We start from the raw sequence: 104837 nt of genomic DNA, 5'->3' as shown, positions 1-104837 counted from the left end.
GGCAGCAAACGCTGCAGCTGTGGTGGGTGAAAGGAAGGTCCCTTTAGAGCAATTCTGTGTTAGGCCGTAAAGAAGGGCAATAGCAGTGTGTATCTTCAAGATTAGCCAAACTTTCCTTTGTAAAATCTCAATTTTTGCTGTTTATTGCTCTGACAGACTAACATTCGCACTGACATTTTTGTGCTGGAAAGAGTCATGTTTTTTAATCCATTTTTAATTTAAGGTAAAATACACTGAACATTTATCAGACTAAAAGGAAGGATGTGTACTTTGTTATTCTAATGTTAAAGAAAGTTGTATCTGTCCTTCCCATAAACAGATGTCAGGCTTACATGCCCTAGAGAAACAGGTTGGACTTTGGGGACTAGGGAAGAATGGCCTTTGTTAAGTGAATAAGTGCATCCATCCCTACCTAATTCCAGCCAAATTTGGTCAAGTTATAAATCTTTTAGGGATCTTTGTGTATGTTCAGCACCCTGTGCAACTTGTTCACACTTAATGGTGGAGCTCTCTGAAGATCATCTTTGAGTGTCTTTGAGCCCCTTACAGACCATGGGTCACTCTGTGGGTTTATTTAAAGGGAAAAGAGTTTTAAAAGGTGCTTACAGTCACAATGGGATCCAGGGTTAGGGCCATGTCTGTTTGTGCATCACACACACCCTGCAATAGCACAGCTGGACGCAGAACTCGCATCTCTCCTGTTAAAAGCATGTGGTTTGTGCATGCTGGGGAAGTGGATTCCTTCTCCTTAAATTAATCTAGGCCCCCAGACAAAATCAAACTCACTGAAATCTCCCCACAGACTCCCCATCCATCCTTCCTGCTCCCTACAGCCCCTTCCCTCACCATCAGTCCTTCAAGAGAAGGAACCTTTAAAAAAAGCAGGATAAAATCAAAGCTTTGAGGATCTGCTGAAGGGGTAGCGGGTCCTGCTTTGTAGATGAAATAGGGCTGCTGCTGGAAGGACAGCACAGAGTACCTGATAATGCACAGAGACCATGGAAGCAGGCAGATTTCAACTGTTTGATTTAGAAATCTTAGAATACAATGTCAGTATTTTTGCAGGTCTCATCAAATAATTTTAGATGCAAATTCAGTGAGAGATACAGAAGTACTAAATGCAAGCAATTTAAGAAATACGTATTTTGCAGTATCTAGAAGCAAAATATCTGAGCTTCTTAACACAAGGGAGGAAAAAAGCACCAAAAAAGAAACAAATTAGCAAATTCACAGGTCTCCCACCTCATAACAGGCTGTTCTCAACATTGTGCTCCCTGATGCTTGTTTGAATTCCATTTAAAAGATGCTTCTCACTTCCTTTAGCAGCTAATGTGCAGCCTGCCAGGCCGTTAGCAATTTGTTATCCTTTGATCCCCATCTAACTTTAATATAATTCTCTTTTTCTTAATTTCATTTTATAACTTATAATTATTTGTTGCCCTAGAAATACATTCTTCTACAGCAGAAGGGTTGAAACTCATTGCTACAAGTGCTCTGCTGAATAAGGGCATGTTTACAGAGCATTATATGCTACCTGTGTTCGGAGACAAGCACAAGCTTCCCCACTTAGCCCCGTTGCAGCATGGTTCACAGGAAGTACCATGATTTAGTATTTCCCAATATAGTCTAAAAATATTTTGGCAGCTCTTTACCCCCATTTAACACCACAGCATTCTTGCTCATATGGCTGTCGACTCCTTTGAGTCATGCTCAGTTAAAATAAATCTTAGTCATCTCTCATTCTGTATAAACAAACTCAGGCTATTTAGCAAAACAGACGCTGCTGTCTCTAGATGTCATGGGGAGCAGTGTGTATTGCTTTAGATAATGCTTTGTCAGAATTAAGGCATGCCAGCAAACACAGTTCAAGCAGGGGCAGCAGCCCCAGGCAGGGCACGGTCAAAGAAGCACACAATGCTGCAAGTGGAAGCCAGTGACCATCCTTAAGGCCCCAAAGGCACAGGAAAGGCTTTAGGAGCGGATTTTAACCCATAAACACATCCTTCTTGTATGTATCCTGGGCTGCATCAAAAGGAGTGTGACCAGCAGGTCAAAGGGGGCGATTCTCCACCTCTACTCTGCTCTCATGAGACCCCACTTGCAGCACTGTGTGCAGTTCCGGTACCCTCAACATAAGAAGAACGTGGAGCTGTTGGAACAAATCCAGAGGAGGGCCACGAGGATGATCAGGGGACTGCAGCACCTCCCGTATGAAGAGAGGCTGAGAAAGTTGGGGCTGTTCAGCCTGAAGAAGGGAAGGCTGCGTGGAGACCTCATAGCAGCCTTCCAGTATCTGAAGGGAGCCTATAGGGATGCTGGGGAGGGACTCTTCATTAGGGACTGCAGTGACAGGACAAGGGGTAATGGGTTCAAACTTAAACAGAGGAAGTTCAAGCTGGGTATAAGGAAGAAGTTCTTTATTGTGAGGGTGGTGAGGCGTCCAGGGCAGAGCTGGACATGTACAGGAATATAGCTGCTGCATTTAGGAAATCTCCAGGTGTAGCAGGTAGCTACCTCCCACTTGAAGGGACAGCTCAGCTGGACAGACCATGGATTGCAAGTCCTGGACGAGGAACTAAAAATCCACTAAAGTCCTATTTTGATCACGCAGAGCATCCAGTCGAATGGAAACCAAACCTACAAGTTTCCAGATACACTAGGTTCAGAAATTAGTATTCAGGAACCTGATTTCACAACAAATGCATTAAGGAAAATACTTACAGAGGGGCATGGTTCCATGCTTTCATCCGTAGCCCAGCCCAGCCCAGGCTGTACTGGAGGATTAATGAAAACAATAAAAAATATTCTTTGTTTTTCAATATTCAGAATGTAAGGAGATGATAGTGGGTGAGACTGACCCTATACAGGAGAAAAGATTAGATAGGCTGAGCTTTAAAACAACTGTTTTCCTCATCAGACTCAGAAATCTGAACATCTCTTGATCTTGTGCAATCAGAGGGGGTAGCTATAGACTTAAATCAGGCCACACACTGAGCACCTACATACTTATTTCCAGAGCTAACATTAAGATCTTGTTTTTAAAAGCTGTGTTTACAGCGGCCCCAGCCTTCTAAAATAAAGACTTTTTGAACATTATTCCTTTTAATCCCTGCATTTTCTGCATTCAGCTTTGAACAGTATTGTTGTAAATAAACTCATCAGAAAATCATCCTGGCATTTAAATATGCCTTGGTTAGAATAGCACCAAAATCAGCCATAAGAAAGAGTGCTTCAAAAAAAATCACTCTGTAGATAGTCATGAATAAAAGAAGATTGTGATTTACAAGAAATCTACAACCCCTCCTCCTGTTAATCTGTTCCATATTTGAGGATTGAGCATGAATTACAGTTGAAAAATATCCCGAGGGATTACTTAATATGCCGCCTAATCCAGCCATCCACCCCCTGCAAAGTACAACCTCATGCGGTTTTGCTTCATTAAGAGTTTCTCTGCAGCTCCAATGTCCCGGCTCAGTTTCACCTCCTGCAAACAGGTCTGAGCATGAAGAAATGGCTTCTGTGGCCAGAACTGTGCAGAAATATGTAATTCTCTACAAGCGTAATTGCACAAGCTGAGCTAATGGAAAAAGCATACTTTGTCCGGCTACCTTCTAGGCATGGCTGCAGTTACCCCTTCTGCAATCTGAATGGGTGATTTGGTCTTGTATCTCTGGCTTTGCTTTGGCATGTTTTATTTTTCTTAACCCTTAGTTTACAGAATTACATCTGGGTAACAGCTTTGCTCCAACTCCAAAGGTTTGCCACTTCTCCTGTTCAACAACTTTAGTCCTGCTATGAAATGTCATCTCGTTTCCACTAGACGTTGCCTACCAATGGGGATGTTACAGTGTCCTTTATCTTCAGTTTATGCCAAAATGTATCTTCACTTTGAAAAGTTGTCAGGCCCAGGGCTTCCAGAGATCCTGTCAAAAGGTTAATCCTCCCTCCTCGTCACTGATTCTCACAGTACATGAGGCTGCAGGCATCGATGAAATAGCACAGCTCTACAAACCTACACCATCAGGATACAACTCCTTGAGGGTATCTGCTATGGGGAGCTTGGGGTGGAAGAGAAGTAGCTGCGAGTAAACTTGTGCAGGAAGAAAAAACATGGATATATGAAGAATTGTAAAGATCATAAACTAAAGCTCTGTTCCCCTTGACCAGCATGAAAAGGCTCTGCATGGGCTGAATGTTTCCTCTGAGAGAGTGCGAACTTGCTGAGATAGACTCATAGAACCATAGAATAGTTAGGGTTGGAAAGGACCTTAAGATCATCCAGTTCCAACCCCTCTGCCACGGGCAGGGACACCTCACACTAAACCATGTCACCCAAGGCTCTGTCCAACCTGGCCTTGAACACTGCCAGGGATGGAGCATTCACAACCTCCCTGGGCAACCCATTCCAGTGCCTCACCACCCTCACAGGAAAGAATTTCCTCCTTATTTCCAATCTAAACTTCCCCTGTTTAAGTTTTAACCCGTTACCCCTTGTCCTATCACTACAGTCCCTAATGAAGAGTCCATCCCCAGCATCCCTATAGGCCCCCTTCAGATACTGGAAGGCTGCTATGAGGTCTCCACGCAGCCTTCTCTTCTCCAGGCTGAACAGCCCCAACTTTCTCAGCTTGTCTTCATACAGGAGGTGCTCCAGTCCCCTGATCATCCTCATGGCCCTCCTCTGGACTTGTTCCAACAGTTCCATGTCCTTTTTATGTTGAGAACACCAGAACTGCACACAATACTCCAAGTGAGGTCTCACAACACAAGAGCAGAGTAGAGGGGCAGGATGACCTCCTTTGACCTGCTGGTCACACTCCTTTTGATGCAGCCCAGGATACGGTTGGCTTTCTGGGCTGTGAGCACACACTGAAGCTGGCTCATGTTCATTTTCTCATCAACCAACACCCCCAAGTCCTTCTCTGCAGGGCTGCTCTGAATCTCTTCTCTGCCCAACCTGTAGCTGTGCCTGGGATTGCTCTGATCCAGGTGTAGGACCTTGCACTTGGCTTGGAGATAGCTTAAAGCTTTATCACTTGGGCCATCATGCAGGGCATCCCAGATGCTGGACAAAACCAGAAAGGGGCCACAGTGGGGAGCAGAGAATTACCAGCATCGGGCAAGATCCTGCTCCTTAGCTTGAGGGCTGACACCACAGCTTCTTTATCTACTTTTCATTTCACTAAAACATTGCTTTCTACACCTCCTATCCTTCTCTTTCCAGCACTGTTTTTCTTATCCAAGGCCAATTCTCTGTGCCCTATCCCAAACAACATCTCTAATCTAACACAGATACAGCTCCACCTCATTCTGAAGTTCCTAGTCTTGGTCAGTATGTAGAAGTTATGTCAAATTCTGCATTCTGAACAAGATGTACAGATTTCTTAAATGAAACAATGAAACAGTAACTTGCAAATTGTAACTAGGGAACACTAGGAATTTCAGTGCTAATCTTATCTGCTGCAGGAAATCTAGCGTTGAAACCTGGTTTGCTAAGACTTGAAAAGAGATATTCCACTAGGAATAAGGGATATGTAGATTTTATTATTATTTTTCTTTTAACGATGAAGCAATATAAAAGTTACACAATCCCCACAAATTGTCCCCTTTCCACCAAGGAGCGATGCATCAGATGATAACACTAATCCGTAAGTGAGAGTAGCCAACAATCACAGCCACGAGCACAGCCGACATACCCTAGAGAGCTGAAAAGTCAAGAAACTCCAGAGAAGGCTTACAGAAGAAGGAGTGATGACTTCCAAGGTGTTGGGCACACAGATGGACTTGCAGGTCATGCAATAAGAGCAGCCTTTGAAGCACAGTGAGGAATTATGACCACCCACCAATTGCTGTGCCAGCATGAATCTGCTGGTCCAACAGCCATGGCTTGGCTTGGTTATTCATGCACCGTTTGTAATCCAAGACCAGCAGGTTGGTCTCCATCACTATAGTGCCTGGATTTCCATCTTCCTGGAAAGAACTTAAACATTTCAATCTTTTGAGGGCCAGGGAAATTGGTTGATTTTTTTGGAAGAAAAAAAAAACCTAAATTCTTATTTCTTATTGCCTACAATTAGGGTATAGAAGCTATTTCAAGTGAGTGAACAACTCATCCCTGAATTTCAAGTGAAACCCACAGAAAATCCATTCTGAAAGGAAGCTATGAGCCCAACTACGGTGTGGATTAGGGTCTTCTAAGTACTAGACTGAGCAGGTAGTGACAATCACAGCTGCCCCTGCATCGAAATGCACTCAAGTCTGGAGAAAAAACTGAGAGCAAACTGGCCTGTTTGGGTTTGGACACTGCAGAGAGAAGCCACTGTGCAGTGAAGGGTTTTGGGCTACACAGATGATGTTTGACTTGAATTTTACATATAACTGTTTGAGACTTCTGAAAGAACTTCAGTTTGTTTCCAAAGCTTGGCTTATATTCCTGCTTACAATTTATCATCTTCTGCTTTTGATTCCTTACAACATCTGTGTCCTTTTTCCAGACCCCCCTGCATGGTTTTATTCACTAAAGCTTTCGGAGTTTTGTTTTTGTTCTAATGTTTTTGCCTTCTAAGTTGTTTTTATTATGATGTACACCACAGAGTGCTCTAGCAGCCTGCGAGGGATGTTTTCTAAGAAGAATAAATTATGGACATTAATAAAACAAAGCACAGAGCTTTTGAACATTTGGTTTCAACGTGGAAGGATTCTCTTTCATATGAGAATCATGTTGAGGATTTATTTCTAGGGGGACTTTTTCTGTTATTAAGATCTAACAAAGCAGTATTTTACTAAAGGCTTTTTGTTTTTCCTTGCCCACTCTTGTCATGGTTATTGCAAAGCTCTTCTGCTGTTTCTCATTTCACTGCAAGGTACCAATGTGCATATGAAAGGTACACTGTGCAGGGTTCACTTTCAAGTTTTCAGCTAAGGGGGGGAAGGGAAGTTTTGGAGGTTTTGTTTGAGCTTCTTTTGTGGAGAGGGAAGAAGTTAGGATATGGAAATCGGGGACAAAATAGTCCTTTAAAATAAATCCAGATCTCCCCTCTGTACAAACAAATATACAAATGATGGCGAATTGGTCGGCTGTGTTCACAACTGGGTTAGTGCTAAAAAAACAAGAACACTATAAGTGGGAGTTACAACATTTCTTTGGACCTCCTTGAAAAGTCTTCCTTTCAGTAGGCAGGCTCAGTCCTGCAACATAAGCAATTTAGCTCTCATGAGTAGTCCTATTGACTAAAAGCAGGACCTGGATTTACAAGGTCACCTAAACCAACAGAAGAGTTTTGAATGCAACATTTTCCCATAAGTCACTTCCCATTATACCCTTTTGCCACCTGGACTCCATCTCCTTAAGTCTGCTTTATTGGTCCCATATGTCTTTATTCAGTGAAGTGCTCAAGCTTTGATGGAATAGAAGGGATGTAAGCAAGCACTGAACAGCTTTCCTGAACCGGTGCTGCAGCCGCGCTCCTGATTAATGCCTCCTTTCATATAGCTGTGTCCCTGCACTGCATGCATGGAACAGCCTCCCATGTGTAGTTCCCAAACACGCTGGCTTTCTATTCCAAACCCACTTGCAAAATCCACTGCATCCCAGCTGCCTCTAGCTTGTAGCTTTGTCCTTTAAGCGATGGAGGCACCAATTGCCAAGTACCTTTGAGTTCTCAACACCACCAAGTGCTTAAACTCCCATAGGGTTCCATCCCTTCTGGTTTCCCAGAGCACAGTCTCACCTGCAGCCCAGCAGGTCTGGGGGCTGGCAGCACCCTTGCCCCCTCCTTGTACTAACTCTGGCCACCACGGGGTATAATTTATGTCCCCAGAAGATACAAACACATTTACACTTACACACACACACACTTTTGGTTGGATTTGGTTTCTGGCTATCAGCAAGCTGACTCGCCCCATCAAGGTGAGCCTCTGGGCTAGTGCACAGGAATCCCCGGAAGTGGGAGGAGGATGGGAGGACAGACCACTGCATCCTGCAGTACTGGATGAGCCGAATCTAGAATCATACCCTAATTAGGAAGGAGACAGCATCAGCTCCATATATCCTTCCTGCAGCCTATCTCCGTGTACGTTTTTGTTTGCATTTCACAATGCAGAAATAGGAGAAAATATTTTGGTGCAGATTTCATAAAAGCAATGGCAATTTTTGTACCTGGACAGATTTTCAGCAGCACCTAAACATATTTTAAAGCTAATGTATATTAGCTATACACATAGTTTTACGTTAAAGATACAGTTTGATTACATCATGCTCCAGATCAAAAAGTGGGGGTTGGGAACCATAAACTCTGCAATGTTTGATTTGAGCTCCAAAGAAAACATCTGACGGCTTTTATGGGTATTTGCATTTCTCAGTGACAGGAATCAAGGTAAAAGCGCCTTGATTGTTTCTTTTTATCACTTTCCAGCCTTGGTCCAAAACTGGGAATCTGTTAATTGCTTCGGACGCTGGTGGGATAGGATTGGCAGCAACAAGCAGCTCTGAGCCTTTTCCTTGTAACTGCTGTCATGAAAAACTCCCATGTGTTTCCTTCCTCGCTATGTCTCACACAGAGATTTACAGCTGTGCTTTAATCATGCGTCAATGAGCCAGTCAAGATTTACAGCAGCAAATTTGGAGGCTTATCTGCCACAGAATTTTCCCACTGATATATAATCCAGGTCGTAATTTATAATAAGTGCTTTTATATTTAATGAGTTGTATGATGAGATGAAATACTACAGAACAGTGGCCTAAACGAAGGAGGCAAATCAATGGCTCTGTATCTCTTCCTAGGAGGGTGAGGAGTAAGCAGGACCTGAGGAATGAGATCAGATTTCTTAGCTGTACCATGCTGCTCACAAGCAGCACCAAATAAATGCATGGGAACACCAAGAAGTGGATGTTTATTTGCATGTCCTGAGGTTTTGCTTCAGTTCTTGCAGGATCTCTTACCATCAATGCTACTTCTGTCAATTTGTTTTCAACTGGGCTCCCAGACTCACTAGCAGAGACAAGGACCTATACAGTGAACTTAAGCTGGTGATTATGTTGACTTGTTTAGCCGCTAAACAAACGGTTTAAAAGCCATATCTCCAGCACAGGACTATGAGGCTGGAACAACAAGAGGCAATGGGTTTGTGAGGGGATGCCAAAGAAGAGGCCTGGGGCAGGTGAGACCATAACACCCGTATTTTCTTTACATGTCATCTCTTGTCTCTTGGTGCTGTGTTCCTGGACAGCTGTCAGTGATTTAATGAAATACATGTTGGGAATGGGGACAGCAAAGCAAAGGGTCCCTGAAGATGGCCTAAGCCATATAGTTTCCTGTTACCAAAGCTTAGGTCTTCTCCCAGTTTATAACTTCTCAGCCAACAAAAGCTCAGTGCCAGCTCCTCCCTCTCATCTTTTGGCATGTGCCCAGAGCATAATCTTCCTCCACGTTTCAAATGTCAAACCTTTCATTAGGGCTTTGAGCATTTTCAGTTTCAGTTGTTGTAACTCTTCTGCAACATATCCACGTAGCCAAAAGAGCTTATACAACTCATCCACGAAAGCAACTTGCCAGGCTATGTTGAGCTCAGTTTCCAGTTCCATTTGGAGTTTGCTGTTATGGATCACAATATCGAAATAAGCATGTGTCAGACTCCATTAATGAAGAGCTGTTGAGCTGACTCAGAAAACAAAAAAGGCTCTCTCTCCGTCCCAGTCTGATCCCAGGTTAGATTCGTTTGGTCCATCTCTTAAGGCTGATGAACTATATTCAGGTCCATTATTGATAGCACCAGTGCTGATATCACCCCTTTTGGCTCAAAAGGTAAAAACACCTCCAGGCTCAGCCTGAAATGACTCTTATGATCCCACCTATAAATTCATTACTTCAAAGAGAAAGAAACATTTAATAGAACAAACCCAGGGAAGCCTGACTCAAATGAACAGGTGACACCATCCATCCTTCTTCCACTTTCTCTTGGCTCACCGACAGTCACTGCCATATAATGTTCAGCATATGAAGATCTTGGTGCAAAACCTGTATTTTACGTTTTACAAAGTGTTCATAGCACCTTCAGAAAACATGTAATTATTACCAAAGTGGAATTTGTGTTTGAACTCTCAGTCCTCACACATATTTCAGGGGACCAAAATGAACTGCAGAAGTAAAGTACAAAATATACTTTAAAAGTCAACTTTTCAAGGTGCTTTTCTGCCTTTTAAAGGATTTACAGAGCACAATGTCATTTTTTTTCCTTCTCAAGTTACCTGCAAGACAATCAGAAATTTTCAAAGCACAACGAAAAGCCAAGTTAGGTATAAAAACCCCCACATGAACAGGAGAAATAAGACAAGCGCTCCATTTTTAGAACTCATTAGTGAAGCCTGTACTCTCCAGCAGATTTTCATCCCTCTATTAATTCAGCTCATTCTTTATCAATAGGTAAAACCAGCAGGATCAATGTGGAACTGTGCGAATAAGAGCAGCGATAATATAGCTTGCAAAGGGTTCTAAGAAGGTGTCTCCTCTCTCTTGCAAAGCAACAGTCTTCTCTCTCTGATCCCTTATGCTTTCGCCATTCGCCTAAGGTTGGAAGTAAGACGAAATTGTTAAATCAGAGGCTGGGGAGCATGCCAGGCTCCCAAGCCCAGGCTGTGAAAGGCCCCCTCTGTCCATTGCAGAGCTTTACAGGGACTGCAGACAGCAGACCTGAGACAGCCTTTCAGGCCTGTCTTTATCAGTCAAATCTCCTCTTGCACTCCACAGGAACCCCCTGGAGAGGCTTCATCCTCCTGGTTATGCTGGCAAGATGGGGCTCAGCAGTGCATCCCCAGCCAGCCAGACCCCCAGGCTGCCAAATGTTCCCTTCACGCAGCCAGTTGGCTCTCGAGCAGCACCAGCCTCCCTCTGCTTGCAGGACTGCTCTTTTTTACACCAGTTTCGATGTATGGAAAAATGAGATACCTGTCAGGAGAAGAAATTAAGCCCCTTTCAGTTTTATTACATTCTTTCCATTTTATAGGTAGGCTGTTTCTTTCTCATTTGCTTTGCAAAAGACATTATAATGATAACTAACCAGTCAAAAGAGTTTGCTTTTGATTCCATTGGATGAATTGCCTTAGAGCGGTTATGTCTGAAGTAGAAGAGATTAGTACTGTATTTACTAACACACCACAGGCTCAGTGAGAGGAGGGGGGAGTAATCCCTCAAAAAAGGGCTGTTTGTTATAAAACCCACCACAAGTAATCAATATACCCCAAAAGAGCAAAGGCAGGGATGGAGCAAACCCTTAATGTGAACCAGACTGAATAGCATGAAACAATCAGCTTGATGGGTGAAGTAGTGATTTGGCAAATGTCCTGACGCTCCTTGCCATGGGATTTCCGGACAGTCATGGTGAAAGTAAGTAAACACGCCTCATCATTAGCAACAGGCACAGCAGTAACACACAGCTGGACCGTTCATTTGAAACAGGGATTCCTTCCTTTACCTGATACTAAAGCTTCCCCTCTGCATGGTGCCACAAAGCAGCTTGGAATCAAACTTCATACCAGGAACGCACTTCCATCAAAACACTTTTGAGCTGGAGGTGCAATGATGTGATGGCTGAGTTCACACTTCATGACAAAACCAAGAGGTTCTCTGAATGAATCCATACCCATAAGGAATGTTTGAGGAAGCAATCCAGATGCTGGCACTTTCTGGCTCCCAATCTCATGCTCTCTCTCATTCTGTGACAGGATTAGCCAGGCCTTTCTGGGGAGTTTTAAGCCAAATTGATTTTCTCACCCAGAAAATGAATAAGAGGGTTAAAACACGTAATGGGCTTTCAGCACTCACAATGAAAATGCTAATTGCTGTTCTCCAATAGCGACTGAATCTTGACTTTTTTTGTTTATATTTCATTGAAGGAACTCCTCCCATCCCTGGGGACTGTGAACTGTGTGTGCAGAACGGAGAGAGGCAGAAAAGGGATGTCTTATTTTTTTCGAGAGAGGGATTCGGTCCCTCCCGGAAAAGGAATAAAATACACAAAATCACTTTGTACTCATCCAGAGTTCCTTTAATGTCTTCAAGGTCAGAGGATATCCTAAAACCGAGCCCTTCTCTCTGATTAGCTGTGAAGAGATGTGAGCATTTTTGGTAACACCAAACTTGGGGGGGGATTTGAGACAATCCCCTAGACTGGAAATCAACAGCAACAATTGTATACAAAGGTTTAGATTGCTGGATAAAACACCAGGGCCCATGGGGAACATTCCCGCATTAAACACAGCATTTGATTCCAAAATTTGACATCTCCAAGATGCTACAGAGCTTTCCAGAAAACAAGACCATCACTCAAAGTGCGACAGGGGCTTCCAACTGTTTCAACATCTTCTCCAACAAGCACTAATGCTAAGCTTTAAACACTGAACACTGGGGTTTGATGCAGCTCCAGGAAAGTGCTTTGCTAAGCTTCGGAGAGGATGTGCTAAATTTGGAACGTTGTCCAAAGAGAAAACCAATTATTTTCACCAGAAGACAAATCTAATGTTTTGCAATGACTTTAAAGCAGGCAGATATAACAAGGGATGGCAAGGTGCCACTGACATGAATTATACTTCATCCCAGCTCCAAGGTCATTGTCAAATACAAATAGTCATCAAATACTGAGGAGACACATGGTATTCAACATGCAGCACAAGGCTGAAGGGAGCTTGCAGTATGGCTGAACAACAACCAGCTTTAGCATGCTCTTAGGGGTATCAGCATGGTCACCTAAATGCAAAATGTATCACCCAAAATGTACTGAAGTCATACAAACCAGGTTAGATTCCCACTCCTACTGGAGTATGTCCTCTGGTAAGACATGATTCATGGCTCTGCTGCTCTGACTCCAGTGTGTCCTGTTTATTCAGGTGCCTTCTGCACAGGGACTGGAGCTGTACACCCTTGTTTCAAACTGCATCACCCACAGTGACAAACAGAAGTTCTTACAACACCCTTGCTCCATCTGCTTCTCCACACCAAGAACACCCTGTGAACCAAGGCTGGGAGCTGCTCCAGATCACAAATGTTGAGGCAGCTTGCTCTCGTCAGAGTGATTTTGCAATGCTAAACGCTGCCAACAAGAAGGGGGCACAGCACCACACCCTTACTGCTTGTATGCTGCATAGATGCACATTGGGGCTGCAGGAGCAGCTAAATCTTCCAGGTGCTACCAAGGATATCAACAGCAACACAGAGCAGCCCAACATGGTCACTATATACACATTCCTGACTTGTTTATCTATGGAGCACCATTCAAAACTGTTCTCTGCACAAGATAATCACAGAATCATAGAATGGTTAGGGTTGGAAAGGACCTTAAGTTCATGCAGTTCCAACCCCCCTGCCATGGGCAGGGACACCTCACACTAAACTATGCCATCCAAGGCTCTGTCCAACCTGGCCTTGAACACTGCCAGGGATGGAGCATTCACAACTTCCCTGGGCAGCCCATTCCAGTGCCTCACCACGCTTACAGTAAAGAACTTCTTCCTTATATCCAATCTAAACTTCCCCTCTTTAAGTTTAAACCTATTGCCCCTTGTCTTACTGCTAGTCCCTGATGAAGAGTTCCTCTCCAGCATCCAAAATCAAGAGATGTCTTTGCAATAGAGTCCAAGCAATTTCCAAAATACTGTGGCAACACTCTTTTGGGATAAAGCAGCGTTACCACCATTTTCAAACGAAAAACAGAGACGTCAGCTAACAACATACACTAATCTTAAGAGTCTGCTTTAAGACTTCAGGAATCCCAGTTTCTAGATTTCATAGCATTATATAGAACTACTACTACAGTCTGTAACAGGCACTTCCAGAGGCCTGCCGTACTGGATGTGTACAGTACAGACCCATTATCTCCAGATGGAGCCATCAAGAGTCAGCAGTTCCCCTCATTAGAGCTGTGTGCTTCAAGCTGAGTGCTGAACAGAGAAGTTAAAAATGACCTTTTCTGAAAATGATAGCTGAAATGACCTGCCAGCTTCCCATAGCAACCCTGTCTGTGGAGACACAGAAACAGGACTCAGCTCTCCAGAACAAGACTGAGCTGATTTGAGCATGATCTGATTTCTCCTGCAGTTCATTCTCCACTCAAGACACTGCTTTGGGATCATCCCATCATACTTTGATGCCACGGGGCTGAGTACAGTTGCCCAGATGGTCTTATGTGCCCGAATCATATTCTCCAGAGTACTTCGTGATTTCTATCAATGCCCAGCTTCTCCTCCTTGCTGCTGCTCCCTCTCAGATCTTCCTTTGTCTTTATTCTGTGTCACCGGTTCGTCGTTCCAGTTCTTGAACACAAACTCACAAGGCTTCAATTTCACCACGCTGGAGTCTCTTCTGGAAATTGGGCAAAGACTTGTAAATCACGTGGATGGTTTGGCCAGTTCTCACATCCACTGAAAACTGCGAGTCTTTTCATGATTTCGGGCAGATGTTAGTGGATGATTCAGGGAGCAGATACACACAGTTGCCAGCCACTGAGCTGAAGAAGTCCAAGAGATTATGAAGTTGAGTAGAACGGAGTTATCCCAAAACTTGTAGCTTGTGCTCAGCTCCCTTGGGAACACAGCACACACTGAGCAACGGATTCCAAAATATTAAGAAATAAGCTAGCGTGTAAGAAAAATAAGGATCTCCTGTTGAATTAAGGAGTTAGGTCATTAATGCTTGTTCATGTTACATTACTCACACTTGAGACACAAATAACTATCTGTTGCCTCACTAACCCACATATTTATTTGAACAAGTATTTCCCAAGAAGTAGGGAGAGAGAACCATTTCAACAGAAAAGTTCTATATTATGGTCTTATCATAACAAGCCACTTCACAGTACACTGATGTGTATCGTATACAAGCATCCATTGTAAAAAGCAATTAAGTGTATCTCATGTTTCGGTGCTGACATGTTCGTTCATTCACAGCGGTCATTAGCTCACAACAGGGCCTCTCATTTCCATATGCCTTACTGAGGTTTTGCTATATTTCAGAATCAAACCTTAGTATGGGCATTATTAGCTCAGAAGGGCACGAGCAGTGCCATATAATGTCAATTTATATTGAAATCCTGCAGTCATTCAGAGCTAGTTTTATGCAAAACAGTCTACAGTCTGAATGGAAAGGACATAGGACATGATCAGCTCAACTTCACACGCTCTCTATGTTTAACACAAAGCTGTTCTGCTAAAAAGGAAAAGAAAAAATACCTAATCCTAAACAAAACTGCCTATTTTCCCCAAGGCTGAAAGTGCTGCTCTGGTGCCTGTTTACAGACTGGCCTGTGAACACAGTGTTGGACACCAGCAGTGTGTGGAGGTGAATCTCTGCTTATACTTTGATCAAATACAGCAGTCACTGCTGATGAAGTGCCAACGTGACCCTCAGCCCAGCAAACTGAGCAGGGCCAGGTGGCACCGCTGCCCCTCTGACGCATCACACCAGAGCTGTGCCGGGCAGGACACTCCATCCAGGCACGAGAAAACACACCAGAGAGAGTCAAAACCTCTGAAAAAGTGAATCTACAAGCAATGGGAGTATACCGTGGCTAGTTAGCAGCCTCCCCTCACCAACAGTGTGCTCTTGCTAGGTTCTCAATTAACACCAAGGGATACATCTCTTACATGAAGAGATGTAGGAAAAAGCTTTGTTTTCTCTCCTCCTCTGTGTCTTGTCCTAGCTTGTAAGTGCTGAATGTCTTATTAAGCACTTTATTAAAGAAGATTTTCAGTGCTGTGGAAACAAACATCTATTTTTAAAAATCTGGGTCTTAAAGCAACTGGAAGTGTTCAGTATTTTGAAATCAGTTGAAGTGCTCACTTAACTAATAAACATATGAATTCCAACATTTAAAGGCAACTGAATCCCTTGATAAAATCATTTGAGATAGAGAAACATTTTTTTCATATATTCTGCTTCAAACACAAGGAAGATGCTTGCACAGACTCTGCCACTTAAGATGCCCATAAGGGACAAGGAACATTCATGCCTGGTCCTTAGGAGAATTAAGCTGCAGTAGCCTGCTGGCCACCGAGCTAGGAACAGACCATGGAAAACCAAGAGACTCAAACCCCCAGGTCCAGGGTATCATACGCCAAAAAAGCTTAAACCATCTACTTTGGTGGATGTCTTCAAGTGGTGTCCAAGCTCCAACTCTCAGATGACTATTACATCAATAAACTGGAAGAAGACTTGAACATAAAGAAACAGCAGAGGAAAATAAGTGAAGACAGCCACAGCTCCATGGGTGAGCCCTTAATACCTAAAAGCAGTAGAGACTGCTGTAGTAAGGTGAGTGATAGAACTGATGTGAGACCTTCAATATCTCTCCAAGTTTCCCTTCACTGTGGTGACAGATAGTCTCAGTCCCTCCTCTTCCTTTCTTCCTAACTCCAGTTTTTCACTGTACAGAAAAACTAGGAATTGACTAGAACGAGCAGCACAACAATGTTCTGTCAATAAACTTTCATGACCACTAGATCAACTTGAAAAGCTGTACTACTTCCAAACTGCTAAAAAGCCTCCTTCCCCCATATACTTCAATTCAACTCCTGGGTGGGAGATGAGCTATGAAAAGACCAAAGTCTTTTCTACAGTGCTAAAGCAAAACTTAAAAACTTAAAATATTTAGCACAATAAGTGACTGGGAGCTCAGCAGAACCAGCAGTGTAAGTAAAACAGACCCCGGACTGCTCATCCATACCCTGTTGTTGGGTGCTGAAGGAAAACTGTGGCCACCTTTCCATTGCTCTCACGGCGCCTCTTGGGTCCCACACTGAAGCTCACACCCAGGCAGATACAGCAAGGCTTGGCATAAGCATTTCAACCCCCATGACAAACAGAGGGTTCCTCACATGAACTCAAACAGCTTTTAAATCCTGAGTAAATCTGAGTCACCCCACTTATTCCTGCAAAGGTGGGGAGCAGGTAACTCCTGGAAGAGGCTTTTGTCCCTGAAATAAGTTACTGAAAACAGGAGCAGTCAATCAATCATGTCTCGAAGTGTGCTTTCATTCCTAACGTGCCCTTAAACCTTTTACTTCAGTTCAGGGCATATGTTCATTTAGAAGTTTTATCAGTTACTGTAGCATATTTTACAGTATGATTTCTTTATAAATAAAGGAACATTCAGAAAATGGGAAGTGCATTATGAGAATGAAATGCTTCACATTAACACCATTCTGAAATTCAATTCTGTGGATAAAAGTAAAATAGATTAGAATAAAATATAACCATAATAAATTAAAAATAATTAAAATAATGTAACCCCCCCATTTGACCTGACATGACCTTCAGGGTAATTTCTGAAGCATTTCTTTTGCCTTTTCTTGATACCATTCGTCTTTTAACACAGCAAAGAAAAAATAATGGCCAGTCGCGTCAGCTCATCTCAGTCCAGCTGCCCAACATTGCCAAAATGAGTCTGATTCAAAACACTCACTCAACCAATTCACAACAGAATTAAAGCTCCCAAAGAGGCACAGATGTAAAATCTGGAATTCTCCCTATCGCATTGTTTTCTCCCCGTGCAGTCGCAAGGAGCAGCGGAGCCAAACAAACCGGCTGCTGCTGCCAAAGAGGGTTTTGTTCTGCTCGTGCCTCCCTCCCTCTCCCCACTCCATCCTCGGCTCCACAAGCCGTGCATCATCCACGCTGCCTACTCAGCCTCTGCCCAGAAGCTTCAGCTTGGTAACGTAGTGAGAACTACCACGAGTTTATTCACAGGTGAGAGGGTTGTAGGAGGGCATGGAAGAGCTTGGTTGGCACCCAGAAAATCCAGTGAGGTCAGGAGCTGGGGGAGAAACAGGTCAGCCCAAAGCACGCCCACACAGCTTCACTTTCACTCAGAAATGAAAAAAGTCTAGCCAAATATGCCTTAAATTTTTGCTGTCACTTCATGGTGTTACCACATCCTAAGCACCATACCTATGTGAAGCGTTTTTCAATAAAATACAAAGCCTTTTGAATCAAATCCTGACTCATCTACATTAACAGAGGTAACTAATGGTAAAGGTTTAATTGGCAAAAGTAATAATAACAGAAAACCTTGGGAATGTGGTTAGAAAAACTGCATTTATGATATCAGGTGACTATGGAATAATGCAGATTTAAATAGTAGCTGCCATGGCTTAATGCACCATGCAAACACTCATTATTTTAATTTAGCAATTATAAAACCAGGAAATATATATATCATTAATAAAATATTTTTATGCAGACATATATAAAAAGATAAACATGAAAAAGCGATTATGTCCATCCAAAATATTTCTATTTACCTTGTGTATTCTAAGGGCCCCCATGCAATACTGATGCTCCAGTAAAAAGCAAGTTCTTAAGCTGCTGTGAATAAACAGTCCTAAGGAACTGAAAATATTGACATGACTAAAAATTCCTTATATCAAAATTTACAAAAATTATCATACTTCTATAAACATGAGATCCACCAAAACTAAACGGCTTTTATAGCCCCAAAAGCTAAACGGTGTCAGTTGCCCTGTTAGTATTGACACAAACCCTGAAGCCAGCTGGAACACTCCATGGGATGGCACAATCTGCGATGGAACGGTGGAAACAGCTCATCCAATAACTCCGGAGAAGTTGCATCCTGCTGTCCTTCCTCTGCTGCAGCAGGACAGACTGACAGGGCTGGCAGTGAACCCATCTAGGCTAAAATAAATGCTGACTTGGACACCTAAGGAAAGCAGCTATATCCTAATCAGATAGAATCATAGAATGGTCAGATATTTGAGCATGTCTATGAATCTAAGGGAAGCAGCAGTTACTTCATAGATGATTTATTCCATAATTGTGCTGAGAAATACAGAAAAAACACACAAAACTAAAACCAAAAAGAAAATTCTGCATTAAAAATGCATATAGGTCTTCTAATATTACGTTTGTCCTACGCTTATGTATATTACAATGTTTCTAATGAAGACAATAAAGGAATTCATGTTAAAAACTAAATAGCGAAATAAATTCGCCAGACTTTGACTGCCTTGTGCATCTTAACAACATATGCATTTCTGCTTTATATGTGCAATGTGTGTTCTTCCAGTATTTGGATGCTAACACAAACACTTCTCCTTTTGTTTCAAGCACAGTGTACTGCAAATGAGAAGTTTTAACTGAAAATCAGAACCCAGACTGGAATCAACCACACAGATTACAGCCAACCTGAGTTTTGAAGGTGTTGAGGATAAAGAGCTTAATCCACTGTCCAAATATGAAAGTGTTAACTCAAATTGATGCCAGGTTATAACCTTGAAAGAGTCATTGATTTTCAGTAGATGAAAATCCCAAGCTAAACTGCCATCAGTCAGATCTCTGGCAGGCAAAGACCTGTGTTACCTGAGCCTTCCAGATGTGCCCATCACATACAGGGAGCCATCGCAGTGATTTCACTGACAGAAATGGAGGATCAAAGAAACCACAGAAACAGACTGCAGCAGCAAGTTACTTTGCTGTGCAGGGCAAAGCATCCCATTTACATCCCCTGCAGCCGTTTGCCAATCTGCTGCTTGAAAACCTGCAAGAAGAGAGCCTTCAGGACATCGCCCAGTGCCTGTCAAAGCATTTCTCATCTTAACATCAACAAAATTATTTTTTTCTTGACAATAAAGCCAATCTTTCCCACAGGAAATATCAAGAAGAACTGATAAACATTTTCTGTTGTAGCAATCATTTCAGTATCAGAAGGGAGAGTTCCTTGCTCAGACTTCTTCCATTCTAGACCAGGAATACTGTGCTCCCTTTATTTTCTTTTAAATTATATATAATGTTACCCATTGTTCTGATTTAGGGGAATTTCCCCACCTATTTCTTAAAATGTGTTGCCCAAAATCACTGGCACTTGATAAAATAATTACTTTCATGGTTTATAAAAAAAAAAATCCTGATAATCCTTCAGTGAGTTTCACTTTTGTAACAATATCAAGTTGCTCATCTCTACATGACCAAATGCTTTTCCCCTACCTACACCTTGCAAAACAGTGGGAATCCCTTGCTTTCACACACTTCCATTTTCTCCCAGTTCAGCATTTCACATTCATTCCAACTGAGTTTGAGCTTTCTGTTGTCGGATCACCTGTGCAACCACCTGAAGCATTCTGACTTCGGAGCACATCTGCCAGTTGGAGCTGCTGCCTGTCCACGTCACGATCCTTGCAGACCTCAAAACTCAAGTTTGTATTCTGTCAAACACATTAGTGGATGTTCTGAACCAGGATCATGACATAACCTCAGAAACTGCACTGGAAAGTCTTTTTAGAACTTCTTTGCCCCTCCAGTTTTCTATTAGCAGTGTCTTGGCCCTATTGCCTTACTATATATTCAGTAGTTCATTTGAAGCCATACAGCCAAATACCTGATGGTAGAATTGCCACGTTACATCTCCGCCTCAGTCCTGCGCCTGCATCGCTGAACAACGCGGTTCCCCTCAGCACAAGAGTGTAAATCCATGTCTCCAAAAGTAGAAACTCCACCAGCCTAAATTATCCATGACCTCATTTTTAAAACATAAACGCATCTGCCTTCGCTCTCCCAAACAATGCCAGCTTTCACTGCTTATTAGCCTAGGTCTCCCACAAACACCTTTGGCACTGTTACCTCACTCCTTAGCCAAGGGAAAAATACCTACAACCATTTCCACCGAGCTGTTACTACAGCCTCCTCACACTCCTCTCCCTGCGATTCACAGCTGACAATGCTCACCCAGCAGCTCGCTGGCACAAAGAGGGTGGTAAACCAAGCTGCACACATGGTTAGTCTACCCCAAACATGCTCAGTACCTCATTCTGCCTGGGCTTCTTGGGCGTTTGCCTGTTCCTGTGGCCTTTAGCTCATCTAAGTGCTAAGAGCTTGCAGTCATTGCTAGAGAGGAAACCCAACACATCAAGGAGGGCTTCTCCTCATGTGAAGGAAGAGTTGCCGGTGTGGCAGCAGATGAGGAGAAGCCATGATGCTGCCCACATCCATCACAACCAAATCCAGCCCAAAATTCTCTTCATGGGTACTCCAAATACAACGATTAGCACAACTAGCCACAAAGTATTAAAGGGATACAGTGTCTGAATAACAAAGTGTATGTGTATCACAAAATACCTGAGTCTATCATCTTTCCATTCTAAAGATAATCTGGTATTACAAAAACTACAGGATTCAACAGCAGGTATGTAATTTAAAAGTATTTATTAACTTTAATGAAACAGAATATGGCTTAAAAAGTCTTCTTGGATCCCCGTTGAACTTTCTGCCTTTGTCCTAAGAAGGAAAATCAGCTCTCAAAGGAAGCTGGGAAATTTCTTTTAAAAATAGCCCAAATACAACCATTTTATAGAAAGCTAAAGGTGAAGTGACCTCTGGGCAACAGAAGTCAACCAGTGCATGGAAGTCAAACCCCTGCCTCCACATACAAATAGAGAAAACACATAAAAAGTGGCAGAGGTTATTTATCTCTATTATCAAAATTTCAAAAAATATAAATTTCTAAATAAAACATTTGCTGGGTGTAAATAGTACACCGCAAAAACCACAGCTGAAGCAATTTAAATGCATCCATCATTCAAAGTCCCAGACCTAGCTTAACCTACTAATGTATTTCTCCTGCGGCTTCATGAGCTGATCATATACAATGCTTCCAAAAAAACCACCCCTTGGCAGGAGGAAAGATGTGTTTTTCAATCTTTGAAGTTTATGTTTTTTAAAAATATTTTTTAATTTTAGTAAAGCCATCTTTCAAAAGTGTATCCCAGTGTCAAGCCTGAAGAAAAAAAAATCTACCTCTGTCAAAATAATTCGCAAACTTTATTGGAGTTTTAAAAGCCTGATTACAGGTCAAAACATGCATTAAGCATTTTGCTAAAATTCCAAAAACATAATTGCAGAGGGTCATTATATTCAAAGGGTCATGTCCATAATAAAAGCAGCTTAAGAGCAGCTTGGGATTTTTAAGAGTTTTAGTATGTGAAAAAGGCAAATGTTCTGTGTACTGTTCTTAAAATTCTGACATTACAGCGCAATGGTTAAAGCAAGAAACAGCTCAACTGAAGACTACAGAAAAATCCCCGTCTTCTCAGGAGGTCTACACTTGGTAATACAACACTACTCTGGAAACAGCACTTCACCAAAGGCCTGGCAATTGGCTTCTGCTTAAAACATACTTTGCCTCATAATGTTCTTCAAAGGATTAAAACATAATTGGTTCTGGCAGCACACATGGTCAGCATGACGTGCAGGGGGTTGCCAGTGGACACAGGCCCTTACATAAAGGGCTGTTTTCTTTGTTTAAAATGGAAAAAAGAGTGGGAGGTGTGGAGAACAGTGAAATGCAAAATGACTCAGAGTCATAAAACATACTTTTTGAATCAGATTATTTCAACAACCGCATATGCAAACAGAATGCTTCACATAAGGACAGTGGCAGAGCTTCTGAATTGCTAAGGCAATTCACATATTGTTATTTCCATAAAAAAAGACAGAAGCTATAGTTATATACATCCTTCTAAATATTCAGAGAATATTGCAAGTTGAACTCCAGAGAAGCCATCGATATCAGTCTGAAAGTGACGGGGAACGGATGGATCGCGCACTGGCTGGACTGTTAGAGAAAGCAAAGGGATCCTTTTCCTTTTCTTTACTGTCATGTTTATGTTTATGCTTATGCTTATGCTTGTGTTTCTTCTTCTTCTTCTTGTGCTCATGGTGGTGGTGGTGATGGTGGTCACTATGTTTTGAGGAGTTGGATTCTTTACTAAACACAGACAGCGGAGCTGCTGAGACAGGGTGCATGTTCACCTCTCCTGAAGATTGCTCTTTACCTGAAAGAACAGATATAGGGGGTTAGTAAATGCTTAACTTGCATTGTTTTCAAGCAGAAGAAATTCTGAAATATTGGATAAAAACTATATTATCATTTAAACATACAGATAATGTTATGATACTTGTACCACTCACATACTTGGCTTATGTTTTTTCAGAAAAGGCTCTGAACATGCCATGAAAATTCCTGTACTACTGAGAAATTTACAGTTATTCCTTCCTCCCTCAGAAGTATAAATGGATCCCAGACAATAAGCAACTATAAAGACCTAAGAAACTACAAGTAATACTAGCTTCCAGAAATGCATTTTTAAACAGAGTCAGAAGGCCACTATATCATGAATAATAAAAAGATGGCTACTTGTGAAAACTGGTATAAAGTGCTGGACTGGAATCACTGAAGTGCAGGTTTGGGATTTGAATGCCTTTTAGTTACGAGCTAAAGCTCCCTGCAACAATATACAAAACTTTTGATACTGAACAGAACTTCTCACAACCAGTTTAGCCTATTTGAAAGATTATATGCTTTTATTCCTAAATAAAAAGCAGATTCCAATAAAGACAATCACTGTTATTAGTGTATATTTCACAAATACACTAGAACTATTTATATATGGGGTAAGTCTTGTATGTGAATCTGAGAGGAAAATGTGATCCATGACTTCTCAATTCCTGAATGACTTTCTCATTCTCTCTTTGGCTCATTTAGTGTTTCATTATTTCACACAGACTGCAAAAGCTTCAATAGTATGGATGAAGGGGCAATAATCTAAGAATAACATTGTTAATGATGGGAAACGCTTGGAAGGTAGGAAGGCTGAAATTCCTTTAGGCAGAAATTGAATCAAATGACTCACATTGTAAGAACGTGCTTTAACTACTAGATAAATGTAGAAAAGCACTAACAGATTTTTGAAGGCAACTATTCCTTTTAAAATTGATTTTCTTCACAGAAGCTTTAAATGTGTGTTTGTGTTTTGGGTTTTTCTTCCCTACAGTTTTTGGTGAAAATATCCCTGTTAAATAACATGGAATTACTTGATATAATTTGTAATTATCTTTTTCTGTATATTTGAAAATGGATGCTTTTTTCCCCAGTACATCTTTTTGGTTGGCTGGTTTCAATTCTTGAAAGGCAAGAAAGATTCATTTATGGTAATCATTCCTGGAAGTCTGAAGAGCCAGCTCCCTGCAGTATGACGAACAAGCATTGAGAAAGATTTACATGCAATCTTTCTAGCCTTACCCCAAAGATTAGGAACTGATTCACTTAAGCACATACATAGGAAAGTTTTCCAACTGTAGAGCTGTGCTGATTTTTGCTTTTAAACATGGCTGGAAAAAACAAAATCTACATCTGCATGCAGTGCTTAGAAGTCAGTAAAAATACAAACATTTTTACAGTGAGACTAATTGATGACTTACTGTGGGACATGGTGGAATCCCTATTGCTTGAAGTCTTAAATATCAAAAATTATGTCTTTCTAGAAATATGCTTGGACTCGACCACAAGATGTGAATATGGTGCAATATAAAATTCTGATAATGTTATGAAGGAGGCTGGATTAGAGAACAATAGTTTCCTATAAAGTCCTATAAGGTCCCTACTATACAAGTATTTTAAACTTCCAGTTGCCAACTTCAGTGGACAGTTACTATAACTTTTTTTACATTGTTACCTGGAGCCGTTCTCAACACTGCAGACAGCATACAAATGTTATATTTGATGCAAAAAGGTACAAGATTGCTTCACAATGTAACTATAAATTATATTTCTTTTAAGGAACTCCTAGATGTACCTAAATCTATCCAGCAGCCTAAGCTCTAGTCCTCTAAAGCATGCAGCTTTTAGACAAGAACATTTTCTTCAGCAGATAAAAGGATGCAAAACCAGCCATTAACCCTAAGACAGATCAGTGGAAAAGAGCGTATCTGACTTGGGTCATTCGAAAAAGAATGATTGGAGGCTGCACCCCAGAAAACCAAAGCATATGGTATTTGACACCATTAAAATAGGTTACAGGTGTTAAAGGTAACCTGTGGTAGGGACACAAACACAGCTTCTGTAACACAGAAATAAAGGTCATGGCAAAAAGCCTGAAGACCAATCAGCGTTCATCCATAAAAGATGTAGAAAAGATTATCTAAGGTATGAAACACATTCTCACATATTCCTAAGCTACAGGCACATGATACATTAAAACATTCAAGGAAAACTAAAGTCAACTTAAAAGAAAACAGAAAACCCACACACATGCCACAAACCCTTAATACTTCACAGCTCCATTAGTTCCAAATAATGGAGCTATTTTTCATGGAAACTGAACCTGTAAGTCTAGACACTACATCTGTAACAACCTCAAACCAAGGTTAAACCTCTGAGTTTTACAAACTTTAACTCGGTATAACTGGTCTAAGGACATGGGCTTAAGTCTGCAGGGATGATGGAGCAGGAATGCCAAGTGCCAGCAAAGACCAAGGATGCAATCCAACACACCCTTCTTGCTTCTGTTGTCCTACCTGGCATTTGTGCACATTTCCTGCTGTTCACTGAACTACCAGCTCTGCTAAGGCATCAGTCTGCATTATCACTTCTTTACTTATTTCAGGTGGGTTATTTATATATATATATATATATATATAAATCTATTCTTTAAAACTGAATTTGCTCTGACTGGAGCAAATTAGGGAGCAAAGAGAACAGTAACTTAAGCCAACACAACTGAAGGGGTGCGGATGAGCACGTAGGAACTGCAAGTCAGGAAGATCTTCAGGAAGGGGAGAAGTGGGATCCAGCTGCACCTCAAAGGCTGCTAAGGCTTAAGGAGACAGTCAACATTAGCAATACGCTACAAATGAGAAATAAAAGAGCCAGTACCTGAGAGTACACATACACTTTCTTCACAGAGGTAAATGACAGCTATAATCTGTTGGTGTTTTAAATCCAAAAATAACTATCCAGAAAATTTCCTCCTACTCCTAAAGACTGCTTTGAAATCAGGAATCAAACGTATTGATCCTGGATAATGGCTCAGACAGGATGCATGCAGACTACCACACTCAGGTCTTTTAAAATGGACAGAACTGTAAAAGCTCTATAAAAAACTTGCCAATTTTTACCTGTGAAATTCACCGTTAAACTTCTTGTTCTTCATTTTAATTCCTTTTTAACTAATACATACTTAGAGCCCATGCGAGGAAGCTGCCAAAGTAGGAAAGCAAGGCTAAGTAGGAATTGCTTTACGGGGCATTAATGCTATCCTCATATCACCAGGGGTAGAGCAGGACTGCTGCATGGAGGCATGGAGCACTCCCTCTTCCTGCAGGGAACCCATTTCCTTCTGGCAGGGAGAGCACAACTGGAACCTGGGTTTCTCAAATCACAGAAACCCACAATAAGTGGAGGGTGAGCCCAGGAGCTTGCTTCTGAAGTGGTTGGGAGAATTCCTTGGAAGAAAATGCACTTGGATCTCCTTCTGTTTGGGATGTGGAGATTCCAATGTAATTATTGGCTTTGCAGTGTTCCAGCTAACTCGGTAGGTGTTTAAAATTAGACAGGGTAACTATCCCATGGGAAAAAGATCTGAAACTGTGCTGGAGACCAATGTGAGAGAGAAAAAATATGAAAACACGTATCTTGTAATTTAGTTTTAGAATGAAAGGAGGTTAGATCTTGATAAGTTTTAAAGTAACACTTTCTATTGTAATAAAAGCTGCTGTCAGATAATTCCAGCATCTTGCTTATCAGTTATCTAGGGTCAGTTTTTTTCCTTTTAAAGAACCACTGGTACATGAACACTGAACAACAGTGTCTGGTAGTGTACCCAATTTACTCTTGCTACCGAACTTGTACAATTTGGAAATACATAACTCGAGACTTTAACATGCCAACAGGCTTTCATAAGATCTTCCATATGGTTTCTCTGGTATTTATAGAATCACAGAGTAGTTAGGGCTGGAAAGGACCTTAAGATCATCAAGTTCAAGCGCCCCTGCCATGGGCAGGGACACCTCACACTAAACCATATCACCCAAGGCTCTGTCCAGCCTGGCCTTGAACACCGCCAGGGACAGAGCATTCACAACCTCCCTGGGCAACCCATTCCAGTGCCTCAGCACCCTTACAGTAAAGAATTTCTTCCTTACACCCAATCTAAACTTCCCCTGTTTAAGTTTTAACCCGTTACCCCTTGTCCTTTCACTACAGTCCCTAGTGAAGAGATCCTCCCCAGCATCCCTATAGCCTCCTTCAGATACTGGAAGGCTGCTATGAGGTCTCCACGCAGCCTTCTCCAGGCTGAACAGCCCCAACTTTCTCAGCCTATCTCTGATTTTGTGTGAAGAGGGCAGGACACCACAGACTTACAGTCTCTATTTCTTTGCATGTACAATCTATTTAAAACAGCTGACTTTTCCAAAGTGACACTTGTTAACAGTGACCCCATGCGCACCCTGATTTATTCACGTGTCAAGAGAGGGAGAAATCAACTTCACAAATCAAAGCACAGGCTAAGGCCCATGGATCCAGTGTTTCAGATGAGGACAGGCTAGTGCACCAGAACCTGACACCAGCCACCTCTGGGAAGAAGGGGACATCAATACAAGCACATGAGCAATTTGTGTCTCCCCCAGAAGCTAAAGAAAGGTTGCTAATGAGAAAAATAATGCAATTTGCTCAGCGCTGGCCAGCATTTGCTCTAAAGAGAGAACACTGGGAGATTTTAAGCTGAAAGGAGCTTAAAAATTGTTTTGACAATTACCCTGTTTTTCCTTATTTCTACTTTTCTTTTTTAGTATTACCCTGGAAACATCCAAGACACACTATTTTTTAATTTAATGCTGTGTTTATGCGTCTGTTGAACCACCAACGAAGCACATACAAAAAGTTACCAAGCATAAATAATTCCAGGCTTCCAGAGTGCAAGAGTGTCTCATCATTTGTCTGAAGAAGTAGACTTTTCAAATTATATATATATATCTGAAAAAGATTTATCAATTTTCTGTCTATCAGAGTGTTCTTTGAAGGACCATATGACAAAACTTAAAGTTTGAGAGCGAGAAGTAAAGGTCTATTTAAAATAAAACCACCCAGAAGTTTTCTGAGAATGTGCTGAACAAATCAGTTAATTTGGCTTCAACATTAAAAAAAAAAAAAAAAAAAAAAAAAAAAAAATCGAACTAATTCAAATTTACAGATTCATTTGACTTCACATTTTTTAGTGTGATTTATATCCAGACAGATAATTCCCCATACCTACACCAAAGGATAGCATCTGTGAACGTACTGCATATATGGGCTGGTGATTTAATCAAAATATAACTTTCAACATGTAACTGTTTTATTAATTTCCTCAGTTGAATTTTGCTTCAAAACTATATTGCTTTGTCCTTATATTAAAATACTAGCTTAACTGTGGTGTTATTTTTATGACATATACTTTAATATTCTAGAAAATTCTAGTGTATTTCCTATTCTAGAGAAAAAAAAACATTTAAATTAGTAAGTCAATCCAGAATACTCTGTGTGTTTAACGGCTTCAGGTAGTTCACATGAAAATTTAGTTGTTAGCCTTATCCATCTCCTAAGTTTAGAATCATAGAATCAACTAGGTTGGAAAAGACCTTTAAGATCATCAAGTCCAACCATTAAACCACACCTGCCATGATCACCACTAAACTGTATGATCACTAAACATGATCACCACTGAGAGCCTCGTTTACACAGTTTTTGAACACTTCCAGGGACAGTGATTCCATTTGAGAGTGATCAGCTCTTTTTTCAGAGACAGGCACAGCTACACAACTAAGTTGCTTTTATTAAACCATGTAGTTAACACAATGCAGCCACACACTGATGCAATCTCATTTATGCTGTCACTATCTGCAGGGCTTATGTTTCTATTAAAGCTGCTTTCACACATTTCAAGATAAAGCACTTGAAAACAACCTTGCTTGTGAAGTGTGCAATTAACCACATACTATTTCAGTGAGGCAAAATTATCTACACAACCTCAAAACTTACGAGTCAGCAGTTTGGAAACAGTTATACTTTAGGTAATAAAGTCAACATGTGTGTATCGGATACTATCAAACAGATACTATAGTAATATTACATGTTATTAAAGGATAGTCTAACAGAACAGTTGTGACAACTTTTCCCTCATTAAAAATAGTAGCAAAATCCAAGAAGTGTTTCTTTATGTATTTATGTACTTGTGCTGATGCTTCCTTAACCCTTCTTGGCAAGAGGCCTCTTTGGCTGAGCTCTGATGTACTGGTGCTCTTATAGATAACTCAGGTAGCTTCACTGAGCTCCAGAGGAGTGGGCTTTTCATACAACTCATACTGAACTCCTAGTATCTACTATACACTTGAAATGCAGTGATTAGCACCACAAGCTCAGATATATTGTTGTAAATGTACTGGTTAAACATGACTGCAACAGTTTCCCTCTATACCTTACTGCAGTATGTGCTGTATCCAGTTTCAAATCATTCCAGAAACAATTCAATCCAGCTAATTCACTATTTCCTGAAACTGCAGACAGTAACTGTGATAAACAAGACCACAGTCCTATCAAGAGGTAAGAGTGTGGCCTAGACCATCAAAACCTCATGTACATCTACATGGTAAAAAGAGTGACCTACAAGGTCAGCAGTGGAAATTTCCAGTTTGATTATCCTGGAAAACGGCAAGGGATTAATGGAATGGCCAAAGGATCTTTCTGGCCTGCGTCTGAATGCTCAGCATGTGTCTTCAAAGCTCCTGAATGTGATCAGAGAAAGGACTGGCAGTGTACAAAAAGAACACTGCTGTATGTCTTTTTTTTTTTTTCTTTTGTAGAAATAAAGAAAGAATTGGACACTGCTTTGTATTAGCTATCAAACTACCAAAAATAGTTGGAAAAATTCTAACTAAATGTTTATCGGTGATGATCTGTTGAGCCCTAAAGACATATAACTTCACTGGCAGACCACAAAGGCTACAACTAGGCATTTATTTTGGAAGCAGAAAAGAACATGCCAATCAATAAACACTGACACGCAGCATAACTTTTTAGAGGTTAGCTCTGAACTGCTGTACTTTCAGATAAGTGAAATATTAAAGTAAATATAGAAGTGTTATCTTAATCAGATCTCACTGAAGTCAACAGGTCTTATAGTCTGAAATGAGAGTTTAAATCTACTGCTTATACAAAATATGATCTTGAAGTTCTTTTGATCTGAAGAGCAGGGAGCGTTACTACTATTCTTGGCAACTTAGTAGCAAAAAAATCTGTTCTCACATTAGAAATGTGAACTTGCACAGCACTAGAGGCTCTAAAACAGCTGCCATGTTCCTAGCCCTTAGGGCAGATGAATAATCAACCCAACAGCATCCTTCCAACGGTTCACAACTCTTTCTTTTAATAATGTCATGAAAAATGCTCGGTATCTCCAGAATCTCTTAACTACCAGAGTTCACAGTTCTATTATTGTAGACAGGATGCTTCAGTAGGATTTAAAAGATTTTCTATATGAACTACAAAAGGCGCTATAATTCTAGTACTGAAACCTGTAATCCTGCAAGAGTTGTAGTACAAGACTTCTTTTATTGCCCATGTAGCATGTCTCAGCCCTAACCTTTCATATCCATGAGCAGAAGCGCATAGGGAAGAAAAAAAAACAAAAAGGTTTTAATGGAAAATAACCTTTTCCTGGCTTTAGGGGGGGGTACATTAATTTGAACAAATCCAAATTATCAATCAGGGTTATGGGGAGTGTAAAAAAAAAAAAGAAATGTATAAAGGAATACACAGCTACAGCAGGATTTAGACCCAAATGAACTTCCTCCTGGCAGCTGTTGTTCACAGGCTGTGTTTGGCTCATGACCTAATGCTTCATGTGACATGTAGGGACATAACCCACAGCTGTGAGAGGAAAACAGAGTATGGACTAAGAGCTTGCTGCCTTCCAAGTAAGAGCCACAGTATGGAGACAGATACAAGACCTTACAGATTTACTAAGAAGGCACTGAGACCATTTCAGAACCTGTTGTCAATCTATTTCACAATAAGCACTCACTGAAGTGGGCCCATCCTCCGTCATCGCTGCAAAAAACTCCAAGGCCCTCAGGAAACATTATCTGTGATTCCTTTGTAGAACAGAACACTCCTATGCATGAACAATTTTATTTACGTATGCTTTTATTTTTCCCCATCTGTTTCTTCTCAGAAGTATACAATTTCCTAAAGATTGAACTGTCTTTATTTACCCAGCCTGAAATTCATACATCTCTGCTTCTAAGAAAAATGCCATGAATAAGAAACAGGTGAAATTTTAGAAGCAAAGAATATCTGAAGTGGAACTATTTCTTACTGCACAAACCAAAGAAAACGAAATTAAATCTGAAGTGTTTCAAACTAATGCTTTTCAAAGGCTTATTACTGAAAATGAATTATGTGGCAAAGCCCCAGCATTTGTCTCATTTATTACCTAAGAAAGAAAATGCCTTCCCATGTGCTGAATGCCTGAATGGCAGAGGTGAGAAGGTCATTCAGCACACAAGTGAAACTCGAAGTAGCTTTTGTCTGCTGTAGGTCTACAAAAGCAGCAGTCAATTGGCCATTACTCCACTCCTGATCAGGCCTTACCCTTTCTGAACTCTAGCGCAAACTTAATATGCAAGAGCTGGAGCACAGAGCTGGCGTACAGAGGGTCCCATAAGTCCTATTTGTGAAGTATTTGGCAGAGTTTTGTTTATGACTTTATATTCCACCGAGTGTGTAAGTCCGGTAAAAAAAAATTGTTGCAAAATACCATGTTATAAATACTAATCCTCAGTGGATCAGCTTTGCACTCGCGTGCCCTGGATGTGTCATTCTTTGCTACAACAGAAAATCTGATGGTTGCCCATAACACCGAGGACAAACCAAGCAGCTCTGAGACATTTAAATTAAAAGTTGAGCAGAATTAGGCTCCTAAGCTTGTAACAGCAACCTATATGCAGCCTTCCCCTTTACTTTGCTGAAATGCCTGTTCTTAGGCAAAATGGTGTGAGTTTTGCTACTCTACATATTTAACAGCAAATCCATCCTGGTGGACCTGGCTGTACAGGCATATGTCATTAACCAAAAGCCATCTGGAATCCAGAAACTAGACTTCCCTGTGTTTTATGTCCCCATATGAACTTGATTTGTTAGCTGAGCAATGACAGCAGTTACCTTTTATGAAAAAAACAACAAAACCAAAACAAAACCTCTTGGTGGCTACAGCATCTGCCAAGGAAGTAAAACTGTTAAGTCCTAGCCCCTAAGGGAGTATGAGTCTTCAGCTTCCATAACCCCAGCCAGCACCATGGCACCAGCCTCAGCAGGACACCAAGAACAGGAACATCCACCGGTGCTTCTCTTAAATAGGGCCACTAACTTGCCAGGTCCCAGGGGAAGCAGATGAGGTCACCTGTCAGATCAGCTCAGGATCTACAGCACTCAAAACTTAACCAATGTTCCAGATCCTGTTGCTAAGATCTACTTGTATTTTAGATTAGGCAACCACTGGATAAAAACAGAAAAACAAGCAAGAGGGTAATTACTATGAATCCTACTTCTAAGGCCAAACACTTCTACACACTGCAGTACTGCAACCTTAAAATCTTGTTTTGGATGCTGTTGTGGTTTAACCCCAGCCATCAACTGTGTCCCACACAGCTGCTCACTCATTCACCCCACAATGGGATGAGGGAGAGAATCAGAAGGGTAACAGTGAGAAAACTCACAGGCTGAGATTAAGATAGTTTAATTAGGAAAACAAAAGCTGTGCACTCAAGCAAAGCAAAAGAAGAAATTCATTCACTTCCAATGGGCAGGCAGGTGTAAAGCCACCTACAGGAAAACAGGACACCATCATGTGTTAACGGTTACTTGGGAAGACAAATGCCATCAATCCAAATGTCCCCCCTCCACTCTTCCCCTAGCTGTATATGCTGAACATTACATATGGTATGGAATATCCCTTGTGTCAGTTGGGGTCAGCTGTCCCGGCTGTGTCCCCTCCCAACAACTTGTGCACCCTCAATCTACTGATGGTGGGGCAGAATAAGAAGCAGAAAAGGTCTTGACTCTAAGCACTGTTCAGCAGTAACTAAAAGATCCCTGGTGTTATCACACTGTGTTCAGCCCAAGTTGAAAACACAGCCTAGTACTAGCTACTATGAAGAAAATTAACTCTATCCCAGCCAAAAGCAGCACAGCTGATTACCGAAGGTCTCAAAAATGCTAGTTACATGGTCACAATACCTCAGCTTAGTGCCACTGGCACATTCGGGACCTAAACTTAAGAAATGTGGTTAAAATGTTTTGAGAAAATGGGACTATCTGCTGAATTTCTTTGCTACTGGCAGGTAAGAACGTGCATGTTCATCAATGAAGTTCAGCATGCATTAAGGTTTCTAAAAAACACTGTTATTCGAGAAATGATTTTGTAAAGTATTTTATTAAAAAAGATACTTACAGAAGTAGTAAAAGTGCTTGAAATTAAACCATTTTACTCATAGATGCAATCTTTTCAACTTTGAAAAGCCCTTCTAAGCATCTTTGAGGCCTGCATGGTTTTCAAATACTGAAGTTGTTATAAATCACTTTGTGATTCTGAGTAGAGATTTTTTTTTACCTTAACAATCTTGCTATTTTTTTTAAAGTTAATTTTCAAAATTATTTTTTTTCTAAGTAACAACTACAGCAAAGTAAGTTTGACCCAATTGCTTATGGGGTTCTATTTCAGCTTTACGTAGTTTTATTCTTTCCTGAGCTCTTCACTTTTATAAGCAAGATACATACTTGTCTTACTTAGACAATGAAAATACATATGTATACAGTTATCTATAAATGTACTGGAAGCTACAAAAATGTGCTTATGCACCCTTTACCCCTGGAAATCAGTTAAAGTCTAACACTTACCAACACTTTATGTTTGGGAATAAACAGTAGTAAAAAAAACCCCATACGTGACTGAAATAGTTGGAAAAGTCATACTATCATTTTGGCAATAAATTTACTCGTACCTGGTGTGGATGGTCTCTCCAACATATTCAAATGATGGTAAATAAAGGCTTGACTGTCATGAACTGTGTCCATATCAATTTCCTCCTCATCTTGAGAGTTTGAGAACTAAGATATCAGGAAACAAAAAATACGCAGATGCTAATAACTTGTAAGAATATCACTAAATAGAACTTAAAATACTCTATTTTTGTGGTAAACTGGGGGTGAGAGGGAAAGGAAGTGATATCTACCACTGCGAAGGAATAAAAATTCAGTGAAATTAAAAAGGGTCAGTGTGTTTTCTTCATTCTAATTTACCATGAAGCTGTGCGAACAGGAGCATTAACTGTCAATTTTAGTTCTTTTCAGCCAATAAAGAATCTGATGGAAAATGATTTTTGCAAAGTAAGTGTAACAACTACTGCACACATACACACAACGTGTCTTTTGTTTGAACACAGCTTTAAGGGAAGTCAGCAGCACCCACTGCTGTTATTCTGAATATCCTACATATTGTGCAAGTTGAATTTCCATTTCTTACTCTGATTTTGAGTTTGACTTTACTGTCTTCATTCTTCTCTAGTATTTGCCCTGGCTCCAATGGAGACCCGAGTGGCATATCAGCCTTCCTCTTCACCCCCTGCTGATGACCAGAAATGCTGGATGCTGTTTCCTTAATAAGATGATCATCCTCCTGAAGCAGCATTAAAAGACCAAAATTAGAAGATAGCAAGAGCCATGTTTCAGCCTAAAAGAGATCTGATAGCTGAAAACACTTCTGCGTGAAGTGGGTGATCTGAACAAAGTTTTCCCTGTAGTTCTGGCAAAAAGTATTTTCTAAAACCCTGCATGGATTTGTGCCAACCTCTCCTACAAACATAGTTTCTCTTTACTTCTATCCCTGCTCCTTCTGCATATCTACCATTGGCATCTTTTCTGTTCCTTCTCACAATCATGGTACTGTTGGTGCGCAACATTTGCTGCCTGTGAATAGCCTTTCTATAAACCTGTGCCTTGCAGACTCTCCTCAGTCCAATCATAGTTGAAAAACTGCGATAGCCTCTGATTTACACATGGGATTTAGCTAAATCTTCTTTTAGTTAGCTTTAAAAGCTAATGCTTACTTTCTTGAATACAAATCATAACAAGCACTTATAACTTGGGTTTGGTTTTTTTTTGATTTCACAACAATATTATTAAAAAGTTAAACTGTTTTGTAAATTACTGCCTAGACTGTCCACAGAAACAGGGTCAAAGGAATATAAAAATAGCAGGAGAGCCTACTAAGTTCCACATACAGTCAGTAAAACAGGAGATAGGTGCTACAACATGCCCAATACACAAAATATAGAAGGAAAAATACCACAGAAACAAACATAATTAAGAGCCCACTAAAAACCAGATAAAAGCTGTATCATAGACTCTCAAGAGCATAAGCTGCTCCACTGAACTGCTCTTTCCTCTATCCTACAAAGGACATACAAAAGTCCCACAAATTTGCCCTGAACAATTATAAGTCAATTTTATAAAATTAGTGACTTTTACCATCTTCAGCAAATTCAGTGCCACTAGTCTACCAGTACTTATTTTAACGTGTTTATGCTCTCGGCATATAGAGTCTACTTTAAAGAATCTAAATGTTAATCTGATGTATTCTATCACATTAATTAATTTTCCTTCAATTATGTATTTCCCTTTTTTTAACCCTGTTGTTTAATCCAACACACAACTGTTGTGAATCACTTCTGGATAAACTTTGGCTATGTGAGAAGCAATCTTTGGTTTATGCTTCTAGTTCGATTTTTTTAACAAGGAAAATCGGTTCCCTGAATTCTGAGGGAGTTATATGGAAAATGGTAACCTTAAAGTAAGGGGTAGGAGAATGGAGATAAGGCATAAGAAAAGATACAAGGAATGAAGTATGAATTGAGGCTTATACTCATGCGGTATTTTCACACTAGCGTACTGCTACTAAAAGCAGCCTCCTCCTCTTCCTCACAGATTTCTGTCCGGGGCTGCCACAAGTTATTTGTCTAACTACATGATGAACTGGACCAAGAAACTGAACCAGCAGGAACTGTCTGTTCATAAAAAAAGATATTTTTCAACTAGATCCTGCCCTGATCCAGCTCACTATGCAGCAACACTCTGCTATCACAAAGGAGGGTAGTATAGGAAGAAGAAGACTTACAAGTAAATTTTTTTTATTAAGATTGGCTGCAAAAAAAATTTGGATGCTCGCTGAACCGAAGCATAAAAATTTGCCAACAAAATGTCTACTGCTAGTTAATTCTGATGTTTATTAGCAGGAAATTGGGACTTATTATAAATTGTGTAAATATGTAGGATAGCTCTAATGATGTTTGACTCCATTATCATTTTCTCCCCCTTCTGGAATTGGCCTGCAAGCTACTGTGATAACTTCTGAATATAAACGATACAGAAATCAACCATGTGACTGAATGCAATAGTAAACCATCCCATTCAGAAGGGTGGAAAGAGTTTCAAACATGCTGACCACATGTTCACATTCTCTTTCAGGATTTACTCAGAAGCAGTTTCAATCAAATGTAGCTCTTGAATCTCATTATTTCCACGTCTGTTGAGTTTTTCCCCGCATGATTAAATCTGTCCAACAAAAAGACTTGGTCTTGCAGCAGTGGCAGTTATTCATAAGAAAGGTAAGAATTGAATAAGCTCATAACATCTATTTTTTAACTATGCAATGGATTCTGTGTTAGGACTGAAGTCTCCACAATCAGAAAGGTATGAACCTTAATGTATATGATTTTTCAGAAGTTGTTACAAATCCTTCAGAGCATGGCACTAAATAGTCCGATTTATGTGTTCACTGAAGATGTGGTAAAGTTCCAACTTTCACATTTCTTAATGTTGTTTAAAAAGAGATAGATCTATTTTAAGATGTAACAAATTTTTTGATAAAAGGGTTTGTTTTGGAAAATTGCATAACTTGCCCTTAAGCAATATTCTTAGTCTAATAAAAAAGTTTTCATCACAGCATCAAACATTTCTGTGGATCGCTTCATGTCTCACAAGCAATATAGAAAAAGTTAAGTTTTATAAAGAACAGAAATAATGAGACTAGAAAAAAAACAAGTAAAAGCTTGCATACGCTATGCAAAACAGTTAAAATGCTATGGTATATGCCAGCTTTTCAAGTGGAAGGAATAAACAGTAACAAGGTATAAAGATAGCTTAGCTAAAGCATGAGAAGCTTGAACACAATACAAAATTAAACCAGCAAGCAAGACAAGGACTCGGTGTCAGCTGAATGGGATGTATGCAGATAGTTTGTGCTTACAGTGTTCTGAAATCCTACTGACTGTCCGTGATTGTTAGTACTATTCACAGGTTCCTGATTATTTACAACTGATTCAGGGATAATCGTTGGATTAAGTACAGCTTTCTTTTCTTTCAGATTAAGAACAAGACCAAGCTCTGGTAATGGTAAACAAGAAGGTCTACTGAGGCCAAAGAGTGTGAAATAGAGATCCACAGCACCACATCGTAATCTCCAGTCATGTGAAGTTCCTAAAATCCAAAAGAGATTATTGTTAATACAGAGACAGTATCTTCTCCTCTCCCCTAAATAAAGCAGTTTAAGTGACCTGGATCCACCAGAGTATGACATTTTCTGTACTTAAGATACACTTCCCTCAATATTCCTGCCTCTTATTGACTCAAATTCAGCTGCCACAACCTGTTTAAAAGAAAGGCTCTAAATTGTTTGGGTTGCAAGCTAAACATGTTTGCAGAACAAGAGTGGAAAACTAAGCGCTACGCTAACATAATGAAAACTACAATGAAAATACCCACATGAATTTTTAAGTTTCACTTGAAGTTTTACTATTGGGCAATTAAATAGAATATTTTGTTACCAAAATGGCTTCCAGCATCAATGGATTTGGGCACACTTGCTTGTGTATTCCATGAAATATAGTAGTAGCCTTAAGTGTGACCTTCTGGAAACCACTGATAATACAAACCAGCAATGCATAAACATGCTTTCTGACGTCACTACTATGTCATGCACTTCACTGGGTACTCAACAGTTTAATGTGGATTCATACTGGAGACACAGATTCTTACTGCACAAAGCAATGCTTCACTGATTTTATTTTTCACTGTAAACTGTGTACTGCTTTTGTTATCTTCATACACAAATGGTCAAAGCACGTTTGGCACCAATCACAACACAAAGACATCTTACATCTGGTGCAACGCTGCAAATACAGTGATTCTGGTGTGAACTCAGCCCAGCTCTTGACTGATTGAAAGTTTATTGAACATATTGTTCCACAGCAGGAACAGAACTCTATCTAGTAAACAAGACACAGATGTGCCAATGCCATGTTAATGCGGCTGTGCAAGACTTAGCATAAAATAAAATTACAAGGTCTACCTCTGCAAATACTAAGTTTCATGGGGCTAAGTAGTGTTTTGAGTGAGCTTAGCTGTATGTACACTTAACTCAGTTAAAAGTGAAAGCAACATGAATATTGATCTGGACATTTCTAACATTAAAATACTCTCTAGAGAATGACATATTCACAAATATTAATTTAAAAACTATTCTAATATTTCAACAACAAATAATTGACTCAACTTCTTAAACCAGTACATCTTTCAATGATAAGATAAATTCCCACTCAGTATCTCTCTCCTAAGCTTAAATAAAATTGGTTGCAGACTTGCTCTGCAATCTTGGGAACTTGTGAGCCTTATCCACATAATGCAGATTAACACAGAAGGAAAAAGAAGAAAAGATTATATATATCAAACAGTCTGCTTTCCATTCCAGATGCTTATGTTAAATGAAAGCAACTCGTGATTGTAGGATTGTGCAGCTTTAAACCTGGCTACTAACTTGTCTCACATTAGCAAACATTTTTTCAAGGTACCCTGGAATGCTACAGTTAGCCCTTACAGAAAATAAATTGAAACATTATGTCATCTTAATGCACAGAAATTTAAGTACTTAAAGCCCTATGAATCATAATAAGAATGTATACCCTATTTGTTACTTGCAAAAAGAGGTAATGGTTGTAAGAAACACTACACACACTCTTCTCTCAAGAAGAAGGAAAAATAAACTCTGATGGGAACACCAAAATTGTTTATTTTCTGTGCCTGACACTTGGCAAATCCTATGAAACTGAACTACTGGTGGTAGTTTCCCCATTTCAACCCCTGGAGTGTATCTGTAAACTTTTGAACACTAAAAATAATGGTACACGGAGAACAGACAGCCTCCAATGACCTAAAAAAGCTATATAAACATTTATATGTAATCTATGTAGTAATGTGCCAGATGTTAAAGGGCAGTTTGTAAGTACTGGATAAAACTGCTTTAGTAATGAAAAACAGGTCAATGGTAAAGATGCAAGCCCTTCTCTCATTAGGATCTTTCCTAATCACACATAGCAAATTGAGCCTTGAATTTATAACATACTTCTAAAAATCTCGTTTAAATTATCTATACAAATGTTATCCTCTCATATTCTCAGTTTAGTAAAAGAGGACAAAGACAGACTATCTAATCTAAAGCAAATTATAAAGCAAAAGGTAATACAGATGCCACCATTTGAGGAAACATTTGCTTTGAACACCTGGGTCAAAGAATCATTCTATGCCAAAGTACATCAAAGCATGCTACAGTAGTAGACAAAAGAATGAAAATCAAGGTTTGGTGCCCCATGTCACTGAGACAGCTCTGGAGGTACCTATATGACACTGAACCTCTGAGACTGAATTTTCAATTTTAACTATTGAAACTAAGAGAGCTCTTAGCATATTCTGAAGCAAGTCTTTAATGCTTATTTTGAAAAACCTTACAACAAAAAGGCAACAAAACAACCAACCAAGAAATAAAAACCAACCTGAATTCATCAGTTTCCAAAGCTGATCTACCAAAGCTTCATTACATAAAGGGGACTCCATGTTCTTGGTAAAAGGTGGATTCTTAGTCAGCATATCCAGAATCTTATGCCTGAAAGAAAAACATCTTTATCCAAATGAGTACACTAAGAATACAAAGTCTGTTCAGTCTGCCATGTTCTTACAAGCTTATCCAACACAGTACCCTTATTCAGTACAGGATTTCTTCAAAAATTTTAACCAATGTTTTATGCTTGTAGCTCTTCCTTCTGTCCACAATATGTATAGACTCAGATTTACTCATAAGCAAATAATAAAATTTAAAGATAAAAACCAAGGTGCAAAGCAGCAGGACTTATTAGACATTATTTTTAACAGTTAGGTACCAAACTGTAGCCTACATTATGCTCTTCTCTTTAGTAACAATTTTTTTGCACACTGACTTTATAATTACAAAGAAGGAGCAAGTCTGGCAAATAAACCCCTTACATACTGACACCAAAAAATTTTTAAACAACTTTATGCAAAACATCAGGACCAAAACCAGTGACTTGCACATTTTTCTGGAAAGGAACACTCTCATCTCTGAAGTTACGCTGGTGTATAGAGATTCTACACTTACATGCTTGCTTACAGTATTTACACACTGAAATCAAAGTAGATACATTTTTCCCTTTCCCCACTTTTTCTTTAAATTTTGCCTTGAAAACATTTTATGAATGAGAATAATTATTTGTTCCATTACTTCTTATTTTCAGTATGTTCCCTTTATAGGCAAGCTTTCACTTTGCTGTTTTATGATTTGGAACAAGAAAAATATTACAGATATATTTCTTCTTTCTTTCTTTTGAAGAAGGCTTACACAGTGCACTCAATCCAAATTTAAACTCCTCTTCAAAAAGATACAAATAAAATTAAATCTCCTTCCTAAAGCTAAACCTCCTCTAATGAGTGCAAATGTACTTACTTTCACTAAAAATGACAGAAATAAAATATAGAACAATCTTGCAGCTATGATCTTTGCAAAAAATCACCTATACAGAGAGAGTAAAAGTAATACTATTTATCTTTGAAACTCAGTATTTTAATGGTGGCAATAAGAAGAAAGTGTCAAGGGAAAAACAATTATCATGAACGCCTATGTTCAAAGGTTTATAATCAATGCGCTAAAATATCTGCTGATTGGTGAAAACAAAGCTGGAACAAGCAATCCTAGAAACTACATCATATTTTCACACGTTATCCTTTCACCCCATCTACAGTCTAACAATTGCTTTACACTTTTTGCTGGCAAAACACTGTGTGCACGATACCTCAACCTTTGTCTTTTCTAAGTATTACAAAGTCTTTTTGCTACATGCAGCATCAGACCTATTTATGATCAGGAAGCAACCTCTAACTTCAGACTTACACCACAGGGGCTGAACATAAAGAAGAGTAATATAATGGAGAATAAGAAAACAGTATATTAGTTTCTGAGGTGTGAACTGTTGAAACATCAAAACATGTTTCAATTTATATAACAAGAAGAAAAAACTGGTTTGTGAAGAAGTATGAATCAGCTCAGCATCTGATCTGTTCTAGTGATTCCAGGCCAAGAATTTACTTAGCAGTTCCCAGCGTTGTTAAATACTGGCTCTTTATGAACTCACTAACCTTATGTAGGGTACAGGATCATTCTGAACCATAGTAAGTAACCACTGTAGTTCTTCATAGCTCCTATCAACTGCAAAGAAAAAGAAAATAAAATGCCTATAAATATGCATAAACTGGAAGGATTTTGATCAAGACAATCACAAGTTCCTGAATTTGAACACAAACAACTTGAATCACTGCAACTGAAGCGGAATTTCATTAATTATATTGCGAATTCAATTAAAAAGTAGTTTATATGGAAACAGAAACATGCACAAAACCCCTTCATGCCTCAGTTGTTTGACAACCACCAACGTGACTATCAGCAGGTAACTCTGCCTCTCGTGTTGACTGAGATCACAGAGTAAATTATCATCTTGATACTGTGTGCTTCCTAAAATGAACACATCCACATATCATTTCAACTAGCAAAACCATCCTATTTTCCATAGGTAATAGAGAACCTAAAATTCTCATGCGTAGGAATCTGTGAAAGATTATTATCTATAAATAGAACAGAAAGAGGACAACTAGAGGGCTTACACAAAACTGAAGCAAACTCCACTCAGTAGCCTTCCTTAGTTTTTTAAATCAGTATACTTTGCAATTCAAATGGCTTTTGAAACCTACCAGCACATGCTTCTAGAAAATTGCTGCCTGTCACTGTTAGAAACAAAATCATCTTGTTTAAAATTTAAATTAGATTAAAAAATTCCTTTGATTGTCCAAGTACCACTGCCAAACAGGAACCAACACAGGCTGTCAGCGACACCAATTACACAAACCCTATTCAGATGCAGAAATGTATTAGCTCACGTTCTGCACCACTTAGACCACAGCTACACCATTCTGGATGATGCCACAATCTCAGATTTGACTTAAAAATCAAAGAAATTTTTGAGAAGTTATGCCTAGGATATAAATTTAAGGGATTAGTGACTCCTGTGCTCAAGTCCATACACTGCTGGTTTTACTGGCAGCTCCCTTCTTTTGGATAAAAGGCAGCTAGAATACGGCATATAAAAGTTGTTTTGCGTGCAAGAAAAATATTATTGTATATTGTATATAGTATTATGATTCACAATCATAAGCAAGCTGTGATTATTTTGACTGCTAACAAAAAGGATTTTGAAATGTTTTTTGATTAGAAAATGAAATTTTTAAGCTGACAGTATTGGATGACAGAACCAAGAAACACCATACTTGTGGTTAAGGGAAAGGGGGAAGTCTTTGGTTTTTAAAGTTATTTGTGCTTGAAATAAAGTAAGTCTCTCCTGCTATTTGCCTTATAGTGTAAATGAGGCCTGAGAGACTTCCAAAGCTTTGCTATTAATACAATTAACCTGCTCTTCAAGTTTATGAAGCAACTACAAAACATTTTGGGGAGCAATGACAAATTAAACATGACCTTGGGCAAAACCAATCTTATTAGCCAGAAGAATCACAGAATCATACAACAGCCCAGGCTTGAAGGGACCTCAACAGATCATCTAGTCCAACCTTTCACAGGAAAGGAATAAGGTTATCAAGCACTTTGTCCAACCGCATCTTGAAAACCTCCAGGGAGGGAGACTGCACCACGTCCCTGGGGAGGTTGCGCCACTGTGTGATTGTTCTCACAAAAAATTTCTTTCTTGTATCAACATGAAACCTTTCCTGGTGCAACTTTTACCTGTTGCACCTTATCCTCTCCATGTGGCTCCTTGTGAAGATTAAGCCTCCATCCTCTGTAGCTGCCCTTTAAGAACTGGAGTATTGTGGGGAGTTCCCCATAAGCCTTCTCTTCTCTAGGGATAAAACACCTTCAAAGCCTTCCCACACAGGGCAGGTCCTCCAGCCCTCTCATCACCTTTGTGGCCCTCCTTTGGACTGTTCCAGTATGCCCACATCTTCCTTGAATTGTGGTGGCCAGAACAGGACACAGTACTCCAGGTGCAATCTGACAAACAGGTGAGGAGAGCGGGATGATCACATCTCTATCTCTGCCGGTAATGCCTCTGTGGCTGCAGCCCAAGATCCAGTTTGCCTTCGTTGTTACAGTGTGCACTGGTGGCTCATGGTCAGCTGGTTGTCCACCAGGACTCACAGGTCTCCTTCAAAGTTGCTGCTCCCCAGCCACACAAATCCCAGCCTGTGCTGGGCTCTTTGGTTCTGCTGTCCCAGGTGCAGCACCTTGTGCTTGTCTTTGCTCTTCATACAGTTCTTGCTTGCCCACTCTTCCAGCTTGTCTGGGTCCCTCTATAAGATGGCTCTCCCTCCTGACGTGTCCACCTCATCAACCAGTTCAGTGCCCTCAGCAAGCTTGGTGAGGCTGCTTTCAATGCCATTGTCCAGATCATTTATGAAGATGTTCCCTTGGGGACCCCACTTGTGACAGGCTGCCAGCCTGAGCAAAGACTATTTATCGCCATCCTCTGAGCGCAGCCCATGACCCAATTTCCTACCCAGCTCACAGACCACCCACCCTGTCTTTGTCTTGCCAGTTTGTCTAGGAGAAGACTATGGGAAAAGAAAGATGTGTGGATTTTCATACTTCTGGTAGACATAAAAAGAAGTGATTGCTTTCTGAAGTAAAAAACCTCTTGGCGTTTTTCAGATTACAAGAGATGGTACATCAATTCTCACTTACCGCAAAACATCTGAGACCCTAAACATTCATGACACTTTGGAACAGTTTGTTGTTACCTCTTCTAAACATGCAACTACTTTGTTGTATACATATAGCTACTAATAGTCGTACAACTTTCAGAAGTGAACTTTAAAAAGTTAATAAGCCCTGTTCACTTCGAGCCAGTTTAGATCAACTGTCCAAGTCCTTATATGCTGCCTCAAGCATTTTACAGTTACCATGTCTCAAAAAAAAGACTTACTATTAAAGGCAAAGAAAACAACTTACTCAGTTCCATGGAGAAATTATTTAATTTGAAGTAACTTAAAAAAAGGGCAGTGCTATTCCTACCCTTAGAGCTGATAGAAAAACATGGGAGTTCCACAGTGCCCCAGAAAATACAGACTTTCCTTTTTATGGAAATTACAAAATCTGTCAGCTTCCTTTACAAGAACTGCTAAAACGCCAGCTTTGGCACAAGCAAGAGGCATTTGATAGCTGCTGGTTTACAGCCAGTACGAACTGGAAACCAGGTAGCCAGGAACAATGAGAATCAGACCTCTTGGCAATAGACAGCAAATCATTTCTCCTTCCAAAGGCAGGTTTAGGCTCAGTGAGACAAGCGCTTCTATACGGGTAGCTGAAGAAGTCAGTCAGCACACTAAGCTTCCAGATTTATCCCTCCATTAAAGACTTGCAGTCTAACAGCAGAAGCTCATGTGGTTAGTACTGGAAGGTTGTACCTGAGAAATGATATAATGACCAGCTAGCCAGTAGGCTGTGCTGTGAACTATTGTGACTTTACAGCAGATAGATATTTGCATCTGCTACCTCTGCATCAGAGAAAAAAAGCCTTTGGCAAGGGGGCAGGTCAGGTACAGTAATACACTAATCCATCATTTCCAGATCTCACAGTGAGCTCAGTCAGAAATTATGTTCAACTTAATCACCGATTTCTTCAAATAATCTTTCTACTACTTTTTACCATTCAAATTTTACTTTCCTTTAGACTATTTTAAGCAATTTATCCAATCTTGCTTATACAGCAACTCATTTGATCAGCTGTTTTAAAGCTGCACTGTATTACTTTGCAGTACAAACACTTTCTTATCCAAGTTAATTATTAAATATAAACACCATCCATGAAAGGTCAAGAATTTAATGAGAAAACATTATTTCTATCAGTTTTTCTTTCAAAAAGGTGGGATGAATTAGTGAGGAGATTATTCTAAGTGAAGCAAGCTGATGAGTAAACTTTCCATTCTCCAGCAATCTTTTTACTAACACTCTGTGAAGGGAGGAACAATGCAAGTACCCTAACAGAGACAGAGATGCACAGCACCAGCAGAGTTCTGAATGCTAGCTGGGTATCATTCACAGAGTCACCAAATAGTGTATGTGCAGTGGGTTATGGGTACAGAATGTGTGGTGAATTACAAGACTGACGATTGAGCCTGAGACTGACACTCAGTGCACAGCCTCCCTTGAGGTTAGTAGTTTTTTGGTATGACAGTCTGGATTCAATCTGTAAGCATATGCCTCAATGCCAGATGCATTCACTCAAAGACTACAACTGCCTTAACACCTCCCACTGCCTATCTAGTTTGAGAAACCTTTGGAGAGAATGACAGCATTAAGACCAAAGTAATAAACCCCTCATAAAAAAAAAAAAGAGAAAACAATTACTAATGCAAAAAGCAAAAGAAACGTTCCATTGCCCTGAAAATAAAATCATTATATAGTTTTTAACTGCCACCAGCAAATCTGGCAGAATTGAATCTGAACTTCAAATGGCATTTAAGAAAACTACCCAGTCCTTTTTCAAGGACCTGCAACAGTGAGCTACAATACAGACAACACTAGAAGAATGGAAACATCTCACAAACATAAGCTGTGTGTAATAAATGGCAAAACAGAACCAGCCAATAATCTAAGTTTTCAAAACACAACCATAAGATGCATGCAAAAAAGCAAAACAGATTATCAAGAACATAAAGCAAAACCAAGAACTCTGACCAGCTATTATGGCTGAACTCCACTGAATCAAAACCACAGAAAATGAAGTGTTAAAAAGAAATTACCAAAACCCCTTACCACCGCTCACTGTGCTGTCTATTCATTATCTCAAAACTTAGGTAGCTGATTCAAACACTGAGAAACAATGCTCATCGCATCTTCATAAAACTTGCATTTGCTAGGACAAAGCACTAATAGAAATCTTAGCTTTTTACCAATACATCTGCCATCACACAAGCTTTTCTGGTGCACACTATTTCAACCTATTATTAAAGAGGTATTACATTTTTCTACTATATCACGTGTTACAAAGTGTCAAAATACTTGACAAAAAGTACCTTTTGTGTAATCAACAACAGCATCCAGTGCTGCTATTCTGACATCTATGAAGTGCCCATATTCTGCATATGACTTGAAGAGAGCAGGATCACTTGGGACATGACCATTCTTCTGGAGCACCCGAATAGCTTTTAAACAGCTAGGTGAGGTAGAAAGAGGAAATTTACATTAGATTGATAAAATGCCAGACAAGAAGAATAAAATTACTTTCTTCAAAATCAAATACTGCACTTTGCTAGAATTATATTATCAAATTAACATGCTATAATTACTTTCACAGCACTAACACATAGCTTTCATGAACTCTGAATGAGCTAGAAACAAACAGAATTCCCCATCATGTCAAATCTGTTCCTTGGTTTCAGTAGAACTAAACTAGCATACAGAGAAACACAGCTCAGATTACACAGTGTTATTGTTACAAGGCAAAACTTTCATAAAGAGACTTCTCTTTCATAAAGAAACTTCTTAAAGAGGCACAAGTATGATCACCTTATGCCTGCTATTAAAAGTCTATGCTGGTAGAAATTAATGTTAAAAAAAGAAAGCAATCAAAACAAACTTGCACTATCCGCTTTTGGAAATTGGAAGGTATCTGACACATGATTAAGACCCACAAGCTAAAATCTCAAATATTAAGTATAGAAGCGTACATAAACCCCCCAAAAGTAGCATTAATGTGTCTGCTTCTCCTTATGTGTACAACTATTAAACCACACCTGACTGTAATGGTATGCCTGTAACTGGGAAGAAGCTTCTCCATATTTAGGAAACGAGTAATTTCCTCAAGAATAAGTCGAATGTCAGGATTTAAGTTATCCAGTGTTCGAACTTCATTGTTCACGCTGACTGCAGGAGTTACAGAGTTGGCTAAGGCATCGATCAGCTCGGCACGATAGTAGTTGTCTGAAAACTAGATAAAACCAGCATTTAAACACAAGCAAATATAACAGTATATATTCTCTAAAAGAAAAGAAATGTTGAAGCACTACTACAGAATAAGATCTTAAAACAAAAATCATGTGAGAACTGCATGAGAAAGCAAAATGGGTATAAATTCATTCTGAAAATGGATTGTGATTGAGCAATTAGGCAGTATCAATCAGTAATCATTCTGTAATAAAAGCATATTAATAATAACACATTGCTTTATACAAATGGAAAAATCAGGCATTGAAGATTTTCCAGGTATGGAAAATAAAAGCCGTTATTCCTAAATGAGAGCATCTAAAACTACCTGTTTCTATATTCCATGTCAAAGTTACTAAAGTTACTGAGTGCTTAGCACCTCAGAAAATCAGGCAGTTTATCTGGATAACAACTTCACAAGCTTTTGAGGTGAACTAACAGACTCACTGGCGCTTAGTGTGGAAATTCTTGCTTTTTCATTCACCCCTTTTACCTGGGCTCACCCTCAGGAAGTTTCACCCCTCCCATTAAGCTGGCTGGTGTTATTTGTTGGTCTTGTTAGGGAGCAACAAGAAGTACAAAGCTAAAATTTAAACACCAGGAAAAAGCACCGGACTTGATTTAACCTAAACTAAACAAACTCAATAGCTGTCAGATTCGGTAGAAGATGTCAAATGGATGTGTGGCAAAGTGAGGTGGGGTCTCTCCTTTGGTGGTAGGCAGATGTTAGAACAACCCATCATGTTTTGTGACTACTGGCGCTCGCATTCACGTGTCTAACTCTCTACTTCTCCACCCTCTATCATCTCCTTATTTCAGTAATATTGCAAAAAGCATCTCGTTACAGTATGTGTTTCTACAGACAAGAAAGTGAGGGTTAAGATGCTTCAGATTTGTTCCACTTAAAATTTTGCCAGCAGTTGTAAACTCTCTCTGTAGCTAGGGAGATGGAATTTTGTATCATCTCAGGATCTTAAAGGTCATTTAATCATCCTTCGGAGATGGTCTGTGTGGGAAGAAACTTTAGATGACAACACTTCCAACCCAAACACTTCAATTTATTAATGTGGCTTTCAGCTGTTATTTAACTAAATGAAGACAATCCAGTTCTGAAAGCTAGAGCTGACATTCAGAGCCCAGAACCCCAGAGTCCTATCTATTGTTAAAAAGTGATTATTTACTTTCCTTGCTCTTTCAAATACTCTTCTTGAGATAAAAAAAAACAAAACAAACCCAACGAAATGAGTGCTTAACTTCGCAGGCTACATGTCAGCCTCACGCACATTTTCTCAAAACACATGGGTCTTTCAAATGAAAAAGAGTAAAGTAAGAAAAGTATGTGCGCACATGAAGACAGGCAGTTCCTTTGTAAGTCAACAAGCACAAAGAGCTTTGAAACATCCAAGAAACGCTGCCATAGAAATGTCAGCTGCAGAACATTCTGTAACATTTACTGTTTAGCTTAGCGTATCACCTTTTCATCAACTCTCCCAGCCAGATTTACATTAACAGCATAAACCATCACGCAGTATGTTAACTAAGACCTTTTTCAACAAGAAAGTGAGGGATTCAAATTAACACATTCTTTACCTTATTCTTCCTGTTATCGTTGTACTTGATCAAATCCAAAATAAACATTAAAACCTCCTTAGGACAAAGGTTGTGAACATCTCTCAGAAGGGCCATGGCAACAGGCATAGTCTGTGTAATAAAATTAATACTAACATCATTCTTATATTAGTAAAATGATAGCTATAGCCTGAAATGAGCAATGAACAATTTAACAATAACGAATCTCTGAAAAGTTGTACAGAAGTGCTTTTTGAAAGTCATACACATGCTATAAAATATTCAGACCAAACCAACTGTGTAATTGTTTAATAATTAGTCATAGTGCAGAAAAAAAACACGCTGTACATGCAAGAAAAGATTCTCAAGTCAAGGTAACAAATGAAAAATAATGAAATACAGAAAATGATGCTGGAACTGTCTGAGACAGGCACTGAATTTGGGTGTTTTCACGTGAACACAATTTCTAGGTTTCTCTTACCATCGAGAGGTATAGATCCAATACAGTCAGTGAAGCCAGAAGAGTTATTAGCCAGACAGGTATTAGCCTGATTAGGTATTTATTTTAGAATGAGCTAAGCAGCTCTCTAGGCTCCACTCACACAGACTCAGGAATTTTACTCAATAAACTTCAGACATGGGATTCAAAGGGAGAAAGGTGCAAGATTTAGTGTGAAAGAATGAACAATGACAAAAAGAGCAGAAAAATACAAAAGAAGGTCAAAAAAAGAGACATGGGGAGAACGATGAAGCGTTTTTTTGGCACTATTAGAAAACAAAATCTGAGTTTTCTCCATACTGAGGAAAATGAAATCTGTTGAATAATAGCTCAATCATCCAATAATTATAACATGAATCTTGAGAGAAAACCATTGTGACTAATTTTTGTGATTCACTGTACAATCAACAACTGTAGGTTCTAGTATATAAATCTGCATTAACATCAAAATAAGCTGCAGCAACATGATGTTGACAACTGATAAGAGAGAGCAAGAAGGATTATGTAATGCCTTGAACTGAAAAGCCCACTAATTTAAGGTAATATTTATGAGATTTTATTTGCAACACGATATCATTGCCAGTAATGAATAAGAACAACTTCTTAATTCACCTAAAAGACAAAAGGATTAGCTTTGTTACTGTGCACTAAATTCTATTTAAGAATGAGCTCATAAATATTCACAAATAATTACTGTATGTATGCAATTTATTAACTGATTTTTGACTAAGATGGAACAAACAGATGCCATATAAGAAAAAAAACAGTTATTTTGTACTTTTATGAAGGGTAAAGCAGGACTGTGCTGTCCATGTTCCTGTAGTTGTCAACTACAGTTGAGTTTTGTATTTTGACATTTCTTTTAAAACATTCAGTGGAAAAACCCAAATCTTACCTTTTGCAGAAAGTAGCTTTGAAAATTCATGAAGTTGTTGGTCTTCACAATGTTTGGACAAGTCTTACAACAAAACATTCGGGTAAAGAGTGACTTCATGGCTGGTGGTCCTGTCCATGTACTTACCATGGAATTTGCAATCTGTGTAATTAGGGGAAGGGAAATTGTATTAACATCACCACTGCAAATTTAGTTTGGCTGTAGAAGAATACACATTTCCCATAATCAAAAAGAATAATTGCCAAGAACATACTGTGCTTTAAAGAGATACATATTTTCATCAATGTATTATTTTACTTTAGCTAAGCTTTCACTGCCATCTGCAATACACCTTCTCTACAATAAAGGTAAATTTTATGAAAATTGTTCCATTTGGAAGATGTCTGCAAATAATTATCTTTCCATGATAAACTTCTGTTCCGAATTATTCTTTTATATTTTAGATGAAAATTCTGTGTTTATTAAGCCAAGTTTTTGACTCTATGGAAGCCAGTGATGGAAGAAGCTTTTGCAATACCAGCCTCCCAGATTTACCCTGCCAGTAACCTCAGCCTAGACTTTAAGTAGATCTCAGCCACCATTAGACTAAGACCACCCCCAAAGTGAAAGGCAAATCAGACATCTCTAACTTCAATCATAATTCACAATGAGACTATGACTGAGACCAATTTATTGTTATAGTCTGTTTTGGTGTAATGTGGGAAGGTTCAACCAAGAGAGAAAACTGCTCTTGTGCCTTGTCAGCATCCTTGGTTTCATACATTTGCAAGATCTAGAAATGAACAACAGTATTTTCAAATTAAATCAACAGTAGTTAAATCATCATCTCTTCAGTATTTTTTACCCTTATAATGTGTTTTGACTCATTGAATTTCTCTTTAAATACTGACAATCCAAATTTTCTACTTATTCTACTGATATACACTCTGAATTAAATGTATTTGCACATTCTCCATACCACAATGCAAGTAGCCTGTCTTGCACTATTTCTACTTAAAAAGACTGCAGGTACATTTTGTTTCTGCATCCTTCAATTCAGTATAGCACAAAAAACTGGACATAACTGTCACGCACAGCTATGCAACTTCTCAGTGTTGGGGGAGAGGGGGCGCTAAGTGGTGTTCTTTTTTAACGCTTGTAGCACATCACCAACACTGCAGTGGATCTGAAAAGGGGAATCAGCCTCCCAGGAATTAACATTGTGACATTGTTTTCTCTTACCTTGTAGGGTTATTTGTCATGAACTACTCAGCAAAGTGTGTGTGTGTGCACCCCTTCCCCCGCCTTCTTTATCAATGAGGACTGAATATGTAACCTAGATACTTTATGCCCAAGAGAACAGACTGGTTTACAAACAAAGTACATGGTATATTTGGAAAGTGCAGTAAATTCAGTTTTATAATTGCTTGTCACCTATCCTTCCTCTATACCAACATGTGCTCACCAAGAATGTTTTACAATAGTAGCCACGATCCAACTAGAAGTTGCAAATCAAGGAAAAAGAACTCTCCCCCAAAATAAACATGAGGGACTTTGTTTTTTTTTTTTCAATGAAGAACACAAATCCTTAATATTTACAGGCTGCAAAAATTAAACTGAGTTAATGACAACAGGAAGTGATTCTTACTAAGTGGAACTACTAACAGAATGTATTACACTTTCCTCCTAGGTAACTTACATAAGCGCATCTACAACTCCATCCTACCATGCTCCTTCACCTTGAGTCAGTGTCACAGCCATATTTTTTACTTAGCTGCCCTGGGTTCAGCAGTGGCAGTCATCTTTCTCCTTCTTAATAGCTGGTGCAGTGCTGTGTTTTTGACTCTCAGCCTGGGAACAGCACTGATAACACTGATGTTTTTAGTTGTTGCTCAGTAATGTTTACTCTGACCAAGGACTTTGTGAGTCTCATGCTCTGCCAGGGAGGAGGGGAAGCCGGGAGGAAGCAGAGACAGGACACCTGACCCAAACTAACCAAAGAGGTATTTCATACCACAGCATGTCATGCCCAGTACATAAACTGGGGGCAGTTAGCCGGAAAGGCAGGATCACTGCTGAGGTCAGGCTTGGCATTGGTAGGTGGGTGGTGAGCGGTTGCATACTCTTCCCTTGTTATTTCCCTTATCATTATTATTATTGGTGGTAGCAGTAGCGGTTTTGTATTATACCTTAGTTACTGGACTGTTCTTACCTCAACCTGTGGGAGTTACATTCTTTCAGTTCTCCTCCCCACCCCTCTGGGAGCAGGGGGAGGATGGGGGGAGTGAGAGAGAAACTGTGTGGCTGAGTTTAAGCCACGACATTAGCTTTATAATCTTTTTTCTGTAAGTCAACAACCTTATTTGTAGACCCAAGATTATTCATAAAACTGAGCAAAACCAGTTATGATTATCTGCAGCCCAACTGCCTGATAATTCAAAGACCAAAAAAACCAAACCCCACTGCATTTTCTAAACATTGCAACAACTGCTTTTTTAATATTTACCTGTGAATATCCACTTCCAAATACTCCAAGTGAATTCATATTTGAAGTCAGATATCAACAATACCAATACAAGTACATACGCTGGCAGTATAACATCAGTATTTCATAATATTAAAATACTTTGTCACAAACATTTCTTGGATTTTGACTTTAAAAATATGGCCAAAGGATTTATTTCTGAATTTCAGAACAGGTACTGAATTATTCTCAACAGGTAAACAGCAGAAAACAAGCTATATGCCAATAATCTGAACTCCACAAGTGGTGATGAATAAGTATGCCTTTATGGGCACAAAATATGTCAACAACATACCTTTTCAGAAATTCTTCTGTGTTTCCACCCAGTTGTTTCATAAGGTTCTCTAATTTTCATTCTTAATGCTAATTTTGTGTCTAAAGAAAAAAGATCTTTTGCTCTAAAGGCAACTATTTGGCTGTTAAATATTTAATTGCAGACCAACATGATGTTTATTTTGTGCCCCTATTCAATACGAAATGATATAGGGCAGCAATGTGAATTCATATTAGACAGATGAATTTCAGCAATTCAGAGTTCTCAACAGAAAGGCCAAGGAACTTCCCAGTAAAATAGAAAAAATATATTTTGGATCTGAAAAAAATTAAACAGAAGTCTTTTATTTTTGCCACTTAATGAAATCTGGAAAATTCCCTTGTGGTTTTCATGTCTGACATCTCAATTTTGACAATTATGAAAGCCTTCTGCAGTCTCCACTTACAGACTAAAATAATACAGCTTTTCTTTCAAATCACTCATGTTAAAAATACTTGGCAAACACTTTTAAGAGGTTAAATATCAAGCCAGTTTAAGAACTGTGATGAGTTTTGAACCATTTTCAAACATTTACAACGTCTAGCAGATTTCTTCCTTTGCTCTCACTCACACAACCTCACCTTTGCAAGGCAGAAGCAGGCCATCATTCTCACTCGGTAGAAACATTGCTCCTGCTCTAGTATATCCGTCAGTGCAAGTCGTGATGCTGGAGTGGGGAACTTTTCCAATGCCAAAATGGCTTCCTCTTGTGCAACCACATCTCTCTCATATCGAAGCTGATACTGCCACATGAAATCAGATTGTTCAAATTCTACCTTCCTCAGTACTGACATATCAGGGTCTATTCTTATCCAGAGCAAAGGGGAATCAGCACTAAGAAAAACACGAAAAAACATTAATAGCTTAGAACATTTCAAAGCTGTAGAAATTCAATAGCTGTTTTAGCTTGTTACAAGTTATTATTTAAATATTTAGGTTCAAAGAACCAAAAAAATAATCTAACTTAGAGGGGACTTTTGAAAGTCACCTTTACTGATCTCCTGCTTTCAGGACAGCAATTCTGCAGCCTCCCAGGGCAACCTGTCCAAGCCTCTAATACTTCAAAGTGGATACAGCAGTTTAGTATTTTTAACCTACAGATCTGAGTTCATGGTAAACTACTGTACGATCTCAATATATTTAATGCTATGACCTCAAACACTATAACTTTCTTAAGTGAACAGCACCCCTACAGTTTAAGAATACAAAAAAAAAAACAACAAAGAAAATCTGGTGGCAAACACCAGCATTTTTAATATATTTTTTTAATCAACAGACATGAAAGTGTTTTACAAACACACACATGCTGGGATATTGAAAGCTGACAACGGATAACCATGCGAATGCACAAAACTGCCAAGCCAAATAACAAAAGTTAAAGTATCAACAGAGAAGATTAAGGTTTTAGTCCTACAGATGAAATTACTTAGTTGTATTCCACCCAAACAAACATTTTATACTTTAGTATTTACACAGCATCATGACAGCGTAAGTAATTTATGGGAGCAACAAGCACAAACTATAGAATAAAGTCTCTTACTCAGTTTTTCACATTAAATTGGTAACAACAAAATACAGACATAGAATTAGGATAGAGTTTGGAACAGAGAAAAAAGCATCATTATAAATACAATGTGCATTTCTGTACACATCTGTAGAATATTTAGAATTAATGTAAAGATAGTAGCTAGAGAGGAAAGGAGAGTAAAAAGAAGAGTTCATACACAGGATTTAGAAGAATAAAAAAGAATAAACACTACCATATATGCTTGGAAGAGTCCAAACTGGACAAAAGAATGACAGTATTGGAGATTAGGTTATCAGATAAATAATGTATAAGTGACTTGCATAAAATCCTATACCACTTGAAAGGCAGTTCCAAGATTATTACTGAAGGCTCAACTTAGTGTAATGCAATGGCTACTTGAACATAACAAATATTTATGGTAACTGCTCTTAAATATAATTAAAAGTCTATTTTACATATGCCAGCTATCATATAGAAATGATAACAATAACTTGCTCAATGTAAATATTGTTTATTATTTCTCATCATATTTCAGATGAGGTTAAATTTACAACAATCTCCAGCACTTTTAAGGTGACAAGCAATCAATCCATTTTCAAAGACACACTATTAGTTTTCAAGAGCAGATAATTTACTCCCCTCAGCCAGCAAACAAGGTACAAACACCTTCAGCACTTATGAGAACACCACTGGTTCAAACTCTAGGAGGGTAAAGCAGGTTGAGCAAGAATCTGCTTCCCAAGAGCTAAACAATTCCAACTGAAATTAATGCCAGTATGAATTATAGTTACAAAGCATTTCATCACCTATTTTCAATCTAAAAGTATTCTTTTGTAATTAACCACAGATTTCAGGAACTTGTGTGCCTTAGTGCCAGTTTAATGGTCTTCACTGAAGTCCAACAAAAACTGCTTGCTCTTTGTTTCAAGCAAATTCTTATTTAGATTTTACCTATAAAGCCAGCAGAAAGATATATGTCTATGAAAGAATCAAGTAATTATATCACCTTATTATGCCTAAGATAATTTTTTAAATCTGATTAGAGCAGTTAACCCATACATTTACACTTCGCCAACATTTTCCCAGCTACAGAAGAAATGTCTCAAAGAAGGCAAAGAAATGTGGTGTAGTCTTGAAATTTGCCAGTCATATAATGAAGTACAAGATTACTATAAAGCCCTTAAAAATAGCATGCTTTACACAAGGCGAACATGACTCAGTCAGACATTGAGGAACTCTAACAAGCTCCAACTTACTCCATAGCAGAAAGGTCCATGTCCACCTCTTCTCCATTCATCAGTGGAATCTTTTTCTTCTTATTTCTATTTAAAAAGAAAAAATAGAAGAAAGTAAGTATTAATTACTATACTAGCAAACATATCTTTAGAAATGGAACTTAACCCTGCAAAAGTTCTCTCTCTATTTCACCACACTGAAAAATAATGCTCTCTCCAGCAAAACAAATATTCACAAAATTGAGCTGTGCATCAGTTTTATTCAAATAATAATCACCAATATTTTAAATTGGCTTAAACTTGACTTCCATTAATTTTTCTAAGTACATGTAAGCATACAACTTTGAGCAGACATCAAAATAGTTATTTAAATGAATAAGGAAGCTGAAAGAATCTATTTGGGAAGTATGTTACTTTTCTCACTCACAGCCCTGGCACTCTTAACAGAAAAGGAAAATTATGCAAGTCCTCCTTGCATATATCTTCACTTGAAGTACTCCTCTGGCTCACATTAATCTTCTAATTTGTCTTTCCTATTCAGAAGCATTTTTATTTTGACTAATGAGAGAATATTTATTCAATTTGTTCTAAATAAACTTTTATTCTTTAGGAAACTTTAATAAAAATACTTATAATTCAGAACTGCATATAAAATAGAAGGTTTTCTGCTATCTATAAACAGCAGTAAATTCCATTTTCTTACTTTACATCACAGGTAAATCTTATTGAGTAAGATTAAGAAAACATAAACACAAAATATAAAAAAGCATATACTGACCTTCAAATGCACTACATGTTTTCATACATTCATATTAAAAATATATGCAGTTTGTATTTTTGTTCTTACCTTCTGCTTTTAGAATGGCAAGGTATATCATGTTTAAGACTGTTTTCTTCAATCTGCAATGTATGGTTGAATGATCCATCAAGTTCCTGCACTGTCACTTTAAGAGGACCCTTCAAGTTCATGAGATTTTGTTATTAACATTAAAATTATTCTTATTAATGTATGCATCATACTTGTATATGTAGGTAAAATATGGAAAATGGACCTTACCACATATTTCTGAGTCCCAGGAGATGTGTAGTCTTGCTTTATTTCCAACTCCAATACATTCCGTTTTCTATTAAATGCAAAGCTACCATAAAATTTTACCACTCCACTCTGATCCCTAATTAGCAGTATAGGAATTCCAGTTGCACAATGCAATAGTTATAAACAAACATAATGTTTTCATTCTTTACATTTCCTTTATGCTTCTTTATTCCTACTATTTCCCATCCCAAGAAAAACAGGAAATTAAAATACTGATGTTAATTCATGACTTTTAAAGATTTTTTTTCCTTAAACAGTTCTCTATCATACAATCATGTATGTTCATTATTAACTTTTCTCCAAGCTATTATCTTTTAGCTAGACACCTCAGACTAGTTCTGTTCACAGTGGTTGCCTTCATAAAGGTCTGTGACTTTGTTATGAAGTACAGCTTAAGGCATTTTTTAGTGGTTTCATTAGCACAGCGTTTAAACTCAGCACCAACACAAGCACTTAATAGCACAAGATGGCACTATTTAAGAGTAATATGATATTCTCCCTAATGATATAATGACCTGCTGTGGTCTTATAAGAAGAGAAAATCTACTATCACAGGTTGCAACAGTGTTTGAAGCATGGTAGGGAGACTGAAACCATAGAATTAATTAAACACCAGTTACAGTTAACAGGATCAGGCTTGGGGCCAAAGTCCAGAGAAGCTGAAAAGTCCCAATATCTGAGCTGCAAGTCTTCCTTGGTTACAGAACAGATGTATTTAAGATTCACCCAGCTCAGACAGTAATGCTAACATCTAGGTATAGCTGCAGTATGAATACATGCACATAGAGAACTCCTATCCTCAAGTACTTGACACAGCTACACATGGAAATTAAGAAAATGCAGATAAAACACTAACGTCTCATACTAGTTCATAAATATTAATTATGCAGTGGGTTTTAGTTAGATACTGTGCTGCATGAACATTAAGTCTGTCTAAATAAATAATGTCTACATATTAATACCTACTTCTACTTTCTGTAAGAACATCAAGGTATGGTTCTAGCCTGCAATCACATTAATTAAAACTACCAATTAAACCTGTTAAACGGAACAAATTCAAATTAACCCTTATATCAATCCAAAATAAGAAACCCTATTTCTTGACTAATACCACTTAAATTTAAAAAATTAACACAGAGAGCTTTATTTTACTTTAAACTGTAATCTTAACATAAGATACCAAGCTATTAAATATCAGTGTATTTTAAGCTATCAATCTGAGCTTTAGGTTTACTTATTTCACGGTGATTTACTGGAAATCACATCTTAAAATGCACCAGACTATAGCATTTTCCATGTCAGACTTCAGCATATTTCTATGGGCAGTGTCCTCTGGAATCTCTTTAGTATAATTTGGCCTTAAATTCCAGCAGAGTTCTTGTGCTTCTTTCAAAGTAGAACCTAAAATAGTGAAATACCTTCTAGTAAAGAACATGTGAAAAAAACCCAGCATTCTCTAACTGACTATGAAAGGAGTGTGAACCATATATATCTAATTCAAAGAATAATGTACCTAACAGCTTTAAGCAAATATATTTCATACCTTTCCTCACATTCCTTTAATAGTGCCAATTAAAAACCAAATTCATTCTCCATATTAACAATCCAGACCAAGAATAAAAAGGATACACCCACTGCTTTATTAAAGGTTGGATGTCTTTGCCAGAGACATTTGAGATAGATTTCAAAAACCCAGATGTGGAAACCAACATCTGACTCCACATGTGTGACTGGAACTTCTGAGATGAAGCAGTGCTGGCCAGACTCAACAACTTGTTGAAAACCTAAAATGATAAAAAGTTATTACTTTCACAAATACTTTAATATATAAAATATGCTTTTCTGTTTAGTTGCAGCTGAATTGCAACTAAAGGCCAAAAAATTCATTCTTTGATAACTGACCTGAAAAGAAGTCTTTCAAAATAAAGATGTTTCAGAAAATTATTTGCTTGACCATATCAGAAATTCTGATTTGCAGACACAAATGTATTTTTCTTTACGGCAAAGCACCCATGATCCTGAGAAAGCTCTGAAACCCCAGCTTTTGAACATACCAGATCACCGGCTAGATCTGCTTTTTAGAAATAAGAGAGTCATCGGGTTCTCTACTTTGCTATTCCTTTTTAAATATTGAAAAAAAAAATCAGATTTATGTAAGGAAAGCTTTAAGAAAGGTTTATCGGCTGAGAACTAATTAAAATAGCTCTTAACCACAGGTGCATACAAGTTTTCCTTAAAAAAGCCCAAAACATGGCATTTCACAAAACATATTTAGTAAAGAAAAACCTAAAACTCTACAGAAATTTTGCATTTCAGAATAAAACTACAATTTTCTATTCAACCACTTCTTCTAATATAAAGATCAATGCTCCTTCTAGCACCGAAAATTTATACAATGGAGAGAGCAAAAGCTGTATGCACTAACAACTTCATTATTTGTAATTTGGTTAGACTAGATCACATCAACACCAGTTAGGGGTAAAACAGGTCCTCAGTGTTAACAACCAATTACAATCACTGAAAGCAACATTAATATTAAAGAGGATATACAACATATAAGAAGTATTGCAAGTTATGAGTAATAATAATAGCTAACCCATCCTAATACAAATGACCTACATGTTTGTTCTCTCCTGCTAAAACTGAAAATACAAATTGAATCCTATGATAACCTGTGCTGCTCTGCCTTAAACTCCATTTAATGAATACAAATGCAACTAAAGGCAAAAGCAATATATTCCACATAATCATTTAAATACCTACCTGTAACATGAACTCCATGCTAATCCTGTTCTCAATCAGTCTCATAACAAGATGTGCTTTACACTGAAACATCGTGTAATATTCCCAGGACAACGTATGAGGGTGTTTGATAGAAAAATGTAAATGTGATGCAGGGCTGAAAAATAATAATAAAAAAAGCAGCTTTATTTTGCATTTTATGGAATGGAACTTTAAATATATCTTAGCAACCAAGATTACAGCTGCAACAACAATTATTTAGCATCTCTTCTTCTGCTTTAAAGTTATAAATTATGACATGCTTAAAACAACCACACACTTTACATTCCGTGTGACATGGGTGTATGCACCTGTCATACGGCCAGTGCTGAACAGAGAGTAATGGCTGGTAATACATGCTATGCATTACTGTAAAGACAGTGATAGCAGTAACAACGCAAGCAAGGAAGTCTAGCAAGAAACTTGAGTCCAGAAATTACCCATATATTGACATTATGAAAAGAGGGTAGATTTAAATTAGATACTAGGAATGAATTCTTTACTGTGAGGGTGGTGAGGCCCTGGCACAGGTTTCCACAGAGAAGCTGTGGCTGCCCCATCCCTGGCAATGCTCAAGGCCAGGCTGGACAGCGCTTGGAGAAAACTGGTCTAGTGGAAGGTGTCCCTGCCCATGGCAGGTGGGTTGGAACTGGATGATCTTGAAGGTCCTTTCCAGCACAAACCATTCTGTGATTCCCCCTGCTCCACTTCTGTTAAAAGTGACTGTACATGGGGAATATCTTATATTTAAATAAATAACTGTTGCAATTAAAGTAAACAGACTTTCATGTGAAGAGAAAAGGAATTGGTTTCTACTTTAGCAGTGAATTTTTTCTTTCAATACTTTGGCAAACTGCTGTCTTTAAATCAGATAACATGCCAAGGAAGACTAGGCAGAGCATCACGTTACAAGTGCCACACTGTAACTTGAACTATCTGTGGTGCTTCTTAAGACATATCGTTCATGTCCGTAAGCAAAATATTTTAAATGGTTTAAGCTCAATCCATGTCAAAAGACAAAAAATGCTGAAACCCTAAAACTTTTTAAAACAGAACTGATTTCTGGATTCTGCACAGTAATAAAACACAAAAAGCCTTAATTTTGATAAGCTTTCATTTTCTTTACCAAGTTTGACATTTCAGAACACAAGCACTCGGATCTATAGGTCATTTCCAAGCACAAAAGCTGCTGTGATACGGAAATTATTTAGAAAAATAAGACCTCCCCCCTTCAATTATCTGAGAAATGGAGATAACGACAAGTCTGACTTTATTTTACTGATAAACCAGCTCTTTTTCTTTTTGATGTGCTATGGTATTTTCATTTAGTTCTTTTCACAGGGAATTTGAGTTTTCCATTAATGAATAACAAACATCTGAAGAAACTGGACATGCACCATGTCAGGCAAACTTCTTAGTGTGAATCCAGACGTATTTTATGCTGGTTGGTGAAGAATCACAAATTGACCACTGTGACACAGAAAATGCTACCTTCTTAAAATTTCTGGGCTCAGGACTGGATTTTTCCCTGTGATTTTCTCACTTACAGATAACATAACAGATGGCCCAGACACCTGATTTGTCCAAAGGCTTTAGAAGAACACACTACAAGACAGAATTAAATAATTCACAGATTGTAATGATCAAAGATAAGCACTATAAGCCTGATCTATCATGCCAACTATCTCACAAAGCCTCTGGTCTTCCAGAACCTTCAAAGACCTATTAAACCATTTGAACTCTGACCAGTTTTTCAATGCAGTTGAAGCATGAATGGCAGCAAGAACTGCTCTACCAGGACAGGACCAGAACTTAGCTGCTTATCTGCAGGTCTTAAGATCTCAGAAGATGGCAAGAACCTAGGTAGCTGTAACACCTTGATGTTTTTTTCCATCTTTCTATTTACTGGGAGTATCCCTTTACTCCTGAATGTCTGTTTAAACACCTTAAGAAGATAAAAAAAAGTATTTCTAAATTTAATCAAGTATTACCCTGCTTAGGTATAATAGGTATATGAATAAGAAGGTACTTAGGTTTACTTCTTGCTGTTTCTAGTCAATAGGCAATTGCTGAAGTTCTCCTTATCCCAATTGTCCTGTTATTTTGGATACTTCTCCGTTCCAAGGTAGAGATGGTTTAGCAACCATAAAAGAATTAAAATGCAATGAGGAAACTGAGGTTGTGGCTCAGACGTTATATAATAATTTGGTCTCAGTATAAAAACTATTTATCCAGCTTCAAATTATACAGTTGATTGACTTCGGCAAAATTCTTTTCTTGAAAATCACAACCAAGCCAGGACCCACATTCTTAGCCTTCTTAAATTGACTAAGTGTTGACTGATCTTGGTACTGGTTACATTATTTAAGCGCAAACCAAAACTTAAGACAATTTGCATTTGACGGTTACATTTTGCAGTTTATTCAATATTAATACATTTCTTCTGATTCTATTTTTATTCAATCATTATACTTCTGAAAGTTTTATTGAAATGAGAATTAAAATTAACAATGTGGACCTAGAAGCTTTGTCAAAGTGAAAAGTGAACTAGCTCTTCCATGGAAATTCCTAATGCTCATGCTCTCAAACATAATCTTGTCATTCAACGTGAACCTCTCAATATGCTACTTCCATTTAAAATATATCTATATAAATTTCTTGAGCTTTTGCAATTTCACAACAGGGTGGTACCAGCACAAAGACTGGAGAGAAGCAAAATCTGAAATGGGAGAACACAAGATGGAAACATAACATATAAAACTTTTTTCTGAAGCTTTCATCCTTACAGCAAACAGTTAACATGCAGTTTCCTCTCTTTCATTCTCCCAAGGTCTGGGATTTTTTCTTTTAAAGTAAGTGCTCCGGAGAGCAGTGGTTTTGTTTCACCAGACTGGAACAGGAAGGATTTGTAAGACTCTGTTTTACACAGAAGCTAATTCATGTGTCTAAAAGTTTCTTTAATCCCAATGATTTATTTCCATATCCCAATTCTAATTTAGTTGAAAACTTAGATTAGTAATAACCCTATTTCTTTCTTCATATGATTATTAATTGGGACTGCTGTAATTCAAGTACGCTTGGCAGGAAACCTTAACACAAAAAACAGAGCAAGGAAATGCAAAAATATATGTAGACATCATCATGAAAATGCTTCCCCTAAATATATATTATTTCCCAGAGCCAGGAACACGTGCTTAATTTACATATAAGGGAACATTGCAATCTACAAGAAACAGCAAATTGTAATTCATATTTAAGTGATGCTATGCTTATTATTAACAAGATGCAATACAATGAAGTACTGAAATAGCTGTAGGAACACAGAGCATCTAACAGCGATACGTCACATAGAAGATACAAATTTAAGAACATTAGAACAGGATTTTGTGACATGTGTCCAATTATAGAATAAATAGAATAATAAAACCAATAAATTTAGCAGTTGCAAAACCACTTTTATTTTAGTGAATTTCCTTTTTTAAACATGCCCTTTTTCTCTAGTTTCATCTGATCCTATCAATGTGAATGTAGTTTCTCTGTATAAGGGAGTATATTGCTAAGCTGTAATGCTGCAAATTAAAAAGTCTGCCAGGAAATAATTCAAAATCAGTTGTACCCCAGAATTTTCCTTAAAAAACCCCAAACAACAGAAGACGAAATCACCAACAGGGTGTCCTAAGAAATTAAGATAAGATTGCAAGGTGGTAAATGAGAGCAAAAAGGAAAAAGAGCAAAGAAAAAGGAAATTGATGATACTGTAAAAAGCCTAAAGATTACTAACTACTCCAGAAACAGGTCAAAATTCTGGCTCCATATTCCCTCTTTCTCTTAACCAAAAGTAGCTGCATAAAAGCTTTAAAAATATTCATTATATTTCATTCCCTTCAAGATTTAAAGTGAAAGAAAAATAAAACAAAAGTGATACAATATATTCAAGATATACTTTATAAGACTGGTAATACATGCCCTGGGCAAGTGAAGATCTTCAGCCTCTGGCCTTTTGTAACACAACACACTGAAGACATATATTAACAGCCCTATAAAAACAGACTCTGTAATGACTTGTGGCTTAAATAAACATACTTGTCTTTCTCTTTTCCTCCTCCGAATATTGGATGCAATAAAACTCCACCAGTCTTCAGTTCATATGCCACTATTTGATCTAGCTCCTAAAAAATACAACATACATAAGCAAACATGATTTTGAAAAGTAGATAAATCATTTAAAGAAGACAGGAAAGTTCTTCATGTCATTGTTTAAGCCATAGCACCTAACTAAACTTGTTTACAAATACAAAGAGCATTTTAAAATCAGGCATGTTCCTCAGGATGGCAAACAGTAATAAACCAGTAGAAATTAGCAGTTAATACTTGTTCTGGGTCTGGACTGCGGATCAACCCCCAACAATATTTAACTACATTATACCTGAAGTGTATTATTGTTCAATAAGTAAATTATCTTTGACCAAAGGAAATAAAGGTAACCCCCATTTCCTTGCAGTGGAAAGTAATACTGGTTATACCTACACAGTAGACTGCAGCATACAGTAGTTCACCTCGACCCACGCCCAAGCCAGACAGAAGCCATCTTTGAACTGGAACGAGTTTGAATTTGTGTGGTGCTGTGCCCATGTTAACATGCACACTTCAAGGCAGGATGTTCACATAACTCACTATCACTCAACAGCCAATATGGCTTTTGAATCAAACTGGGTCAGCTTGAGCACAGGGGGAGGGAACTGATGGCTATCTGCAACCCAGTGTTAGTTAATGAATTCCCAAATCTTGATACATGTCAGTATTTATTGATTCATATCAAATTATACATTTTGATATATTGGTAAAACATTCAAAGCAGTAACAGCAGAACTGGAGGCTGCAACAGTAACACCTCTTAGTTCTATGTGGAAGCACTTAGCTAACTCATAGGGAAGAACATGAGCAATTAATATCCAGAAGTAACTTCTGCTGCAAGCAGCAGTGAACTCTCAAAATAGATGTTCATTCAGTTCTGCTGTTCTCTAAAACACCTTTAGTACAGACAGCACATGACTGGTGAGCTGACTATGCATTAGGCAGATAAGGATATGGTATTGAGACCCAGTGTGTGTAAGGTATGTAAATGGACCCCATGGGGTTAGGAATCTAGTTTTTGGAACAGGAAGAGAATGTGATGAAAGGAAAAAGATATACATCTTTCTGTGAATTAATGTTACTTGCAAAAAACCTAGGAGTCACTGCTGCTTTCACTAGAAATTACCTGTCTCAGAGCATTAAATTAGGAAATGTAAGATAAAGACAGAAATTTCATTTCCAAAACCAGAAATCCCTTCATCAGGGGTCTTTGACCGTTTCATTATTTAATTTAGCACTTCAATACATATTAAAAGATACCTGATCCACTATTGATCCAAGCTTACAATGGAGCCCTTCAGAACTTTATGGGTGTACACCACAGTATAACAAATCCATCAAATATATCTCCTTATGAATCCCATATTCTAGGTGTTAACAAAATACTTTATTACTTTTTCTTTCTGTTTTTTGTACAAAAGCCCAAATAACAAGAGCAAAACTAACTGCACAGAGAGACAATGAACATTATTATTCATAAGGTAGAGAGAGACATATTTTAGCTAGTATGGTGGTTTTCCTTGCATCAAGTAGTAAAAGTATCTCAGCTCTTAAGTTTTGTCATGACTAAACATGTCTTCAGATTGCAATGTAAAACTGTATTTATTACACTCTTGTTTAATACTGCATCTTTTTTGATGTAAAATGTCTGAAAGATATAGAAAATAGTACTATTGTTACCTGTTTAATCCAATGGCGATACTCATTAACACCAAAGGTTTTTTTCATCCAAAGGCCATAAATATAACCAGAGATTCCCTTTAGCACCCATTCATCTGACCTATAATAAGAAAGAAGCATGAATTACAGCACTTCAAAAGGTATTTTGTAAGGGATGGTATTTTTGACCAGCTCAAAATAGCCACAAATTTCAGCAAGTTATATAACTTCTCTAAGTCAATAGGAGTCTGATGAGCTGTGAACCAATTTATGGAACTTGGCACCTGGATGGGACCGATAAAACTGAAAAGCCAGTGAAACCTAAACTTCTACCACAGAAGCCCATGTTAAAATACAAACCCAAACTATTTAAGCTTAAATAGTAACAATAAAACCATAAAAATGGACAACAAAGTTAAAACAACTGCTAATCTGTATGATCCAAATTTGTTAATAAACATCTCAATGCAATGCAGATTTGGCCAGCAAGTAGACAAAATACCTTTCCCACAATTTGGTGGGCATCCATTTAAACACCTCTTCTGAAAGAGTTATGTTCAGAAAGGGAAAAGTAAGGACAAAGCCTACAAAATGATCATGAACTAGTGACACACGATAATGTCACATGTGATCAAGTGCATAGACATAAAAAAAGTCATTATGATGGAGAAAAAAACTGGCTTCACCATGGAAGTAGGCTAGAAATAAAGGAAGAGACCAAAAGAAATAGTATAAACATAAATTTAAAAACATGTTCGTTGATTTTTTATTTAAGCCAAAGATACTCTGGAACATACACTTTTGCCATGAAAAAGAAGTTCCTGATATAAAGCAAAAGGCTTCAAAATAAATACTGGCCAGAACTGCAAGAGGCAGCAGAAGGGGATCTTCTGGGAAATGTAGCTATAAGCAGCTTACCACCCCAGTGAATTTGCCTATTTTACACTAATTTCTGCATTCCCCTCCCCAAAATTCTTTACAATTAGTTCTGTGCTCCACAAGTACTTCCTATGCAGGCTACACATCACCCAAAATAAGACAGAAATTTACTGATGATACAAAAGATTCTCCCTTCTAAAACTTCCAGGTGCCAAAGCACACTACAGCGCTCAGTAGCAATAATTTCTGAAACAAGTTCAATCTCTGTCTTTAGAACCTTTATATCTCACATTCTCCCTTCAAACAGAAAAAAAAAACCCAAAAAAAGAGACCACCCAACCTCATGGATTTTCATTTATTGAGTTCGGTTCATTATTTTTCACTTTTTTTTACTTTCTTCTACAGTTACTGTTTCATTTATTCTTCTGACAAAATGCAACATGCAAATTAAAATCAGAGTTTCCCAGATCTTCCCAATTTTCTAGTGAGTTCAATAGTAAAATACTTACCAGGACATTCTGGATATAAAACACCCAAAGAACTGCTGGGCCAGGGCCTGTGCTAAGCATCTCCTTGTCAGTGGAGTTTCATCTATAATCATTGCGCTGTGCAAGAGATTTGTGCTGGAGCCCCATAAAAAGAAAATAACACAATATGATCACAAGCTCTGAAGAAACAAAATAGAGACTTTGCTTTAACAGCCAAAACAAATTAAGTAATTCCTTCACTGGTTTCCCAATGAGATAGTAACATCTTTTTGTAACACCCTTAATCCAGGCAGATCTCCTGCTATTATCATCTACATACAACTGTCTATGTAGTAGTTTGTTTTAACAGGTGAAACTCTTTTGCATTCCTGGTACTCTATTCCAGCTGAAGAAAAAAATAAAAATCAAACTTCTTCAGTTTTCTTAAATATTTCATACATAGTGTTTCCAATTCAGCAAGAAAACCACTGCCAATTTTTTCTTGAAGAAGATACAAATCCAACATCTTTGTAAGAGATAAAATCAGAAATGGTGTTAAAAGTCTTTAATGTCAAAAAACCCTCAGCCTCTTCAAACTAAAGAGCCCAAAACTCAGGCCACCAAAATAAGAGCTTCACATATTTCTCAATACTCTTAGATCGAGAGCTTCTGGACTTTTGGATTTAAGAAGGTGTAATTTTCTCAAATACTAACCTGAAAATACTCATGGATGCATAAGCAGCTACTTCAACATAAGCTTCATCTATAAAAACAGTCTTGAAACAGGAGTATGGATAGCGGCAGGTAAGAATCTCCTCATAAAACTCAAACACCTCATGAAGGTAGGACGTGGTATGTTTGAGCAATGGGAGAAGTTGTGGTAAGCAAAAGTGAGTCACCTACAAGCAAAGGAGAATTTGGTACAAGACTGACAAATATATTTAAATCCATAAATATCAAGTATATTACCTAACAGCAAAAAATACCTGAACAAACAGAAATCAAAACCTACCCCAAACAGGGAGAAAAAAAAACCAAAACCAAACAAAAACCCACAAACCCTCCCCCCAAAGACAACAAAAATCTAGCTGCTATCAATTTCACAGAAAAAAAGCACTTTCAAGCTGTGATAATGACTATCAATGACAGAAAAGTGCACCAGGACATTGTGAGAGCAACAACAGGAAAATAATCTTCACAGACAACACATGCTAAACAATGTCTACCCAGAGGTGTGTATCATTTAAGAAATACATGTCATTTTTCTTACATTTTGCAATTCAACATATTTTGGAAATAATATTTTTCTTTTATGCAGTAAAGAATCAGCTATTTTCAAATGAGTCAAGCAGTGCTACTGTTTAAAAGACTTGTCGTGGCTAAAATTGCAAGTAACCTTTGATATTACTGTGTTTTCCACAAAATTATGATGTAGCCAATCATATTGTTTCAACAGTGACACAGGAACAAAGCTGAGACTGTACAGTTCAAGAAGTATAATTCAAGAGAGCTCTACAGAAGTCAAACTGCAGGAATTTATCAGCTTGGGTTTTTCAAATAACAACTGATATTTTTTTAAGTTATTACCTTTCACAGGTGAGTATGCCCCACCAATAAAAGTCAACAGAACACCATTCTGAGGACTAATATCTGACGTTTGCCTTTGGATCAAGGAAAACATAGCTATTTACCAGTATATTCCTACCATGCTTTCAGAGGAAGAATATACAGGCCAGTCTTTATGCTAAATTGGTACCTTTATGTGCCTGCCAAGTCCATCCTTACCCAATCTGAAACTACAGATGTAAATATAAATGGGTGGACTTCAACATTATGGCAACAATCTGTTAAGAATGAAAACTCAATGTCAAATTCAGCTTAGAAAACTACGCAAATGTGTAGCAACCATTTTAATCTACTACCAGCAACAGGATTGGTTTAAAGCTATTTTGAGAAAAATGCTTTTACCAACTCCAGCTAAACTAGCTCTGTAAATCTGGGCATAAGTGGAATTATTGCTGATTCAAAGGCTTTACTTTGAAGATAACTTTAAATATAGACATTACAAGACAAGTTTACCATATAACTGTATTCATGGAGGTTGTATCTAGACATACTCACATTTGACCAATATATACTGGTTGCAATAAAAACAGTCACTAATTCATTACAAAGAAAAAAAAAGGCCTCTATGAAAATTATTACCTCATGCATATATGGATCAACAAGGATTTCAAAAGGTCCTATAGCCAAAGAGATGTTAGAAGCTGCAGTTGGAATAGTCAGCATGTAATGAAAAGTCTTCTTTCTCATATCATGGGTATATACAGTTTCCACCAAGTCTCCATTTGAAACAGCCACCATTGCAGCATCTACAGTATACTCAAGTTTCCAGGTACACAATTCAGAATATGAATCAACACAAGGAAACCAAAATCTGGGTAAGTCAAGATTGGGGAAAAATGGTTAGCAATTATACTTAATAATAATGCTCTCTTTTTCACAGCTGATTTTTCTCTCAAATTCCAAACTATATTCTTAAATACTCTGAATCACAGAATAGTTAGGGTTGGAAAGGACCTTAAGATCATCTAGTTCCAACCCCCCTGCAGGGACACCTCCCACTAAACCATGTCACCCTGTCCAACCTGGCCTTGAACACCTGACTCCCACTGCATATTCATTTTATAAATCATTACCAGTTTCCTTGCCATTACCTCCTGTAGAGCTAGAAAGACTAGAAATCCTAATTACTAATCATTAGATGCTACTTTGAATCCTTTCAAGCTTCTTTTGAAAACAAATTAAGTTTTACAATGTTTCAAACTTACAAGAATTCAAAGAAATTATTTGCATTTCCTACACTTTGAGATTAAATAGGAAATACAGTCTAACATTCAAAGACAGTTTTCTTACCTTGTAGAATTTTGATAACCACATGAAAAGACATGAGCCCCTCTTTCTGCCATGCTGCCCTCCATGTTGGGTACCACAAAATGAAGGCCTCCTTTTGGCTGGTCCAAAGAAAAGTTTATATGCACCTTCAGGACTTTTAACTCTGCAACACCAAGAACAAAACGGGAGTAAACATATACATATTACATGTAATTTATTTCAGAATAATCATTCAGGTTTGGACTCTTGCTCTTTCAAGATTACACGTTTTCTTCATTCTCACAGACCTTCAGGTCCACTTACAAAATACAGCTCAAAAGCTTACAAAACTGAAACCTCTTAAGCTTTAACTTACAGGATATGAATTGAAAAGAATTTTTATTAAATAATAAAATCTGCAACTGCAGTTACAGCTCATCTTCCAACTCCCCAATAATAAAGAATCTTTATACATTGATTATACCCTACCCATGACCTCTTTTGTACCTTGCTGAAATAGTTTTTCTACACAAAAACTGCATGTAATAGGCACATTCTTAAAATACATGTTATTGCAGTTTCTTAAAACCTCTTATTATAGTTTAAAATTTTCCTGTAACTTAAGTGTCTTTGCTTTGGTTTAGTTTCACAGAAATCTCACCTATGAATAGACTGGCAAGAAAAATCAAGCCTATGGTAAAATTTATCCAACAAGTCTTGCCATATTTTGGCATTAAACTTTAAGAAGAAAAATTATACCTGTTTGAATATTTTCCCTTCTATGCTTGGAAGTAAGGCAACAGGAACTTAAACTGAAGTTAAAAAACTCAAGTGTCTTTCCCATTAAGGTGTATCTGACAACACTGTGTGAGTCAGCTTCACGATACAGTTGTTATTATTCTCTCACAGGTCACATAAAAGCATGCGAAAACCTGATACAATGATGTAAGAAAACAAAAAACTAAGAAAATCCATGTAAGAAAATAATCAACACTGGAGACTGATTTATTAAAGCAGCTACTTGTTCCAGGATCCAGTGTACCAGTTTATAAAAGAGTCTACTTTTCTCTACCAAATCAATTTAAAAATGACTATTCTTCAAAGGGAGATGGGGAAAAAATAATACAGTTTGGTTGTGGTTTTTTTTTTAAATATGTATACAGACATATCCTTGTAAATTATTTTCTTGTTGGATCATATAAATTGTAAGCAACTTCAATATCACAAGTTACCAAGTCAGTATACTCCATTACAGCAACTTCCTCATGTATACTTCTGGGCTCGTGATCACCCAGAAGTGAGACTGTAAAGAGTGTTAAGAAACCTTGCAACCACTTCTCTGAATTACTCAGAAGCATGAAGGTATTTTTCAAGCTTCAACTGGAAAGATATCGGTGTGGAAAAAGGAAATATCATGTCACAAAACAATGTAATGTTACTTCTGTTTATCTGAATCTTTCTATGCAAACCAGTAGCTAACAACCTTGTACATCTTAAATTAAGCTTTCAATATAGTCTCTTTACTTTACCATCAACATGTTTCCACAGCTCTGAGGGAACCTTAATGCAGAGCTCTCCATTTCCAGCATCTGGGTCCACAGCACTGACTGCGGCAGCATAGGCATTGGAAAAATAGTTGAGATTCCTCCTGTCAGAAATACCCAGTTAATTCTTAAAGAACATGCTGCACTACAAAAAACAACTTTGGAAATGGTACGATTTCTATACTGAATTTCATGGTGCATGTTCAACCAAGTATTCTGTTTTGATTTTAAAGGAGTAGAGGGAAAAAGGAGGAGTACAGATAGATTCCAAACCCCAGAACTTAAACCCAGGCTCTTACAGAAAAGATCTGTGATCAAAAACCTTAAGCAGTAATAATCCACAATAAATTAAATGAGAAATGCTCAGTGTTATTTTCTTCCCAATAGGAGTAATAGTTACATTTATTGGACTAGAAAATAAAATGTTTTTTATAAATTTTGGATTAAGCTTGTATGCTTATTCTAAACATCTGTCTTGAAGATGTGCCTCCTCATATATTGCAGTTTTGCTTTTAAGTTGCTTTTCTAAATGTAGTGAGATTTTAGCTTGGTAATGGTATTCCCTTAGCTTGATGGATAGTAATAGTTTTATGCACTTGTAAGTATCACATAAAATATTAGATGCTAGAGTTTTGGCCTTAACATACACAGAAATACGCATTATACTTTTAGTGTAATCAGGTTTGACTTAAGCTACTATATATTAGTTGCTACTTCACTGCGCATTTCATTCAAAAGTCACACCATTACGTCAGTTATGATTTAGATTAATTGTTATCTACTGCATATGTCCACTGTTAAAGTGGTCATGAGCAGGATGGTATCTTATTATTTAATATGATTATGTTCAAATGCTGGAGGATGACCAGTCAAGTCCAAAACTAACTCTGCTTTTGCATGTTTACACGATAGCTTTCATACTTTCTAAAAATGGATTCTTAAACCACAGAATATGGGAGTAAAACCTTTCTTAATTATAATCCTCCAGTACAGAGAGCTCTTCAAAAGCTTCCACAACTAGGTATCTGAAGAGAAAGTGTTTGAACTACTCATCACAGTTTTTTCCAGAATTTAGGTATCAGTGATTAATCCAAGCAATATGGGGACAAAGCCACAATCCAACATGAAGCTACCATAGAATCATAGAATAGTTTGGGTTGGAAGAGACCTTTAAAGGTCACCTTCTCCAACCCTCCTGCCATGAGCAAGGACCTCTTCAACTAGATCAGGTTGTTCAATGCCCTGTCCAGCCTGACCTTGAACATTGCCAGGGATGAGGCATCTACCACATCTCTGAGCAACTTGTGCCAGTGTTTCAACATCCTCTGCGTAAAAAAAAAATTCTTTCATATTTCCAGTCTGAATTTCCCCCCTTTTAGTTTAAAGCCATTTAAATACCCCCTGTCCTATTGATACAGGCCCTGCTAAAAAGTTTGTCCACATCTTTCTTACAGGTCCCCCCTGAAGTATTGAAAGGCCACAATAAGGTTTCCCTAGAGCCTTCTCTTCTCCAGGCTGAACAAGCCCAGCTCTTTCAGCCTGTCTTCACCAGGGAGGTGCTTCAGCACTCTGATAATCTTCATGGCCTCCTCTGAACTAACTCCAACACATCCACGTCCTTCTTACATTGGGGGTCCCAGAGCTGGGTGCAGTACTCCAGGTGGGGTCTCATGAGAGCAGAGTAGAAGGGCAGGATCACCTCCTTTGACCTCCTGGCCCCTCTCATTTGATACAGCCCAGGATACAGTTGGCTTTCTGGGCTATAAGCACACACTGCCATCTCATGTCCAGCTTTTCATCCACCACTAGCCCCAAGTCTTTCTTCACAGGGCTGCTCTGAATCCATTCATCCCCCAGACTGCATTGATACCAGGGCTTGTCCCAGCTCAGGTGCAGGATTACTGCACCACAACAGAGTTAAGTTTTGGCTGCAGACTCCACTCTTCCATGGAATCTGAAGTCCACACAAAGCAGACATGATCTCATGTCGGGATTTTGCTTTCATCTAACCATTCTCTGTTCACCACCCACAGAGAAAACAGCATTCAACCCAAATTATAGTACCTTACTTGGAAGACTGAAGGGTAATTAACCATGCCAGCATCATCCTGTAAGTCTAGGTATGTCAACCACCATGGTTATATTCCTAGCCTTTTACATCTAAAAAAACTTTGCTAAAACACTGAAATATATTGAGAACATATTTTCATGCAGTTCTTCATCTTTGGCAATAATAGTGCACAAATTCCCTGGCACCACTACCAAGACTGAGAATGTTAGGAGCAGTAAACTTGTCTACTTTGCTTGGAAGCTTCTGAAAATCGGACGTGAATAGTAAGTAGGAGCATATGAGCATAGAAACACCCAAATCACAAGTTTTAATACATAATAATTTTTTCCCTTCAGCTACAGTTCAAGAACAATTCAAACCAAATTAAACTTCAGCTGATGTGTTGTCTCCTAGTCTCAGCCACACATTCCTACTCCATCAATCATTAAGAGGACCACTGTTCACCCGACCCTGTGGTGATGCAGCTGAAAGTGCCAAATGTCAAGTGGAATGAAAAAAAAGGGGCTTTTTTTTCTTTGCAGACAGATTTCAGTTGGTTTATTGGTTTAGCTCCCTGATCTGACATACTGAGGGGTCAAAGAAGTGCTGCTACTGAGGCACAGAAGACTGAGTGGGATCATAACCACTCCGATCGATGCTGCTTTTAGCTGCCTTCAAATGGCATCCTAGGAAGTCAAACAAATACTATCAGGAAAATGCTCTTTAAGAAAAGACTGCATGACTAAGAACTAGCTTAGCAATTAAAGACGCAACAGAAAACAACAGTAACATTCTGTTAGACTGTAAAGCCTCAAAGTTTTTAATTTTAATCTAAACTGGTTCTGAAAATTCACTATTATTGACAGGGGATCCCTTTCTAATACATCAGTGAGAATTTGTTCCAAATTTGGGGATCATGATGAGCTTGTGGTTACATTTTAAAAATCAATGGGTCCATAGACAGGAAAAAGTTATGATTTTACAGCAAAAAGAAAAAAAAGAAGGTAGATTCCACAGGGCTTAGCATTTTATGGAAAACAGTCTATTCTGATATTTCTGTTTTTGTGAAGTGTTCCAATTCAAATGGGTGATTCATTGTAAAAGGAATCCACTGAAGGCTTAGTACCACAGATTAATTTGTTTCATAGGTTGTACTATTCTCAATAAACTCAATACAGCCATTTTAACAAAAACAGAGCACATGCCAAAAGTTACAGCCCAAGGAAAAAGATCTGTTTTCCTAATGCTAAGTGTAGGTTGACAATAGATAATCTCCAGAGATCCCTTTCAAACCCAACCATTCTGTATGTGATGTGATTCACATTTCATCCTGATAGAAATACATTTTATTACCACAATTTACCCAAAACACAGTTAAGGATCACCTGCTACAAGCTCAGGAGTGTTACATCCCAACCAGAAGGAAGTGCAGCAGGAGGGCCAGGAGACCTCCTTGGATGGATAAGGAGCTCCTGAGGAAAACTCAAATGAAAAAAGAGGCTTATAAAAAGTGGAAGCAAGGACAGGCGGCCTGGGAAGAGTACAGGGATGTTGTCTGGGAAGCTAGGGACCAGGTTAGGAAAGCTAAGGCCCAGTTAAAATTAAACTTGGCTAGGGGTATTAAGGATAAAAGGAAGGGATTCTACAGGTACTTAGCAAATAAAAACAGACTAGGGAGAACGCAGGCCCCCTCAGGAAGCTCTCGGGAGAACTGGCTACACAGGACTTGGAGAAGGCTGAGGTTCTGAATGACTTTGCCTCGGTCTTCACTGGCAAAGGCTCTGACCAAACTACTCTAGTCTTGGAAGGCAGACGCAGGGGCTGTGAGAATGAAGACCTTACGTCCACTGTAGAAGAGGATCTGGTTTGAGAACATCTTAAAAATCTGAACGTGCACAAGTCCATGGGTCCTGACGAGATTCATCTGCAGGTCCTGAAGGAGCTGGCAAATGAAGTTGCGAAGCCGCTGGCCATCATATTTGAGAAATCATGGCAGTCAGGTGAAGTTCCCAACAACTGGAAAAAGGGAAATATAACCCCCATTTTCAAGAACGGGAAAATGGATGACCCAGGGTATTACAGACCGGTCAGTCTCACCTCTGTGCCTGGCAAAATCTTGGAGCAGATTCTCCTGGAAGGCATGCTAAGGCACATGAAAATCAACAAGGTGCTTGGTGACAGCCAGCATGGCTTCACTAAGGGAAATCCTGCCTGACCAATTTGGTGGCCTTCTATGATGGGGCTACGGAACTGATGGACAGGGGTAGAGCAGTTGATGTCATCTACCTGGACTTGTGCAAAGCGTTTCACACTGTCCCACACGACATCCTTGTCTCTAAATTGGAGAGACATCAATTTGGTAGGTGGACCACTCGGTGGATAAAGAACTGGCTGGATGGCCACACACACAGAGTTGTGGTCAATGGCTCAATGTCCGGCTGAAGACCAGTAACGAGTGGTGTCCCTCAGGGATCGGTGTTGGGACCGATCTTAACATCTTTGCCGCTGACATGGACAGAGGGATTGAGTGCGCCCTCAGCAAGTTTGCCGATGACACCAAGCTGTGTGGTTCGGCTGATACCCTGGAGGGAAGGAATGCCATCCAGAGGGACCTCAACACGCTTGTGAGGTGGGCTGATGCCAACCTCATGAAGTTTAACCATGCCAAGTGCAAGGTCCTACACCTGGGTCAGAGCAATCCCAGGCACAGCTACAGGTTGGGCAGAGAAGAGATTCAGAGCAGCCCTGCAGAGAAGGACTTGGGGGTGCTGGCTGATGAGAAAACGAACATGAACCACCAGTGTGTGCTCGCAGCCCAGAAAGCCAACTGTATCCTGGGCTGCATCAAAAGGAGTGCGACCAGGAGGTTGAAGGAGGTGATCCTGCCCCTTCACTCTGCTCTTGTGAGACCTCACCTGGAGTATTGTGTGCAGTTCTGGTGTCCTCAACATAAAAAGGATATGGAACTGTTGGAACAAGTCCAGAGAAAGGCCTCGAGGATGATCAGGGGACTGAAGCACCTCCCGTATGAAGATAGGCTGAGAAAGTTGGGGCTGTTCAGCCTGGAGAAGAGAAGGCTGCGTGGAGACCTCATAGCAGCCTTCCAGTATCTGAAGGGGGCCTATAGGAATGCTGGGGAGGGACTCTTCATTAGGGACTGTAGTGATAGGACAAGGGGTAGCGGGTTAAAACTTAAACAGGGGAAGTTTAGATTGGATATAAGGAGGAAATTCTTTCCTGTTAGGGTGGTGAGGCACTGGAATAGGTTGCCCAGGGAGGTTGTGAATGCTCCATCCCTGGCAGTGTTCAAGACCAGGCTGGACAAGGCCTTGGGTGATATGGTTTAGTGTGAGGTGTCCCTGCCCATGGCAGGGGGGTTGGAACTAGATGATCTTAAGGTCCTTTCCAACCCTAACTATTCTATGATTCTGTGATCCTAATAACAAGCATCCATTTGAGTTGTAGATTGCCTGGAGACTAGCTGCAGCATTGCTACTGAACTGTCATACAGCCCAAACTTACAGCTGATAAACCACTTTTTTTTCTACAGTACTTAACACCAGCTTGGCAAAAGAAGTTATTTAATCCACATGTAATTCATTATTCTTCATTACTTGTATTCATTTTCTATTTTACTGTGCTTCCCAGATACAGTTAACACTTAGTTTTCGAGTCCAACCCCCAAAATATATGATATAGCACATATCTAGCATATTTTAAATATATATTTATATGAAATATGTACACATGTAGGTAATTTATTAATAAGGCAATAATTTAAAACTTTGGCACACTGAAAAAAATTAATTTTCATTCTTGCTAAAGGTTAAGGGCTTTGCCATCTCTTTCTTCAAAATTTCTCTATACTTCTCTTTATTTCTAACAAAGTCTACCATGAATTTACAACCAGATAGGCATCATACCAGTAGAAATGAAAGCTATTTATTGCAGCACAACATATGCTCAGCCCACCAGTTATTTTTCTATTTTGTGTATATGCTAAAGGTTTGATCACTGATTTCTCAGAATGTTGCAAGACATGCCCTAAAGGCTACCACATCATGCTCTCTCTCACCTTACTGATGCTTGCAACTGAAGCAACAAGTATGTTAGAGCTATACCAAAACATCTTGATATTTTAATGTTTAAAAACTACAGGCTTAAAGTTCAAAAAGAAAAAATAAAGCTGAACTAGTGAATGAATAAGTATACACTGCCAAAGGCTAAAACTACACTGAATAGAGGACCTACACACAGGAAAGCATTATTTGTACATTTGCTACCTATAAACCTATTACATCTGAGTAATGTCATGCAATAGCTTCTCAACCCTACACAGCAGTTATCACACAAACATATGAAGCACATAACCAGCCAACAGCAGGATCATCACTTACCAGAGATTAAACCACTGCACTGAAACTCCAAACTTTTGCTGCAGCTATTTAACAGTTTACAATCCTACCCGTAGGATTTGCCTGTTTTAATGCAAATGGGGCTGAGATACAAGCAATTTTTTCAGTAGTCAGAATAGACAGTGGGATTTCTAGATACCAGAGCCCAGAAAAATAAATCCCACTTACATTACGTTGACAGAATTGAGAATGCAACAATTCACAAGAAAAGAGGGAAGATGAGGAGGATGGAGGCAGCTGGAACATTCAACAACAGCAGTCCTACACCAAGACCCAAACAGGCACTCTCCAACACTATTTGCAATTCACAAGATTGCAAACTCTTCCTTAAAAGTGTGAACCAGACGGGATTCTCTGCCACCTGGTGTACACATGGCAAAATGATGTGAATTATTTTCTACCTTACAGCACTGTTCAGAGGTTTGCTCAGTCAGAGAGGAAGTGACTGCATTCTGTAAGTTCATCCATCTATGCCAATATGAAAAATCTATGATGGCCTGAAGCATCAGAAGGAAATGACAAGATGGAAGACTGATGTTATTTCTAGATAAAACTTTAAAGATCCTTTCAGTTGTTACCTGAAATTATGGTTTGGGACTGACAGGTAAACTGGCAACGGTATCAAAGCTGAAAATATATTTTATGCACAAATTAAAGATTTCTAACATTTCTGACAAAATCTGCCCATTTTTAATTCCCTTCTTACTGAGGGGTTTTGTCATTCAGCATAAGTGACAAGAGAAAAATGTTGTATCATCTTATGCAATGCTGAAAATGTGAAATGACAGAGACCAAGTGTCCATGATTTTTGCACTAATAGATTATAAACCACAAAAGTTTTACTTGAACTGAAAACAAGTTGAATGCTCAAATTCAGAGCACAAAGAGCTGATCTGACACCAGGGTGAGACAGAAACAATTCAGCTGGTGCTGTCTGGATTTCACAGAGAAAGCTCTCTTTAATCTTGACTTTCTCAAACCTCTTTTAACTGTTTTCTTGCATGCCAAAATTTGCACAACATAAACAATTACTTCACTTGGCCTTCACCTCCTATGGGCAAACAATCTCTCAAGTCACAGATGCTGCAGCAAGTCTTCACAAAGAAATAATTACAGTGGCTTTAAATACAGAATTTTCTATTTTAATTGAATTCTCTTACTAAGGGAGTAAGAATTCTTTAAAATATTTTAACCTTTATAAAAAAAGGTAAGAAAGATTCCATTAAATTAATAACTTTTTCTACATACTTTATGTATTCTTTTAGAAATCAACATTTAAGTAAACCAAAAGCTTTATAAAAGCAAGAAAATGTTTATATACAAAACCTTAAAACTTCAGGGTTTTTTCTTTACTACACACCACAGGAAAGAGTAAGGATGCAAACCAAATACTTTTAAATAAATAGGTTGCCAAGAACCATCTTCATTTCATATTTACTAGTTCAATAGACTACTGAAAAAAAAACATGTAAAAGGTAACTATAACATCAGAAACAAAACCTGATGACTAATCTGTGTCTTGTTCAAAACAATTGATATATCTAATTCAGCTGCAAGGGTACAAAGGACATCATCACTAAACTTGCCATAAAAAATTGAGAACTTGGAAGAGATGACAAGGTGATTTTATATAAAGACTACTACAAACCACTATGGCTTCCAGAAGCAGTTCTTTATAAAGAAGGGCAGAGGACACCCACTGATGTTTCTTTCTTTTTTAGGGTCTAATTCTAGAGTTTTTAAGATTTACAGCATTTCTGTTTGTAATCCTGCCTTAAGAGCAGAGATGCTGTATTTAATCCAAACTTAGCTACTACCATCATGCTCAATACCTAATTGTGACCAGGTATGTTCATGGAAAAAATTCACATCTGATACTCTCTAAACCATGGAATACTTTCTAAATCATGTAATACAAGATACAGAAAAGAGGCATACCAGTTTCTCATTAAGAATATGACCTCTGTCTTTCATAACTATAAATAACACAGGAATTATGAAATACAGATACCTTCTATTAAGTTCAAACAGTGATGTGAAAACCTGCAGTAGTAAAAACCACAGGCCACTATAGCCCTCTGAGAGACAGTATTTCACTTTGCATGCATTGTCCCCGAATTTCATTCACTGCTCTTAAACAGGGTAATATGGAAAAAGGATGATGTTCCACTATACCACTAGAATGCTAAACAAAACCTTACTTTCTCCACAAAATGACAGAATTCTCTCTCCTGATCCCTTTCTTAACATAATGGAGTGCTCACTCTGGTAATTTCAAATGCTGCACCTTTCTCACATCTTCCAGCAGTTATTCAGGATGAAGTTATTACAGAAGCACAGAACAGCTGAGCCTGGAAGGGACCTGTGGACATCATGTGGTCCAATCCCTTCTCAAGCAGGGCCACCTAAAGCCAGCGGCCCAGGAACATGTCCAGATGGTTTATGATATCTCCAAGGATGGAGACTCCATAACTTCTCTGGGCAAACTGTCCCAGGGCTCAGTCACTCTCACAGTAAAAAAAAAGGTTTCCTGATGTTCAGAGGAAATTTCCTGGGTTTCAGTTTGTGCCCATTGCCTCTGTGACAGTGGACACAAAATACATGAAATTCCACCTGCATACAAGAAAATGCTTTACTACTATGATGGTTATCAAACACTGAGCAGGTTGCCTAGAGAGATTATAGTTTCTACCCTTGGAGATACTCAAAACCAAACTGGAGTCAGCCCTGTGCAGTCTGCTCTAGCTGACCCTGCTTGAGCTGAGGGGTTGGACTAAGTGATTTCAATAAGCCCTTTCCAACCTAAAGGACTCTGCGATTTCTTATTAGCCACTGTTAAACACATATAGTGCTTTCACTAGAAGTTCTTCAACAATTCAGCAAACTGTAAACTTAACCAAGCCAGCCAAAAGAAGGTGTGAGAACACAAACTAAGTTTCAGTAAAATCAAAAGAGTCTATTTAGTGAAAAACATTTGCCCATGTCACTTCTCTTACCAAAAACCAAACAGATGACAGATTTTTACCAAAGTCTCTTCCCATCATTTCCCAAAATTATGTGGGAAGCTACATGATTTTAAACTTGCTCTTCAATATCAGATGGTAAATAAATTTGAAACTCTTCTTTTCAAATATTAAAGTGAGTTTCTATAATATTCTAAGGCTTATACTCTCATCTATGATGCTAATAAATAATGAAAGTTTGATTCCTTAGGAAAGACCAAAAACTTTATTTTCCAGCTCTTCACAATGATCAGAATTCTCCAGTGAGGATTCTGAATTTTTTGACTTACTGAGTCAAAACCAGATAGGAATTACAGAATTAACAGACTCAAATGTTTCAGTATCAGAACTCAAACAAAATGTCAGAACTCTCATATCCAAGTCAGTCTCCTATATAAATGAACATTGTAAGCTGAATTATTAGAACTCTTGCATAAGTGATGAATAAAGGAATATAGTGCCATATGCAAACGGTTCAAATCCAAGGATACATAACTTAGGATAAAAAGTAGCACTTGAATTTCAGTAACTGAACAACAATTCAGTTACTTTAATACTCTAGTTTACAGTCAGAGAGACTAAGGCAGACTTAACCTGAAAGCTAAAATGGGCTAAGAAACACCTCAAAGGCTCTCTTTAATTAATGACTGTTAAGGCAATGGGTAGACAATCTCTTATAGATCCACATCATTTGAGAATGCCACTGTTCTTACAAATCTAACCAGCAGGACTGTAAGAACTCTCTAGAGTTTGCTTCAGAATAAGACTAGCTAGCTCCTATCTGCCTTCATCAGCTATGTGAGCTAACCAAGGTGGCATCAACTGTTTACTGAGCCCTCTCCATCTTTTCAGCTAGCAAATCTCTCAGAGCAATCACTGTCCAACAGGACACAACAAACAGCTGAAGGACAGCATCTTAATTTAATAATCTAATAATTAACCTGATACAGTCACATGATTTGCCTTATTCCTATTATTTGTTTTGAAGTAGTAAGTTAATTATACATAAGGCTACCTAGACGTACTGAATAAAATCAGAAGCAACTCCTACAAAAAACTTGTTAGGAAAACAGGAAATATTCCCCAAAACTTTGATACCATATGACTATTCTCATGCTTAAAAATAGGAAGCAAGAAAAATGATCATCCAATCTGACATTACACATCATGAAAATCACTGAGACTACCACCGATAACCACCACCTTTTCGCCATAAAACAATTCCACATACTTCTACAAAACTGTAATACAAAGAAATGTTAGCAATTCTAAAAAAATAATAGCACAGAGTCAAAATTATTGCCAAAATTCCCTCCCAGAATTTAGTCCTGATACTAAAAGTTACCATTAGTGAATCACCAGCTAAAACTTGCCAGTACAGTACAACAGGTCATGCTTGACAGCAACATAATACACGGCATCTGCAGACTTTTAAAAACAACACTTACTGTTTTGACTCATGGTGACAAACCTCCAGTGTTGGATCATTGTAGATGAAAGCTGCTTCTAAATCATTAACTCTCACTCTGTAAATCCGGCACTGTTTACTATTCAGCTTGATCCTATTCAGGTTTGCAACTGTGGGAAATATTGTCAGTTCCACATAACCCTATGAAAACACAAACCAAAACCTGCTATAAAATCTTTAACAACTCACAAAGTGCATAATCTTATTAATGCATTTCAAAGGAAAATTGTAGGTAAAAAAATATTTTTTCATTTTAAAAGGAAATTGGTTTGCCCTTTTAGAAGAGTCTAGAATACACTCTGTGTCATACCATTTAACAGGTGGATTTTCCTGGCTATGAAACAAAATAAAATAAAAAAAGACACGATGGACAATCATGAAACATGGTTTAGTTCAAGGTGTCCCTGCCCACAGCAGGGGGGTTGGAACCAGATTATCTTAAGGTCCTTTCCAACCCTAACTATTCTATGATTCTATGATTCTGTGAGTGTTTTACTGGGAATGACCTGGCTGTAATGATTAGACTTCAAGTTACTGGCATCACTATGTTCTTCATCATTATGTTTTCCATCACTATGTTTTAGGTTTTGGTATCTGAGCTCAAGATGATTTTTTTAAACCTAGGCAGAACCCATTCAGTCAAGTATTGAAATTCACAAAAAGCCACAATGACTTCAGGCTTGAAATCGTAGCAGTCTCTTCAAAGCCCCAGTAAACCCACATTCAAGCAACAGAACTCTATAAACACAACCCCTGACATCAGCTAACCCAGTGCTGAACATCAGTTTTCAATGCAGATTGCTCTGTAACACTATTTACAATGCAATGCCTTCTTTCAGAAAGCTTTTCCTTACAGAGATTAAAGTGTTCACAAAGTATTTTATTTAATGCATATCGAGGAGTGCCAGACTTCTGAGATTAGAAGGTATAAAACACAAATAAACTGAAGAACATAATTAGCTTGTGTGTGAAGTTATTTCCTCTAAAAGCATGAAGAAAACCCAGACATTTAATTTCTACTTTCACATTTTATTAAAAAATACTTACTACAACAGACTTTCTCTGAAAATTTATGTTGTTGATACAAACTACCTGGTGAGTTGTGCTGGAAAAAAAAAGAAAAAAAATTAAAATAAGTTAAGTTTTACACAAATGAAAGCATTTAAAATAACATTTTACCCCCCCCCCCTTTTTTTTAATAGGGAGCTCATACAGGATGTATGTACATATAGATATATACCGTGTATAGCATATACTTCACAGAATCACAGAACGGTTTGGATTGGCTCTGTAAGTATTCACGACTGTCTAAATCTCTTACAGGGTCCAAAATAAATAATGAATGGAAGCTGCATACAAGGTCAGAAAAGTTTCATTAAAATCAAATATAGCGTCACACCAGGATTCTAGTGATACCAGAAGATAATAACATCACTTTTGAACATCATCTACCAGTATGTAAAAATCTTGTATTACTAAAGGCACAGAATCAAGTTCTAACACTTTACTGACATGCAGTATTACAATTTGCAAGCAACTATAATGCCTGCAATGAGACACCTATGGAAAATTTACCTGGTGAATTGATTCTCACGTCATTTATGTAAGCAGGTACTACACATGAAATAATGCAGTATGGGCTTTTACAATTTCGTATCATAAGAATTTCTTATTTTAAATAATGGTTATATATAACTAAGATAGGTATTTTAAACAAGTCAAATGTATTTGCTTAGATTTTGAATGACATATTAGAACTCCTGATAAATAAAACTCAATTTAAAAAAATGAAGATAAAATAGTAATTCTAACCGTTATAAACCTCTGGAAGTTATTTTTGTATCTTTTCTGTAGTAGGTGGCATTTTCACCACATTTTGCAGTTGTGTTATTCATGACTAAAGATACAACCTTATCATAAGCCAATTTTCATGCCACCATCTCACATTATATGCACATAATCATGTACCCTGTGCATTAAAAATCAATTTTGCTTCAGCTAGGCAAGTTTAATAAAAATTCCTACAAGAGAATGATAACATCTAGCATCCAAGATGGATTCAGACGTTACCTACATGCTAATATGTATCTGAGAACAAGAGTGATTCTATTTATAAATTGTGTTACAGATTTCTAAAGAAATCAAGGAGTCATAAACGGAAATACATAAATATCCATTGAAAACCCCAACCAACTGCTTTAGAGTTTGGTTACAACCAAAACAATCCATGTGCAAAAATGACAATTTGCTTAACCAAGCTGTTTGTTGCAAATGCAAGCATTTTTTACAAATATATATACAAACCCTCAAGTCAAAAGGGTGTGACAGAGCAGCAGGGATGAGACATAGCAGCATGGTCTGTAGCGCTGATAGTGTGTGGAAATCTCTAAGGTTTGAAGAGCACAATGTACATATCTCTATGAAACTGCATGGTTGACAGACTCACCATCCATGAGCAAGCCCGTTTACATAAAACACCTACAACACACATTTTCTGAATGCAACCTATATCATAAGCAGCAGTTCCAACCTTCTCAGGTAAACAGTTATGGCTCAGCCTGTGGCCCGTTTCAATGTGCCCTGGTCTCAAGTATAGCAACTTAAAAATAAAATAATAAATTAATACTTATAATTTATAAGGTCTTGGGCTCTCAAATCCTTTGTCTCCTTTCTTCCTATTCATCCTGAACAGCAGCACTAGACACACACTGCTGACCGTCAGAATGGCATCAGCATCATCCTCGATCGATGTGTCCTTTGATTTTTCCCAGTGTCAAGTCGTACTTCATCACCCATCTAGCCAGCGGATCTGTGCCTCCCACAAGTCAGGCATCTTCAGCTCGGATTAGCACCATAGTTACAGCACAAACAACATGCAGTTTTCTATTTAATCTTTTACGAGAGCAGAACGCTACCCCTCCCACTGGGGGTACGGTACCAGTCCAGCGCCGCTGAGTGCTCCCTTTCCGGAGAGGCTATGATAAATAACCGGCTCAACGGGCAACGGAGGTGGGAGCTGCTCGGTCAGGAAGGCCGCGGCTGGGCAGGCACGGCCAAGGGGTCCCTATCCGGGACAGCCGGCTGAGGCCGCACCGTCCGCTGGCAGGAGGGACCGGGGGGCGACTGTGGGATGACTGGGGAGGGCAGGCCGCGCAGCAAAGCCCCCTGCGTCCCGGCCTTATCGTCACTGCGGGCGGCGGCTGTGCCGGCGGCTCCCACGGCTCGGCTCGGTGCAGTACGATACACTCGGTATGGTACGGTACGATGCGGTGCGGGCGGGGCCCGGCCAGCATGGAGGGCGGGAGCAGCGCACCGGCAGGGAGCGAGGCTGCCCTCAGCAACGCTCCCGCCTGGCCTCGCCGGCGGGTTCTCCCTCAGAGGCGGTCGCCATCTTGTGAGCAACCTTTGACCCCTAGCAGTTGAAAGGTCACAGCCCGTTTAAAGGAGCTTTACTTCTTTAAGAACGGGAAACGTTTTGGATCCCTGTTTTCCAGACGGGTGGAATAACGGTGGCAGAGGCAGCCGCGGGGGAAAACAGAAATAAAGAAGAAAATGCCCCCGCAAAAAAAGCCAAGTCTCCCGAGGACGGGTCATGTCGCTATGCGCATGCGCGCTGAGCGCCTCCAGCGCAGGGGCGGTAGGCACGGGGCACGGTGCGCATGCGGAGGCGTTGCCTGGGGTGGGGCAGGGGCTCGCCGGAGGATGGCGGGAGGGTGCGTGGAGGGACCCGGCAGGCGGTGTGAGGGGTTGGGGGCCGGTAAAGGGCAGTTCGCGTCTCGGCCGCCCTCCGCGGTTCCTTTCAGGTGCAGCAGTACCCCAGCCCTCCCTGACGGTTGTGGCCGTAAAGCTGTGCTGTGGACCGGGAGCTTCCGCCAGGCCTGCGTTTGGGCCCTCTGCTGACGGTTTAAACAAACGTGGGGTCCCGCCGCCTGCGGTTGCCAGGGTAGAGCTGTGGTCACCGACACTCGGATCTACCTTAGCGCACACATAATTAGGAGCAGGGCTCGCACCCAACACGGGAGGATACTAAGACACATCGTACGATACATCATGCACGCATCTTGTGATACGGTCCCACCGCCTCCTTCAAGAGAAACTGTCATGGTACGGTCCTGAGGAGCCACCTGTGAGGTGGGTGGGGAACAAGCTGACCAGCCACGCCAAGAGGTGGGGTGAACTGCACCTTGTCTAGCCGATTATTTAGTAGTGGGCCCAACACTGTTTAATATTCTCATCAATTATCTGGAAGATGGGATCAACTGTACCCATGGTTGCCTAAAGTTCAGCAACCATGAATGAAGTAGGGAAGTAGACACTTCCAAAGGATGTGCAGGACAGACTGAAGGGTAGGCTAATAGGAACCTCATTAAGTTCAGCAAGGACGAGCATGAGGTCCTGCCCCTCAGTATCTCCCCTCACCCTGCATTAGGTATGCCAGCAGCTCCAAAGCTTTTGATGCACCTTACATGTGACTTTGATACAGCAAATGCTTTTTGTATACAAGCCCTCTACAATTACTAAGTTTTTAAAAAATATATGAAAAATGTTTAATATTAAACTCTGGTTCACTGACATGTAAACAGTCCCTTTAATGATTACAAGGCACTCCACATAATGACCGTATCATAAAAAAAAATCCTATTTCATTACTTTACACAGTAATATTCCACCCTAAGTTTTCAAGGCACATTTTCTATATGCAGTTATTTGTCACAGCAAGGTGAAAAATTCTATTACAAAGTTTCTTAAGTTCTCTTTAAAAAGCAAAGGTACGCTTCTGTAAAACTAATTTTACCTCTGGTATATTCTAATGGCAGTTCAGAGGAAGCTCCTAACAAGATGTCCAACTGTTCACTCATACCTTCACTCTTGATTGCAATTTGGTTTTTCTCAATACGTAAAAGGCAACTTGGCAAGTGTTAAAGTACCAACAGTTTCTGCCACTGTTATTAACAGACATGACCATAAAAAGAACCACCTTCCAAAATTAAGGTAAGTGCAGTCACAGGAATAATTTGTTCACGAGCTTGTCAAGGTCTGCAGTATTCAACATGTCAACACCGATATGCAATCTTAATCTTTAGGAATGCTGACTAATGGGCAAAAGGCTAAACATTCTGTTTTGCTGTTGATAATTGAATCGATTATCATCAAGGATGTTTTAATTTTTAGTGTCAGACTTCAGTTTATGGATATTTCTATGATTCTATGATAGACAACTGAAGTATATATAAGTAGTTCAACTCCTGGCATAACTACAGACAGAAAGGAAACAGAAGGGGAAACAAGGGAAGGAGAGGGCAAAGGCTGCTGACACTGTAGTTTCTCAGAAGAGGCAAATGCCCTCACATTCTACTTAGCTGAACAGAAAGCAGAATTCATTCAAGAAGCTTAGCTGCTTAAACTCAAGAACATTGTATGATATTGGTTGACAACTCCTTTCCCCAGGAGGTAACAACAAGTAACATAAGCTGTTACTTCATTCAGAATTCTCAGTTCTTAAAACAGTACTTGTTAGGAGATGGGTCTTCTAGAATTATAAACTTTAACACCATTCTGCATTGAGCAACGAGCATATTTTGTCAGAAGAACCCCAGCGGTCTGCTTCTCCGCACACAAGTCTCTATAGAGGAAATAAAGCAGATGGCATTGGCATTAGAGATACTTTCATACAAAATGAATCCATGAAATACTTGTAAATATAACAAACCGGATCAGGATATTGGGAGAAAAAAAACAAACCACGAAACTGTAACTGTTACATAATGCTTCAAATTACCTTGAGAACTTGGCTTTGATATTTAAGTGACTGGCAAAACGACATTATTTACTCCAGAAAGAAGGATTTTGGTTTTTACAGGGAGTTGGTTGTTTTTTATTATTACTGTTCTCTAAAGGTTTTCAATCTAGCAAAACAGTTAGCTTTGAACTACTTAATTAGAGTAAATTTAGAGACACTCATAGGGGTCTGAGGGTTACCATCTAGATCTGCTCATGTGTATCCTGGCTGAGTATTCCAGGCAGCACTGGAATGTGAGTGTTAAATAAGGAAAGACACAGCATGGGAAGCATATATAGTTCTTGTGTCATAAATCTGGAGACTGTTTACAGATGTCAGAAGGTTCATCCTTTGAGTTAAGTATGCCTCAATCAATAGGATCTGCCTTCAACAGTAAAATCACCTTTTTACACAAGTTTAAATCCAACAAATATAGCTACAGTTCCCACAGGTAGGGATTCCACTCATACAGAATCCAGTCATTTACAATGGGAAGTATAGTATTTGAGGCAATCATAGCTGATAAGTCAGCTATGCAAAAAGGGAAGAAGATAACACTACTTTTAATAAAGATAAATATATCCTATGATTCTATGATCCTTACTGTATATAAGGGGTAATATCCGGTTCTGTCCACTTTTCCCGTATGCTGAACAAGCTGTTGAATCTTTCCTGATTTCCTTCAGGTAAGTCTTCTACTTTTAGCAGGAAGATGGTCTCTGGTCTTGAGCTTCTATCCACAAGAGCCAAGCCCTGTAGATCAGCATCAGAGAGGAAATGTTAAGGGAAAACAAAATTCCTTCTTCCTGGCAATAATCTGTACAAGTTGCCCTTAAACATCCAAAGCATTCTAAAACTGCACTATGAAAGGCAAAGTGTAAAAGTATCATAAAGGTGCTGTTCTACAGGCAGTGTTTATCACTTCCTATATGACAAGAAGGGAAGGTGAAGTCCACCGAGTTCCAACACCTCTTTGCCTCCTCAAGCAAAAGGATTTTCACAGTGCTTGCTACTCTGCTGGCTGCCACCCCGGTCTGCCCCACAACAGCTTCAGTTTCTGTTCTAGTTACATTTACAGATAACAGCTGAAACTTTTCTCCAAACAGTGAAACATGCCAGACTTGCAGAAAGCTCAGCTGTCCTGATTCGAGACCACTGGTGCTCACGGAGGATGTAAGGAGTACTTGAATTCAAAAGCTGACACAAGTAACACATCAACAACCATTAATTGATAAAATGTATGTATGACACAAGGAAGGTAACAGCCTACTTGTGAAAGAATCCGTACTTCTTCATGTTTTTACCTGAAGCTGATCAAGCCTTGTTGTCATCCCTTCAGGGACACTTTGTTGCCAGACTTCTTGAAACTCTGATAAATTGAATTTAACTGCATTTTGCAAAAGCATTTGTGCTATAGCTCTGCATATTTTATCTTCATGCATCTCAAAGTAAACCTCCCCTGCTGAGAAACAAAAAACAGGTTATCTTGGTTCTTGCTTTTTGATAAAAGAACAGAGTACAGCCTCATGTTTCCATTCTGCTCTACAGTCTTCTACAAAGCAAGTACTCCATTTTTGATTTTCCTCAGGGAGAATCTGACTTGGTATTACATTGGACAAATGATGGTATCTTCTCAAGTGCAAAATATTCTGTGTGCGTGCAGCACTGCCCCAGCTACAAGTATTAATTCATGTCAATAAACTTATCTGCCCTTCATCTTTTCACTTTGCACAGTAACACTTTTTCTTACATCTTTCATTCCTGTTTCAAGAACAGCTTGTATTAAAGTGCTTGCTGCCTGTGGTTGAACAATTCAACAAAACTTTCATGTCCTTTATCACCTTTAAATTATCATTATTCCCTTCATCAACTCATATTTTGTTTCACACTGACTTGACTAAAATTCTCTGACCGATGTCAGGCATAAACACTTCCTTTGACTTTTTCAGCCATCTTAACTTCCTGCAAACTTGTTTCTTGTACAACCTGTCTGAATATACTAAGATTATAATTTGTGTCACTCCAACTACTTTCCTTTCTCTTGAAAAGTTGAGTGCAACTCCTACTATACTCAAAGGTGAGCTGAAAGCAACTGTGGGGAAGAATTCAGATTAAGGCACAGAAATATTCTGTCTATATGTGAGATGGGCAATGGAGATTTAATCAATACAATCAGTAGGTCTTGTGGTGCAGTTCAAGGGACCAAAGGCAGATGTCTACTTCAGGCAGGCTGAATTCAGGGAGATCTATGTGCCATTCACTATTTACAACAGCACAATTGCCATTTGTTTAATTGCTTAAACATCTGAGACCTCCTACAGGAGATTCCACCTAAATTTTACTGGTCATCTGTGTTTAGTCACAAAATTATGGTTTGTAGACACCTAATAAATGACTCCCAGTACTTCTGTTAGTTCCTGATTTTTCCCCAGTGTCTCATACAGTTTAATAGTCCTTTTTCCTATGAAACTTTCTCTAACCATTTTACTCAGTTTTAGCTCACTGTTTACTCCCTCCTTTTATTAACATTGTAGCAAATTGATTTGTTTGGGCCATCCTCAGGATCTACATTTACTCAACAATACCTATTTTCTTTATGTAAAATTAAAATATGCATGCTTTCCCAAACTTACCATCGTCAAAATATCTCCTTCCATAGCTTAGAAGAAGGTGTTCTATCATCGATCTGGGAAGGGGGGGGGGGGGGATAAAAAAAAAAAAAAAAAATAATCAGAAATCAAGTTTTAAAACTGCTCGTTAGACACTACAGAAACAGTTACCAAGAAAATGAAGGAACAGGTATTAGGGGGTGTGTGTCAAGGAGAACTGAGGTTGTGACATCTTCATGCCTGAAATGAACAAATTCCCAAAAACTTAGAAGGAAAAGAGAACAAAAGGGGACAAAAAGGACAGACAGAAGTTAATTCTGTGTGCTGTCATCAAAGGTCTCTTCCACTGTCTAGTTTTAAGTGACAGAAACTAAAGGGTATAAGGAGAATAAGGAAGACTGACTCTTGCAAAGTCACTTTTTTGCAAATAGAATTGTTTCAGTAGTGTGGCCAGCAGGGTGATGCCACACCTTAAATCCTGTGTTCAGTTTTGGGTCCCTCACTACAAGAGAGACATTGAGGTGCTGGAGCAGGTCCAGAGAAGGGCAGTGGAGCTGGTGAAGGGTCTGGAGCACAAGTGTGATGAGGAACGGCTGAGGGACCTCGGATTGTTTAGCCTGGAAAAGAGAAGGCTCAGGGGAGACTGTCACTTCTACAACTACCTGAAAGGAGGTTGTCGTGAGGTGGGGATTGGTCTTTTTTTCCCAAGTAAAAAGCAGTAGGACAGGAGGAAATGACCTTAAGTTGTGCCAGGAGAGGTTTAGATTGGATATTAGGAAATTTTTTGTTTCCACCAGAGGTGTTATCAAGCACTGGAACAGGCTGCCCAGGGCAGTGATGGAGTCACCATCCCTGGAGGTATTTAAAAAAAACATGTGGATGTGTCCCTTAGGAACATGGCTTAGTGGTAGACTTGGCAGTGCTCAGTTAACCATTGGACTTGACGATCTTAAAGGTCTTTTCCAACCTAAACTATTGTGTGATTCTATGGCAAGTCACAAATTTGGCAGTTAATTATCACTTACTGATTAGTAGGCATTTTTCTAGAACTCTGGCATAACATTACAGCATAACTGCAGACACTAATACTAAAGCAAGATTTCTTTTTGAGCCAAAAGCCAAATAAATAGCAAATGCTACATACTGTAAACTTTAAACTTTGTTTGAATGGTAATCTTCAATTATTTCATGACTCCAAACAGCAGTACAATAAATTCAACTCTTACAGTCTGGATTTACTAAAACAGAAAACATGCCACATTTCATATGTTATACAAGAGGTAAACTAAACCTTTTTGGCTACCTATAGCTTCAGAACAAGTATTTCAAGATTGCCAGCAATTTACAGCTTAAGTACATGCTACTTCCATAATTTATAATTCAGCAGTGATGTTTCTACTACTAATCAGTGGAAATATTACCAATAGACACTATGGTCAGTTTACTAACCTGTCTAAGCTACTAACGGCCTTGTATATTTTAGAGGCAAAGAAAAACGTATCATTAACACCATGGTAACTGGAATCTACAGTTGTAAGACCATAATTCTAAGAAACAGTAATTAATGTAATTAATTAATAATGATTGTAAACAATTTTAAGTACTAAATGTAAAGGCTTACGTGGGCTCTAGAGATCCAAGTTCCTCAAGGCAGGTACGTAAAGGAACCTTCTTTAAAGACCAGGACTCTGAGTCTATTAGCTGAATCACATGATTCAAGAGTTTCATCTCATAGTCAAATTCCAGAATTCTCCAATATCCTGCCAAACAGAAAATCACAAATCAAGACTTAGGAGAACATTAATACCTTAATTCTGTTCCCCTGTACATGTATTACAGGAGTCTGGACATTTAGATCACACCTTTACAAAGTACAGCAGCAACATTCTGGCCTTTTCAGGATTAAAACTTGGAAACAGAACAGAATAGTAAAAGCAGTTGTAGAGGAGAAAGAAGTTAAATAATCTCTATTATTCATAACTGTTTATGTAGATTAACTGCCACAAATACAAAGACACTACAAATTCCATACAAAGATGAATCAGACCTGGAAAAACTAGTAATTCATTCAGGCATAGAACTATATGAACGGAAGTGGCTGCACTGGCCCTGAAAAGTGACAGCTCAGGTCCAGGCTAGTACACAGAAATCCAGATGCGACAAAGCATATATGAGGTACAACGGTGTTGTGCAGCTGTACATGACAAGGAAAGGCATCCACGAGATCCTCACCTACCTAATGGGACAGTACAAAGACAACTGACCAGAGGTCTTTCCAGTGGTGCTCAGTGATGGGACAGGAGGCAAAAAGCACCAGTTGCAACAAGGGAAATCCCAGCTAGTTATTTCCTTGCAGACGGTCTAACACAGGAACACCTTAGACAAAGCTGTCCATACTTGGAAATACTTAGAACAGAACCAGCCAAGGTTACATGCAGCCATGCCATAAAGCAGGGGTTTGGACCTGGTAACCTCCAGAGCTCAGTTCTGCCCTATATTATTCTGTGACTCCAGGACTAATGTCACGTTATGTCCAAGTGAGGGTTAGGATTTGGCCAAGTAAAGGATGAGTAGGACCTGTCCCAAGGTGAGACACTTGCTTTAGTCTTGCCTCACATGGTAGGAAGACCTCTGAGATAAAACCCAGTCTGGGATGAAGAGCAAGCTATGAAAGGGCTAGGGTTACCTAAGGATTAGCTATTTTTATCTCTATAACTGCAACACTAGAACTCTTCATCCATGAAGAGGACCGGCAGCCAAAAAAATATTCATGCTATGGGTGGGATATTCTGATGGCAGTGTTTTAGCAGTATAGAAGGAATTACCCTGGGAATAGCCAGACTGGTCAGTGCCTGCTTGGTTTTATCCTTTAGATCAGCTTCATAGCAGCAGAGAGCATAGGAACTATGGAAGCAGACCTTGGTGCTTTGAAGTGACTTGCACCTTGAAAGACGAGGATGTAAAATGGGCCTTAGAAAAAGGAGACACATATTTTGGGAAAAAAAGCAGGGTTGGTTCCTCATAAGCAATAATATCCTTTAAAATAATACCTTCAATTTTGCAGGCATCTATCACCTGCAAATGGTGCAGTATTTCTTCTTCGCTTGCTTGAATCAGACTTAACAAATCTTCTGTTGTATACTGCAGTAAGAGGAAATAAAAGAAATAAACACGTTATCCTTACTCCTCCTTTGCTTCAGCAAAGCATGCTAAATGTATTGTAAGATGTAATGAAGAGTAATGTTCCCCTCCCTGCATACTCCAAGTTTTGTAAGGTTTACCACATTCTGAAACCTTTCCTGTAACTTACATTTTCTCAAAGAGTTATGCAATAGAAAAGCCAGTCTAACTACAGGGAAGTCTTTGTGCCATGCACAGGCAATACACTTGTATTCCCAGGATGTCAAACTAGCACAAGTAGGCATCTTAAGTAAGGTATACCAGGAAGAATGAAAAGTAAATGTGTTCTGGTTTTCCTAAATCACTTATTTTAACTTGTGAGATTCAAAGAATAGGCAAACCAAAAAGCACTCATCCCTTTTGGACAGATGTCAGAACTCCACCTTAGTACCTCCACTGAGGGAAAGATTCCTCCAGCATGACCTCAACAGATATGTGTTTTGCTGTCTGGTAACCAATTAGCAGACACGTAGTACAGCCCTAGCCATAATATAAACAGCTTCTTGCAGAACAGTTACTTGGAGAGATGAGTACTTGTAGAGATGATAGGGTGCTGTAGATACTGTCTGTGGTAAAGTTTTAGGAGATATAGGAGGAACAGAAGGTATCATGAGGAATGAAGTATAAGGAAAGAACAGACTTAAATCCGTAGGAGACAGGGCTTCATAAATTCTTTTATTCACCTTACAGCCTTTTTAATCAACTTTAATATTAAAGTTTTGTTGATTATACTGTAAGAATAGTTCTATCAGAACAGAAAAAATAAGAGTTAAGTACCTCAGATCCATTAGACTATGGGAACACAAATGGAAGAAATCAATACTAAGTTTGGAACAGCCACATGTTAAAAAAAATTTAATAAATACAGAAAGGTCTTTGCTTTTTGCAGTACCATTCCTATTAAACATCATCAGGCTAAGCAGCACTGAACTCGCAAGAGTATTTCAGCAAGGGATGACCATATTGTACAGTACTTAAACACTGCTAGTAATTGAGACTAAACATATCCCAAGAGTCATTTGTTTTCAAATAACCAGTGGCAAGATAAGAATTGTCTATCAGCTATATCTAGTTTTCTCCAGTAAGCTGATATAGGAAATATTCTCCTTCAAAACAGAGAAGAATGGTCCTCAAACTAGGCATTAATGTCTGGGGAGACACTGACATGTTTTTATAATAGTTGTTCAATATTAGCAATAAATATTATTCCACATGACTTCCCTTCTCCTCCCCCCCCCCCCCCATTGCTAGTCACTTTAAGCCCTTTTTTCTCTGCTAGCCCCTGTTCTGTTGTATGTCCCTCTACACCTAGACCAGAATAGATGGGAGAAGGCAGTGCTGGGGGAAAAAGATTCCGAAACTGTTCAAAAATTAGTCTGTTAATAGTCCAGAAAAAGAGAGGCAGCATTTTTCTCCAAGGGAGAAAAGTACCATCTATGTTTGTACATCCAAGCACAGATGGTTTGGTAGTATCAGCTTCACCCAAGCGTCAACATAAAATACTTTTAGCAACCATTTCTGGTTTTAAAGTCAAAACTAACAAAACACCAGGATTTTTATCAGCCTTTTATCTGAGATCATATGCTGCACAGTCCAGGGCTCTCAATTACTCTTTAGATCCTAAACTGAATTTCCTGGAAACAGAAAAGGGCAGCAGGACAGGATTTTGTGTTTTCCCTTCTTGTAGCATCAGTCTTATTCTCTGCCACATGCCATCCTTATCATGCATCTCCTTGCATGTCATATGCAACTCCTTGCTTCTTCACATCATGAATTACTGACGGGCAAATGATTTGCACATGGGTGTTTTCCTTTCTTGTAGTGTCAGTCTTCCTCTCTGCCACATATCACCCTTATCATGCATCTCCTTGCATCTAGTATGCAACTCCTTGCTTCTTCTTCACATCATGAATTACTGATTGGCAAATGGGTGTCCTCCACCCTCATACACGGCACGTCATACATTCACACCCGAAGAAGGAAAGGCTGAATTACACCTTAGTGGCTATATAACTTTCAAGGAATTTAGAAAAGGTTCTGGAGACTGTCTTCAAGAAACTTCCCAATTGAAGAGGGAAATCCCCAGTCTCTTTCAGTGTCCTTCCTTTTCCTCTCTTTGCTAAAACCCCAAAAACGTTCCCTACCTGCCACTCAGCAAAAGTGCTAATAATCACCAATTTGTATAGGCTTAAAAAATTAACTCAAAGCAGCACTGTGAAACATGGGAGGAAAGGCATTTTTCTAGTTAAGAATATATCTTCACTTTAATTTGGCCATTAACAATTACAAGAAGGTAATTCACATAGCTGACTGACCTTTGAAAATGTCGAAGCCTGATCCTTCTGACTATCTGGCCCTCCATAGGGATCTTCCATTAAAAGCTTTCTCAGTTTCTTCAGTTTTGGTCGGCATCTCCTTAATTCCCAATAGTTATTGGAGAAACCAGCAATCTACAAGAAAAAGCAAAGACTCTTAAAACATTTTAATATAGCATTTGGATTCAAAGCAACTTATCAAAAATGATCAGCAAAATGTGGTAATCTCGTCACTGAGAACAAGTGCTTCAGAAGGGTAAAATACAAGAAGTTATAGAGAATAAGAAAGAGAATTAAAACAAACAAACAAAAGCCCAGAAAGACACACCTGTGAATGAATAATATTACAAGATGCTTGATCTGCATTCAGCTGTTCTGGAGTTTTGCAACCAGGAACAAACAGCAGCATATTTGAGGTATCTGCTATTTTCATGTCATAGGTTTTATCTTTGCTGCACAACACTGCTTTTTCATCCTTTTCACCACGGATTACTAGGCTGGAACAGAAACAGCACAAAAATAAAGATGTATTTTTACTGCTATTTCAGAATGAATACCTATTAAACTTGTCTGATATTTTTTTGTATTTATACATTGGTAAGGAAGTTATAAAATGCAGTTCTATTTGGTAACAGCAGTAACAGCACACCAAAATAGAAAGATGTAATTATCAATTAATCTAAAATATCTTAAGTATGTTTTCTCCTTTCCTTTTTGAGTTTTCTCTCTCTGAAAGACAATTCAAGGTATTTACGCAGATCAATTTTGAATCACCTCATCTGCCTATTGACACAACCCCCCCAAGCCTAATTAAGTGTTGTTTAAAGCCTGAACTAGTTCACTGATATTTGAAATTAGATTTCAACTTCAGTTGTTCTTTAACGTGGACTGAAACTGGCTAAATATGAAACAATAAAGTAAACACAAATTCTGTCTATTGTGCAGCACCCGTCAGATAATCCCTTCTCAATAACACGTATGTTTTCTTGCAAGTAATTCCAAGCAGGAAAGAAAACCATCTTCTAGAGCATTTCAGGAGAAATAATACAAACCCCCCTCTCCAGCTCACATACCTGATTAAAAAGAGATTCTTAATGAGGACGTGGTAATACCACAGCAGGGGAACATTCAGGTGTTCCCAACTATTTGAGGCTATTCTCATTATAAAGAGTTCTGATATTGTCTCATTTAAATGCTTTTATTATGTCACCGGCATTGCAGCAAAGGCAAGATTTTTTAAACCGTATCAAAAACTTACCTAGAATCTGCTCTAGTCCAGAGTTAGATGCCAGGCAATCACCCCATGAAACGCCTATGCTAACACTGTACATCTTTTGCTGTTTCTCTCACAGGCACCCTGCCATCCACCCGACCTCAACAGTTCCAGCTCCTTTCCTAAACCCAAAGTGTTTGGCCCCTATATTTATATGCCTGATGAGAAACTCTTCTCCGTTTTGGCTAAAGGTCTCCTTAGCAGCAATTTTTTCCATATGTAAATAAATAAATGAATAAAACGCTTCTTAGGTGTTACTGGTGTAGTTTTCCGTGTAACAGAGCCAGGTTTAAGGGACAGTTACATCGTCACGCAAACTGTTTTAGAAGAAGTCTGGCAAAGGCCACGTTTAAAAGCCATCAGTTAAAGATGGAACAGCACAGCCCTGCCCCATCTCCATCCTCACGCACAGCGGGCCGAGCCATAAGGGTGAAAACTCCCGTCTACCGCCGCGGGGCGGGCTTGCCCCGGTCCCTCAGCCTGGCTCGGGTCGCCGTCCCGGCCACCACGGCAGCTGGGCCCCAAGAGACGACGGGTGGAAGTTGCCACTATCGCCAGGCCGCGCCTCGCCTCAGCGGACAAGTCCCACCGCTCCCGTACCTGCATCCCGCCTCGATCTCTGCGCAGAGGCCCGGCTCCAGCTGCAGCAGGCAGCACCCTCCGGCTGCCGCCTGCGGCCCGAAGCTGAGGCAATGTACTACCGGCAGCAGCTCCGCCGGGTTCACCTTGGCCGTCTGCAGCGTCGCGTCTACCTCCGCGCGGTTCCGCATGGCGCCCGCAGGCCGACCCGTTCCGAACCCCGCGCCGCAGCGTTACCCCGCCCCACGCCGAGGCGGTGCCTGTCGCGGCAAGGGGCGGGACGGTGCGGGAGGCGGGAGCAGGCGTTGGGTTGATTCTCTGGTTGACTGCCATTCTCCTGGCCGTGGCCAGCGGGGCGGGCGGCAGCACCCTTGTATGAAATACAACAAAACCAGACCTGATGTATGAGTCCCTACCCAGCTCTGACAGAGGCAGCACCCTCTGGGTTCTTCCTTAACACCACTGCATGGGAGCAAGGGTGGAGAGAGGGAGGCCAGCTGCCCGAGCCACAGTTGCAGTGTGGAAGTAAGTGGAAAGCACCCACCAGCATCACCCCATCTCTGCTTCTCCTGTCACCACAGGTGCGGGGATAGCCTGACCGAGAGCAAGTATCTGACAGCGCTCGTTGGCACATGGTCCCTTAGGAAAGGCTCTGCATGGTCTCCATGAAAGGGTTCATGTTGTGGCCTGGCCTAGGGTATGGCAAGTGTGATTATTGCAATGAAAATAGTCTGCAGCTCAGAGGTTCAAGAGGAAATCTACTGACATTCTTAAACCATAAGTGAAACATGAAGCAGAGGTTCAGAATACAACAGCTGGGTACCACTGGGAATTAGACCTCTGCAAAAATGCCTCTTCCCTGTCTTGTCCAGGACAGCTGGCTCCCCAAATGCCAGAGTTCTTGCTGCTAATGCACCTAGCTGCCCTAGCAGACAGCTAGGACTAACACAGGCTAACAGCTAACAAATATTCATTAGCTAATAAATAATTACTTTGAGCTCCAAAGTTGTGTATATCAATTTGCAGAGTCTCTCTGTGTTTGGTATAAACCTGCGCCGAATGACCCAGACAACGAGGTTGTACCATGTTCGTGCTGGAACCAGAAGCAGGAGCCATTGGGATGGAGTTGGCTTGGCTCAGTACCAAGCCCAGCAGAGAATAAATGTTGCTGTATGTGACTGAATCAGGCATCTGCCTTCAGAAGGTCCTTGGAGAACTGTAATTGGAGAAAACTTTGAAGTTACGAGGCAGTTACCTTTATCACATGTGCAGGGGCTTGGTCAAAGACTCAGCCATCTGCCATATTTTTGTACTTCATTCAGTTATTGGGAGGTGGAAATACAGTCGTGTACACAGGAAACCTGAGCTACTCTGACTTCAGCTAGCTTCTGCTAATGTGTAGGTGCGAACTAATATGTGTACAACCTTATTTGAGACTGTTGCATTTTACTTTAATGTAAATCTGTACCTGCACACCTCAAAGGTAAACCAGAAAATCACTGTTCTACCAAGTAAATGCTCACACAGTTACTAGCTGCATAAATAGCAGCATTCATTATGCTGGGTTTAATTTATACCTTAATGTGCACAATTTTCCAGTGACCTTGCATGCCTGCTTCTTCTCCTTCTTCCTTTTCATTCTGTGGAATAAAAAAGTGAGATTCTGATACAGCCAAGTGTCGTGGTTTAAACCCAGTCAGGTAATTCGTTTGCTCACTTCCCCCCCTTTCTTGCCCTCCCCCTGCTCTCGGAGGGACGGAGAGGAGAATCGAAAAGAATGCAACTCCCACGGGTTGAGATAAGAACAGTTTAGTAACTAAGGTATAACACAGATCACTACTGCTACCACCAATGATAATAATCATAAAGGAAATAACAAGGGAAGAGAATACAACATCTCAGCACCAACCGACCGATAACTCGCCCCCCCAGCCCGACCAAGCTCTGACCGATACCTCCTCCAACCCCGCAGTCTCCCAGCCCTTCCGGCTAACTCCCAGTTACATCCTGGGCATGACGTGCTGTGGTATGGAATACCTCTTTGGTCAGTTTGGGTCAGGTGTCCTGTCTCTGCTTCCTCCTGGCTTCCCCTCCTCCCTGGCAGAGCATGAGGCTCACAAAGTCCTTGGCCAAACCAAAACATCCTTGTTATCAGCTCTGTTCCCGAGCTGAAAGTCAAAACACTGCACTGCACCAGCTACCAAGAAGGAGAAACATAACATGAATTCACAGAGTTTATATTTTAAGAGCTCTGCCGCACAACAAAAACCCAGTGGGAAGAGAATCACTGAATGGCATTCAAGAGTTGGCACGGATCTATGGTCAGGAATATTTGTAGCCGTTACTAGTTTTTCCAGCCAGTTTTGTTTGACCTAGTAGTTCTGGTTATAAATGTTTCTTAGTTTGTTTCCTAAGGAGCGGAAACATGTGTGCTTGTGCTGCCTGCCATCTTTCTCTGCCTGTCCTTCACAACTCTGGAAGTTGCTGCTCAAGGTCAGGGAAATTTGGCAAGTAAAGTTCCTAGATGTTTTGTGGAAATCGATGGCTGGACAATACATTGGTGCCCTTACTTATGGGAAAGCAGCTCTGATCCATTCTGAGAGGCAGCAGCCAAATGGCCTATCAGCAAAAACATGGACATAAATCTATAGGAAACATGTTTCATTTCTCAGGAAACAGCTTGTATTATGCTTCTGTTTTCACCAAGAATGCTTTAGAGCAGTGACCTAACTGACGAAAACTGCTTTGTGTAGGAATTCATGAAGTTAGTTTCAAGAGACACAGATGAATAATTTAAAAAATTTGGATTGCAGAGAAAATGAGGAGATTCTGAACTACCAGTGTTGCTGTCAAATTATAAGGAAATGCTATGGCAAGGGAGCTTGGTAGGATCTTGAAATTATTTTATAATGATCAAAGAAAGGAAGTTCAAATAACCCCGAAGCTCCACAGCTAAGACATAAAACAATGAACCAGGAGATAACATATGGTACAACAGTGCACATTACCAGTATCAGGTTCTAGTTGTCAGGCAGCAGGAGGATGACTTCCCAGGTGTGATTTCAATTCAAGTGGTTGGGAGCTTTACAGTAAAATGTAGTAAGAAAATTGGGCTACATGAAATTCAGTGTTTAAATGTCAAAGATATACACAATATAAACTTACGAATGTCCTTCAATGCATAATGAAGGTGGCTGTGAAAACAGAAAGATAATAGAGCCAGCACTAGAGAAACTGGCACAGCATCAGAGTTGAATACAGTGGCACGTTATCAGCCTGATGATAACTGCACAATTCACAGTTGCAGTTCTTGGAGATTATTCCACAGGAGAGACAGAGTTTGATTAAAGCTTCACAAACCTTAGTTCAAGGATTTTTTTTTTTTCATCTGAAATGCCCTCTGCAATATTGAAAATTAGCGTGTATGTTACATTTCCTCTTCATCAGGGATTGTAGCAATAGAACAAGGGGTAATGTGTTTAAACTAAAACAGGGGAAGTTCAGGTTAGATATAAGGAATTTCTTCCCTGTGAGGGTGGTGAGGCACTGGAACAGGTTGCCCAAAAAGTGGTGAATGCTCCATCCCCAGCAATGTTCATGGCATTCACATAGCTTGAATAATAATTGTCTGGTCTGTCTCAAATGTAAGAACTGGGGAATACCACTGAAATTAACAGAAATTTATGGGTAACAAGAGAGAAGACCTTCCTATACAACACATTGTGGAACTTGTGAGATGTGGTGAAAGTCAAAATGAGTGTGATGCACAAAAAAATTAGAGAAGTTCATAAAGGTTGCATGTGGTTGTCTCTGCTAATTACAGTGTTCAGGTTTTAGCTGTAGCTCAGGACCCTAAAAAAACTCAGACCCCCTAAACCACCAGAGCACACACTCTTCTGTTCTCCGTTGGAGTTATTGAGTTAGATTTATTTTTTGTTTATTTTTTTTAATTAATAGTTAAAATAGCAAAGCAGTGGCTTACATATTCTATGTTTCAGACACTGAATCATTTGTAATCTCATATCCCAGTAAAACCATCATACCTGCTCATGCCAGTCAGCAAAGAACCAGAAAGCAGGAGATAATGAGTCCAAGACTCAAACAGGGAAAATTTTAGCCAGTTACTGGAATAGCCAGATAGCTCATCCACCAGAGATAAATTCTGTCTTGTCAGTCTTAATAGGCCAACAGGGAGATATGAAACAGTTATATTCAAGTTAGGAGAAAATAAATAGTCATAATCAGACCTAAATACTTGTGTAAACTCTACAATAGCTTGGATTATCTCAGTGACATCAAATTGGCTCTGTGCTGGAAACACTGAAGAAGAAACACTTGAAGCTGGAAAACACATGCCAGAATAGCCAGGGCACAAACACTATCAACACAGTTAGGAAGTGACTGAGAATTCTATGGTATACTGGTGCAACAAGCAAAAACCCGGATGCCCAATGCTTATGAGACAGCTAGCGCTTGGATACCCATTTCCTTGTTACATCATTTCTCTACAAGGACAGCACATGTAATTGCAAATGTAGCCAGAGATCAGCCATGTCACACTGGTGTAAGTCATGATGAGGTGATAAGGTGGGGTAGATCTGAACAAGCTGATATCTAGCTGACATTCATAGCATCTCCCAGCTTCAGCCAGTCAGCCAGGACATTCTCAGCTACAGAGCGCATCCTCACAGTGTGCACACTGGTGCAGTGGGTGGGCAGGTGCTACAATTTCTGTCAACATTAGCATGAAAGAGCAGGACATTGTCAATTATAGGGACACCATTCCCTTCTGGTCTTAGAGTATATGACAGGTGTGCATGTCATGTAATACATGAGTACATCATTAAAATCTTTTGGGCCATCTACATTTGCTAGATAGATCCTCAGACTGCTTCTAGAATAGCCACAGCACATATTGTAATTCAGACTCAGCTGATCTTGCTAGTTGGCAAAACTAACAGCAATACTTTACTGTGAGCCCTAAAATGTAATCACATAACACACCAGGTATTACCAAAGCCTATGCCTAAAGCATGAATGTTTCTGTATCTGTTGGACTTTTGATATTTTTCTGTAGACATCCTAACCATCTGATTTTTTTCTCCTGCTTTTGAATATTACAGCTTGTCTTGAGGCCAAACATTTTTCCATTGTAATCACTGCGTCAGTGAGCAGCTGGAATTTTTTCTTACAGCTCTGTGAGTAATGATCAGTAGTGAGTGTATCACAAGGGATATCATATGCTATCACATATGCTGGCACAACAGAAGTAACTTTCTATTCATTGGATGTTTTAGCTTCTCAGATCTCCAATTACTCCTGACTCAGAAAATAAATTCATTGCCTGTATAGTTAGGAGAGATCTTTGTCCTTTCATCTTCCCCCACCTACCTGCTGGAGACTGGCTCATCAGTTTTGGTGAAGCCCTTACCTAACAGAATTGCCTTTCTCCAGGAAATTGTTTGGTAAGTGGGTGATGAGGCTGTTCTCATCATTAACTCCTTCACAAGAGATGCTGTGTGAAGCTTGGGGGGAGGTACCTCCCTCTGGAAAGCTAAATGAGTTTCCGCCTCAATTCAATAATTTGAATGAGAGAAACATCAAAAGCAATTAAGAAACTTAGAAATCTTTGATTTAAAATTCTGTGCAAGTTTCGTTCCTGGGGAAATAGGCACTCGGGTCTGACAAATTGGGTTATAAGAAAAACAGAGGTGTAGCTGATCCTGTTCCATGGTGGGCACATCCAGTAAGTGGGTCTCCTGGGGTGCATCCGGGCCAGTTTTCTATACTATATACATCTTTAAGAGTGACAATTCAGAGGGCTCCTCTCCAGAGAGGGGAGTCAGAGCAGCCAGGGAGGAAAGGTCTCATCTCTGTGCTGGTTACTGTGGAGACAGGCAGCATCCCACTGTGAAGGTGGTGTAATACAGAGGGAAAAAGCTCTGAGGGACATCACAAAGACAATTTACCCCTTCAACCTCCTACATCAGCCTGGCTCTGTTGCTGCTGTCTTCCTCCCAGCTTCCCTTCCCTTCCTGATTCTCTCCCCCTCTTCAGCTTAAGTCCCACTTCTGTTCTTAGTGGGACTCTTCTCATTCCTTTTCTATTCACAGCTCTTTTACCATTTTATCCTCATTTCCTCTGGGTGAAAGCACCTTGAAGTTTTCTTCCTGGACACAACTATAGACTGTTTTTCTGATGCTCTTCTCTCTGCTAAGATGTTGACAGCAGGACAATGTTCCCACTACAGTTCAGCCCTTGGCAATATTGTTACCTGGTTCTGTATTTTAAGAGATCTGTATTTGTTCTTATGGTAAACCCTTGTTACGTTTCTGCTTTATCCCAGTTATGTTTGTTGGTGCCTCCTTCTTCTACCAGTTCCTTTTGCACCCAGTTTCCCTGATGCACAGCTGCATCAAAGCTCATTCTCCATAAAGAATTCTGGTTCTCTAGCACCAAAACCCCTTTTGCCTTGGTTCAGTAAAGGGACTGGTCATATCTGATTTTACCATATCCCAGCACAATGTGGTTATCTGATTTATTTTAGAAGCATGCTCTGCTGAGTTTGTCTCATTGCTTCAGCATTCGAAGAAATCCATAAATATTTTGAGTACACAGGAGGTGCCAGACAAACACTTCCTTGGAAGGTGTTTTCATAGTAGAGTCAGGGTTTTACTGACTTAATTTTTTTATTTTGACTAGATTAGGTAGTTATCTTGGTATTCATTGCGGAGGGAAACTTATCATGGAGTCAATTATGTTTGTGTTTGTAATCCGGTGCAGAGATGATATTATCTATAGATTATTCCCTTATAAAATTACCGTTAATTTGATTTAACAGTTTTTTTCTTCAGTCGAGCATCAATTCACAATGATTTTCTAGTAGGCATTTTCATACTTAAATTCTTGAAAGGACCACAGGGTGGCAGAGTGATTC

At 39.1% G+C, this 104837-nt stretch overlaps 2 protein-coding genes across 7 annotated transcripts; both read right to left on the bottom strand.

Annotated features, from left to right (window-relative positions):
- Window positions 1-21183: 21183 nt before the first annotated feature.
- Window positions 21184-85386, bottom strand: TAF2 (TATA-box binding protein associated factor 2). 4 transcript variants are annotated; one of them, XM_062627110.1, is made up of 26 exons: window positions 84796-85386; window positions 83213-83267; window positions 82146-82306; window positions 71216-71334; window positions 69729-69870; window positions 69018-69249; window positions 67527-67711; window positions 66855-66968; window positions 65488-65587; window positions 63757-63842; window positions 59656-59791; window positions 58522-58676; window positions 56854-56968; window positions 56644-56753; window positions 55818-55883; window positions 53615-53867; window positions 50218-50358; window positions 48845-48955; window positions 47065-47258; window positions 46345-46484; window positions 41404-41473; window positions 39750-39859; window positions 37172-37401; window positions 34391-34543; window positions 33870-33975; window positions 21184-22828 (listed from the first exon to the last, which is right to left on the bottom strand). In XM_062627110.1, the coding sequence occupies exons 1-26, from the start codon at window positions 84846-84848 to the stop codon at window positions 22563-22565; spliced, it is 3603 nt and encodes a 1200-aa protein (XP_062483094.1). In that variant the 5' UTR covers window positions 84849-85386; the 3' UTR covers window positions 21184-22562. The 4 variants fall into 4 exon arrangements, with proteins under 4 accessions (XP_062483094.1, XP_062483095.1, XP_062483096.1 ...); XM_062627111.1 differs by having other exon boundaries at window positions 71216-71331; XM_062627112.1 differs by lacking the exon at window positions 34391-34543.
- Window positions 85387-86791: 1405 nt separating this feature from the next.
- DSCC1 (DNA replication and sister chromatid cohesion 1) lies at window positions 86792-98169 on the bottom strand. 3 transcript variants are annotated; one of them, XM_062627109.1, is made up of 10 exons: window positions 97922-98052; window positions 97307-97435; window positions 96377-96545; window positions 96049-96183; window positions 93604-93694; window positions 92175-92313; window positions 90578-90630; window positions 89249-89406; window positions 88549-88697; window positions 86792-87788 (listed from the first exon to the last, which is right to left on the bottom strand). In XM_062627109.1, the coding sequence occupies exons 3-10, from the start codon at window positions 96479-96481 to the stop codon at window positions 87680-87682; spliced, it is 939 nt and encodes a 312-aa protein (XP_062483093.1). In that variant the 5' UTR covers window positions 96482-96545; window positions 97307-97435; window positions 97922-98052; the 3' UTR covers window positions 86792-87679. The 3 variants fall into 3 exon arrangements, with proteins under 3 accessions (XP_062483093.1, XP_062483092.1, XP_062483091.1); XM_062627108.1 differs by lacking the exon at window positions 97307-97435 and having other exon boundaries at window positions 89249-89403; window positions 97922-98169; XM_062627107.1 differs by lacking the exon at window positions 97307-97435 and having other exon boundaries at window positions 97922-98168.
- Between the last annotated feature and the right edge of the window lie 6668 nt (window positions 98170-104837).

The sequence above is a fragment of the Pezoporus occidentalis genome, unplaced genomic scaffold (genome assembly GCF_034315485.1).
Source record: "Pezoporus occidentalis ecotype Australia unplaced genomic scaffold, CSIRO_AGI_Poc_V1 ctg3, whole genome shotgun sequence".
NCBI lineage: Eukaryota > Metazoa > Chordata > Aves > Psittaciformes > Psittacidae > Pezoporus > Pezoporus occidentalis.
Note: the sequence above shows the minus strand (reverse complement) of the source record. Positions and strands in the feature narration are given on the sequence as shown.

Bases quoted from the DNA above. Each gene is read 5' to 3' on its own strand.
- DSCC1 (XM_062627107.1), bottom strand. From the start codon at position 98,091: ATGCGGAACCGCGCGGAGGTAGACGCGACGCTGCAGACGGCCAAGGTG. The intron at 96,546-97,921 runs GTACGGGAGCGG...TTTCTGTTCCAG, and splicing joins GAGATCGAGGCGGGATGCAG to CCTAGTAATCCGTGGTGAAA. The intron at 92,314-93,603 runs GTATTATTTTAA...TCTGTTTGGCAG, and splicing joins AGATGCCTGCAAAATTGAAG to GATATTGGAGAATTCTGGAA.
- TAF2 (XM_062627110.1), bottom strand. From the start codon at position 84,848: ATGAATAGGAAGAAAGGAGACAAAGGATTTGAGAGCCCAAGACCTTAT. The intron at 69,250-69,728 runs GTAAGAAAACTG...TGACTTACCCAG, and splicing joins GGTTATCAAAATTCTACAAG to ATTTTGGTTTCCTTGTGTTG. The intron at 22,829-33,869 runs GTACGAGTAAAT...CTGTTCTTTCAG, and splicing joins GGAGAGACCATCCACACCAG to GTAAAGAGCAATCTTCAGGA.